At 38.5% G+C, this 121,896-nt stretch overlaps 6 protein-coding genes and 2 pseudogenes across 12 annotated transcripts; 4 read left to right on the top strand and 4 right to left on the bottom strand.

The window, feature by feature from the left end:
* Positions 1-1,632: 1,632 nt before the first annotated feature.
* Positions 1,633-4,184, top strand: LOC137196278 (N-acetyllactosaminide beta-1,3-N-acetylglucosaminyltransferase 3 pseudogene; annotated as a pseudogene).
* Positions 4,185-16,491: 12,307 nt separating this feature from the next.
* On the bottom strand, positions 16,492-33,736 carry LOC137195381 (moesin). The gene is made up of 13 exons (XM_067607694.1): positions 33,422-33,736; positions 24,404-24,487; positions 24,049-24,144; positions 23,632-23,906; positions 23,406-23,489; positions 22,852-22,998; positions 22,623-22,719; positions 22,370-22,533; positions 21,782-21,912; positions 21,515-21,675; positions 21,285-21,377; positions 19,844-20,068; positions 16,492-19,236 (listed from the first exon to the last, which is right to left on the bottom strand). The coding sequence occupies exons 1-13, from the start codon at positions 33,431-33,433 to the stop codon at positions 19,072-19,074; spliced, it is 1,734 nt and encodes a 577-aa protein (XP_067463795.1). The 5' UTR covers positions 33,434-33,736; the 3' UTR covers positions 16,492-19,071.
* Positions 33,737-39,953: 6,217 nt separating this feature from the next.
* On the bottom strand, positions 39,954-55,479 carry zc3h12b (zinc finger CCCH-type containing 12B). Of its 2 annotated transcripts, none has more exons than XM_067607691.1 (6): positions 55,227-55,479; positions 49,227-50,007; positions 48,945-49,084; positions 48,493-48,727; positions 48,086-48,192; positions 39,954-47,998 (listed from the first exon to the last, which is right to left on the bottom strand). In XM_067607691.1, exons 2-6 carry the CDS (start codon positions 49,856-49,858, stop codon positions 46,572-46,574), a joined length of 2,541 nt encoding a protein of 846 aa, XP_067463792.1. In that variant the 5' UTR covers positions 49,859-50,007; positions 55,227-55,479; the 3' UTR covers positions 39,954-46,571. The 2 variants fall into 2 exon arrangements, with proteins under 2 accessions (XP_067463792.1, XP_067463794.1); XM_067607693.1 differs by lacking the exon at positions 55,227-55,479 and adding an exon at positions 54,697-55,133.
* Positions 55,480-56,942: 1,463 nt separating this feature from the next.
* amer1 (APC membrane recruitment protein 1) lies at positions 56,943-64,062 on the bottom strand. The gene is made up of 2 exons (XM_067607690.1): positions 63,643-64,062; positions 56,943-61,769 (listed from the first exon to the last, which is right to left on the bottom strand). Exon 2 carries the CDS (start codon positions 61,657-61,659, stop codon positions 58,558-58,560), a length of 3,102 nt encoding a protein of 1,033 aa, XP_067463791.1. The 5' UTR covers positions 61,660-61,769; positions 63,643-64,062; the 3' UTR covers positions 56,943-58,557.
* A 1,520-nt stretch (positions 64,063-65,582) lies between these two features.
* gab3 (GRB2 associated binding protein 3) lies at positions 65,583-77,205 on the bottom strand. 2 transcript variants are annotated; one of them, XM_067607688.1, is made up of 10 exons: positions 77,038-77,205; positions 73,617-73,917; positions 71,135-71,291; positions 70,596-71,047; positions 69,762-69,811; positions 69,215-69,449; positions 68,804-68,894; positions 68,366-68,438; positions 67,169-67,288; positions 65,583-66,529 (listed from the first exon to the last, which is right to left on the bottom strand). In XM_067607688.1, the coding sequence occupies exons 1-10, from the start codon at positions 77,182-77,184 to the stop codon at positions 66,410-66,412; spliced, it is 1,746 nt and encodes a 581-aa protein (XP_067463789.1). In that variant the 5' UTR covers positions 77,185-77,205; the 3' UTR covers positions 65,583-66,409. The 2 variants fall into 2 exon arrangements, with proteins under 2 accessions (XP_067463789.1, XP_067463790.1); XM_067607689.1 differs by having other exon boundaries at positions 65,583-66,526; positions 77,038-77,202.
* A 2,515-nt stretch (positions 77,206-79,720) lies between these two features.
* Positions 79,721-91,625, top strand: aifm1 (apoptosis inducing factor mitochondrion associated 1). 5 transcript variants are annotated; one of them, XM_067607683.1, is made up of 21 exons: positions 79,721-79,981; positions 81,464-81,594; positions 81,769-81,889; positions 82,070-82,093; positions 82,839-82,952; positions 84,073-84,144; positions 84,272-84,559; positions 84,663-84,737; positions 85,161-85,288; positions 85,443-85,573; positions 86,090-86,180; positions 86,309-86,393; positions 86,475-86,551; positions 87,112-87,220; positions 87,330-87,437; positions 87,544-87,632; positions 87,723-87,863; positions 88,665-88,807; positions 90,617-90,741; positions 90,851-91,041; positions 91,133-91,625. In XM_067607683.1, exons 1-21 carry the CDS (start codon positions 79,894-79,896, stop codon positions 91,202-91,204), a joined length of 2,403 nt encoding a protein of 800 aa, XP_067463784.1. In that variant the 5' UTR covers positions 79,721-79,893; the 3' UTR covers positions 91,205-91,625. The 5 variants fall into 5 exon arrangements, with proteins under 5 accessions (XP_067463784.1, XP_067463785.1, XP_067463786.1 ...); XM_067607684.1 differs by lacking the exon at positions 82,070-82,093; XM_067607685.1 differs by lacking the exon at positions 84,272-84,559 and having other exon boundaries at positions 79,722-79,981.
* A 1,600-nt stretch (positions 91,626-93,225) lies between these two features.
* On the top strand, positions 93,226-102,895 carry LOC137196277 (glycine receptor subunit alpha-4-like; annotated as a pseudogene).
* Positions 102,896-106,440: 3,545 nt separating this feature from the next.
* On the top strand, positions 106,441-116,639 carry nufip2 (nuclear FMR1 interacting protein 2). The gene is made up of 4 exons (XM_067607681.1): positions 106,441-106,890; positions 108,592-110,292; positions 110,475-110,507; positions 111,228-116,639. Exons 1-4 carry the CDS (start codon positions 106,743-106,745, stop codon positions 111,278-111,280), a joined length of 1,935 nt encoding a protein of 644 aa, XP_067463782.1. The 5' UTR covers positions 106,441-106,742; the 3' UTR covers positions 111,281-116,639.
* Positions 116,640-121,896: the final 5,257 nt, after the last annotated feature.

Below are 121,896 nucleotides of genomic sequence, written 5' to 3'. Positions count from 1 at the left end.
TGCCAAACACCTTAGCTGTGCTGTTTACTGCACTTTGTATAGATAACCGGTTAGGAATACTGCACTATCACAATACTGTAAAATTATTAAGACAATGGTAATTACAGTATGGGGAAATGATTGGTGTTGAAATGTCAGATAATGACAGTTGGTTTGTTGTTTTGTCCCCTGCCTGCGGCACAGCACAGCACAGAGCCACACTGCAGCACAAGGGAGTTGTTGAACTGGTAGTAAAGCTTAAGACAAATAAAATCTAAATTGCTGTGTAGTTGGGGGTGTTTCACCCCTAGTGCTGTCTTCTCAGGCAGCAGTCACGTCCTGGCTGTTCTCTTCTCCCACCAACCTCCACCTGTTATATTGTTATCTCAGCAAACTTCACTGTAAATTGAACGTATCTCACGTCAAACTATTTGAATGATGCAGCTTGTTGAGAGCACATGCTCCGCCTTGGCTTAGAGGCTGCTTGGTTAGCTAATCCCAGGGCGAAATCTACCCCTTAGGCAGCCTGTCAATCACATTTACCTTTCCTTAGAACAGACTGATACCGACTAACAGAAGGATACTTTCCAAGCTCTCACACTGACCTACCAACATGTTCAGGTAATTATTGATGAATTTGGTTGGTTTAACTTGTGCTGCTTTGCAAACTGAAAATTGATTTTACATTCATAAAGTCTGTAAGCTATAAAATACACAGTATATATGTTTAGTATATGTTTGAACTTTCATTCTTCATATATTATATACTTTCACACATGTTGTAAGCTGAGATGTTTTTCAGTCAGAGAATATGTGGATGCTGGAGTTTGCGTCCAAACTCATTCTTCATTCATCCATTCACTCTTATAAGTCTGTTGCCTGTATATGTTTTCTGGGTTATAGCCTATAATGAATTGTTATGAGTTTTTTTTAAAATTAAGTTTCACCTGAAGCTTTGCCATCGATGCGTGTATGTGTGTGTGTTTGTGTTTGTATCCTTTGTGAGGATCAGTTTTTGACCTTGAAAGAGAAGACTTTTTTAAAAGTGAAGACTAAAGAAAGTGAGGACTGTTTCAGGCTTAAGACCTGGTTTCAGGATTTAGGTTAGAATTAGCCTAAGTTTAGGTCAGTTGTGGTTTAGGTTAAGGGTTGGGGTTAGGAAAAGCATTATGTACAAGTGTGTATGTATGCAAAGACTCTTGAGTGTAACAAGTCATTTTGTGTCATTTTCAGATATCTGTCTTATTCAGACTTTCATCATAGTCACCTTGAAAAAAATAAAAGAAATCCACTAACTTGTAGTTAATGGAGAATTTCTCAGAAGCTTAATCTTAAAGTATTTCATAAAGTTAAAAATATGAATAGATTTCATTTGCTTCAAAACAGTAAATGTCTGATAAAACATAAAGGTGTACTTTTAGTTACTCTCTGAGCCACTAAATCTGTTGAATGCTACAAAACAGGACCTTCAGGTCAGATCAGGTCTTAAGAGCCCTGGTGCTATAATACACCCCGTCTGATTTATTCATTTTCTTCTATTAAGCCGCCCAAGTCCATTCTATTCCTTAAACTATTTGTTTTTAATTTCTGGTGTCAAAATGTCTTTGTTTTTCTGATATTTTTCTCTAAAAAGTTGAAAGAGTCTTTAGACACATGAGGTAGGTGATGTACTGCAAGAGTAAAGGAAGGAAGCAGATAATTGCAGGAATTGTTGTGTTTCTTGTTTGGCTTGATTTTGTTTAATTTACATGCAAGTCACAAAGCAACACTTTCTGTGACATTTGAGGGTGAAAGGACAGGCTTTTCAAGTCTGTCTTAATGGAAATAGTTTTTCCTTGCTGTAATCATTCCTCCTATTCATATTGACCATAAGAAGATCCTTTCATAACACTATTACAATGGAAGTGATGAGGGCCATAATCCACAGCCCTCCTTTTAGGCAAAAATGTATTTAAAAGTTTATCTGAAGTTAATATGAAGCTTCAGTGTCCAAATGAGTCAAATCAAGTAGATATCTTTCAACGTTACAGTCTTTTTAGTGCCAAAGTTCCTCTTTTTGTTACTATACTTCCACCACAGCTCAACAGAGAAACACTGTCCGAGGAAACACAAAGAGGGAAACTGATGCTAAAAAGACTGTAAATGTGGCAGATATCCACTTGATATGGCTAACTCAGACTGCTGAAGCCTCATATAAGTGTCAGATAAACATTTAACTGCATTTTTGCACAAAATGACTGCGGACACACTGTGGACTTAAGCCTCCATCACTTACATTGAAACCTCTTTCAGTGTTCATATGGACACACGACTGTTGTTTTAATGGCAGTAACTCTGACAATGAAGATGAGCTAAAGGCGTTGCACAAATTGAAATTTGATCTGCTGATGGCGCTAGATGAAAAGTAGAGGGACATACAGTATATTGTTAAAAATATAGAATATTTTTAAGGCAATCCAAACATACTGTACTTACTAACAGTATAGAAATCCACTTTAATTTTACTTATAATGAAACTGATCGAAGCATACTTTTAAGTGATGTCCTAATGATACATTGTTTTGTATTTGTGTAAACGTGCTTAAGAAGAATGGACTAACTTAAAGCAGAATTGACAAAATAAGTCCAATTATTTAAAGCACACTCAAATACCACTACTGTACTATTGTATTGAAAAATATATTTTTTAAGTGTAATGAAAATGATCCATTGAGAATACTTCAAGACAGTATATGAAAATTTACTTTAATTATGCTTATATTTAAACTGATCAAGGCACACATTTGAAAAACGTATTCATTGTACACAATTATGTGTTGTTTTGTAGTGTAGGAAGAATGCGCTACATGTACACATGAAGTTATATTGATTGTTAGTATTCCTATTTGAGGCACATTGAAGTAATACTGCATGACTGATACACAGTGGTAAAGTAGCATAAGTTCATTTACCTTAAATTCTTTGTACTTCAATATTAGTCTATATTCATTTACGTCAGACTGAGATAAGTTGATGAGAAAACCATTTTATGGTGTTTTTTGTGTCATTTCAGACTTTCAAGCATAAGAAAGACAGCAAAAATTTTCTTGCTTGTGGGAGCTCTTGTCGCGGTCGTCTATCTCTGGAAAGACTCTACTGAGCACAAAACCATCGGCCTCAAAGTCAATGTGAGAAAGAATGCCAGTCAAATGATGACATTACCACCCACTAAAAACACATCCTACACATACTCCTGGCCAGTATGTCAACAAAATATGTCTGCTGTCAAAATCACAAACTTCAGCTCACTTCCTGGTCATATACAAGACTTTCTCTATTATCGACATTGTCGCCATTTTCCCATGCTACTCGACGTTCCTGACAAATGTGGAGGAGCTGATGAATCTGCAAAAGTCTTTCTTCTGCTGGTCATTAAAAGCTCCCCTTTAAACTACGACCGCAGAGAGGTGCTGCGCAAAACCTGGGCTGAAGAGAGGTTACACAATGGTGTTTGGATACGAAGGATCTTCATCTCAGGAACGACAGGTACTGGTTTTCAGAAACAGAGACTGAGCAAACTCCTTAAAATAGAGCACCGCAAGTACAATGACATCCTCCAATGGGACTTCAGTGACACATTCTTTAACCTCACCTTGAAGCAGATACTCTTCCTAGAATGGATGGAAAGAAACTGTCCACAGGCTCGCTTCCTGCTTAATGGTGATGATGACGTCTTTGCCCACACAGAAAACATGGTTGAGTATCTCCAAAGCTTCAAGGACAACAATGGAAGCAAGCATCTCTTTACTGGCCATCTGATCCAGAATGTGGGGCCCATTCGATTGCCAGAGTACAAGTATTTTGTTCCCGTTCAGGTGGAGGAGTCAGACTCATTTCCACCATACTGTGGTGGGGGCGGCTTCCTGCTGTCTGGCTACACAGCTTTGGTCATATACAATATGTCCCAGACCATTAACATTCTTCCCATTGACGATGCTTACATGGGAATGTGCCTGGCTAAAGCAGGACTTAGACCTGATTCTCATATTGGTGTGAAGACCGCAGGACTGTTCTATCCCAACTATCCCTCCAGCAAAGTAGATGAATTAGAAACTTGCTTATATAAAGACATCCTGCTTGTACACAGATTCCTTCCAGCTCACATGTATCTTATGTGGCAAAACTTACATGACCCTAATCTGAATTGTGATACCAATAAAAAATGATATACACTCAGTGGCCTCTTTATTAGAAACACCTGTACAATATAATGTGATCCAACAACAACAGCTCTGCCATAAATTTGACCATTACACAGCTTAAAAAGTTCAGGTTTTGTTATTACTTTGAGAGAGATGTTAATTCCTCTATATGTTAATGACTGACATTGTAGTTTGTGGTGGTGTTGCACTGGATTGTATAATATTTAAAGATGTTTGCATTATTCTGCTGCTATCTTGTATGTAAATTGGGAAGACTAAATAATAGAAACACCTGTAACACTTTAGTTTACAGCCTGCAAATGACAATCTGACTACATATGTGGTATGAATGAAATACTTAATGAGCACTTTAAAATGATGATTTACTCATAAAAATTTAGGTTAGGAAATTACATTGTAACACTGGAGAGGGCCTTGCTTTTTAAAAAAATAATATTAAATATAAGTTTCATGACTTTCATGTAGTCTCTTAGTCTTTGTCTCCCAGTCATGGTGTGTAATGATTAGATTAGTAAGACATGAGCTATGCTGCCTGACTTCCAGGGAAGCCACTCCCTACCAAGTGGACAACAGTTGTTCAAAATTCAAAACAACAGAAAATCCATCCATTAACATCTCTAAAAGTGCATTTAGGGTCTTGATATTAAAAATGAATGACAGTTGTATCGAAGTCTGCTGGCCCATGATTGGTAATTCACACTGCTGAAACTTTTTCTCTGCAGAGTTAACTGTGATCTGAACTGGTCTGAATCTGCTGAGAAAGTCTCTCACATTATTATGAAGTTTAATCAGTTTCTTGATCCTGCAAATACACCTTGATTGGAATCTCATTTTAGATTTTCTGTGTGTTCATCCGTGTTTCATATGCAATAGCTGGGATATCGCTGGCTGGATTCTGAGACATTTTTGGACGATGATGCATCTGTGCATGGTGCTCCTGTGTTTTCAGGATAACAATGACACAAGGAGACACTAGCGATTCTGCTGAAAGATGATATCTCACCAACGCAGTCTGATACTTTTAAAATTCGACTGTTAGACTGGGAACAGGGTGCTTCAATTGCAGGCCAGAGCACTGTTTATTTTTTATTTTAATTCTAATTTGTTTTATGCTGGTTTGTGAGTGTTGTTTTTATCAGTTAACAGTTTTTTAACATGTAATTGAGGTTTTTTTTTTTTAATCTATGGTTTTATTTTATGAGTATTAATTTTTTGGTAATCGGTGTTGGTTGATTAGATGATGTTAGCACTGTAATTTCCATTTTAAATCTTAACTGCCACTGCTACTGTTTACTATAGCCTTCATCTCAAGGCTTACAGAGTTCTAAATGCATAAATAAAATAATTTTTTACAATATATCTTCTCATTAATAAAACCTTGTTTTGGAGTATTAGATTTTCTTTTGTGTGAGCTTTTCTTTTTTTGGTGCATATACAGAAAGTGTTAGAGCTTATTTCCTGAAGCACACATGAGACAATTCTCGTCATACAATAAAATCTGTGTTCTTTCAACATGTAACGCATTTACTAATGTTTCTGTGTCATTCTTTGTCTGGATGGCAGGGAATCCCACTGACTCATAGATCCCAGCGCAGTGTGGAAATGTTGAGACGGCCCTTGAAGATACTTGCAGTGAGTGATAAAGGTGGTCATGACACAGATTCTGTGAATGCACCACAGTGAAGCTTGTTGATTAAAAATTGAGAACAACAACCAATGAGAACATTTTTTAATTCAGTTAGTGAAGCTTTGTGTGGTGAAAAATCTGGTTCTGCAGGTTGTTGTTTTGGCTCAGGGTTTGTTTACTGTACATTTATAAAAAAGGCCTTGTGTTGTTCAAAAGGGAAACCGTTTCAAACTATTAGTCCCAATTTCAAATACTTTTCTGTTTCCTAATATCTAAAATTGATTCCATATGCAGTATTTGTTATCTTTGGAGCCAAACAACATCCCATAATTCTCAAGATGTCCATGAAGAGCACAGTGGTTAGGAAACATCTTCAAAATGATTTTCTCCCTCTGCATTAAGGTTTAAAGAAATAAAAGAACAATTATGACCTGAGGCATTGCTATTGTTTTCACTGTTTAAATTAGACTATCAAGTGTCAAAAATAATAGCAGAGCTAGTTATCACCAATTAATAGAGGTTCTTATGAGACTTTTTTTTTTAATGATGTACATTAACTGTTTTTCATTCTGATAAATGACCTGCATCAAAGGTTTATTCAACTTTGACAAAATCAGGAGCACAAACACAAAACTTCAACTTCAAAGACCTTAGATAAAGCAATATAATGATGTGTCACACAGACCATCAGTAATGACGCTGTGCTATCATACAGTAATACTACCAAGGTGCATAAAACAATCCTATAACAGAGTTAATTAGTTTTATTGATTTAGTGTTTTCTTGTTGTATAATATATATTACCAACACAATGAGATTTTACTGTATTTATATTTTTCAGTGTCTTAAACCAACTTCATGACAGTAGCAAGAAAGTGTTGCAAACGCCGTATGCATTTCTCTTTCATTTAGATGATGTTTTGGCCTTCAGCCCTTCTTCAAGATCAACAGTAATAATATGACACAGCACTGGTATGGTATGTAAGGCACACCCTAGTAACATACCTGATGGTGACAATCATGTTCCACCATTAGTACATAGAGTCCTTAAAAGTGTTCTTAAATGAATAAAAAGAAATAAACCAAAAACATGGGCCTGCGTTTCCACAGCACCAGTTAACTGTCACAATGAAAAATCCGGAAAAAACTGGCCCATGGTTGAACCTAATTGCTGACCCCTGCCATACACTGATAAATAGACTGATAGATAAAGTGCTCACAAATAGACCTACATTCCTCCCACATTAACACTTTACTATGTTGCCATCATAGATTACTTATTTAATCTCTATAAACAAAGAAGATCTCTGAGCCTTGATTTTGACAGTATTAATCTCAGACTTACTGTAGGTCTGCTCTTGTTTGTTTGTTTTGTCTCGACAAACTAAAGAGGTCAGTGTGAAATTACTTTATCTGTTTAAGCACTGTGTTCAGTATCTTATATGTAAAACTGGCCTCATGAATGGGTACAAAAAAAATAAAAAAATAGAGCTTTACCACCACTTACTGGGCAAACTGAATTACAGCAAGACAGCAAAGAAGACAGGAAATACAGCAAAAGTTTCTACACACAGCTGTCACAAGTGACTGCATATGACCTTAGGAGCTACAAGTTCTCACTCTTGCGCTTCTTATAAAGGTTACTTACTATAACTGAACACAGTGTGTGGCATGGAGTGTGGAGTGGATCCGCTAAATATACAGGTAACTTTGGAGTCTGTGTTAAAGCCTTTAAGGGAAACAGTGTGACAGACTCTGACAGAGGAGACAGCGCCAAGTTTCTGCCACTCACACTGATGTCAGGTAGTATTGCAGGTGTGGTTTTGACTTTGCTTTGGAAACAGGGGTTAAGTAACACAAATTCGTGCTGTAATGCACATTTTGGCAGCCTTATTGGAGGCCCATTGTCACTGTGGAATTTACTCAGTCGAGAACAACAGATTGCATTGGCAAATGTACAAACTGGGTGGCTCAAATTGGAGACAGTAGACCTATTGTTGATGCCTGCGCTGTGTTTAATGTGGAACTGATCCTATGAAAATATTAAAGAATCCTTTAGATGTCTTTAAATGTCTTTAAATCATGTGTTGAAGCTCTTTTCCAGACCAATGTTAATTTAAGAATGTTTCCAAAAGCCTTGGAAGCTAGACAAGACTTGGTTACAGTTTACAGTACAAGATGACATTTGGACAACCTTCAAAAAAAGTTATCTGGAAATCAATGAAAGCAACATGATGCAGTTTTTGGCTGCAGTGCTTAACAGTGTAAAAAAAAAAGAAAGCTTTAATTGGAATTTAACAAATACAAATAGTCAGAATACAGCTGACTGATAACAGTATATGGGAGTGCCATCAAAACTCGATCTGTGCTGTCTGTGCAGATAAAACATAATTTTGTTTATACCAAAACATGCCAAACACACATGATAGGTGGCAGGCTTATGTGTGAATAATTGATTCAGTTATGAACCAAAGTAGCAGTGTAAAATGATTTCACTTCTGCAGGAAAAACAGAGTGCACATGACTTACACCATGTGTTACTAGCCTCCTCATGCAATGATGAACAGTAGTAAAGAGGAAATTAATGCGTGCAATGTGCAGTAGTCATATTAAAGATATGTGGATTTGTGTTGCAACAATTTTACTGACTGATATATATATTTTTGAACTTTCGGTGTTTGTCGGTTGTTGAAACAGGAGTTACGTCGCCTTAATGAGCACGTAGCCATTCATTCATTTTTGAATGCCAAACAAGCGCACACATTTTTTCTTACACATTTGTTCTTATACATAGCCAAGGCGATGCAGTGGGTTCGCACAGGAACAGGAAATGCGAGGCAGACTGATAAGCGTCGTCTTTAAGAAGAAGTACAATTGGATGATAAGCCTCAGCCTCCAGCACTTCCAGCGCCTTCAGAGCATAAATGTAACCGGTGAAAGATCAAAAATCAGCCTGCAACTAAAAACTGCAACTCGTTCACCTTTATGATACACTGTTGATGCATTTGCAAGATTTTAACATTTGCACACCTAAAATCCTTAAAAGATTCACATGGATGAGGTTCCAGTTGTCGCTGTATATTATTTGAGCTGCTCTCTTTCCCTCTGCAAGTCAGAAATTGATTTTCACTTGTGAAATGGAAAAGACATGTTGGCAGATAGAGGACATTTTTATCAAAGCTGAACAAAACAATTAGCAAAATACTTAATAAAGGAAATGATACTAATACCCACAGAATTTACAAATGTGCAATCTTCTAAAAGGGTGATCATCCCTTTAGTCCACAGAGGCTTTGCTGAAGTAGAAACTGATCATAGATAGGCTTTTTTTTCAGTCCATGAATTTACTCAAACACAAAAAAAAAACAGTCAAGACAAGGCATGTGAATACATATAACAGGATAAATCTAGTGTGCATTTTCATTTTTGCTCATGTGTATCTTGTAGACCTCACATTTAGGTAGTTGTTTAATTAGGAAATAAACTTTTTCACATAGTTATTTTAACCTCTGCAATCCTCTGGATGCAAATTGCATCAAAACACATTTTGTCCCATTAAAGTTTCCTCAATATTAACAATATATGGCTTGTTTGGCTGAGATATGTTGTGACTGTGCTACAAACCTTGAAATCCAGAGATTGAAAAACACCATTTACGTTTTTTTTTTTTTTGGTCAATAAACCTCTTTCATTCAAACACCTCTTTTTGATTCATTAATTACAGATATTTTTAATCTCATGAGATAATTTAATAATGATCTGTTCCAGAGTGATTTGCATATGATTTACTAAATAACTGACATTTGCACATATGACACAATGACCAGGCATTTATCTGTCTATTGTAAGTCTTGTTCTTTATCTATAGCCTCAAAAGTTTCACAAGAAATTCATTCATTTGGTGTTTTCAGGTTCCTTGGTGTTGTAGATCACCTTGTGGAGTTGGCTGGTCGGCTTGCTGAGTAACCCAGCTTTAATTCGTAGACAAGTGACACCTCACTTGGGGTATTTGACAAACTGACACTCACTGATACAGAGTGTCCAACTCAGCTTGTCAAATACACTAAGTGGGGGGCCTGATCTGGCAAAATCAAAGATGGCTCTGTAGAATAGATGAAAAAGACAGTCGTGCCACTCAAACCATATATTATAAAAGACACAATAATATACATCCTCTTTTTACATACAGATATTATCAACATTTTAGCAAAAAGACAATGTTACCTGAGTGTCTGGATCTGTTGGAGCGGATGAGTCCGAGTGCAGCGCTCTCCTTTCTCTCACAAGAGTTCACAATGATGACACTGTGCACAAGACAATTCGTTTGACCATTGAGCTTCAACGCTGCAAAGAGGAAGTCAAAACAAGGAAGATAACTGCAAAGCTAGCTCTCAGGAAATATGTGGAAATAAAGTGTCACCATGTCACAGTTGTGAAATGCTGCACAGGCTTTTGAGATAATGGTTTTGCTGAGACATATTCAACAGTTTTGTTCTCCTTCTGTGGCGTTCATGTGTTCAGAAAGTGCTTATGGAACTGTGTGCACATAGAGTAGGTTCATGATATTAAAGATCATACAGTGTGAGAATGAATTAATGACAATTTCAGATCAATACATTGCATTTTATGATTAAGGTTGCACTTAAGAATAGTGTTACTACTATGAGATGAAATAAGACAGACATTGGCCCTTCCTGCTTCAAGGACAAGCGTCAGTGTTTAGTCTACACTGCTGATTGGTGGTCTTTCTGTCAGTTTGCACCCCCAATGCAGGAAAACCACAAAAAAAGAACTACCACCTGTTCCACAAGCACTCCCATGGTGCAGGACCAGGAGCTCCCAACAACTTCCTGTCAGCCTCCATAACCAACCCACCAAGTGCTCAATGATTTCACAATGTCTGGATTGCTTTGCCTCCAAGGATTTCTCTGTGAAACTTATTCACTGTCACTTTTTATTGATTGCCATACTATTTAATAATTGCTCAAGCATTTTTTTGCAACAAACATATTGTGATAGTGCTGTGTAACTTCCTCATGTTACTCTGGACTGATGCACAATGAGTCACTCGCTGGACTTCCCTCTACAGCTTTAACTGTACTGTATGCTGAGCTTCCTTAATAGACAAAGTGACTGAACGTTGAATGCCCTTTATATCAACTGTTGTGTTGTCCCTGTCTGTGAAATGTTGTTTGTGTCTAGAACAATGTTTCAGTGGATTTCTAGCCAAACCAGAAGCTACAGAGATCAGTTATAATCCAGAGTGAGGAAGTCGAGATGGGTCAGTAACACCAGGGACACACCAGACTGAGTTGACAGACTGGACTGTTTGTCCTGTGGAGGCTCAGCTGTTTTAATGTACCTGTATATAGCAGTCTGGCTTAACTCCCTACATGGCTGTGGGGGTGAGTACAGTATAGGAAGTAACTAAAATGCATCTTCACTCTCCTTATCATATCGATAACACTATGCACTTAAGACGCTGCTTCAGTATGACTCAGCTTTGCAGAGTTTTTTGTCCAAACAGCCCCATCCTCAGCTAAGGCTGTATCAGCTCTGTATGTGAACTATCTTATAAGTCTGATCTGTATTATCACATTATTATATGTCACTAATGCAGTAAACATACAAGTGTTCCAGTAAATCTATATTTGTTAAGTGAGGTGGATATATTACTGGAGGGTGGACAGTATGAATTACGCTGTTGCAATTTTTGAAGTGACATTTTAAAAGGATATATCCGTCTTTGGGAAGCTATTTTAAACAAGATTCAGGAACAAGACCATGTCTGAGTCTAATTCAATCACCTGTGACCACCTGTATAGGCATGTCTGAACCCCATTCGACCCCTGTTCATCCCCTCACACTCGATCGCTTTTCATCCCACCCCTCGACCCTCAATCATCCCACTGTACCCGACCTTCATTCAACCCCCCTCAATCCCCTCTGTCATTCACATACAGTCTGTGGTCATTCACGATAAACTATTTTGTGCATACTACACAAATGGCCTTGTTAGTGAACATGAGGAGAATGTCTGATATTTTGTTGAGTGTTAACTTTCAGTGATTATTAAGGTGATGACAGGACTCTAGGAAGTCGCTGCACCTGTCCAGTTGTGGAAAGTAACTGAGTACATTTACTCAAGTACTGTACTTAAGTACAAATTTGAGGGACCTTTACTTTACTTAAGTATTTCCATTTGATGCGACTTTATATCTCCACTCCACTACATTTCAGAGGGAAATATTGTACTTTCTACTCCACTACATTTATGTTGCACATCTGCTGACCGCAACTGTCTACCTAACTAGTCCGCCAGAGATTGATGTCCCCCAGGTCATTGTCACTATTGCTTTAGTTCCACATCTAACAGTAATACTTTCTCTACCAGACTTGGACCCGTTGACTATTCTAGCAATTCAATAATTGCTAGAAAACACTAACACTAACAGACATGACACTAAAGAACATAACATCAAATGAACTCATGGCATGAATTTACTAATCTCAGATCCATATGCTCACATAAACCACCATCTGTTAATCTGCCCCTCAAGAAAACTGCCAGTGACCCGGAATACGGCACTTTTAAATGTCGGATCTCTTTTAAACAAGACATTTCTTATTAATGACTTGATTTTAGATAATAATATTGATTGTATGTTTTTAACTGAGACATTGTATGTTTTTTGCTTAACATTGTAAATTATTCTCTTCAGATGGGTCTTCCCTACTGCGCTTAGGACTGCCATAGTTAAACCTCTTCTGAAGAGAAGCAATTTGGATGCCTCCATACTTAATAACTACACATCAGTATCCATTTTTAAGTAAAATTTTAGAGAAGCTTGTTTTTTACCAGTTAAATGACTTTATGAACTCTCACAATATTTTTGAAAAATATCAATCTAGTTTTTGGATCAATCATAGTACCTAGACAGCACTAGTTAAGATTATAAATGACCTCTGGTCAAATATGGGTATGAAAAAACCCTCCATATTAGTATTACTTGACTTAAGTGCAGCGTTTGATACAATAGATCACCCAATTCTTTTCGACAGACTTCACAGTTTGACTGGCCTCTCTGGTTCTGTTTTTAACTGGTTTAAATCTTTTCTTACCGAATTTCTAAAGACACACAGCTTTACATTGCCATGACTCCTGATGACTGAGTGCCAATCGTTGCCCTCGTTGCCCTCAACCATGACAAAACTGAAGTCTTGGTGATTGGTACTGAAGCTCGGAGAGAGAAACTCAATGTGAAACTGCAAGCACTGACACCAAACCCCTGTCAAGAGGTGTAGGCTTTGACTCAGATCTCAGTTTTGAACCCCCACATTGGAAACAAGAATGCATTTTATCATTTGAAAACATTGCCAGAGTGCAACTGTTCCTCTCTCAAGCCAATACACTACTGCACGCTTTTATTAAATGCAGGATTGACTATTGTAATGCTCTGCTTTCTGGTCTACCTAAGAAGAATATATCACAACTACAATTGCTTCAGAACTCAGGCTGCACGTGTGTTGATGAAAACCAGAAAGAGAGCACACATTACACCAATTTTAAAGTCTCTGCATTTGCTACCTGTCTGCTTCAGAATTGATTTCAAGATCCTTCTATTGGTTTACAAAGTTCATAATGGTCTTGGTCCTACCTATCTATGCTTTTGTCCAATGTGAACCCTCTAGAACCCTCTGTCTTCTGGTAGTGGACTTTTGATTATACCAAAAGTCAGAACAAAAACCCGCGGTGAGGCATCCTTTTATTACTATGGACAATGTCTCTGGAACAGCCTTCCTGAAGACCCGAGGGCAGCAGAGAGTGTTGATATTTTTAAAAGCAAACTCAAGACCTACCTTTTTAGCTTGGCTTTTAATCGAATTTTCCTTTTTTTTTCTTTTTTTTTTTTTTTTAATTTCTTTATCTATCTTTTATCTATATGTTTCAGCATGTTTTACTACTTGGTATATCTTTTATTCTATTTTTATTTTCTCGATTGTTTTCCTTTCTATACACTACTTTTTATTTCTGGTTTTACTTACTTCAACACATCTCTTTTATCTTTTATCTTTGTTTTCCTTTTAATACCCTACCTTACTTTTAGGGTTTTACTCACTTTAATACATCACCTCTTTTTTTTTTTTAGTATTTTATTATCTTTTTCACACTTCAATTTTTGTCAATTATTTTAATTTGCTACTCTGAATTTTTACATTTTTATCCTACCTCTATTGTTTCGTCATTGCAAATTCATGAGAGTTAAGATTTTCTCAGTTCCTGTTCATAGTAACTTTTTTTTTTCTACCTTGCTTGGGTGGGGGTGGGGGGGCTTTTTTGGCTTTTCACATCTTACAAAAAGCAGTGTGTAGTCAGGGTCACATTTGGGAAATCTATGACGTGTTAACAGCTCCACCAAATAGTGATTTTGGTAGAGCTGAGGTGTAGTGGGGGTGCAGTGGTGGTTGGGCCTTTTTGGCTTTTCACATCTTGAAAAAAGCAGTGTGTAGTCAGCATCACGTTTCAGATGTCTATGAGTTGTTAACAGCTCCACCAAATAGTGACTTTTCCCTCTAAACTTCTCACATGTTTTCATTTCAATAAATGTTCAAATGATCCAATATTTCACCAAAAATCAAAGATTAGAGAAAAAGTCCAAAAACTGACAACAGATTTGTGTGTCGGAACTTTGTGGGAGCAAACCACTACTTTTACTGCAATACTTTAACTAAATCAAGCACTAATACTTATGGCCTTTCATGCAGGACTTTTACTTGTAATGGAGTATTTTTACATTGCTGTATTGGTTCTTTTACTGAAGTAAATGATCTGAATACTTCTTCCACCACTGCACCTAAGTCTAAGAAATACAACCAGCTAAATAAGCTTCAGGGGTGCTGGTAGGTCTTTATGCTAAGCTAAACTAAGCTGAGCTAAGCTAACTGCCGACTCATCTAACCTGACAAAGAAGCCAATGTCAAACTATTCCTTTAACATACATATGATTTGTTTGAAAAGCACTGGCACTGGCCAGCAAATTATTTTGTTTTTTAGGTACAAGGAAATGTTGGTCACATAATTTAAATGTGCAGAGGGCAGTGGAAACTTAAACACTGTTACAGATTGTCCATGATTAGAAGGTGCAGAGTCCCCAGATTGCCCCAACACACCATAATGCAATGGCCCACTTGATAGTCATGTTGAAATTATTTTGACTTGAATATTATTCTTGAAACTTGAAATGTGCAAACAAAATGGCTTCAGCAATTTTTGTTCGTTTGAAAACTCCTCCCAGACTGTACACAGTTTTTATGCCTTTTGTGAGTCACCAGTTTAGTGAATCAATAAGGAATTAATTAGACAAAACCCCACTTTGAGAATGTTTGGAACAAGATAATTAGCAACCTGAGAATACGGTATTACAAGAAAAAGGGCAATGAGGGCAATGTGGTGTAATTATGAGTTTCCATTTGACAACCTGAAGAGGAATAAAACAAGAAGCGAGGAGAAGAGCTATTTACAGTAATTCTGAGTCATTCCATCTGAAACACTAAAGCATTTAGTCTGACTTTTGTTCGTACAGTAAGACTCGTGGCAGTTTATCTCTAAGTGGCAGTTCAGAGTGTGAACCATTTCAACACCCTTTTTCAGGCCACTAATACCACAAGAATAGGGGAAGTTAGAGATGAAAACACCTCCCATTGGTGTTGAGAAAGAGATTGGTTGATTTTCAACAAGAATTAACTGAATAACTGAATTTCCTATTGCAAAAATAGCTGGAAAGTCTTAGAACTATGTTAACATATTTCGTGAAATATTTGGTGAAAACTTCCATTAATGACTGAATTAATAAGAAAAGGGAAATACTATTTACAAACTGCAGAAAGTAAAATCTTCAGGTGGTAGTTCTTTTTCATTTAACATACTAATGATAAAATATCAAAATGATGTTAAATGTTGTTGCACTCAGGTGGCAGGAGCTTGTCGCTGTGGAAATGTGTTATTATTTAGGAAAGGCAGGTGACAAATATGTGACATTCAATGCTTTTTGTTTCCAAGAGGGAAATAAAAATCCACTCTGGAAGATATTTCAGTGAATACTGTTTACCATTTCAAAAATATTTTGCTGAATAATATCCGAGTGAGGGTCTGAATGCATTTGGATGTCCTGAATAGTCATGTTTTCTCATCTAGTGAATTAAATTATGTTTGTTTTAAAAAATTCTAGTACATATCTGATAACTTGCTTTGGTAATCTGGAGATAAAAGCAACCTCCAAGTTACATTTCTTTGAATCGTAGATTAAACATATAAATTACAGATTTGTTCACTACAAAGTAACATGACTTAATGTTGCTTTTATACTCCAGAAAAGCCAAGTGTCACTGGCCAAACGTTCATTTATGTGAATAAACTGAAGCATTTTGGAGTTGTTGGCATTTCCTCCTCATTGCAGACTGAGGGTAAGATGCCACCATGTGGCCCATTGCAAGACTGCAGCTACAAGTATGACAGCATCTTTTTTACCCATAAGGCCAAAACTGGATGTAGAGTATAATTATTGTAATACAGAGTTAATGTAAACACATAAATTATACTGGTTTCATATGTTGGTCAGAAATAGTAGCAACAGTAGCAGAAATAATAGTAGTAAAATGTAGAAACAGTCAGGAAAAGAAAAAGCAGTTTAATCAGACTTTTATTCACTGGTGAAAGGAAGACTTGAAGCAGAAAGATCTGATGAACAACCTGGGCAAGGCACTCTCTGTCATTTTAAAAGATTCATTATGATTATGTCCTTTTTGATTCAAGACAAAACGCAGCGCAAAATCTTTTAATAAATTTCTCTTTCACACATGATGACTTGAGTTGAAATTACACTTGATTCTTAAAAGAAGGCTGTCGATACACGGTGCTTCAGGTAGTACATATGGTACAGCATTATAAAAGTTATTGTCAAAGGCAGGGGAAGGCTTCCAAAGTAGCAACAACTGCATTTTTCTATTTCATGGCAGATACAAGAAGTATATGCAGCAATGGGCAAAAATACTGTATATCAAAATGCATCTTGGTACAAATGACAAATGTTCACTCAATAAGAGACATCAAAATAAAATAAAAAAGAAATATTTATCACTAAAGTACATTCAACTTGCAAAATAGTGTAAATAAATCTTTCAAACACTAATTTCTAAATATCTATGAACAAGCAAAACCCTTTTCATGTCTTCATGCCAAAATGAAATCTAGAACAATGGCATGAGGAAGTACATTATGTTCATTTTTTTATGCAAATGTTTTTGTATAGTTCAAGGTGTTTATGATATATATCGCTCAGGGCAGGCGATGAAAGACAATGAAAGGAATTCCTGCAACGCCTGGCTTTTATAGGTCCAATCACATGCATTAGGGTGTTGCTTGTTCCGTCAGCTCATTATCACAGCGGTGAGCTGTTCAATTAGGTAAAAACTAATACTGTCTTCAAAATGCTGCTTGTTCTGAACAACAACTGTTATCTTTGACAACAACTTCTAGAGTTTTATAATACAAAAATATCCTAAACGGTGTCTTTTTATTTTACACCTTACATCATTTTATCACATCTGAAAAATCCAAATTACAAAATACACAAATGTAATTAAATACATACATTATATCAAAAATGCATGCATCTAAGATACTGCCCATCTCGGACAGCGAGTCTGTTTTGACTAATTTTGCAAACTGTAGTTTTCCAGTGCAGGTTGAGTCAAACTATGTTGTTGCTTTTCTTACCGAGCGTTTATGGTTAAACTGCGATTTTAAGATTTACAGATGAATTTATTGGCATTTGCTCACCAACGAAAGCCAACATGAATGAAACATGGTGACAAATTACACTGTGATTCCTTATGCTAAACGGGATTGTTAGGAACTGGTTATATCAATGCAAAAACATTTTATCATCCAGCATCCTCTCTGATGAGCAGAATTAAATCAGAGGGATTAAACCTCATAAAGGTGCAATTAAATCAACTTCAAATGTCCTTTCCCTTTTTTAATTTGACTGTGAAATTGAATTGATGAAATTAATTTACACTAAATTTCAGAGAAAGTGATGAATGAAAGTTTCTGTGTAGAAACAGACAACCTGGATGTTGCCACAGCGGTGTTGTATAGCTGTATACACCGTGTTGTTACTCTGCAGGTAAAATTTAAACTTTTTCAGTGTATGGAGACTTTAAAACCTTTAGCTAGTGATTGAAATGCTTTACAGAAACCATCATAACAAAAAATGCAACTTTGTGGTTAGTATATTTAAATTTTATATTCGCAGATTATTTCAAATATTGAAATGAAGAGTACGCAACTGGATTTCACTGCAGTCGAAGCACACCTGTTTCCTCCTACGAACACGTTGGATGTACATCTTAGGTTTCTAGGACTATTGTGCCATATTATGTCATCAGTTTGGTGTGCAGTTATTCTGCAGATTTTAAAAAAATGTATTTCTCTGAACAATCCCTGTAGTTGTAAGCTGACTAAAAGGTGTTCAGAAAAGCAAAAACAAAAACAGACAAAGAGATCTAAATGGAATTGATCTTTAATATTGCTTTGTGAGTGGGTGTAAATACTGTTTGATTTGTAACCGTTGGTAGATTCTGAATACAGTCAAATAAAATGTAAATTGTAAAATTGCAAAAAATACTGTTCTATTGATGCACCACACAAAAACCTAGGAGTCATAATACACGCATTTCCTTATGTAGATTACAGTGCATTTTCAAACTACTGGCAATGCATCATGGGAGAAACATTATAGTCTGAAAACTCCAGCTTGCTGCTTGTGTACAGCAAAAATACGTCTACAGGTACAGTTTTCAAACTGAAATTTGGATTGGTCTCTGAGCCTTTTATTTGGAAATCATGATACAAAAATGTGACAGAAATATAAAAAGAACTTAAAAATGCTTACTCAATGTGTCATGAAATGTGGCGTGAGCCCGTTACTAATATGCTACATAAACTCCTTGTGAGGAATGTACTAATAAAATACAGTATGTCCCTTTTCAACCAGTGACTTTTCTAAATTCGGAGTTAGGAATGATAACAAATGGGTTTTTCCAGATCCATATTTGTACACTGTGCTGTGCTTGTGCAGCCATTTTCATGTTGTGGATCTGATTTATTTGGGTACAGAGAAAACAGCTTGAGTGAGGCAGGACTGCAGTCCAGGCAGAAGGGCCCAACGCTGTGGGCTTTTGCAACAGTGAACGCAGACATCACATACATTCGAACTCATCGATGCGCTGTTTGGTGTTTCCTGACCGGATCTGTCTGAGGGTCTTGTACTTGTCTCGTCCTGCTTTCATGTTCTCTGCGTGGATGATGTCATTCACTGTCTTCTTGGTCTCATCCCGAGCGTTGGCCAACTCTGAGCTTAAAGCCTGGAAAACACAGTCATCACAGTATTAATACATATCTCACCACTATGTTACAATGAGCATATGGCACTCACTCTTATCCCTGAATGTGCAAAACATGATGATAAACAATTTTTTTTAGTGATTTGCATCTGTTTTTTCCATCTTACTTGGCCTAAATTTTGAAAATCCTTCTCTATCATCTGTCTGTATCATCTGTTTCTCTTTATCTTCCTCTCCTCCTTTGACTTTGGAATGGATTTAAAAAAGGAAATCAGTGAGAGATGGTGAGTTTGGCCTGGATTAACCTCATCAATCTACTTCACGAGAAGAGTAAGTGTCTCTAATTTTTGGTGCAATCATGTTACCTACTTGCACACTGAAGCTGGATAACTGACACACCGACTCTCATTTGAAAACAGGGAAGCAGTAATCAGACCCACTTGGCCATTGTGTGTTTTCTATTTATTAATTTAAACACATTAAACATTCTAATTAAAAAAAACCTTAAAAGACACTTAAAAAATACGTTATGTAAGATTGAAATTCTACAATTACCCTTCTGATCTATAACTCCAAAAATTTATTGATTGATCTACTGAATCTACTGAAGATATGAACGCAGACTTACGAGTAGATGTTTCTGCAAACGTTCGTTCTTCTCAGCCTCGGTCATGCGCTCCTCTTCGCTGCGGTCCTTGTATGTGGCGGCGGCCGTGAACTCGGCGCTGGCTTCGGCGCTGCTCTCGTCGTTCTCGTCATGCTCATTCTCCGCGGGCTCCTGAACATGAGCTGCCATGACTTTGTTTTTAAGCTCTTCTTTGGTCTTCTCCAGGTCCTCCTGCACCATGGTGGCCTGAGGGAACACGGGAATGCTGATGAAGTGATTTTGCGCTACATTTATGACCACATCCTTGTAACGATGAGTAGAGAGAGATTCAATGGATAGAAATGTACATGTATGACCATTTTGATGGCCAAGCAAACTGACAAGAGTAGGTTTTTATTAAAAGTAGTGTTTCTCCATGAGTGTGTACTTAAATAATGACATTAATGAAAAAATGACCACTGCTCATTATTGATTAGCCTAAAGTGATGCATTTTCTCCTCCTCTCTGCTTTATCCATGTTTCCTCTGCCTTGTTTTCTCTACTTTCTACTTTTTTTCTACTACTTCTTTATTTCTTGGATACTTTTATATAAATACAGTATATATCGCAGTGCTAGTGCTATGAACGAATATGAGAAAAAGAGCCAATTACGACTAAGATTGGAATGTACTCTGACCATTTGCCAACAAGGAAACCACCACTAACTACAGCACAGCAGCCTTTTATGAGCCAGAATATTATAATGGGGCAAAAAAAGTCAAACAGGATTTCCTTAAAACAAAGACAGCCGTCACCACAAACAGCATGAGTCACGCTGCCCAAAGGGGCCGGGCTGGCACACATGGTTTTTTACTAAAAAAGACAAGAGGCGAACTGGGAGCTTTAACCCCTCCCCCAAAAAACACACAACAACACAATCCCAGGAATGTCTGTCGTCATTCTGTCCCGAGGGAGGGGCCGTGTGATCAGACTGAAATGATGTTTGATGACGGCCTCATATTCTGCCTCATGTCAGATGTAGACAAAGGCCACATTCAGCTCATTTTGAATGCTACTATAGCTGATCAGGCAACACCGGTGACATTAACTCACATTTATGTTGTTGAATGAGTTTTTGTTTAGTGATTATGAAGAAAGGGAAGATACAGAATAGAGATTTAACCAGAGGCACAGCCGTGATGCCTGTAATGCATAATTGTATTGTTTGCCACCTGAAAGACGAGGAGGAAGAAGAAATGTAGCTGTTTTCTGGTTGTTTTTGAGTGTCATTGTGAACCTTCTATGTGGACCTATTCATGTTGTGGTCTTTTCCACAGTAAACAGTGTTCTCATAGTGATCTACTTTTGAATCTTGTATTATACAGTATGCTCTCTTGTACTTTAATTTCCAGCAACTATGACTGTCACTGCAATCGAAGGAAGATGACATTTGGTTACGATAAAAATGTTACTTAGACTTTACCTTCTGTTGCCACTGCACTGCCTCATCTTCCTTCTTCTTCTTGGCATCTTCCAGGAGGGAAATCTTCGAAGTCAGATCAGCCAACTCTGTGGCCTAAAAGGACAACATTCTCTTTTTATTGTCAAAATGATATTTGAAGCATCAGAACACACATTTTTTCAGCCATGACATCCCTACATTTTTTTTAGTTTCAACACCTATTATTAGACAAATAGTTTCTGCTAACTGACCAGGTGCTCTTGGTTCTTCATCTGGTTCTCTGACTGTTGCAGCAGTGTCACCCTGGCATCCTCAGCCTCTTTCAGCTCAGTCTCCAGACGTTCAGCCTCATCCTGAGATCGCTTCCTCTCCTGCTCCAGCTCCAGAGCCCGCTGCGTTTGCTCCTCCAACTCTGCATAGACAGAGCACGAGCACAATGTAATGTAAGCATTAAAAAACATTGTCGCCATTCATTACAGTACAACAAGCTGTTCTTTGTGTTCTGACAGGTCACCCACCTTGTTGGGCTTTCTTTGTCTGCTCCTCAATCTGCTTTAATCGCTCCATCAATTCCTCCTTTTCCTTTTCAATCTTTTCCTTTTCCTTTTCTGCAACTTCTCTTTTCCTCTTTTCATTCTCCAGCAGAGCCCTAAAGGAAATACAGACAGTACACAATGTACGAGATATTAGGTAATCTTTGTTATATAAAAGTCAATCATAACAACAATCAAGAACACTCTGTTCTATAACTTTCAAAAGTAGAACAGTATTATACACATGGTGCATAAAAATCTACTAGTAACACATGCTTGTGTCACACATTTCTACAACTGCTGTCACAACAAACAAAACTGACCCTCTTGTTGCAATGATGAGGTTATTTTTTCAAAACAAGTCACTCTGCTGCAATATACAGTAACACGCTGTGCTCACAAATTGTGGTTATTACATGTTTTTGGCACATTTAGTTGGCTATACCCTGAATTTGCTCTTTTTTTTAAATGCTCTTTTTGAGCAACGTAGAACGTTCTTTCAAACATCAGAGGTCACAGCGTAGGACGATCAAAATTATATGTTTCCTCTGATGAGGGTGTTATGACTCTTACCTCTCCATCTTCTTGTGATTCTTCTCCTCCCGAGCCTGAGCCTTCATCTGCTGCACTTCAATGGTGTCAGGTTTGCGGCGGCGCATATACAGCTCATGGTTGCCCATGCATAGTGCCAGAATGCGCTTGTTGATGCGCAGTCTCGGAGCATAGAATACAAAGTCCTACAACAACAACATTAAAGACTTTTAATATAAGTTATACACAGACAGGTGACTCATCAGTAGGTTTATATTTTTAAGAGTTAACATACAGGTGCTTTCTTGTCAATTGGTTTAATGACAAACTTCTTGTCATTGAAGGAAATGTTCCTGATTTCACTCCAAGGAAATCCAATTTTGGGCGTCATTCTGTTGAAGACGAAAACACAAACTCAGATTCAGCTGCATGACATTGTGCATAGAAATAAGTACAGACAATAAATTCCAATTATGCAAAGCATTGCATAATGACAACGAATGCATTGTTGTGTAATCACTCACTTATCATTCTGTTCATAAATGTTGAGTCCCAAAGCATCCACACCCAACCAAAGTTCTGTTCCTTTCTTATTTTTGATGCTGAAGTAGTTGACTCCATACATCTCGAGATCTTGAGCAATCTTCAGATACTCCATCATGGATTCCTCTCTGTGGACAAAGAAGATCCGTCTTTAGTTAGTGCTAAAGAGATAAAGGAGCACAAAAGCATTGGCTGTTAAGAGTTGTATGAGTTATGAGAGTATGAAGCAGTAGTCTACACTCTGCCTGACCCTGGTCACACCACACAACTAATCAGACAAAGCTGAGCTCAAGGTGGCATGTCCCAGGGATGTGTTAAATGTACAGCAACAAGGTGGAAAACAAACCTTGGGAAGAACAAGACAATAAGCAGGAAAGTTCAAGCTACACATTTTCAAGGTAGTGGAGTTAGATTGTGACCCAGTGTTTGCTAAAATGTCTTAAGACCAGCAGCAACACTGAGAAGAAGACTGAGAAATGAGTGTGAGGGATCCCCTTGAAATACCACTTGTGAGCGTATGTGTTTCAGCGGTTACCTCATCATGCCCTTGTGCTCTTCGTGCCACACTTGAATCCTCTCCTCCCACTGGTCCTTGCTGAGTTTGTGCTGGTCCAGAACTCTGAAGAACATGAGACATCCGAGTGTCAGAAGTCATGCAGGGAAAAATGTCTCATACTGCACAACAACACTGGCTGATAGGGGACCTCTATCTGACATTAACTGATATCAGAAACCTGCAGTGTTGATAATGACAGCGTTACCTCTGAGGGAGCAGTGGTTCACTGGACAGGTAGCCTGGTGCGTGGACTTCCTTGTTGTAGTCAGCATACTTGGCTTGCACTGCATAGGAGGCCAGGAGGACTGCGGTCTCTGGAGGGCAGTAGATGTCGTCATTTAAGATTCCCTCCTTCACCTGCAGGAAGAACAGCCGCTGCGTGGCATCCTGGATTAACTCCTCTGACACATCCTCGGGGAAGAATTTGGCACGGAACTTAAACAGCAGCGGGCTTTCCTTCCTCACATCCTGGGCCGTCACCTAAAATAAAATGTGACATGAATCGAGGTTAGAGGTATATGTCTGTAAATAATTCCACAGAATAGTTCAGTCTTGACCAAGGAAGGTAGAAGTGTGTACTGGATAATTCTTTTGTTGTGAGGCAAAATATTGAAGAGCTCACCTTCTTGTTGAGCTTGAGCCATGTAGAGAAACCCTTTGTATCCTGGTACTGGAGTCCAAAGTACCAAACCTCCCGCAGTCCAATGGTCTTAACAACCTTTAAACAAACGAGTGTAATTAATGTGCCTTCACAGGCAACAGGTGTCTTGGGGAAAGAATATTTTTCATGCTACATCAAACAAATACACATACAAATACAAATATTTTGAAGGCTAATATTTGACAGTAACGTAGGGGTTAAAAATACTCCCAAAAATACATCACATGCAAAAACAAACAAAAAACAGAACTTGTGACAGTCTGATGACAGATGATGAAAGAACAGATGGAAAATGGAAATTATTAGTATCTCATACCTGGTCAAAGAGTTGCTTTCCTGTTGTATTAGGCTGAATGGCAAACTCCAGTTCAGCATCCATTGTGGTGACTCTTACACTAATCTGTGGAAGAGAGGACATTGGAAGAGGGATTATAATTCTTGGCATGATCAAGGAGATTTCTGACTCTTGTGTCTCAAAGAAGCAGATCACTGATCAATCTATGAATAATGTGAACTTTTCAGAATTTGCCCTTTTTCAAATGACTCAAGTGATTCAAGATGGAAAGTTGAAAATAAAAAGAATCAAAATCGAAACAGCAGAACCAGAGATATCATCTTTTTTTATGCCATGCATTCTTCTTCCTTGTCAAGAGCCGCGCCTACATTACCCATAGTGCAACTCAAGTTGGAGATTGAGGTGTGTTATGCTAGAAGCTGCTCATGTAGCCCTGAGCTGCGAGCCTCGAGCAGAGATGAGGAATGGGCTGCAGAGGTCTGGTAACCTCACTTCTTTCTAACTCTACACCCCAGAATCACTTGTGGTAAAATATCAGAATTGCGCACCTCTTGAACCAAAAAAAGTTTCATACAACTTTAGCACCAACTTTAGCCTAGCACCAAGACCCGTAAACAGACAATGATTTTTTGAAATCAATGTACCCCTTTAAGATGAAAAAACTATATTTTTTCACATGTAAAATTAGAAAATTTCTTCCTTCGATGCCCCCCCCCCCAGTTAAAAAACCCTTGCTGACCCAGGGACACAGGGATGAATGGGGTGATGGGTTGACAGTAACAAAATTATATCTTGATATAACTCATGAAAGATCATCTTTCTTGGCCCCATACTGTGTACAACAAACATGCCAATCTGGCTCTGTCTCAGTATAGAACTTATCTACAGGAAGTAACCACATCCTCTGGTGGCTGGGCCTTGTGAGGCGCTGCTGCTAAACACTGAGCTCTCATGAGAGTCGCCTACATCCTGTCATGTATCAACCAACCTGTCAGCTTTCTGTAGCATGAAATGAATAAGAGTAGGCTGTGTAACGTAGGTTTGTTTCCTCTTCAGGTAAAACAGCTTGTTATTTAGCCAGTGAGGCACTTCTTATTTAAGTGTCTAAGAATGTTTGTGTTAGGCCAAATTATATGTCAAGAGTTGAATACATGTATTTAACCTAGTCCCCCTCAAAGAGGTCGCCCAGAGAATAAATTGATTCTGTGTTTAGTAAACTGACCATGTAGGCATTTTTCATTTTCTCTGTCCTCTTCGAAACGACAAAAACAGCAGCATGTATGTCTATTGGGAAATAACTGTGCATGCTGAGGCCCACGCCTGCCCTGAACAACAATGGTATGCATTATTTCCCAGTTGTGTGGCTGATTAGAGTTGCGTTCTTTCCCAGTCATGTCAGCAGGACCCCATTTACTGCTCAGGACACTTGCCCCTGTGTCACTTCCTGTCATCACCAGCAGTCAGGCCTGGAGTGAAACCTACAATCTGGGCCTACACTGAACTCCAACACAGATGCCTGGAGACGTCTAGACATATCGCTCTTCAAACTGACAGTTATGAACTCTGATGAAGATTTTTTCATTTGTGCAGTTCATGACCACCCTGCTGGGGTTTAAGCAGTTTCATTTCCTGAGTCAGAATGGCTAATCTTGCATGAAAAAGGAACTACGCTCATACATTTTCTGCCTGGTTAGGGTGTGTCTCTCATGGCCAGAATTCAAAAACACTTAACTCACTATTATTAGCACACACTCAAAAACACCCCGCTCAGTAGCACATGTCATGTTTCCATGCTCTACTCTTAACAGTTTTTCTCACACCAAAACTAAAGTGGAGAATAAATTCTTCATTCTTTTAACGATCATATATTTAGAGGCATATCTACAGACTCTTTCTGACAGAGTTGTATTTGATATTTTGCTTTTTGACAAGCTACACACTTACTGAATGAGACGTATGTCTCCATTTGCTTAATCCTTGCTTATTGTTCTGTGTCCTATTACAACTACTTATTCCATACAACAGATATGTTGAGTAAGTCCCGTGTCACTAAAAGTAATATTAAGGATTTCCAATGAGCTAACAGCTAACAGCTGTTCACTTTAATGTGAATATACTGAGTCTCTCTCTCTCTCTTTCACATCTAGTTAACGTCACATCAAGATAATTGTACAAATGGCTAAAAATCCAAATAATTTAGAAATTGGCCCAATAAAGTAAGACTTAATAATAACTAATGACTGTTTTTATACAAGCTGACTGATTGCTGAAGTAATATCATCGAGAGAGAAAATTAAAGCATTACCTAACAGTTGTGGGAAGTGAACAAGCTTAAAAATACAAACAAAAAAAACTATATGGCCAATAAAAAGCTTATGCAAAAATGGAGAAGTTAACCCAAAAGTAAAACCTGGGAAACACCACAGGTAATTTTGCCAAGGAAGAGGAAGTGAAACTTCCAGAAAAGGCGAGATTTAAATAACAGAAAAGCCCAGAGTACGCCCAGTGATGGAGACACAGTCTAGCATGCATTCTTCATGTACTTCCTGGTTATATTAAAAAGTTCACTAAAAATATTATACTGGGAACACTTGACATCCCAACACTCAAGACTCACCGCCCTTCCATTTCCACACCAGTGTTATCTCAGTGTGCTGTTCACAATCACAATCCTTCCAACCAAAGCCAAGACGACAAGGAAGATGCTAGTAAGTGGAACAGGGAGGAACAAAAATGTGGACCACATCCTTATGTATATGTATGACTATATGTATCTTTAGTGTGACAGAGGAACAGGATTTGTAATCAGAAGGATCCCATCATTGTGTTAATACCCTGGTTAATTTTACATGACCATGCCTGGTTCTTAGAAATTCCCAGTGTGACAATATACTTTGTATGAGTGGTTAGCTCTTCTCATCAGCACATCTCACAACCAATCATTCTTTTAGATACCATCTTAAGTGTGACAAACATAACCAAAGTCACTATACATATAATAATGGCTGATAAATCTGAGACATACTTCTGAGTTAATGCCATCCATAACAGTCACACAAGATCAGCAACTAAGGTCAACAACTTCTTAATAATGGATTCACTCACAGCCTATCTGAAAGACAAACTGTGGCGTAAAAAAGCCAAGAAAGAATAAACAGTTACATTAAAATGACCTCAACACTCCTCACAACATACACTACAGCGTACAGTTGACAGTTTAGGCAATGCCAAGCTGAAAATGAAGTGTGAAAATGTGGAAAAATGTGATGGTGATGACCTATCCTGTGTGGGGCAAAGCACAACAGCCTTGTTATATTATTGCTTGAAGCCAATAATACAAGAGAAATCATGTGAAAAGACTTGTGAGCAAGACAACAAGCATGTTTATATCCTCTGAAGCCAATATACAAATACTGCTCTTTAATAGAGAACTGGGTTTGCAGTGAGCCCCAAGGAAAATATCTATATGCTGCAAAATACAATTCAGTCTCTTATTTCAGTCATTTGGGTTTCCTCTTTGAGGTCACCTTGTGTCAAAGTTGAAATAAGTTAAACACTGGGCACAAACTTCTGCCATCCAATGAAAGCCTATAGCTAAAGCTAACAAACTGGGTGACAGGAAGCAGGAGGATGGAGAAGAGGATGAGGTTTATTTCTAAGTAGGGGAAACTACACACACACACACACACACACACAAACACGGAAGAGGGGTCTTTTGGAGCTGTTTCCCATGACCAGTGTTTATGGAATTGATCAAAACAAGCATACAGAGAAAGTCTCTTTATTATTCTTAGCTAAAGCAGCCATTGCTGTGGTGTCAGGTGCTTTCTCCTCTCTTCTCTTCTTCATTTACACCAGAATCTGTTGAATGTTTTTTTTTTTTTATCATCTTCTTTTGACTGTTTTATTTCAGACCTGTCATTTTGGTCCTCAGTATGTTTCTGCCTCATCTGACGTGTCACCGGCTTGAACATCTGTCCCGCACTGCCCCACTAGTTATGATATTCATACCATGTCAGTTAGATGCTCATATAGACATTTTGACTTGTCATTGCAGGAAAAGCACAGATAGAACTGATAACAGTCAATTCAAGTGTGATGTGAACTCATACTGTACTGGTGAACCATCAAACTATACCAGGGCCATGAATCTGTAAAATCTAAATGGAGTTCAGCCATTCAACATTGTTATCAATTGCCACCTGTGCATTTCCTGTTTTGAAATGTCAAAATCATAGACTGTATATAAAGATGAGGTGTGAAATCACCCATTGGTTCTGTGTTGGAGCCGGTCTGAAGCCAAGAGATGCAGTTCATGGTTAGCGCCATCTTTTCCATTTGACTCATTGAAAAAATGATAGACTTGAGGCTTTTTGAATGGGAGTCAACTGGAGCCAGCATCTAACGGCTGTCAGTGGCTTTGCACTTTAAAGTATTTCCACATTGGCTTTAGCCTCAATCTGTGGTAGTTGGATAAAATGTGTGCTTTGAGAAAGGTCAATACCTTGCCAGATTTACTTAAGTTGCCTCAGCGTTCCTGTTCAGCCTGCCAACCTTTAGTCTGATGACCTACTGCGTTCCTTTTGTAATTGTTTGCCTGCCGTCACGCTGCAAGAAAAGACTATTTTTACCCCACTGGCTTTGTCTGCCAAGTCTGCTTTTAAGTTGAAATCATGTGTTAAGATTGTTACAGCTATATATATATAAAAATGTAGAATGAACAAAATGATTCTACAGCAACATGGAGGTGCTAATATTTATCTAACTACATATTTGATATGTCTAATATAACTTTTCATATACATAATTCCATGTTTCCAGAGCACTGTAGTTCAATCCCCACAAATTACCAAACCTCCTGCAGTTCTGATAATATGTGAAGGTACATCCAAGCCCATGTAGGGTATTTACTTCATCAAACTTTCAGTGAAAGCATGTTAAGTCTTGATTTGTTCTTGTTGCTCCTCACTCATACTTGTTAACAGGAGCACGGTTGCCATAAAAATCAGTAGCAGAGGAATGATGCTGAATCATCAGCAGATCAAGAGCAGGACACAATGTTTACCACATAAACACAACAAGAAAGCTCACTGTTGTGCTTTGCTCATGCTTATCTTTTATGTACACAGTTTGAATGTTGCTGGTTTTACTAGACACTTTCATTTAAAGGAGTGCCAAATAATCAATTCATTCATCTAAGTGTTATGAATGTAATAACTATAATGGTAAACTATACCCCACACAACATTAGATGATTTCAACTGAGAATAGTTAAGATCCATTCCAACAGCGGCTATAAAAATCGACAGAGTAGGTATATAAAAAAGATGACCAGAGTACTTACTTTCAGAAATTTGATTTTCTCACAAAATCCAAACAGAAAACATTAAACTATCTGTGTGTTACACCCAAAGTTTTTGATTGCAGTTTGTCCACCAACTCTACCTCTACAAACTGTTAATCTGCTCTGCTATGTGCACTACAGACTCATTTAATCCCCTGCTTGCATACCTCTGGGTCTTTCCATTTGCCATTTCTCCATAGCCACACTTGTTGAAAGTTTGGTCCTTCTAACAAGAACACTACATCTGTCATGATTTCTACACAGTGGGCTAAAATTGGTGAGTTATGCTCAAGTTTTGAACAATAGGCTGCTTTTGTATTTACGGATGAAAAGTAGATATCAGTAACATTATTCAACAGTTATCATTTGGGTAAAATTGCTTGCTGTACTAACAAAGCAACAACACAGTAACTTATTAACAAATTTTAATGTAGATACAGAAGATGAAACTGTAGCTGTTGTTAAGGCCTAAACAGTAGATCAGTGAACTGGAAAATAATCTTTTTGTTACAACATGATTGACTGAAACAGTCAGATTTTAGCAATAAAACCAAACAGGATATAATTTCTGTCTTTGTTTAGTCTGTGAGAAAAAAAAGGCTTTTTAAAAATGACCATATGTGCACTGGGGATGCTTATGATTAAAGCAGTTAATAAGTCGCAACTAAGCATCACAGCAACATCTGAACCATTTGAAAAACGAATACAGCTCTGTTAAGATGTCAAATAACTCTTCAAAGTCTGACAAACACAGACTAAAAGTGAATCCTGAACTTGTTGCACTGCTGTAATGCAATCTAAAGTGGTGCATGGCATCTGAGGACCACGCTGGGGGAAGCAGGGTGGAGAACAGCTAGACCGTGATGTGAAAGTCCATATAAGGCTGCAGGCGAGGAAATTACCAGAAAGGAACTGATGTAAGTGCAGAAACCTTGAGTCACAATATGACTTCCTTGGGAAACTGAGGCACTGCCAAAAGGAGCACAGCAAAGGCAGAGTTTCTTAATAATTATTGTTTTCGTGAGCATCAAGGTTGTTACAGTTTACCAAAACATTAAATAAATAAAGTATGTTTGAAAAACTAGGTCACCAAAACAGTTAATGGAAAAACTTTTTTTTTTTTTTTAAGCCTGAACTTGTTCTGCCTGAGCCAGCTTGTTGTGGATGTGGCTATGAATCGGGAGCACAACTTTCACTGGGAGCGAGCTTTGGAGGTTCTGCTGAATCAGTGTATCTAACTTCCCCCTTTCATACAATTTGTGTTGCAATAACAGGTCTGTGTTTTAACCATTTCGTCGTTGATACCACAATCCACCAGGTGCGATGATACTGGGAAGGGATAACTTTGTATTCTGACAAGATATAGCTTAATGCAGCTGCACAAAGCTGCTCCCTAGTTTATATTTTTAGCTCTGGCAGCAGATCATAGGTTGCTAATCGATGAATATAAACCTTATTGTTCTACATATCCCACAATCCTTCCTTGTCATCATGCATTGCCCTGTACTGCTTCCTTTTCATCATCTATTCTGTCCACTACCAGTTTCCTCTTTTCTAATGTTGCTGCTTTATCATGCACAGGCAAAGGCCTCTACAACACAGCTGCACTTTTCCTGTAGCAGCCCGTCATTTGTGAACTGATTATGATTGCCTAACAGCTTCTTTTGAGGTCCCCAGCTGTCACTGCAGTAGCTGCTTTACACATAAGCTTCAACAACTTCTGGTGTTGTTGAGGCTAACTGTGTCCCTGCTGCACTCTGCAAAGATTTGGCTCTAAGTGACAAGCTAAAAATATATATCAAGAGCATAGTAAACACTTGCAGTGTTGAAATGTAAATAAAACTCCACTGTGTATGTATGATGGCATATTGTATTAATCATGACTGCATTATGGAAAATGGCTTCATTACAGAAAACGACTTAGAGTTAGCACTTAAATTGCTAAACTGGTAACTTAAACCTCTTATTACACAGAGGTATACCATCACCACGCTCTGTACTATTCATAATGATGCACAAAACACTACATTTAAACACTGCACTGTTCTAGGAAGGCACAGATTCAGATTCCTCCTTGCAGTACATAAAATTTCAAGCAACATGATATGAATGAATATGTCCATTTATAGCTAATAACTAATGAATACCCCTTTGTTATTAACTGCCCCAATAGCAATAGTTTACTACTCAACATTTACATAAACAGTTATTTAAAAGTTTATTTCAGAATGATATGATTAGAGGCATATTTTTCAGAAAGAAACGAGGGCAGTGAGGTCTCTTTAAGAATATACTCTAAATGCCAGGATGCTATGTTTTTTTTCCGGCTGACAGCTGGAAAAAATATTGAGGAAGTACGGGTACTAGCGAAAACACTACTGCAGGAAGAGAGCAGCTACAAGTCATGGTACCATTTGTATTTCTCTTTGTACTGTGGAAGTGCCTGAATTCAGTTTTCATGATATGGAAAGTCAGAGGTGCATTTTATGTATCTGCTATTATGCTGCTGCCAAATGTTGTTAATATAGTGTTTATAACATGGAGTACATTGTGAACTGAAAGCAGGTAGCCATGGTGGATCAGACACACAATCTGGAGTTGCTCCATAGAAAAAAACAATTTGATTTAATGAATTACACTGCACTATGACATGTAAATGGCCTTGTGTAGTATCACCTTCATCTCATGGGTCACGAGTGAGTTTTTTGTAATGTTTCCTTTATTGTCAGAGTGTCCATGTGGGTATCGTAAGCTCAAAACCAACAGATTTTTAGTTTTTTTATTATCTTAATTCAATAGACATTATACCGAGTCAAAGCCCAACATTTCCTCTCACTCTTTCATCGGGGGGGGGGGGGGGGGCAAACAGAAGTGATGTTAGAAACCACTTTCACTTTTGTGAAAGCCACTGAAGGATGTTTAAGCGCTGGGCTTTGACTCATCACATTTCTGTTTGAATAAAAGAAAGAGTGAAGTGTGTGTGTGTGCGGCCCTCCTTCTCTTCTTTGTTCAGAGCTACACCAGCACCAGCCCAAATCTACTGAGCTCCTTCATCTGAAATCACAGAACAGTCTTATCTGTGGCAATATGGCATAATAGCATTAAAAGCTCCCTCTTATGCCACCTCCACGTTTTAAGTTTAGCCTCCATTTGCTCCAGCTTTAGGCAGTCTGAGAGCACAGCTGGGCTGAATGACAGTTCAGATCCCTCCTTGTTGGACCTGACTAAGAGGGAGGGAGGCCTTGGGAGGACTAGCTCGCTGTGCTACAGCAGGCCACACTGCGGCTTCCCCCCGATAAAAAACCTCTCCTAAAAATGTGATATCTGGCTCTTCAGTGGTGTGGAGAGCTTTACAATAACGTCACACCGCACCATAGCGAGCCTGAAGGCCTAAATGAAAGATCTGATTTAAGGCGCTAATTTTAATGAACAGAGAGGCGGGAGCGCGCACGCGCACACACATAACGGAAAGTATCGGTAATCCTCGGCTGAGTTTTAAATCATATAAATGACTTTTAAATACCGTAATTTAGATGTCAAAGAGATAGTATGTGATGAAATAACAGTCACTATGAAGTTTCAGCGTCAAACTGTGAGTCATAATGAGGATATTAACGTTACAGGACTATTATTGGAGAGAGAGACAAAAAGAGAGATTTTTTTAATGAGAATATGAAAGCAGTGTTCAGTCTTACCGTCTTCGGCATCTTTCCTTTCTTTTACGTCCGGTTCAGCTTTTATAAAACAGAGTTAGTAAAACAGACGAGCGGTTAGCGAAACCAGAGGAAAACTTTTTCCCATCAGAACAAACGGCGCCGATCAAACGTGACTTTTAGCTTCAGCACGAGGAGTTGTTTCCAGCCTGACGCTCGTGGGAGTATATTTTTCTTTGTTTCGCCTTAAAGTGAAATGGACTGAAAGCTTGATTTCCTGCTAACGGTACCCCTGACTGCAAAACCACACCCAGGCCGATGACAGGACAGCAGCCAGCCAGACTGAAAATGAGGGTTCAGGGTAGCAGACTCCGCCTGCAGCAGCTGCATCATCATGGCTGCAGTTCGCCTTTCTCAACCCTCAGCAGCGCTTCACCCTCACAGACACAATAAACACAGCGCCGTAGTCTCATGCTCAAAATAATTGCTCTAACTCATGGATCAGAAAAATTCATCATCAGACTATCATTTAAAAACCATTAAGACACGCCTAACATGGGCCCATGGTTATAAAAAGCCTGCTACATACCTCACAGAATGAAGTAGTAGAAAGTGTTTGTATTAAGTCAATTGGCATTCATTTCAGCTTGAACTTATTGTGTCTTGTTTAGACGGGGCGGCCATGTGCTTATGATGGCCTATTGCACACACCCTGGCATTGTATGTGGGACCCAGTGGACCAGTGTTCATCATCCATGCATCATGAAAATCTAAGTTGTCACTGTGTTTCTTTCTGCACATACTGTATACCACTAAGATCCACTCTGGTTGGCTTCATATAGTTTTTCAGTACATTAGTTTCAGTGCATCTGACTTTGATCTCTGTGTTCTCTCTGTTACAGACATAAAGGAAGTGAGTGCAATGAACTGTGCATTCCTGTTGTTTAACCCTGAGGAAGAAGAAGATGGTGCAGAGACAGTGCAGAGATCCTGCAAAGATACTGAACCTGTTCCCCTATAAAAAAAACAACAAAAAAACCAAAACAAAACACAGGTTTGAACCATATATGACAGTTGCTTCAGCATGTTACGTTTAAGTAATAACAGGAGATAAGACACAATAATGCATGGAAAAAAGTCATTAACTCTGGGGTAACCTGATCACAATTTCACTTCCGTAAAGTCAGGTTTTTTAAACGAAAGCAGCACTTGTCAGCTATGAAAGAGGCGTGTCAATCAGCGCTTAAACATGTGAGTTTATCAAGCAGAAAGAGACAGCTGACAAAGCTCCAAAGATGCCAAGTCATCTGTGCGCAAATTGCAAACAAAATGAAATATCACAGGGTAAAACCTGAAAATTATTACATCTTGAGCACAGACAAGCTGCAACACATTCACACATAAACAGCAGGAGCCTGAAACTGCTAACTAGTTTTCAGCTTGTATGACCAATGTTGAAGCAGAAATAATAATTTAGTTACATCACAGTAAAATCCTTTTCACAAGATGTTACATCACTTGGTATAACTCTATGTATAACATAAATGCAGGGGGCACAGTTATTGTTACCACACATATTAACATTGGTGCTGTAATAGTGGGATAATGGAAAACATTTAAGCACTGCTCCACAAACTTCCAGCTAGGCTAAGATGTGGTGACTGGGGCGCAGTGGTGGAAGAAGTATTCAGATCCTTTACTTAAGTAAAAGTACCAATACAGCAATGTAAAAAAATACTCCATTACAAGTAAAAGTCTTAGCAGTAGTAGCAGTAAAGTATTAGCAGTAAAATGTAGCGTGCATCCGTAGCATCAGTGTGTAAGCAGCATGTTACTGTTGTAGCTACTGGAGGTGGAGCTAGTTTGAACTACTTAAGCTAGTTTAGTCCAGTGGTTCCCAACATAGGGGTCGGGCCCCTCCAAAGGGTCATTAGATAAATCTGAGGCGTCGTCAGATGATTAATGGGAGAGGAGAAGAAGAAGAAAAAACAAAGTTCTGATACACAAACCTGTTTTCAGTTTTTCGACTTTTTCTTTAATATTTGAGATTTTTGGTGAAATATTGAATAATTTGAACATTTATTGAAATGAAACCATGTGAGAAGTTTAGAGGGAAAAATCATGGAGTTGTTAACAACTCATAGACATCTGAAATGTGACCCCGATTACACACTGCTTTATGTAAGACGTCAAAAGCCAAAAAGGTTGGAAACCACTGGTTTCATCTTTAACAATGTGTTGTATTTTAAAAGCTTATTATATTATCCATTGTGTCAATTCTTCATCTGAAAAGTAACTCAAGCTGTCAAATAAATGTAGTGGAGTAGAAAGTACAATATTCCCCCATGAAATGTAAGTATGTAGTATAAAGTAGCATCAAATAGAAATACTCAAGTAAAGTACAAGTACCCCAAGTACTGTACTTAAGTACAGTACTTGGGTAAATGTACTTAGTTACTTTCCACCACTGCCAGGACGGCAATGGAATATGTGCCCACTCATGCCATGCAGAGGAGTAAATATTCTGGAAAGTCCACTGGCATCAGGACGGATAAGCTTCTTCAGAGGTTGACCCTGACCTCTCAGGATAACTTTGTTCTTACTGGAATTTACCTCGCTGCATCAGAGTTTTGGCTGGAAAGACACAACCTCGGGCATGTGGACTTTTAGTGTTCACCAGACAGAGCAGGATGACTCATCACTGCTCAGTGCACCAAAACATTTCTTTGTACTACTTCACGCACAAAAGTGCATTCTTGATGCTCTGAAACTTCAGTGTTAGCATCCGTCTCTGCTCTGAATGGCACTTCCTGCTCACTCACACCAGACTGAGAATGTGCGGTCAACACATTTAGTTTCCTGTCGTTTTCTCTTTGCAGCTCAAATCATTTCTGGTCATTAGAGCTGAGAGGCAAACATTTCTCTCCACAGTTGCCTCTAGCTTATGATGTCTTAATCTCTGCTTCCCCTCTTTGGTTGAGTTGACAGTAGCTTTGTGTGCTGTGTTTATATTTAGTTTTTATATGAACTGAATAAACTACAATTGGCCCCCCTCAGCCCCATCACTCTTTTCCCTAATTTACAGCAGTCATATTCCTCCCAAGATATTTCTGTTGCTCTTGTGTAACTTTGCAGATATTACAGTACAGAAAATGACAGTGTAGAAGCTGTATGTGGCCTGCTAGTACAGGTTATTAGCCTTGTTTTAAATTCTGCATCTCACTTAGACAGTGTTGTAAATAAAAAAACCCGCAGGATATGCCTATTTAAAACATGGTAGTTATAGTTAACCCCTCTATAATTCATTTAATGAATTCAAGTTCTGATCAGACCTTTATCTCCGAGTATGGCCTCCTAACAAAGATATTAGTTTTATATAAGTATTCACTTGACAATTTTCTATTAGAATACACGCAAAAACAAGTTATTGCTGAATGTACACTAGTAGAAATTATGACAGCATTCAAGTTTTAAGCTCTGAAAGCTGACTGACTTGGGGAAAAAAACTAGACTACCTGAAAGAGTCCCTGGACACTGGCCAACGAGGAGCGAGCACAGAACGGAGACGTTAGTGCCTTTGCATGTTGACTCATCCCTATACTCCCATGGCGGGATGACCTCCTGCAATCTGAACTCCCTGAACATGACGCTTACTGGAGCCAAATCAAAGGCAAGATGGTGTGTAATTTTCTCTGAATCAGGGTGTGCGGGGATTAAAATTGTGTCAGAATCTATCAGCTAGACCTTGAATGAACCACAGTCTCTTCATTGTGCCTTTTATTTATGATACACAGTACTGTAAGTGGTGTCAAAGAAGAACAAAGTAGAAGAAAGTATTTGTGAGTTTAGGGACTGTAAAGTTTTAATGACTTTTAAATCAAAATACACATCACATTTTTTGTAGAGGGTTACTTGTTGCCTCTGTGGTGTTTTATAGAAAAGTTTGGGGTTAAATATTAAAAATTAAAAAGAGTTTTGATGCAGCATACAGCAGATGTACAGAACTACATCCACTCAGATTGAACCATATTAATCAAATTTACAGCCCTGCAGTTATTCAGGAATTCAGTGTTATCTCAAAGTCACTACACATTTATATAGATGATGTTACTACTGAGGAATCAGATTTTCAGGAATCTGACTTGAATTTTGTCTCTTACTGAAAATTGCAGAAGCACTTAAGAATTTAATGTCAACATTTAACCTTCATTGAGATAGTGTCAACAGATGAGATCATGTAGGGGAGAACGGGGTAAACAGAGCCAGTGGGTAAAATGAGCCACCCCCTTTATCTAGGTAACCATAAACAAAAGTAATCATGTGACCACAAATTAAGAAAGTATAGTTCACATTACTCAATCCATCTTGGACTCAAGCACATGGGGAGAGTGGTAAGCAAAACAGAGCAAAAAAAATAATTTTTGTTATGCCAAGTGAATTCATCATGTTACTAAAGTTATCAGTCTTGTATCTTAATTAAAAAAGTTACGTTTTGGACATTATTACATGTTAATTTAAGTCAGTGTAAGCTACAAAACAAGGTTATAAACTTAGCATAATTGTGGATCTGAGCCACTGTGTGAAACAATTTTGCCAAAATGGAGGTTGTGGGGTAAAACGTGCCAGTGATGTTGGGGCAAGTTGAATCAATGGCTCAATTTACCCCCAAAACTATTTTCTGATATTCTAGAGACCAGAGATACTGTTCATGTTTGAACCCTGTTACAAGTGTTACAATGTTGATGAATAAATACCTAATTGTTAACTAATATTAAATTTAAGCCACACACAAACATGCTGTACATACAGACGGGTGACAAATTAAAGGAGAAGCAAACATTAAGTGTCTCAGTAAGGTGTACCGCGTACCACCAGAACAGCTTCAATGTGCCTTGGCATTGATTCTACAAGTCTCTGAACTCTACTGGAGGAATGAACATCATTCTTCAAAAAAGATATTTCCTCATTTGGTGTTTTGATGATGGTGGTGGACAGCGCTGTCTAACACATCAGTCCTAAATCTTTCATAGGTGTTCAGTTGGGTTGAGATCTGGTGATTGTGAAGGTCATAGCATATGATTCACATCATTTTCATACTCATCAAACCATTCAGTGACCCCTCGTGCCCTATGAATGGGGGCATTGTCATCCTGGAAGAGACCACTCCCATCAGGATAGAAATGTTTCATCATAGGATAAAGGTGATCACTCAGAACAACTTTATATTGATTAGCAGTGACTCTTCCCTCTCAGGGGACAAGTGGACCCAAACCATGCCAGCAAAATGCCCCCCAAAGCATAACAGAGCTCCTCACTGTAGGGGTCAAGCATTCAGACCTGGACCAGTTTTTCCTATAATTTCCTTTAAATTAAATTCCTTTAAGTTTTTGTTTTGTTTTGTTTGTCTGTTTACACAAAAGCACATTTACACACACATACTTTCTGTAGCTAAAACACAAATATCATAGTCAAATCTTTACTGAAAATGTTTAGGTAACATGTTGAACAACAGGACACAAACATATGGTTTTACTTAAAAATACAAGTTTTTGCCTTTGTTAAATTGATGGCATTAATAAAGTTCAAGTATTTTTAATTTTATAATTAATTTGTTGATTCTGTGTAATTTTTATATCAGTATTTAATGGTAGCACTACTTTCCCATAGAGCGCTCATTTTACCCCTATCTTGGGGTAAATTTCAAACTTTTTTTGATGGCTCATTGTACTTAAACCATAATAATTAGATAACTAGTTTTCATTTCAATGGGTACACAACAACCTAGGGTATATATAGTAACTGTTATTTGAAACAAATACACTTTACTTCATTCTCCCCTACAATTCTCGCTGTATGATACTGTGCAGCTCAGCATTACATGTCTGAAGATTCTCCGTAGCCTTTTTCACTATGGTGTATATTGTATTAGTTAAATGGGCTATTTTAGTGTTTGTAAAGTGAGTTTATTTAAAATCATGAAAAGTATTTTTACTTGCTGTTTTGTGTGCCTGTGTGCTATTACACCATTTAGCCAGCAGATGGTGTGCATGTGCTGTGTAACCTGTTGCACAACTGCAGCTGCTGTACACACAGAGAGAGAGAGGGGTTGGAGACATTATATGACATTTCAAAGATACTGTATGAAAACATTTAGCCAATAAATCCACAAAAGGGGATAATTTAGCTGTCAATGTGAACACGATGACTGAAATCTAAACTGTATTCTTTTGGGTTTCCCCCCCTCTTTTCTAGGGGAACTTGTCCAGGTTGTATTCTTCCCATTTAATAGTTATTGAATAGTTGGTGCAGAAAATTGGCTGAATCTCAGGAACTGTTACATACTGCATAAACTGCTGGAGGAGGAGAATACATATTGATAAATGAACTTTCATAATCAACAAAGGGAAACATTTTGTGACTTAACTTCCCCTCAGACATCACAATTTCCGCAGTTGAACATCCCATGTTGTTTATGTAAAAGTTTGCCACACAAAACTTTCCACACAGTCGTGTTTTTGTAATCTTGTCGAGTCTCTTTCCTGTCTCTTAAAGAAAAAAAAAAAAGAAGATGAAACACAGTTTGAACAGAATTCTGCTTTATTTATGGAGAGAAACACATTTTGTCATTAAGACTTACATTTTGTTTGAGCCCACAGACCCAAATAGTCTATTTTTGTATATTTTGGTCTACAAAAGCAATGCTTCCCAGTCAGTGTGGATTACAATACTGCAGATCATCACAACACGAAAAAAAACCTTTATTTTTCCCTTTTTACATTGCAGACACAATGGTCTACTCAAACAGGAGACCTATGCGACTTCAGAAATGTGACCACCACTCCATTTTTCAATATTAGAAAACGACGAAGTATGTGATTTAAAATGTTTGTTTTAACCTGAGTATTACACTGTATATATGTACAGTCACGTGTGTACCTCTTGTCATGGCACTCTGTACACCAACAATTCCATCTTTAAATCATGTGGCAGCACAAACTGCAAGAAGTCAAGAGGTTCACAATCATTTGACCATAACCATGTGTGTGCGTGTTATTCAATCATCATTACAGGTACATAGTGTGTACGCATCAAAAATCCCTTTGGTCTTGATCTTAGCAATTACCAACCAACTCTGAACTTAAGTTAATATTATATTGAAAAAGTCAGTCTTGCACATCTTGAAAGTAGCACTAATCTAATTTCCAAAGGGCCAGCTGAAAGCTACAGACTGTTCATTTCAAACAACAGTATGCAAACTAGCCTCAGATACCAAAATTATTAGATCACAATGGGTGAAAAATCCAATAGTAAAAGAAATCACAATTCAACACACCTCTGCTTTATCAACATACAGGGTTAGTCACTAAATCAACTCCCAGACATTCCAGTAAATTCCAATTTTAAAGAGAATCTCTATTTTGAAAGAGCGTTAAACATCAAACACAAATCTGAGTAAAAACTGGCACTGAATTCAGCGTTCAGTGAACTGAAAGTGCTATCTGCCTGTTGTCCATCCTACCAGGTGATGCTACTTTAGTAAAACGTGGTGATGTCGTCTGATGCCAAAGATCAGCCAATCACCACAAACTGAAATTTCAGTATCATGCTTTTAACCATGAGGTTAGACACAGATTTGCGTTTTATGTTAGTTGCTCTTAGTTTGTAGAAAAGAAATCCTTTGTCCTCTGAAATACAGAATTCACTGCATGACAACCCGTGTGTTGGAAATTATGTTTGACAAAGCCACCCAAGAATAACTTTGGCATGTTTTATTAGGCAAAAATATATTAAAAAATATTGAAATTCCCATTAAAATAGCATAAAGCAGACATGTCAATTCAGAGGAAATAGATGCACTTAACCAAGGTGCACAGGTTACAACACAGAAATGATCTAAGTATTTGAACAACTGAAGTAACTGTTACTTTTACATTTACAGATCGCCTTCGATATATACACACACACGTGTGACTATGTACAGAGAGGACATGATGCTTACTGCTGTACACAGGGTATCTGTGCACTTGTAGGTAGCACGTTAATGTCCCTGTAAATTAACTACTGTACCCAGTAAGAATTAGTACATACCAATGGGCTACTCCCAGTGACACACAGTGTCACGAACATTATGGCATTGATTTTTTTTCCCCCTTTATTTAAATAAAACTATTTTCATATTATACATTTCATATTTTGTTACATTCAAGGTATAGATACAATTTGTATCAACAAGCAAAAGTCAATTCTAGACATTTGTGGCTTAGTTGTTTGCGGCACTTACAAAGGGAGGGTGGGGACTATAAACCACCTTCTGGCCTCTAGTGTTACCTTTTGGCTAAGTAGTAAAATACTGCATTGATACATTGAAAATCTTTTTTTATTATGATCATGGGATTTTTATTTTTGGCTTGAGAGTAGTCTATGGCCCAGTGAAAACAGTGTCTTTCTGGAAGTAGTTAAAATTGAAATATCTCTAATAGAGAAAGAAAAATAGATGAAAAACATAGTGACAAAATCAGCTACATTTCTTTCTTTCAGCTTCCATTCTCTTTTGTTCACGGGTGGAAAATGTCCAAAAATGTCCAGATGGGATTTTTGAAAGCAGAGTCTGACCTTTTGGATCAGAGCAGCTACTGTACCATAAATTTCCACATTATGGTCACGCATTAAATTGCCACTGGGCTGTAAATGTGAATCTGCTCTAATACTTGTTAAGCCCACGCTGTTCATGAGTGCATTTTATCTAATGACAGCGAGCAAGCCATGTGACACTTTGCCAGATATAGTAACACACAAGCTTGAGAACAGTTCAAGTTCAATCATGTATGCACGTCTTCATAAAACCACAAACTAACTAGATTTAAGGACAATATAATGAGATCTGTCCAAGTTTAAATGATTGATTTCACATTGATTTTATGCACTGTAAATCTGCAGTGTCATAGATGACTGTGAATGTCATTCAATCATCATCATTTACTTGTTGATACTGAACATAGGATTTCCAACACTGAATACAGAACACTATAATAAACCCTGACTGCTTTCATTATAGTTGATTTGTCTTGTGTATCCTATAAAAGTACTACTTCCTTTACCAATCTAAGAAAATGTACTCTGAGTTCATCAGGGCAATGGACTAGTCCAGCGTTCAGGTTCAAGGAGATCTTGCTGTCACGAAGAACCATATGTAAGTCTACACAGATGATCTTGAATTTGTTTCTCAATTAGAAATCAGAGTAATGTTTTTAGTTTTATTAGTGATGGCCTACTTTTTGCACTAATTCTTGAAATCTATGACAGTTCAACTACCTCAAGGAGGAAAAGGACGGCACGCAAACTTTTAGCCAAATGCCAGAAACAACCTTGACAGCAGCCTTGCAATCTGATTGTTTCACATGAAGAAACATTTAGGCAGTTTGTTTCACCTTCTCATGAACAGACAGCCGGCCTAAAGTGGCCTTGTCTTTTTTCATGAAAAAACAAAGTCAGCAAAGCCCAAAATCTATTTGGGCAAAACACATTCAAATGTTTGTTTTTTTTCTTTATGTCTGTTCATACACCATGGTTGTACCTAAACATTATAAAGAAATATAGATTTTTGAAGCACCACCAACGAGACAAAGTCAGGCTCACATAATTAGCCCTGTTAAAGAGTAATACCACTCAGTTTAAAAATTCTCATACAGTTTCTTTTAGACAATAAGCAGGAACACTTTCCTAAAGCCAAGCCTGTGATGTCATCAAAACAGAGTCAACTTTGTGGACTTTGTGTTTGAGCTCTTCCACCCTGTGTTTTTAATTATTTTTTTTAAATAATAAAACCACCAAAAAAGAATAAACTGTCCCCCTTTCCATTTTTTGTTATTTCAGTCACAACAAGGTTTTATTGTCTTCTCTTTGCAGGCGTGTGATACTAAACTGTAAATTTCTCAGTCATGCAGGTCAATAGCAGGCGGAGTAGGCCTAGGAGTACCATACCTGAATCCTGAAATTAAGTGGCATTTCCCTTTAAATGCACTCAAAGCATGATCTCGCTATTGGGTTAGCTTTACATGGTTTGACCTTTCTGCAGTTTTAAGCTGCATGTCTCATGTAGCACTTTATCCTGAGGGTGGGGGTAGAGAAAAAGGCTATTAATCACTGAAATCAAGGAAATCCATCCTGTCATGAGCATGAAAGTCTCGCTCATGGGTATAATTTAAAGATCCAATCAAGCTCACTGACTCAACACCTGCCAGATAATCAGCATGTCATGAAAATATAGGGAAATCAAATGGTCTTCAAGCAGTTAAACACCCATTTTTTGTCTTGGGCACCCAGATGAACATCAACATTACTACATCTGACTAAAGCTGCATCACGTAAAGCCACCCTATTAGCCCGCTGTTCCAAAAACTCAAGGTGCATAACGAAGATATACAGAAAAAGTACAAAGTTTTGCAATGCCATCTCCATGTTTCAACTGTACATAACTAACTTTAAGGTACTACATGTTACATGTAGGAGTTTCACAAAATATATCACTACTAGATCAGAGTAGACTCTTTTGGCAGGAAAAAGACTGAAAATTAGAAAACTGAAAGCATCCTGAGAGCAATGTGCTGCAAGGCACAGCCAAACCCTTCCATGATCCTGGGAGACGGGCTGCATGTATGCGTACTGTACATCTGTATTTGAGCACTTCAGTCTCCCATAAAAAAAGCCAAACAGTACAATATATCTCATCTTCAACATGCTTTCTGGCATTCACTTCTTTTTTTTAAAAAAAAAAACAAAAAAACATTAAACCTCATACTCTACAAGATATCACAAAACGAGTCCAATGTCGAACTCGCTTGCGGGCCTGATCGTTACAGGCAGATTTTTATATTTTATCTGACAAATGCAACACCAGGTAAATATTCAGTCTGTTATAGAACTACTTGTGCAAACCGTTAAACTGTGAGGGTAAACACTGTTCCCATCTCCTCTGATGATACGTTTCTACAACTTGGGCCTACGCAAGTCACATCACAGCCCAGTGAAATCAAAGTTTTGCTACGTTCACATGCACATAAGAAACCAGGTGACTGTCAGAAATCAGGGTATAGCATGAAATTTTATAGATGCACTGCAATAGGTAGATTTAATTAAACAAAAAAAAGTGTAAATGCAGTTGGTCAGTCAGAAAGCATTTCAGCATTTTGCCATATTTTAAGTGCATCTAATACAGTATGTTATTTAGGAAGCTTATTAGGTGCCCCACTGACATTTTTTGATTGTTACTGAGTGTAAATTGAACAAATTCCTACTGTGCATCTGTATGAACAGACTAATTCAACAAACTAGCCTGATGGTAAACATTTTATTGTATGATAGAGATATCAGTATGTTTGTTCATAGACTGGACTTTGGATTTATTTATACTGCATGCAAAGAAGTCTGGGCACTAGTAACAACATTTCCTTTCATCCTGCTGGATTACTGATGTGTTCCCTGTTCTGGGTCTCTATCATGCACATTAGCACATGTAAAAAGACCATGTAGAAAGTGTATAAATGACCGAATACCATCAGAAATCTAGATGTGTTAACCAAGTTTCTCTTAATGCCTTAAACTAAGTTTCTCATTTATTTGTCAGCAATCAGGTCATTGACAAAAGCTGGCAATCATCAGACTAACTTAAGTGCATGTAAAAGTAGTCTTTGAAACAAAATAAGCCTGCTCCTGAAAACAAACTGCTCCACTGACAACTCAAAGGAGTTTATTAGAGCTACTGTGTTTGAAACAAAGATACTAATATTTTCACACTGAAAAGAATCAGCACAACAAATTTGACTAATATAGAAGTAGGAAAATCCAGGACGTAGTATCCAATAAAATCAGAAAGGTAACTATACAGTACACCATAGGAAATTATCCAAACACAGATGTTAAGTTTATACTATAATCCAATCGATCGTGTGAACCAAAATGTAAAGTTATGTAGAATACTGACACTATATAAATTCTTTTTTTGGCATTATTTAGCAGCTTATAAATGACTTTGAAATAATGGCTTTTGTGTGATTATATGTACATAGATATGTGCACATATATACACAAGTCAAATCTCCTTTTTGGCTTGCTTTGTGCACTGTCAAATTCTACCAAAATAGTAGCTTTGTTAAGTGAGGCTGAGAAAATATATCTCTTTAGATACTGAGATAGTGCTTTACATTTGAAAGTAGGAGGCTTCAACGACTAAAGACTTTCATTGAAACCGATCAGACGACGACTAAAGCGTGAGGTCATTCAGATATAAGGCCATTAAATGTCAGAGTTCATGCTGTGAGGTATGTACTTACCTCCCTCTTACTTATCTTTAAAATAAATGCACAAAAAAGTCACGAGAATTATTTACAGCAGAGGCAGACCTAAGCAAGGTTATTTATAGTACCACTGCACCAGAAAACACTTTCATAACACATTCACAGGACCTGAACAAGATCTTCATAAAAGCTACATGGTGCACAAATGTTGACATACTCATGTCAGATTTAATAAGGCAAATGTGGGAGTGTAACTATTTCCTATCTTGACTGTGTGGCTGACCCGTTTATTAATCCACTTAATTCACATTGACTCACGAAAGGTTAAGGTTCAATAATACACTAGCTAGCTACATTAGTTCAAATTAGATTAGTCTTTAAATTACGTTAAGATTATGATGGCTAATCAGCTGACCATCATGACTTTTAGATAATGTGTAATTAATTAAATCAGCAGAAATACAATCTACATTGATCTGAAGAACATTTAACTATTTCATATATTGTCTAAAACTAAAACGATGATAAACAGCTCAGTTAATCATGGATATGGTGCAAAGCTGTTATGCAGCTCCTGCTCAGGTATTATGAATGTGTTGTACGTAAGTTGTTACCTTATATCATGTGCGCCACACTTCATATAAAAATGTAGCCTTCATATGTGAAACATCTTACAATTCTACTTAAGCTGATCAGACAAACTTCCTCTATGCTGATTACTTCTATGTCATCTTAGCGATGTAAAACCTGACAGCCAGATTTTGCATCAGAGACATTTAAAAAATGATTAACTCCTGAGAGCAGGTGTTGCACATGCAGCAACATTTAACAAGTGCCTATCTTTGCAATCAAAATGCTTATTTCCCTTATCACTTCGATTTTGAAAGTTTAATAACCCCTCAATGGCATGACCTCAGTTTTGTAACGATGACAGCGGCAAGTTGTTGGGGGTCTGTCAAATGAGGGTTCTTCTCCATTACTGAATGGACTACGTAAGCAGGAAAGATGTTACAAAGGTTCCGATATGTTTGATACTGGTGGTCTGGGATGACATACCGCTCTTGGTGTTCAGCTGCAGATGGGGTCTCCCATGGCGAGTTCCAAATTTGTTCCATTTTGTCTGGCATGCTGCGTACCATCACCCTCTCGCAACACGGCATCAAGCTGTTACTCAGAGGATATGAGTGATATCCGTAGGACTCATTACCGCAAGGCAGAGGGTCCCAGCTTGCATGCTGCTCGCGGCACAGTGGAGGTCGCCTCTGTCTCATTGGGTTGCTATCATATAGCCTTGAATCTGATACGCTGTCCATACGAGTCATGCCAAGAGAGCGAGTGGGCTGTGAGGACAGAGGTGGGAGGACATTCTGAGTGAGGGGATAGTCTCCAGGGCAACTGGACCTGGCCCCCACTGCAGCATGTTGGATATGTGGTGCAAGATGAGCTCCAGACTGCTTACGGGGGCCCTGCTTGGGCTCCTCTGGTCCATAACTCTGTACCCTAGTCAGTGCTTCATGACGAAACCCATGGGAGAAAGCTTGCATCCTAGCCTGTGCGGGAGACTGCTGCTGCCCCTTCATGCTCTCCTCTAAGCTGCTGTCCACAGAGCTTGGGTACAGGTCCCCGTAAGAGGAGAATGAGTCGCTGTTTGAATGGCTGAGGCAGGATTCAGGGCAGTGGCTGGGGTTTCTCTGATACACACCATGCTCGTGCTCCATGCTACAGAAACTGTCGACATTATGCATGCTGCTCATGCTCATGTTTGAAAAATCACTGTGCAGTGAATAATACCCATGGTCGCTAACTGAGTCATACTTTGGGAACTGTTCACTGTATGTAACAGAGGCGCCATGACTATTAGTCACCAAAATAGGCGGGTACTGTACACTAGACATGTGCTCCAGAGAACTGTGTGAGAACTGCAAAGAACCTGGCACTGGGCTGCTGGCTGATCGGGTGTTCAAGGCCCCAGCTGCGTGGCTCTTGGCGGGCTGCATGGTGGGCACACTGAGAGCAGACACAAGGGAAGGCACTGAATTTGTCTCAGACTTCCTAACAACGGACAGTGCTTCTGGAGGTTCACAGGCCACTGAACGAATACTGGGGTCAGACTGACGTTTGGGTGCCACGCGTTTGGCCTCAGAGTTGATGTCCCCTTTTACAGTCGCTGGACCAGTACCGCATTTTACTAAAGCCCCCTCACTCATTGTCTTCACCGCAGACAATTTGGCAAAGGCCCGCAGTTCATCAGCCACTGATCGCTGCGGCTGGTTGACGCGCTCCGGATGGTAGTACTTGCACTTGTGTCCATATGTGCACTTTTTCCCTTTTTTTAAAGAAAGAGTAGATCAAGTCAAGAAATTTAAACACTGAAATTACACTGAAATTCAAAAAAGACATTCAGGAAACTCACCATAGGGGCAAGGTTGTTTTTTGTGCTCTGGAACAACAGGACGCTTGCGAAGGAAATTTTCTAAGCTTGGACCGTGTCGTCCCAGTGGATCATCAGGCGGCATAAATCTATAAATCATTTAAAGTTTTTCCATTATTAAATGTCAACTTCTTGATCTGAGCACACAAAAATAATTTTTAAAATGGTTATTTATATTATAATACAATGACTAAACAGATTATGTCACAGATTAAAAGTTTGTTTGTTTGTTTTTTTTAAACAAATGTCATTTATACTACTAACGAACTTTGATATAAAAAAAAAAATTGAAAATCGTAGAGTGAGATAATTCTGGTGATGGGGGACAGACTCCTAGAGTCCATTTTTACATCATTTGGCTACCATAAGAACACATCATAGTTGCTTACTTGTCATTGACAAATGAGTACATGAGGAGACGCTCCTCTATGAACTTCTTCCACTCTGGCTTCTCGTTTTGCAAGTCTCTGTAGTTGTCATTTGACACAATAATTCCATCAGAATCATAAGCCAGCTTCACTATGAAGCGATCATCATAGCACACCACTCTCCTGCCTTGAACCCTCCGAGACGGGGTGAAAACCAGGATCTTCTCTTTTTCCAGCTTGCGTAATATTTCTTGATCTGAAAGAGAAATTTCAATTGAGTTTTAATGTTGATTACCATGTCATTAACAGTTTCTAAGTAAGATCTGTTATTTCATGTGGGTTGTAAACAGAAAAAAAAGAGTTTTTGAATCACAGAACAAGAATATTAATAACTGCCTATTAGATAGTCCCAGTGTGATGAGGATATAAGTGATATGAATGCAGAGCAACTGCCGGAAAAATAGCTTTAGTACCTGTAATGAGGGCGTCAGGCCTTGACTGCTCCTTTCTCCAGGCTGGGACAAACACAGTGATGTCTTTATGTCCTTTCTCTAGGAACCATTCAACAGCAAGTTGGATACCACGGCAAGAGAACACCTCTTTGTTTCCATGGCTAGAAAACAAAACAATGTGATATAAGGTTAATTAAACCTAACGAAAAGAACATCCATTAGAGGGAAATGTTTTGGAACAGTGCTTTCTGTGTGAAGCGCAAACCGATTACATCTACTTGTGTATCTTTCTTAGCGTCTTACCTCATTGCCACATTTGAGCCATCAATGACGATAGGCCTGAGGTTATCATAGGTATCTACAGATTCCTCTTCCACTGACACCTCTGGACTAACAGTCTCTTTAACACAGGGCGAGCGTGATACTGATGTGGCCGTACTGCTGCAAGGTTGAATTTCAGGCTCTACTTTGTTTCCAAGCCTTACTAACTCAGCGAGCACATCGTTAATAAGAGCAGCAGCCCCCAACTTGTTGAGCACCGTCTCCACCTGCTCTCCCGAATAGCCCAACTTCAAAGCAAACTCCATCTTCGTCTGGTACTCCTTGTCACTGGCATGCTTGATCCCTGCTCCTGCGCTGGTGTCATCCTCACGAAAATCTTGCACGGTGCTACTCTGGGAAAAACTGGGCCGGTCCAGGCATGGAGAGCGACAGAGCTGGCGGTGGGGTTTTGTGGCAGCCAAAGGCTCCCTCCTCTTACAGCTGTTGTTGTTCACCTGAACCTTCAGGTGTTGCTGCTCCTCAGATTCGCTTTCCGAGCTGCTTCCATCCTCAGACTCATCAGTGGCATGCTGGGCCTCGCTTGAGTCAATGTTCTCCTCCCTGCATGGGCGTTTTTCCATTTTGAGCTTCTCCACCATGGACCATGCCGTCATCACGTTCGCCTCGACACCTCAGATTTCCACCCCATGCTTCCTCACCTCCACCTCAACCAGGAAATCTTATTCATTGCTGGACTTTAGCACTACAGGCTCTTTGTGTAGGGCCAAAGTAATACAGTCTCCCCTATGTGAACTATTTAATCCTGAAAGAGAGAAAACACAAATGAAGAGTACTGGTTAAAGGACAAGTGTGTAGGATTTAGTGGCATCTAGCAGTGAGGTTGCAGATTGCAACCAACTGAATATCCTTCCCCTCACCCTCGCCTTTTAAGCGTGTAGAAGAACCTACTGTGGCCGCAAAACTTGCGAAAGGCCCTCTCTAGAGGCAGTGTTTGGTTTGTCCATTCTGGGCTACTGTAGAAACATTGTGGTGCAACATGGTAGGCTCTGTGAAGAGGACCTATTCCCTATGTAGATACAAAGGACTCCTTCTAAGGTGATGAAAACACAATGATTCTTATTTTTAGGTGATTATCCACTAATTAAAACATACTTGAATGAATATTATATTCCATTTCTGCCAATAGATCCCCCTAAATCCTACACAGTGATCCTTTAATATGTGTTTTACTGATGAAATGCAACAAAATAAACTTATTTTTAAAAGCTGACATAACTATCCATGCTGTATCCCATACACAGGCTTTATTTTGAAAAAATATTTATATCTATTCATTTAATTCTTACTTTCAAAAGTTTCCTTAGAAAAGCAGTTGCAAGTGTAGCATGACAATATAGTCTACTAGAGTGAAACGCGCTTGTGAATTTAGTGCTCTTTTTTAGCTCTCTCTCTCACCTTCCCACCCACCACCCCATTTGTGGTAGACCAATTCTCAACCTGTGGTAAACACTGCTATCTAGAGCAAGTGACATAATTATTCAAAGAAAAACAAACAATATGTTAGTCGCATGCCCAAATACAGAAGTTACGGGGGGGGGAAGGGAGGGGGGGGGGGAGAATCAGCCCCTAGCATCAGGAAGCAGCACAGGAAAAAGGACTAGTTTGAATACAGGAAAACACATGTTCTCTCTGTATGACTGCGTTTTGGTGTCTGTGGTTCAGTCAGAAGCGCATAGGCACGACTGTTTAATACACAATTGGTCGAATGGTTTTGACGCGGGTGGAGTAAGTGCTGACATGCTGCTTAACTCAACTGGCCTAGATTTTGTTTAGTTTGCTCTTTCTAGTGAAATATGATCATTCTTATCCAACTTTCACCTCTGAAATGTTACAGGTCACACAAACTCACTGATTCTTACAATTTGGCATCTAATAATGTACTTAAAGCTGTGATCTGCAATTGCCAGCATGTGCAAACTTTTAAAAGCATTTACAGCAGTGTTGCATTCGTGAACTTCTTTGCCTGAGCTGTTGCAAACCAGTTGACGGAAATGTGAATATTTACATATGTTAGGTGTCAACAGCGTCAACTATTCTCAGTAAAACTTGTCTGCCAGCCATGCCAGCCCTTCAAAGAAAATGCAAATGATGACAATTTCTCCGCTTCACTACCTTCATACAGGTAGAGGTATTTTTTAGACCTTTGCATGTCACTAACATATTTTTCTGTTTTAGGAATATCCCATAAACTCACAATTTTATTCACTAAAATAGACACTGACAACAATCCCCTGTTTGTAAGTGCCATATGTAAAAATATAAATACAAACAACAGACAAAATAGTCTCCACCTGACTCTGTTGTCTCTCCAGCTTATTGGTTTTAAAATGAAACCCAGTCGTCCTGCACAAAATGTGTTAATGTACTGCAGAACAGCTCTCACTTCTGCAAGCACAAAAGCCTTACTGGTCTCACAAGCAGCATTCAAGCCAGACACGCATGAGGTGAGTGCATGAGTTCACATAACCTGAGACAGAGTGTGGGCTGAACAGTGTATCCCTGCGCCTCCGGCCCTCTGACAGACAATCTGAATTGAACAGAATTCCTTAGTGAACAAAGCTGTTTTATGGCAAAGCAGTGCAGGATTTCAGCCTGCAGTATAAACCATGCAGCGCTGTTGTGTACATTTTTACACATTGATATCGGTAAAAAGAAAATTCTTAACAACAAGTACGTTAATGAACAGACACACTAGACTACACTTTCCCCCAGTCTTGCAGAGAGCAGAATACAGCCAGCTTCGAGCTTCAAGAGGCGCAGCCCATGATGTGTGTTGCCTAGCAACACAGCCTTGTCATCAGCTAACTCCTTTTTACCAGTCACGACTAACACAAACACAGCTCATCATCTCTCTTCAGGCAGCCAGTAAATGCGGAACACTTACAGCTACACTACAACTCTACACTAAAACTCTTGAGGCAGCACATTTTCCAATAAAATATCACATTACTTAGACCTCTATCAGTGCTGACCATTGAAAAAGAAGAACTCAATCTGGATTTTTATGAGTGCATCTTAAAATCAAATTTAAAACACATGCTGACCCATGTATTTATCTGAGATTTCTACTTTCAACATTGGTTAACATAAGGAAAGAGTGAATAAGTGGCAACATCCTCCACAGGTAATACATAGGACTGACATTCATAGAGGACACTGAAGGTTGATTTTTTGAGGGTCAATCTATGGCTACAATGCATACCTTTTAATGTTGATTCTTTGTTATCAGTGGTGCACACTGTCTCGCTACTGATCACAACTTATGTGACAAGGATGGAGAACAAACTAAGGTTGTAACGTTTAAAACAAAAAAGGAGGGATGCTGAGGCACAGTTGTGGAACTTTTAGGATTAGCGACAGACACACTACATAAGCTCGGCCCACTGCCTTTTCAGACATTTCATGACAACATCAATACACGTTAAAGAGAGCAGAGCTCTTCCACTGCTTTTCCCTCCACCTCCGGATTCATAGGCTTAGACTCAGCAAGGCCTCCAGACTATCTGTGCACATGCACAGGCTCGTGTAGTTCTGTTTCATAGCAACAAGTGAAGCAGGTCCCTGAAGCCATCTTTTACATTGCTGACCCTGCATAGTGTCCAGTACAGAGCTGAGATAAAATGCACTGTGGTCAGTTTTTGTTACATGTGTTGCTTGGCTAGTTAGATGTCTTAACATAAAGACTGACAAACTAAGAGTTTAAAGCCAACCAGCAGCGTCCAAAAATGATCAAGATTGTAATTCACATATTCTGTAACTATTACATGCATTCTTTAACTTAACACAGAAGAAAGTCATTTTTATAAATCAGCTGCAATGTTGATCATTGAACTCTTCCTTACACTCCTCTGCCCACCATCAGCTTAACCAGTTTCCAGTATTATGCATAATGACAGCTTTGACTTTTCACTTTTAAGAAGCTTCATCACTTCAAAACTAGAAAACCGAGATGCTCTTGATCTGTGGCTACTGCAACACCAAAGAAAGATAAAAAAATTTTTTATCTTACCGAGAAATCACTTATCTTCTAAGCTGAAAAGTGCCAATACACACAAAAATAATGAAGACTTTATATTATTAACCATGGATATGCAAAAATAACCAAGCGAGAGTTACAGTAAACTGTGACCCAGGGCATGAAACCAACAAAACCAATATCTGATCTTATTTCCGTTTTTTGCGTTACTCAGATGATAGCACTATGCTCCCATCTCACTTTAGCCTCATTAGCTCCGTGACATTTATACTGCTACACTGGAAACACTGAATCAAGGCTGATAATTATTATCCATCACTCATCAAAATGTACTGCTGAGCACTTACACCAAAGTTCTCCACAGCCTTCACATTTCACCATGAAGGACAGATGTCACATTGATTAATAGTTAACCTTTTAAATCATATTATCTTTTAATGATTAACTCTCAATTGCTTATGTTGCTCAACAGAAAGCTGAAGTATACAGTTGGTGTGTTGATCGTCTGTGCAGGGATTTTTATCTTAGAGGACTGTCATGTTCACTTGCTATAGAAACATACTCTAATATGCATGCTAAAAGTCAAGCAGGAAGGAAGGTATCATTTGCAAGACCTATCAAATTAAACACATAAGATAGTACTTAAGTCTTAGGGCACATGGACCATGACTCTTCACATCTCTTAAGATTGTGTTAAGATTCAAAAACAGGCTAATCAGCACTTCACACCCCAAATACAGGTAATGAAGCTGGATCAATTCTATATATGTGTATGAATTTAAAAAATACATCCATGAGGATACAAACATCATGGATACAACCTGAAAACAACTTGCTTCATACTTTCTGCCATGCCCCCCAAATCACTGCCAATCTTAACTTTTAACAGGTAAAAGTCTACTGTATATCAAACATTACATTAAGTTTTGACCAACTTTACTCTATTGATGTCTGCTTCTACTTAAACCGGGTTTACGTTTTTCCTTCTAATTCATTAGTTTAGTCGTTTTAATGTAGAATGACACCTGTCACAGAATTATACAATTAATTATGTGTCTAAACATTTTGAAAACTAGATTTATTTCAAAGACTAAACAGAGGAAAATATCGCTTTGGCGGGGTAACGTTAACAGTAGACAGAAAGAGAAGTGAAGATTGAATTGTATTCTCATATTCAGCTAGTTTTACCTTCACTTAACAGAACAACACATGCATATACAACTAGATTCAAACACTGCACTGATCCCAATGACAGTGACCATCCTAAACTGTTACTTGAGTTTACTCAGCTGGGTGACTGTGGTGTTGCATCCATCAGCTAACTAGTGGACACGTCAATACAAAACAAAAAAAAACTGAAGTGCTGGAAATCATTAGCAACAGCATCATGAGTTGAGAGGGATGAAATGGAGGAAGGTTAAACAATTATGACAGTACACGAAATCTCATACTTACTGTACACTTTTTCTAGTTTCGTTATATTATTACTACAGCACACGACGTCAGATTTGTGGCTGAATTTGATCAGAGATAACTGGTTTGACACCCTTAGGCCCCGAGTTACGGTTAGCACACTGACGTTACTTAGCCAGACGGAGAGTCAACATTTAAGCTAAATAAACTAACCGGCCTACTTCGGTTTCTCTTGTTGCTTAATGGTTAGAGAGCTTTCAGATAACTCTTACTGTGCGCTAACTAACTAAGCTTGTCAGGCAACCCTGGTCTCTATTTAGTTAACAGCAGCAAGCTCGGTAGTTGACGGTAATAATAGCTGGCAAACTCATTAGCTCCAGAGGCTAACTTAAACGCCAGGTTGCTAACGTTGTTGCTAACGTTTGCCGGAATACTACAGTAACTTGAGATAAAAGTTGACGATGATTTAATATTTCGCACGGAGGTGAAACCACAGCAGCACAACAGGATTATCTACATACACTGCCCGTAAATCACTGCCATCTTTGACTTCCCCACGGTGCTCATCTCACCTTGTTGCTGTCATCCTCCTCGCCTGTTACAGTTATGTTTTGCTGCCATTGGCGCTGTCGCAGTTTGGTCGGGGTTGCCAGATAACGCGAGCGAAACAAGTAACCCAAGCTGTGAAAACACACCGGGGGGTTCAGAGCACCGTTACAAACTGGATTGCTGTTCCTCGCTGCTTAATCAGGCGTTTCATAAACGCAGGGCTTCTGTGCTGCTTCCTTGGTGGCTCGTAAGGACAGTTTGAGAACTGTCATAAAAGGACGGGTTCATAATTTTTCAAGTCTGGCATAAAACAACAGTCAGATGTTCAAATGAACACTGAAACACGTTTTTACGTTTTTCCTAACATAATCATTCCTCCTGTTCATACTGGCCATTAGAAGATCCCTTAATAATGCACTTAAAATGCAAGTGATGGGGGCCAAAATCCACAAGCCTCCTTCTGTGGAAGAATTTATTTAAAGATCCCCTCCAGACATATATTATTACATTACATATAAACAGACTCTGCTTGGAACAATGATGTGATCGTTGAAATTAAATCTACTCGCCCTTCATTAAAAATTCCAGAATCTATAAATAAAATATAATTCCATTTCAAGTTTAACTTTTGGACACAAGATGTCTCCTGCTTCACTGTAAAGTTCATTCTCAGTGTTTGGGCACTGGCGGTTTCAAGTTTCCACATCACACTTGTGTAAATTAAATATTGGACCAGGAATGGCTCCAAACTAGTTGTGATGTCACAAATCAAGCTCAGAGAGGCCTCTGAGCTTGATTTGTGACATCCCCTTAAAATCAGATTAATGAGAACAGAAACTTTCCACTTTCAGCAAATGAAAGTGAAAAACAGCCTTTTAGTGTCAAACTCTGCACATACATCATTCTGCACAGTGAAGCTCAAACATCCAACTGAAGGACCAAGAAGAAAAAACATTTCTGAGTGGAGGGAGACTTTAAAAATTTATCTGAAGCTAAAATGAAGCTTCAGCTGTCCAAATAAGTCAAATCAAGTAAATATCTTTCAACGTTATAGTCTTTTTAGTGCCAAAGTCCCTCTTTTTATTATACTTCCATCGCAGCTCAACAGGGAAACACTGTCCAAGGAAACACAAAGAGGGAATTTGATGCAAAAAAGACTGTAAATGTGGCAGATATCCACTTGATATGATTAACTCAGATGCTGGAGCCTCATATAAGCTTCAGATAAATTTTTAAATGCATTTATGCACAAAATGACTGTGTGGACAATCACTTACAGTTAAAGCGCATCTGAAAGGGATCTTTTAAGTGTGATCAGGAGGAATGATTACAGCGAGGAAAACCTTTCAGTGCTCATATGGACACCTGACTGTTGTTTTAAGACAGACTTAAAAACTGTGAACCTATCCTTTAACCCATCCTTTGTGTGTATGTAGTGAAATGTGCACAGGTGTAAGTGATTTCTAAATTGTGTAGTGTTTCTGTCATGGGGCAGCACAGCAGCTTTGTGTCAACAGTCCTGGATTTGAATCAGACTGAAGGCTTTCATGTACATACATTTTGTCCAGGTGTTAAGGTGAACTTGAATCTCTGAACTACAGACAGTTTACAGTGTAAATGTGTTTTTTTTAATATATGTGTATATGTGTGTGTCTGCCAAAGCTTCCCTGCCTTTGGCCCAACAGATGTTGGAATACATTTCATACACAAGAGAAAGCAAAAATGAAAATGGAAAGGCATGATGTCTTGTCGTGTTTATTTTAGTGTGAGGCAGTGTTCCACTTTGACAAAACGATAACGGATTTTCCGGGGGAATCCCCTGATGTAACAGATGTAACTTTTGAGACAATAATAAAAAAAAAAATCCCAAAGAAACCCCAAACAAAAAAAAAATATTGCCAATTTGTAATAACCATTTTGAATACAGTGTTACAGTGTACAAATAGCTGAGAATATAAATACAAATTCTTTGACATGTGTTCAATATTACACTATAAAAAACTACATCATCTGACCAATAAAACATTAAATTCACAAGAAAATAATACAAGGTAATACAAGGTGAAAATACCAGTTTATCTTTTGACACATTTCAATTCCAAACAAGATCAAACTATTTTTCAAATACTTTTTTTTTCCACAAGCTTACAGTTATGCAATAATGGAGTGCATCATTTCAATAAGAAGTTTGCACTGCACAGGTGGTCAAGCTGTTGGAAAAACAACCATTTTTCCCCACAGTAAGGCCAAATTGGTTCATCAGGTCAGAAGCAAACACAGTAAGTTACAGATTATTAGATGCTACTAGCTTTTTTTTCTGCATTTAATTCTACTATTTTTATTGATATTTTACTGCTGTTTATTCATTTTTTGTAAAGCACTTTCATAGACAGTGTAACAGCGTGTGAAATGTGCTATACAAATGAAGTAGCTTTGCGAGGCTTTCTACAGTATGTAAATGAAGTGGCAGCTGAAGTTAAGATGCAAGAACTATCAGTCCATCTGTACATTTTCTATACCTGCTGCTGCTATGTTGAGGTTAAGCCAAAAACAGTAACATGGCCTGATGTATTTCAAATATACCCCATAATAAAAAGGAGACACTTGTTATATTGTGGATTGAGATATTTAAATAGTCAACAATTTCACATTTTTTGTTTATTTTATTAAAAACTACAAATTCCTCTCTTTTTTCCCCCTAAACCCAATTCGGCCTGAAATGAGATAAACCAAGAAAACAGCTAGAAATGCTAAATTTAATCATCATGACAGGCCAACTTAAGCCTTACTGGAGCAAAGAGAGATTGTGAAAAAGCAGTAAACACAAACATAACTCACTTAAAGCAAAAGCACACATGTGGTTTAGAGGCAACTGGCAATGTGGGCAAGACTTGGCTAGCTGTGCTAATGGAAACCAGGTTGATGAACCGTAGCATTACTAATGAAACCTGGCTACTGAGGCTACATATGAGTATAAACATTTGAGTAAAATTCAATAGCTTAATGAGATGAGCCTGTGAACATTTTCAATGCAAATTAAACATTCATTACTCGCTTAAATACTTGCAATGGACTTACATGTATGTGACGTGTGAGAAGCAAGCAGCTGTTGACTGTGCAAATGCAGAAAATCCCTTTCGACTTCCCAATAAGACAGCGTTGTACTTGACTCAGCATGATGGCACAGACTTCACTCCATTTCAGTATCATTTCAATTCATGTCCTGTCTATCACAATGTACGACAACTTTTCAAAGGAATCGTTTGTTCAAGTAAAAATTACGCGACAATTCAGATGTAACATAAAAACACTCGTCGGCACGTGTAAACGCCAACGGTATGATTGAGAGCCTTTTCAATCGAAGGCTGTCTCGGGTTGGTTGCAGGCCACGGGGCACATCACATCCCTGGGCGTTTCATCTTTAGGCACACCTGCGTTCAGAGGACTTCCAGTATGAGATACTCCCTCCCTATCAGCCACTTGTCTGCTTTTACCACACTGATTATAGGATTGCAAATCAGTGGCAGCTTTACAAAACATCTCCTCGCCGGCATCATTTGATACCTCCCCCATCATTTCAGAATAAACAAAGGTGCTATGAGGTAAACAAGAGTCTGATTGCAAAGGAAGGTGACACTGTCTATTGTAAAGCTCTGTGTTCTGTGAAATTAAATCACAGGACACTCTGTCCAATGCATTAGAGCAAAGACGTTGTGATTTACTGCTGGGAAAATCACCGCTGGATGAATTTGAAAATATTTTGTGTTTTACTTGGGTTTGACTGAGACTCTGGACTTTTTCAGTTATTTCCCCATCTGTCAAAGGAAGGCTTAGAGCCATTTCTGACCTTTTTTGCCATGATAAGGCCATAATGCTGCTACTGTCTCTAACCTCTGATGCGGACATGAGTACATTCTTTTTGTAATATGGTGAGGAATCTCTTTCAGAGTCCTTCTCAGTTTGAGGACAAGAAACGATAGCAGCTCTGTTCTCTCTGTACGCGTCAGGCATCTTTAATTCAAGGCTTTCTGTGTCCAGAGACCTACTTCTCCTGTCTAGAGACAATGGATTAGGCATGGACTGGCTGACTCTTGTAAGGCCTAGGTGCCGTGGGAGACTAGCAATTGCCCATGTATTACTTATCAGGTTCTGTTCATACAGGTCTAACATTTGATAGTCACATTCAGCAAATGCGTCTTTTTGTAGGTAGCTTTCTTCAAATTCCTGATAGGGCGATGAGATGTCCTCCTCCAGTTCCATGTGAATCTGCTCATCGTATTCACCCTCGTTATGCATATCCACTACATCGAATGTGACTATGGTAGGTAAGGCCTGCATATTTGGGGTGAAAGCAGAGTTTGTCTCTAAACCGTCCACACTGTTGTGCAAGTTACTCAGCATCTGAGAGTGTTTTGTGTAGTCCACAAGTGCTTGTGAGAAACACACAGCTTGTCCATCATCCAAATCATTGTTACAATCTGGAGACTGAGAATTGATATTTTTGTACGGCAAAGCCACAGGCTTGTTTTCCTCAAGATGCTGCTCTTTGGGTTCACAAAACGCTTCAAAATCTGGGTTGGATGTGCTTCCGAATGATATGCTGCTGTGCCTTTTCTCACAGTCAGCATTTATGGATTTTGTTATTTTTTCAGAGGAAGCGAGCATATCTCCCTTTTCATCAAATACATCTGGTTCAATATTATTCTTGTTGACTGACGCTTGTGGCTTTGAATTCAAATTACAGTTTTTCTTCAAGCCTATTTCCTGCAGACCCACCGTGTTTCGTGCCAACTCTGAGGATTTACCGCACGTGCTCGGCATCTCTAGAAAGTCGTGAACTTGATACAGTTCAGTGCTTATTTGTAATCGATTAATCTCTGGAGCAAAGGCGGAATCTGTCACATCTTCTGGCTCGCTTACATATTCGCTCTGTTTGGAAGTGGGCAGCTTTGATTTGTTTTCGTAATGTGGACTGATAAGACTCTCGTCTGGTGCGAAAAGTTCATAGAGGGCATCACCGCTGTAACTGTCCCTGGGCAATCTGTCTGTCCTTAGTCTGTCTGATTTTTCTTGTCCTTCATCTGGACCCGGGGTAGTTGAATCATAGTAGCCCTCATCACTATTTGGAACTGACTCTTGATGCTCACTCTGAGGAGTTAACACATCAGCAATGGAAGTGTCCATGCCACTGGCTTGTTGTGCACTGTTACTGTTCAGTAAGTCCATATTGTGAGAACTTGTCAGGTCAGTAGTCATATCCGTGTGGTCTTGGTTACAAGTGCAGCAAATTTCCTCTGACGTGTTATTTCCCCAGAATTCCTGAAGACACTCCTCATCCAAATCTTCGGGCGAGGCCATTTCCTCGCCGCCACCTTGATAAGTGAGATAGCAAGAGGCCCTCTTTCCTCCATTCCTACTCCTTTCTCCAGAAACCGTGCTCTCTGTAATGCTGTCGTCTTCTTGATCTGCAATTATGTCCCCGCAGCCAGTGAGTGAATCAAAGCTCTTTAATGACGCAACTTCTCCAAAAATCAGGTTGAGCTGATCGGATGAGCCAGCAGGCGCTTCAGCCTTCAGTACAGGCTCGGGCATCATCTCAAGTTTCAGACAGGGCTCGCTGTGTCCTCTGGAACTCTCCTTGTATTCACTGGAAACTATGGCCATCAAATTCATTTCCTCCATTTGATCATCACACATCTGATCATCGAGCTCAGATTTCGGGCTCTCTTTCTCTACGCTCTTCTCTAAGGCCATCGCATCAGCATCAATACATTCAGGACCGATGGAAATATCACATATAACATTTTCAAAATCAGGCACGTCAGGTTCAGATCCCAGGCACTCTGTGACAAACTGGTTGGTGTTATCCTGGACAACAGGAACCTCTTTCTTGCAGTGAGAAGAGGACATTGCAATCATTTCAGTTTTGTCCGATCCAACATTTCTGTGGCTTCTGTGATGCTTAAAACTGTTGAAAAGACTCCTAAAACCCCTTTTCTGCCGGGTGAGGGTCAGTGATTTCTGGTCAGCAGCGGGGTGACTACATTCATTTTGACAGCTACTGTGGAGCTCTCCAGCCGAGTCCCTCTGGCTGTGGTACTCAAAATCTCCAGCTGAGGTGTACCCACTTCTCAGATTGTCATCATGACTAACCTTACTTAGCCCATCATGTGTTCTGCTTTTGCACATTCCTTTCTTGGAAGACCACTTGTTCAGATTTTTACTCCTGCCTCCAAAAAAACTCGGTAAGATACAGATGCTTTTGCGAACTCCAAAGAAAGTCAGCGCAGTCCTCCTAAATTTCCCTGATTTCTGAGATTTCGCGGTAGTGTTCATCGTATCTGAGTGAAGCTCTTCCGTTATGTCATCAGGGCCACATCGTGAGGGATGTCCAGGGCTGACTGTGGCTAAATCTTTCATGTCATTCGGAAGCTCATCTACCTTGCGAGACGCCATGGCTACCACGTTTACAGAAGCATGAGACTGACAGAAGGCATAGCAGCAGAATCTTCTCAATCAGCTCACTGGATGACAGCGGTGAATTTGTCCTCCATCTGATATAAGCCCTGTATTGAGAAAGTGGAGACCAAAATCAATGATCAATTAAAATGTAACACTAAACACATTGATTTAAAGCAAAAACATTGCATTTCAACATTATTTCCATCAGGCGGTTGGTATTCCAGTGTCCAAAACACCCATCATGTCATCTGTATCACTGTGGCCACAAGCCTGTTTTACTTTTGCCATCCACTGATGTAATCTAACATAAACAGATGGTGAAAAAACAAGTTTTGCTCTCTTCTCTTTGCCTCCATGTCTTGGGGTGTGTGCTATTACTACTATTGAAAATTAGAGTCATATAATTGACATAATCACAACAAACATTTTAGTCTGCTAAAATATACAAAAGAAATTATTACTTCATATTTTATAAATTATTCTTAGAGTCAGTGTGGATTTTCTCGAGCCTCTGTGTCAATTGTCTGTATGATGCGTTCCACTGTGTGAGCTGTGATTTGTCTGGCCATGTGTGCTTTTCCTCTCATACAGCATCTGTGACATGCAGTGATTTCACCTGGCATTGGACACAGGCTCCCAACTTTGCTGGCTTCATTCCAGTTTTTATATATTGGATGTTTTATCTTGGTCCATTATGGCCAATTAAGTGTTATTTTGTTGCATGTTTCTCTGTAAAGTCAAGAGCCAAGCCTTTGTGAAGAAAAGTCATATAAATAAATGTAAAAATGTTGGTTTGCGTAAAATAATTGTGCTGTTAAACACAGTTAAATGCTTACATTGACAAAATTTTACATTATTTTTGTTTTCACATATACATACCTCACACTCTATTGAAGTGCCTCTGCTTCTGTGTTTTTTGTTTTGTGTATATATTTTGTATGTAGTGTGTCATGTATATATTATTTTGTGGCAGAATAAAACTTAACCAAACCAATAAATATAGACTTACAGTGCTGTATACCTAAACTTGCATGCAAGTATGGACACTAAACATTATGTTAATGTTTTGAAAAATGACACGTTACATTAACACAATTATTTGTAATTTCACATTTGCACATCACATGTATCGTTTTTACTGTGAACTTTTACATTTTACATTCACAGTCAATATCTTGTATAATTCCATAGCTCTTCTCAATTGGAATATATTTTTTACTATATTACCATATCACATTTTAATTGTAAATTTGTATTTATATAGTTATATCACCTATCTTTCGTAGTGGTACTTTTCTCTTTATCTCCTATTTTTGGACTGTTATGCACCACAACACCAAGGCAAATATCTTGTATGTGTAAACCTACTTGGCAATAAACCTGTCTGTTGAGACAGACTAAGGTAAGACTATCCACTGCATGTACGTGTTGTCACACAAAATCACCTACATAAGAGAAAAACTGACACAAATTAAACCACGGGCCCCTATTTGATAAGACTTTGTCCCAGAGTCCCCCATCTGATAAGATTTTTGCTATTTGAGGTTTTATTATAGAGAGTGTATGAAATCCATGAACAAAAAAGTCATACATTGTCATTGTTACTTATGGATGGAATTATAGTGAAAATAAATTATACTCCTTTTTGCTGGGGACCCCTGGAGGTTCCCGGACCGCACTTTGAGAACCACAGCTTCATGCTACAGCTGTGGTCGCTCGGTCACAATAAAGACCAGAGGTGGTGGGTAAAAAATACTCCAAATTTGAGTTTTCATGAGTGCCTCGGCAAAGAAAAGGTCAACTAAAGGTACTACAGGCAGTTTATATAAAACTCAGTCCAACTAACAAACCTTCGTAGAGCCAGTTTGAGTCATTTGTTCTCAGGTGTAAACAAACTAACCCCTGATGCCACATTAGCACAACCTAACGATGCAGGGTTAACGTTAGCTAACACAGACACAAAGTAAACAAACTTACCAAACACAGCCCGGAGCTAAATGTTTGTTTGTCAACCTGGAGACCTCTCACTGCGAGGTTTCTTCAACTTTCGGTACCTGCAGCTGGTTTGTAGTCGACACGGGGCCGCGGAGTAGCTTTAACCAGACACGGTCTCATTTGTCTCCAGCTAACGCTCCCGTTACAGGCTGTAATGTTGCTGTTAGCGGTGGCTGATGTTAAACCACATTGCAGCTAAACGGCACTGTGAAAAAACATGCATCAGCTACACATTATTGTGTCTATTTTAGCCATGCATGTCGATTTGAGTTCAAATGTTCTCAAAAACGCCAGCGTTTAAATGCTGGATGATGACGTCCTCTCGCCACTTCTCAGGTGATTTTTTTCCCCAAATCTCCTTTTGGTGACTCTCCTTCTCGGCGCATACTAGTGACGCAACACGTGTGTTATAGGTTTACAATACGATAGTGGAATGAGAGACAAGCTCACATCATCACTTAATTATCATTATTATTGTCTTAGCTAAGGTTCATATTTTTAAATGTAAGTTTGCCAACATAAAAACTCTTTTCTCAGTTTTACATAAAGAATGTGAGCAGCACTTACAGACCATTAAATCTTGCACTAATAAGAAAGCTGTAAAAATTGTTAATGAGTGTATTTTTTATGTCTTTATTTAACTATTCTATTCTTTTATTTATTTTATGTATTTTTTATTCATTGTTGTTTTTATGTGGATTTAATATTCTTTCCATTTTTTATGTGGTATTTGTGACCCCCAGCCCACCCCCAGGCATTTAGTTCACAAGAATATACCTCATGTTCATTCATGTACTCAATAAAGTGGGGAGATAGATATTCTTTTGGTCTTTTTATTAATAAAAAAAGACATCATCATCCACTATGGACCCCCCTCCACCCTCCCACCCCTCCCCACAAGCACACCTACCCCCCTTACTCTCCCTTGAACAACCCCCACCCCTCACTGGACACTTTACACCAGTGACACTGGACTTTCAGTGCAATACCTCCACACTGCATCAGTCACTGTCACAACAGTTAAATGCCTTGCTGCAAACTCATTGCATTACCTCATGTTACCATTGCTGTTATTTAAACACGTTTATACTTTTGTGTACTTGTGTGTATTTATATAATTCCTTTACTTTATGTTTCTGAAACTTTCCTAATGTATTTTTTAGGAATCTTCTATTTTTAGTTAAGTTTGTTGAATTCGTTTATTCTACAAGTGCACTGTGTTTGGTCTGGGAGAAACGGCATTTCATTTCGATGTATGTGAGTACTGTGAAATGACTATAAAGTTTTCTTGAATCTTGAATATGTTTCTGTATGAATATATTTAACATTACGTAATTTGGTGCTTGAGGAAGGGAACCTTATGAGTTAAGGTATTTTTTCATCTGCTACTGTGTAATGAAAATCATTGCTGATTGGTGTGGAAATTAAGGAAAACACTTTTAGTAACTGCAAAGCAGCAGTTTGAGCAAGAGTGTTGTGAGTAACGGGACAGCTATTCAACAAAAGGAGTTAAAAAGGAGTGGGTATTATGTTCCTCTGCATGCTGACTGGACATGTATAATCTAGGGGTGGCGTGACTGAAGCACATTTTTACTGGCAACACAAGCAGGAGTTTTGCTTTTCAAGTTAAAGCTCAGCATCAGAGAAACCTGCATTAATTACACATATCAACAGTCATTTGTAAACCATCCAGCTCAGTATTCATTCATAAACCCCAGTTTGAAGTAAATAGTGTCTTAGAATTTATAATTTCAAAATGTATAAGTAATGTCTAGTAACTAATTAATGATCCATTACAAGCATGTGTGTTTAATGTAGAAATGCAAACCAAAGTGTGTACACAAACTTGAAATGAAAGGCGACACTTACTGTTGTTGAATATATTTGACTCAGATGTGAAAGGTTATGAAGCAAAAGTTCGCTGCTCTCAAAGCTTTGAATGTTTTAATGGACCACTGTTTCAGAAACACAGAAATATCGCAACAGTGCTACAGAAGGTTGTTGAGAAATAGTTTCATTTTATGCCCTTAATGGAACTCAAACAACCGCACCTGAGAGGGTTTCAGGAGAAGAAGAAAGCGGAGATGGTGATGGTGCAGCAGCATGAGTGGCTGGTGAGAGTCCTGTGGTCATAAAAACTGCTGTGGAGTAGATTTTGCCACAGCTTGCTAATGTCCATCCTTCTCCTTGAAGTGTTTGATTTATTTAAGCTATAGTATCAATAAAGTTTACAACTTCATTTTAAAGTTTCCAGCTTACAAACTTAAAGATGGCGAAAGTAGTTGAACAACATTAGAATATGTGATACCTGATGTGAACACAGTACTGGACTAACGTGGACGGATACATAATGAGGGAGAGAAATATTTAAAAATGTTTTATCATTAAAATATTTTTCTTCTTTACAATCATAATTATTTTTACATATATTACAACAAGTCTCACAAATGTTTACAATAAAGCAAAATGATGCCCTTTTCAGAATTTGGTGAAACCTTATGCTACATTAAAAATCATTGGGAACAGTGAATAATCCGGCAGTATTTACAGTACAGATCTACTAAGAGTTCATTGATTTTTTTTACAGTGCAATTTTGTGTTTCCATGATGCTCTTTTATTTCAATACTGTTTTTCAAAGTGCTTCTAAATTGCTTTTGGTCCTCGTCATGTCGTCTTGCTGGTGTTATGAGTCCATGTTGGTCTTCTTGAAACCAAGTGTGCCTGATATTTTCGTCATGAATTTTCCATTTATGTTTTTGACTGCCGGACATCTGTCCACTCCATTTTGGTGTTTTGCAGCGCCTGAGTCTTCTTCTCATCCACCTGCACATAATCCACTCTGTACTCATCAGACAGAAATGGCTTCTGCTGGACAGAGAGAGAGACACACAGACAGATGAAGAGACTATGATGTGGTTAAATCTTAAAAACAGTTTTAAAAATTGATTGCGTTGATTCTGTTTTATCTGTACAAACAAGCAATCGTGTTGCACTTATTGTCTTTTATCTACGGATGCTTCTTGCTGCGTCTTGATTGACCAAATCTTGAGGATCACACCTTTCTCATTGCATGTGGTGTTTTAACAACAGTGAGTTGAGGTCATTGAAAGGAAAATTCCTCCAGTGGCTTTTGGACTTTCAGAGATCAACAATCTGTGGGTTTAGGTCTTTTCTCTCAAAGGTTCTGTACAATTTTTGGCTCCATTTGTTTCCCAGAATACCTCAACAAAACTATAAGTGTCTTTCTGTGACATGTCTGTTCTCTATGCAGCAGTTCCTCTAATCTAAGTAACTTTGAACATCCACAGCTTGTAGCAAGACAGAATGAAAGAAAAAAATGAACATCAAGACGAACATCAAGACTGTCAGTATGTTCAGTCAAGACAATTTGATAATAATAATCAATACTGAGAGTAAAACATTTTCTTTTGGCCATTCTTTTGGCTATCTTGTTACTGTCCAGAGGCTCCAAAGGCATAATGGTGCAAAAGTCTGCAAAAAACATACCTTTTGCACAGGAGAGGGAGATGCGGAGTTGAAATCCAGTGACAAATAGTCAAGGTTGGATCTTCTCGCCCAGAGCTGACCTACTCCATCATAGGTGACACAGAAGTGTTGCCTTGACTCCTGCCAGAGAAAGAAATAGCTGAAAACCTTGCACAGTCATCATCTGCTCCCAGTTAAAAGGGATCTTATTCTTTGAACTGCTACAAGCTCAAAGTCAACTTTGCCAGCATATGTGGTTTTTAATCCTTATTCTAATTTCATACTATATGCGCTGCATTATCAGTGAATCATTGATTAAATAAAATGGGTGGCCTTGGATTGAGTTTAGGAAAACACAGGAGGCCACTTGCAGCCTGTCTGCATTGTGCAGTAGGATGGCCCAGTTTACTAATTCGTGACTAATATGCTGATCTTAAAATTTTATTCTGGAGAAATCTATTAAAATGCATCACTGCCGAGAACAGCCTTGTACAACATTACACCATTACAAACACTCACATGCCAGAAGGTCTCAAGTGCAACAACACTTTGCTGACTGTGTGGAGATTTTTCCAGTCACAAATGGTCTTATGATTTTGTTCCAATAGGTCCAAAATTATCTAGAAAATGTTTTGGCTACATACAGTTGATAAAGTCTACAGTAATTCAAGGACTTCTGCCCACATGATGAATAATAATAGATGTTAATGCAAACACAAATCATACAATCACACTGGTGAAATAATATTTACATTTTGTGGAGGAAAGTGCCACAAATTCCACTTAAATATTTGACTACTTTTTTTTTTTACAGTTTTGAAGGGCAGTTGTGAGTGAAAAGTAGGTGATTAATATCCTGATCTAGACGTCAAAAAGAGCTGACTTAATCAGCTATGTATGTATGTATGTATGTATGTATGTATGTATGTATGTATGTATGTATGTATGTATGTATGTATGTATTTATGTATGTATGTATGTATGTATGTATGTATGTATTTATGTATGTATGTATTTATGTATGTGTGTATTTAATGAGACACAGGAGAACAACTAGTTGAGTTCTCTAAAATTTCAGAAAAATGCACATTCAAAGGCCAACTTTGGTTTCTGATAAAGAGGGAAGATGACAGCATCATTGAAATTGCATGATCAAGTCCTAGTCTGTACACTATACTGTATACTGTTTAAAAATATCCTTTAAATAGTTATTTTTACCATTGTGTCTTCATCTCTTGGATTGTCCCCATTGTCAAGTCTTCTTTCAAGAGGTAAAAAGTTCATTGGAAAGCTGCAATCACACAATAAATACAAAAAAAAACCCAGTAAGAATTTAAGTTAGCAACAAACTACTATTTTCAACTACAAAGAAACTAAACTCCCATCAAAGTTAATATTTTCTGATGTTGTGAAAGATTTTTTTAACATCATTAATGTTGTTAAGACAGCAGTAAAAAAAATTTGATAAGTTGAAAAACACAAAATGCGGATGTTAAAAATGCCTCTAGTAGGAATTCAGTTATAATTTGTGTTGTCAAAGAATAAGGATTGTGCCTTAATTGCAATTTTAACAGTCATGTTTATATTATCCATCATGTGTTGTACATATCATGTAAATGAAAGACTTTGTGGATAAAGTGAGTGTTTTTCTCTCACCATGATTCAGTCATTGTTCTGCTCAGAGGAATACGAGTGGGACATTCTGTGATTGTAGAGAGGCCTCTCAAATCAAGAGGTGGGGGTCGAGCTGTGAACCAAGAAAGGACAAAGTTACTGGATCAGTTGAAATTATCTAATGTGACACGTAGTAAAGATCAACAGCATATCTGATATCTGCATGAGTTATGTACTGGCATTTACAGCAGTGTTTCAATGTTGAAGCAAAACAAATGCATGACGATTGTGCCTGTAAATTCGCATGTGAAATAATTTTCAGTCATTTAATACATTTGTTGAGCCTGTTTGAAGTTCATGACCAGGTCCTCAAAAACACACAGCTAAAGATGGTTGAGCGGAAATATAACTTCAAAGGTAACATGACTGAATCAGGCTTGTTATGACTCTTACCTCTCCTCAAGCAAGGCTTGAGATGCCGGTGAATTGGAGGTGGTGCAATATCTGCAGGTTGACGTATTAGTGGGCTTGGGGGGAGCTCAGTACTGCCGTTTGCACTGAGGAAGCTCACAGGGCTCATGGGTATGTAACCGTCAGATTCACCAGCGGTAACAGGGGGAGAAGGGGAAGCCATAGGGACATATGACTCATCCTGGTAGCTTTGAACTCGTGTGGTATTTAAACAAGGCTGTCGAAACACAAAGCATCACAAGATTCAGTGCACTATAATGTCATTGTAGTACAGCTAGAACATTTTGTTAAAGGCATATGTGGAGGATTTGTATGTGCTTATAGCATCTTTAAAATTGTATTGATGGCATATGTTTCTTTAGAAGAGTTAGATGAGAAGATCTATTCCACTCTCTTTAGAATGAGTGGTATCGATCTTCTCATCTTATCTTCTTCGGCAGGAAAGCGGATAAGCATATTTCCCGAAAGGTCAAACTATTCTTAAGATCTTATATGTTTTTTGTTTTTCTGCTGCTCATGATTCTCTTACCAAGTTAAGACTCTGCCTTCTGTTCCTCATCGCTCTGCTGTCAGCATCTCCTAAAAAAAAATAAAAAATTAATTACTGAAAAAAGATATTTATATACTTCTCAACCTTTACTATCAGCTGTTGTAAACATTCATCTTAATGCAGAGGAGGATTTAGTGATTTGGGGGCAACAGGCAAACGCTGTCTTGCTTTACTTTTCACCCTTGCTCTTACTGGGAATGTTAGAAGAAGTACTCAGGACTTTTTTCTCTGAAGCAAAACTATTAACTATTTATAGTAAAACTGTTGATACCGCACTGTAAAAGTCCTGCATTCAAATTTTTACTTAAAGTGAAAACACAATTTATCATCACAATTTACTCAAATTAACATCCGTTCAAGGTATAGCTTTTAATTCTAACTATTTTATCTAATGCTGGATAGTTTCATGAATAATAATGCATCACATTTTAATTGTTATGTTCTGTGAGTAAAATCTGTATATGCAACGTAACCGGTTAACATTTATGTCAGGTAAATATAGCAGTACAATGTTTTCCTCTGAAGAAGAAGTACACAGTAAGTAAGCAGTAGACAGTTGCATATTTTTTAAGTGCTTTGGGGGCCTTTTGTAAGTCATTTCAGGGTACAATGAGTTAGAATAGTGACATAATTCAATAATTTTCATATCTAAGCATCATAATAAATCTATAACTGTTTGGGACCCTTTTAGTTGGGGGCCACAGGCAGTTGCCTACATTGCCACCCCATCATAACAGTGCCCAGATAATGTTTAATTTGGTTGGGTTTAGCTACTGTGTGTGCTGTGAGGAGGCTTTTCTTATGATAGTATACCTATTTTGAAGTGGTCCAGGCCTGACAAAGAGGTCCTCCGGGAAAATAATGCAGTTTGGCTTGAGAAGTGCCGCGCGCTCATTGACCTCCTGTGAGCTCCTTCCTCACTTTGCTGCTCTGATCGGTGGTTAGGCTTAGGTGGCAGTGGAGGAGGCGTTAACCTGTCACTTGTTACGTCAAATGCAGAAGGATAATTGTCAAACTGGAAGACACTCGTGGCACAGTGATGTAGTGGAGAAGAAGAGGACGACGGGAAAGCCATGGAGGGGCACGGAGCACTGAAGGGAGGGTTAGCTAACCTTCCGTGTGTGAAAAGAGATGGACTGTGGCCAGCATGACAGATGAAGGACGAAGAGGAATCGATGCAAAGAGGTGAAGGAATGATGTCCTTGAAAGCATCGTCTGATGACCTCTGCTCCAGAGAGATCTCAGAGTTCGAAAAGCTGTCATGTCTAAAAAAATGAAAACACCGTATTTGTCAAACATGAATTGCAGCCATCATTTCCTCTTGTGCCAAGGGTTTTACAGATCATACATACCTACTAATGCTTACACTCCCCGTCTCACACTGTGAGAGAAAGAGGTAGTCCAGTGGATGGCTAGAATCTAGCTGACTTGATACAGACACCCTGTCAGAGCTGTCAGGTGACGGCTGAAGGGACGTTGGGGTGTGAGGAAAGCCTTCTTCTGAACTCTCTGTTGAGCACAAGGAGAGGGACAGAGAACATTTAGTTTCTGAAATGTTACAACCACTAGTGATAAGACAACTGCCATCACGCTGACACCAACAACAACACACAGGTCTCTCCCAGCCTGTACCCAAATATACACTAAACCCTAAGTGGAGCTTAAACCACAGCATCAGTTGAATCTAACAAGAGGAATTTTTTTCCAGGCACGTTGAAATAAGACACATGTAAGCCTTGTCCTTGTTCCCTCTTTTGTTTATATATTCCTCAATCTTTTAGTCAGGTTGGCCATGGCTCAGAAATTTGTTTCATTCCTTTTCACTTGAAGCCAGAGTCAAGGCCATCCTTGCAGAACGATGTGGGGGAGAAAAATCCAAGTCTTTGCATGTTCTCATAAAACATTTGCTACTCTTAATAGATGCCTGTGTTGTCTTGTGGGAACAGAGAAACATTTTCTATTCCTTTGCAAAAGTTATGAGGTGTCTTCACATAGAACTCTTGAGATCCAGGCAGGTTCTACCCACTCCTCTGACAACACTGCAAATGTTATCAAAAAACAACAGAAACAATCTTTGTCACAGAGTTTAGCGCGTGGAATATAATCTTGGATTATAATTGACGATTTGTGTGCGTTTTTCTCAGTGCATATGTGATTTACAGCAACACGCAGGGAAGCATATCAGCAACTCTGGGCCGTTGCTCTATCTTCTTCACACAGACGACGATATTCTAACAGACAAGCGTCCTCACAAAATATCTCTATCGAAGTTATGTTTGCATTCGAAACAGCAGTGAAGCATCATCCTGACATCATATTGAACTCATATCTATCATCTGTAGAGTGATCTCTGATATCAAAAGTAGAGTCAGAACCATAAGAAAACAGTCTCTTCTCATATTGTCATGTTGTCACCACAAGCCAAGTAAAGACGTTAAAGTGGGACTTAATGAGATACAGAAAAATGTCAACCCACGAAAGATGACTGTGCATTCACAGAAGTTATTCAAAAATCGAATTAATTATCAGTAAATGCGAATGTGACCTCAGCTCTCTGGTACCCCGTTGTTCTGGTGTTATCTCCTCTAACACAGCAGCAACTTTCGGCTGCCTGGAAGGCAAGAGGCAACTTCAACATTTCAACTGTTAACTGATCAAATCCTGTGGACACCAATTTGATTTGTCAAACGTGATGTTTCATGTGCAGTCATCTAAATGTATTTTAATTCCAGAAGCATACCAAAAGAGTTAACTGTAGTTAAGATATAATAAAAATAATGCAACATTTACTTGTTGTTGTTGCTGTAGAAAGAAGACTAGATATGATTTGTATCAAGGAGTTTTAACCACAGTGTCGTAACACATGATTGTGTATGGGTTTAGACACAGTTACAGAGAAGTTTATCAGCCTGTTTAACCGACGTAAGAAGACCACAAAGTTTCTGTGCTGCCTTAAAACGACTGAACCACCAAAATATGCTTTACTAAGTAGAATTTAGTGTTTTAATGTTGTCTCTGCTTTCTTTGTTTCTGTTTGCCACTTCAACCACAAGTGGGAATCATTCAGGTGGATCATTTTCCTCTTCACATCTTGATTTCCCCCTTAAAGTTTCTTTAAATGTAGAAAACAAAAACACTACACACTACACCACCTCATTGAAAGTGAAGTGTTAAATGAAATGAATGTTTTGTCTCTCTCATTTTATAAACATTGCCTGAAACTAGTGTCTTTAGGATCTTTGTAAACTTTTAATAATTCAAAATGAAGTACTGAAGATTTGAAGTATATGAAGATAAAATGAAGATTTGAACAAAACTGTTCAATTTGTAATGATTTTACATAGTTTTTCAGTTAAAGCTGCTAAATTAACAGTCCCTAATTGCAGTGATATATAAAAATATTATAATATATACTGTATGTTATTATATATATTATATATAATATATACACATTTACACATATTTAGGATTTAAATACTAAAAATCACTTAAGTTGTCAATAAACTGCACCCTCAAGTTTGAAATCTGACTGGTCTGTGTTGCTTTTACTGAAACTACACAGCCCCACATAAACATTTCGTTTTGACCTCATTCTGAAGTTAATTTTCAGTTCACGACTTCCTGTGTTTGAAAGTGACACCAATCTCTTCTGGACCTTCAGGGTGAATCTACAGAGTCTCCACTAGTGGAGGGGATGACCTTCTCTTTTACACAGCTACTCTGTCATTTTCAATGAGTCAGGTTTAATACAGAGCTAAACATCTTGACAAGTGCAGCTTTAACACAACCACATTTCAAACTGAACAGAGTAAAAATCTGTGGGTGTATTTATACCTGCATCCTCCAGGCTACCAAACTGGCATATTTGACTGATGCTACTGATCCAGCTGTTCATCTCCTCCTCAGTTTTGGCCACCAGGTAAAAAATACGAGATGAGGTCTTCACCACAAAGAGGTGCTTCTCATGGAAGTCACGCTTTATTCGGAGCTGCCCATTCAGCATCTCCACTTCACACTCTTTCAGGTCAATGGTGCGGATTGGCTTCTTTGAGTTTTTACTCTGATAGTATTCCAGCACATCAGGGTTACCGCTCATGCGACCTCTTCGAAGCACAAACCAACGTTTCCTCCACGCCTGTAGGTGAAAGGAACAAACAAGTTTAAACTTAATCCTTACAAAATAATATTTTGAGCACAGTACTTCATAATTTTAACAGTAACATCTCCCTTTCCTCCACCACCATTTTAGTCATGACCAGTCATGGGAACTAGATCACAGCTCCGGCTCACAACAGCTTACTTAGCAACTTTAAACTCAATTTTTTGCTTTTGATATGGTCAGTAAGCAGAAGCTAAACTCAAATTTCCCAGAAGTACAAATAAGAGGAAGTTCACTGTATTTGGCAGAAAATGTCTAACACAACGAAAGAGGTATTTATACAGTACATGGTCACTGCTTCATACTGAGGGCTTTCTTGAAAACCTGATACTGAAACTGTCCAGAGGTATTTATAGCTCCAAAGATCTACAGTACCTATAATATGTAATAATGTAATAATGCCTGAGCCCTTACTGCAGAGAGGTTGCTAATCATCCTAAAGTCTTTTAGGTGTTAAATTTCATAATTAAATTAGTAATGATTACAAAGAATTAGCAGGAATATCAATATATTATAATATGTGTCAAGGTTACTTAGAAGTTGATGTTGTTTTCACACTTGGTTTTGTGGTTTTGTGTTGAGGTGGAGTCTCTCCTGATATTTTTGTTGTTGTGAAAACACTTTTTTTCTCCGCATGTGGGTAATCTACTTCTGCACAAGTCAGTTGGTAGCTTATGTGTTCTTACCAGGAAATGGTAAGAAAAGACACGCCACACTTACTGCCAATAATACTGTCAGTCAAGTTAGAGGAAACCGTAACTTAAAACGATGGTAATTTGTTCATTTGATCCTATAGATGTTTTGAATATGGAAAGTTTGTGCACTGAAAAAAAGTTGTTTTGTATATCCAGGAGCATTTAATAAAGGTATTCAGTGAATGTTAAAGTCGATTAATGTTTTTTTTGTTTGTTTTAATTTTGCTCACCCAGAAAAAGTAGTAAGCAAGTCAATACAGAACAAATCAGAAAGTTTCATTTTTTATTATAATGTCTTCCAGTCTTTACTTTCTGTCAGCAAAGTGTTTCTGTTTGCTAACTAGAAACTCACAAAAAAAACCCCAACAACAAGCTGAAGTTCAGTTACTAGCTTTTTCCAGTGCTTTCAACTGTATGTCATTGTCTTCCTGGGAACATGGAGTTTGCTTGGTTTTCATCATGTGACCTAAGTATGGAACTTTGGTCAAGTGATACAAAAAAGGTCAGCGGTGGTGACAAATGAGCAAACTTCATCCCCTAAGGAAGACAATGAGGTGCAGTTGAAAACTCTGCAAAAAGCTGATAAGTGGACCTTGAGCTCAGATCTCTTTTGGTAAAAGTTTCTGAAGTCAAGAGTGCTTGTCATGAAATAAGTCATGATAGTGTGACAGTACGGCAGAATCTACAATATCAGGACCCTGAGACTGAAGCAGCTAAATAGAATCCAGCCATTATTCATTTTATATATTATGACTGTGCTTTTCTTACTGTGACATGTCAAAATGTCTTCAGTAAAAAAGGCCTGTACATGTGTACATTAAAATATTCCAAACATATATATATTTTTAATTACAGCATCAATAATGCTGAATATGAGATATTAAGATGATCTCTTTCAATATTTTCCTTTTTTTTGTGTGACCTTGGGAAGTTGACATTAGTCTTTTTATAAAATCTTATGAAAAACAGTGACAGAGGATTTTTATACTTTTACAATATCATATCTTTCCTTAAAAGAAGCAATGAAACAAATAAGAAGCCAAAAAACTTCATGCCAATCCCAGTAAAAACACACTATGGAGGCAACAACAGGTAGTGTTTCTATTACCTTCAAGGGATGTGATAATAATTGATTAAAAAAAAAAAATCTCAATATAAGAAACAAGCACTTGTGAATGACCACACGACCACACAACCCGCTGTGGACTGACTTGACACAGCAGACGACCGTTAAATGCACATTTATCATGGCAAAAAAAAGTGGAAATGCAGTGTTGACAGAACATGACACAACAGTACTTGTTCCACGTCAGAGAGGATCAGGTCTGAAGTATGGTGACACTTCTGTTTCTAAACAAGATGCCAAAAAAGAAAAAAGTAAGGAGCTGCAGCCTCACAAACAAACCGCCACATCACTCTGCAGTGAAGTGTGCTTTCATGCTGTTGAAAGTTTTCATTTCATTTGATAACATCATATACAAAGATACATTTAACCAAGATAATTGAAATTTTCATATTGGCACGGGCCTGTAGCTGACATTTGAATAATGAGGCTGATAGCGGATCTGCTCTCACAACTGTCTGAAAAGCATGTATTTACTTTGTTCCCTGGCATCAACAGGATTTGCATAGTGTACTAAAATAAGTTTCTATTTCCCGCACGAAACCCCCAAACCCATCACCCACACACGCACCTCCACCCATCCCTTCACTGCACTGGTTTTGGGTGAAATTAATGTCCCTCCTCCTCTCCTCCTCCAACTCGCACAGAGGAAGTGCAAACAGCCATCATAAAGCTGGACTATTTCTGCTTGTTGCTTATGTCTGAAGCGTCTGACTACCACTGACATTACTTCCCATGTTTCACAATACACACACTCATCTCACAAACACACAGCAGAGCGCAGAGCGAGTGGCCAGCTCAACATTATCACATGACCTCAACAACCACACAACAGTGACGGCTATATGCTGTTCATGTAAAGCAATTATACTTGCCGTAGGAGTCATTTTTCATGTCTGAATGAAGTACATCTACGGTTTATGACATATTGTTATTGTCATAACACATTGTTGTTGTTACTATGAAGTGACTCCACAAGCCAAAACACCAGCATGGTGTTATTATAGGAATGAGGAAGATGATATAAAGCAGATAGAATTACAGCTCAGTTCAACAAAAGAATACAAGCCTGCAGTATGTTTCTAAATCCTCATTCCTCATCATAAAACACACTCACATACACATATACACACACACACACACACACATACACACACATACACACAGACAGACAGACAGACATAAACACAAGGCTCAACAGCACAACCTGACATTCCTACAGCTTGGGTAAAAATGACAGAGGACATTAACAAGTGTCCTCTGTGTACTTGTACTCACAAATCTCTTCAGTTTCTTCTCTGGAGGGGATTTAATGAGCCAGCCGGTGCAGACCACATCCCCAGCACTCATCTTGACTGCAGAGCGTGTCGTCCTCACTGCTGCTGCTGCTGCTGCTGCTGTGAAACTGAGAGCAGTGCGAAGCATATCCTGTGTTCTGGTATTCAGCCCAGCCACTCCAGAAGAAGGAAGTCAAGAAATTGATCACACTGACAGAGAGAGAGAGAGAGAGAGAGAGAGAGAGAGAGAGAGAGAGAGAGAGAGAGAGAGAGAGAGAGAGAGAGGGAAGGAGAGAGAGAGAGAATTATCTGTTTATTTTCTCAAGTGCTTCGGGCAAGTGCATATTAGCCGTTGGCCTGTGGGGGGATTCAAGGAGAAAAATACTACACATAATGAGGTTTGACAGGTTTGAGGACTGAGTTGTATTGACCAGAAACTAACAGTAGCAGAGTCACATGCTGTTAAAAGATCTTATCTTGAGTTTCATGATAAACGTTTTGCTGATTTCATTTTGCTGTTGTGATGTAGTTTATGTGTCCAATGTGGTTTTCAGAACCCTAAGGAAACCAGAAGTGGCTGCAACAGTGGATAACTGATCAAAACAACAACCTGCTGTGCTTATTTCATGCTTAATGATAAACTTTTAACGGCGTGTTATCCATATGAGCTTTCACAGTCTTGGCTCGGCCTTCATGAGAAGCTGAAGAGTTCAATCTAAAGGTTAATGGACAATATATTGAGCAAGTTATGGAAGTAAAATATCTTGATATATCTTGATCTAATGTTAGATTCATGTTAAAATGGGGGGCAGGGTTGCAAAAGCAAACTTACATACATTTACAGTGGAAACTGTTTACCATTTTATGCTGCAAATAGTTTTATGCATTCCACAATCTTTTCACATTTAAGTTATTGTGTAACATCTTGGTCACAAGCAGCTTCTACAACAGTCAAGCCTCTTAAGACAACCATGCAATTAAAATTTTGAAATAAGAAGCCGATAAGATCTCACCACTGCCATATTCGATCACTTAATTACATTTGTTTATATTAAAATGATCCATGAATGCTTAATCACCAGGATCAGGTTGAAAGTAGACATGAATATGTGTGATTGAGTTTTATGGTAATTTGATCATTGTTTATGTTTTGTCTAGTTGATGTTTGTGTATTTGTATGAAGGCCCATCTAGGGCCAGGCAATGCAAATTAGCTTAGGCTATAAATGCTGTGGTTTGTGGCATTGGTCCATGCTACATAGATAAATAATCTGGGGTAGAAATATTGGTTGTAGCTAAAGTATCAATAATAATAGTGTTATTGCAACAATAAAAGGCATAGTAGTATAATTGTTGGTGGTAGCAGCAGTACTATAGTACTAGTGGCAGTCAAGCCCCTAATTTCTACAACATGTTCTAATTTTCACATCATTATCAGTCTCTCGATCACATCCACAATAAACAAATCAGACACACGTGTTCAAATGAAACAAAACAACAAAGCAACACTGTGGCTTGTTTGTGGTGAAGTTATTATTCATCCAGTAAAAGAAGTTCACTTCATAACTTCTCTTGATAGTAAAAACAATGACATCCCGTCAATCCTCTACATCTTTTCACCTTGTTTCAAATTTCCTCACTGAAGGGAAGTACTTAAATGCTCTTTGTCCAAATAAAAATGACTTCCCATCATGGACAATCAGCTGCTGTAATATTAACTATTGTGAACAGATCATCTCAGAAAACTTTTGAAGTTCACTGCAGAAGATAACATGTGTGTACTCCCAAAATTAACATTCTGCAGCTGATTGCAGCCAATAAACGCTACGAACAAACTCCAATGTCACCCATCTTTACAGTTCTTGAACAACCACCAGAGGGCGACATAATGACCTAGTTTATGACGTTATCTAGTCTGTCACCAGGCAAATTTCAAATCATGACTCAGTGAAAGACAATGAAGATTTACATATATATAACTCACATTACACCTACATACATTAGCCTACATTTACACAGAATTACAGTGCATTACATGGATAATGTCCTCATTTAGTTAAATATCGATTAATGGACATTATGTCAATAATATGATTTTTTGGATTGTTTTTTTTACATCGTGTGTGTTTTGGATTAAATATTATATCATGTAGGTCATTTTTATTGTTAATATGTTTTCATGTGTTTGCTTACATAACCTCATGTTAATGGACTACTCCTCAGTGTTACCTCCCTTCCTGTTTACTCTGTTTCTTTTCTGTTGCCAATGAAAACAACAACTTATTTTAACCAAGTTATTGTATGGTAGATATAATCCTTTAGGGGACAGCATTACACTGCGGCCGCAGTTAATCTGAGTTTATATGTGAAGAAGAAGAAGAGTCGTGTTACGCAGTTACCAAAGAGCCTTCTGGGAAAGAGCGCGAAACAGTTGCCAGTCGGTGTAACAGCAAATGATAAACAGCTTAAATCTGAAATTACACCAATTTTATTTTTATGTAGCTGTTGGCTGTTCAATTAGAAAAAGACTCTGATCCATAACGCCACAAAATAACAACAAAAACACGAAAGAAAAGCAACGTCCGGTCTGACATGAGCGGCGACGCCATCTTGCTTGTAAGGCGTAATCCTACTTTGGTTTTCTAGAGGTGACCAATCTTCCGGTTCAAAGAGTCTTTGCAATTTACCCATGACTCCTTTGAAACGTATGACCTGTCTCTGGCCTTGACGTGTAGCGCGGTGCTGCTGCTGCTGCTGTGTGCGGGCTGTAGGACTAGACAACCGGTAACTAGCAACACTGTTTCTGTCCCACAAGTCGGCTACTAAAGTGGGAACCGTTAGAGCGGAGCTGAGCCACAATGCTGAAATGTAGGACTGTATGGAAAAAGCTTGCACCTCTTGCTAGAGCCTCGTCCACTGTGTGCCGGCAGAATGTGAGAAGAGCAGGTATGTGACTAGTTAACAGTAAGTTAACTGCTGTCTTCTTGTTAGCTGGCCTCAAGCCCAAGCAGAAATGAACTTGTAGCGTGATAACACACACTGTCAGGTCATTAAAGCAGACAGGGTATCGTCTGGTGGCGTACTTGACCTTCGTTTGGCAGTTATAACTTAAAGCTAAATGAGCTACTTTGGCTGCACAAAGTAAGAATGACATTTTGATAACTAACAGTTAGCAGACTTATAATCACATCGCACTTCATGTGGTCGTAGCTGCTGCTGCCTGAAAACAACGCCAGTGAGTTAAACATGAACTTGTGTCACCGTCACACATGTTTTTCACATGCTTGGACCCAGTGCTGGTCTCTAGTGTGCGTACTACAGGTGTTACAGCACATTCTGTACCCAGTCTGTTTTGTGCCATGCTCACATCGGCCTAAGTTTGTTTCAGAGTCAGGGGGGAGGGGGGTTTCAGCCCCTTGTGACACTACACATACAACACAACATAAATACTAAACAACGTAGTCCCTCTGCATAGACTGTCTATGGTGATGATGAGAGGAACAGTGAGGAGTTATTAGGGGAAAGTAGTTCACAACAGAGGTCTAAACCCAAAAGCCTCCAAACCCAGTTCACACACACACACACACACACACACACACAGGCACAGAGCATATGCTTTATTTATTTAACCTAATTAACAAGTATGAGTGTTGTGTGCCAGTCCTTTCAATTAGAGGAATGTCAAGTCAAACTCCAAGCTGACATCTAGACTTAACGTTGCCTTGCATATCAGCTTAATATACTTAAGATGTTGTCATTGTCAACATCCACAGGTGTGTTCTGCAAATATTATACAGCCCTGCAGCACTTAAGCAAATAGATAAAACATTTTGAAATGATTTATTTCTATTGTTATTATTTATTTATTTTTGCAGTCACACATAGCTGCAACAATCAGTCCATTAATCGATTAGTTGATCAACAAAAAATAAATCGACAGCTATTTTCACAATCAATTAATTGTTTTAGTTATTGTTTTAAGCAAAAATGCCAAAAATCTTCTTTAACAATTGGTTGGTTTCTTGTTTGCTTATTTCACATGTTTTCACAAAGCAAGCAACCCTGATCTCACCCTCATTCCCTCATCTGGCACATGATGAACTGTAGCAATCACCGTCACACTTTACCACTCACAAACATTAATTGTGAGACCTTTTCTTATGTTACATACTGTCGAAAGGATGGCGGAGCATGTAGTGTCATGCTTGTTATGCCACACCTCATGGTTGTTGGCATAGTTGTTTCACACCAAATATCAGACTTTAGTTGGGTAAATTAAATACATACACATCCAGCTAACAAGGGTGACACACGTGACTTGAAGACGTACTGCAACCTTGATTGACTTCCGTTTGGGTAACATTTGTGAGCACTGTTAAATTTGATAACCAGTATACTTTTTTTTTTAATGTGTCAAATTGTTTTCAGGGTTGAACAATGGCAGAATACCAGCGTGTGTTCCTGCGGCTCACATGTCCACTGGGCCTGCAGGGGGTGGAAGGGAAAACCAGCTGTACGCCCTTTTGGTTGGAGCAGCCTGCCTTGGTGGAGGAATATATGTGAGTAAGCTCAGTCTATCATGACATGTATGCATTGAAAATCTTTCCCTGCGTGTTTGCAGATATTTCCACCTAAAAGATGACAGTCAACACTGAATCTGATTGGCAGATTTCAGCTGTTTCATAGAGAAATAGTTGAAGTTGTTTTGAATAGAAGATTTTTTGTTTTCACAGGCGTACCGAACTGTCAAGGGAGACAGTAAAAGATATCAGGATCGACTTGAAGAAATTTCATCTAGACCTCACAAAAAAGCCTCAGAACAAGCAGCTACATTCATCCAGCCAGAGGCTCTTGGTAAGCTATTTTTATTCACTGATTTTAGTGATAATAAAATGTTGAAATTTACTGTTTTCTTCATTTCACAAACAAGGCTAAAGTCATCCATGTGAGAGCTGCAGTATTCCTGTCGGATGGTTTTTATTTATGATAAAGTCAGAATTTCACAGCTTTGATCATGTTATTTTTTGTTTTTAGCTGTGGAGGCCACTGAGACAAAAGGTGAATGATTTCTTTTAATTTATGAGAAGATATCTATGTAAACAGTAAAGATCAAACTTTACCATATATATTCATAACTATGAACAAAAGATGTGTGCATAAGTATCTTAAGAATAGTGCTTGTATAGCATTTGTTGTGTCTAAAGCTGCAGCAATTAGTCAATTAATCGATTAGCTTCCAACTATTAAATTAATTGCCAACTATTCTGATAATCAATTGAATTTTTAGAGTCATTTTTTAAGGAAAATAGTCCAAATATCTGATTCCAGCTTCTCAAATGTGAATATTTTCTGGTTTCTTTAGTCTTCCATGACAGTAAACTGGATATCTTTGGGTTGTGGTGTTAATTGAGACAAAAGAAGACACTTGAGTCACCTTTTGCTTTATGGACCAAACAACTAATTGATTAATCAAAAAAATAATCGACAGATCAATCGATAATGAAAATAATTGTTAGTTGCAGTCCTAGTTGTGTCACTCTTTTGATTGTTTATATATTTTATTTTTCGGCTGAATCATAGTGAACAGTTATTAGGTGTAAGAGTGGAATGACTCTACAGTGCATGGCTCCACTTCCTCTTTCTCTCCATGTAAACAGCAGATTTTGACACTACAAAACAAACTACATTTAAAACTATTTAAATTTGAATTATTTAATGATCAAAGTCTTATTTTTTATTATCTGGTCAAGTTAATAATTTTAAAGGTAATGAATGGTAATTTGTTTTTGTATTCCTCTCTCAGCTGTCCCTAAGTCAGAACCTGAGCCACAAGCAGCACCCTCAACAGAGAAATCGAGCCCTCCGGCCACTGAGGCTGCAGTAGCGGCCCCCAGTGAAACAACTGAAACTCCCCCAGGTTGTTTGCATACTTTACTATACCCATACGTGCATGAGTAACATGTGGCCTCCTGTATAAACAACCTGTTTGAATTAAAATATAATGGCAAAAAAAGTATAAGCATGCCAAATATGGAATTAAGTGTGCTATTACATTTAGTCTATCATGCTTTGTACACATGCTGTACTTTGAGAAGAAGTGGAGTGTCAGAAATGATGACACCAGCTGGTAAAGCTGGTTAGTGCAAAAAAAGCAGCCTGTAAAACCTGCACCTGTCTTTTCCCTCCACTTTATAACCTGCTCATAATTGTCTAACAACAGTCGTGCCATGCATGTTATGTTAAAAATACGTTTGTTTGTTTTTTGATGATGACAATGATGTTTTATACATGAGGCCCCTGGATATTCTAATCCTGTTGAGTATTGTCTATGTCCAGAAGCCGAGAGGTTTACTGCATGAACTGTGACTTATGTTGCATGTGTTTGTGTGTTATTCACCGTCTTATATTTAGTGATGCACGTGTTATTCTCAGTGTTCGTTTGTGTCCTCTAACCTTGTAAATTAACCCTTTTCACACTTTCAGTAAAGCGTTTGGAATCTCACATACTCACCTACATTCTCCACTGTAAATATTTCTGTTTTTGTGGTACACAGTCATTGGAGTTCTCAGTATTTTCTGCAAATACTGTATGTTAGCTCTGGGTGTGCTTTGCTATCACATTTGTGATATCAAATGGAACCCCTGCTGTCTGACATTTCCTCTGAATATGTCATACTTTGTGAAACTTTGTCCTGGGATTGTACTCAAATGTTCTTTTTGTTACGTGTAATGTGAAAGTATTTATAATTGGAAGCTGCCCTTTGAAGTGGATTACATTTTTTTTGCTTTTTTCCATGTTGTGTCTAAGATGCAAAAAGTCTTCACAGATGTTTCTCAATTAAACATCAGTGTAGTAAAACATGCAGGAAAAGTATGGTTGCATTGGGCAGCTTCCAGTTGTTACTGTGTTAGTGTGCATGCTCTGCAGAATGTTCCTGGGCTAAATCTGAAGAAATGCATGGATCCTAATGGTCTTCCCCTTTCAATAATCATCTAGAGAATTTAGTCTAAACCCATACTATGAATTACCTCAACAGCAGAGGAGCCTGTGGTAGAAGCATCTCCAGAAGAGGCAGCAGAACAACCTGCTGCACCTGTAGTTGAGGAGGGTAAGATCTGTGAAGAAAGGATAGTCTAGACAATAGATACATTCTACAGCTTAGACAAAGATGGACATACATATTAGCTGCATTGCACATTAGAAGTTATTATTTAACTTTGCCACTGTACCACCAGAACCCTCACCCCCCTCCGAGCTTCCCCCTGCTGAGCTTACAGAGCCGCCCTCTGCTGAGCTTACAGAGCCTCCCCCTGCTGAGCTTACAGAGCTGCCCCCTGCTGAGCTATCAGAACCTCTCCCAGCTGAGCTTACAGAACCTCCCTCTGCTGAGCTTACAGAGCCTCCCCCAGCTGAGCTTACAGAACCTCCCTCTGCTGAGCTTACAGAGCCTCCCCCAGCTGAGCTTACAGAGCCTCCCCCAGCTGAGCTTACAGAGCCTCCCCCTGCATCCGTTGAGGAGAGTGGTAAGCACTCAGTTCCACCTGTGCATGGAACCAGTGATGTACATTTACAACATCTGAGGGTTAATTTTGTCTTAACTGGTCAATGCTCCGGTTATACTAACAGAACCTGCAGCAGCAGCAGAAAGCCCCGCAGCAGCAGAACCACCTGAGCCTCAGCCTGAAGTTGTGGCAGAGAGTGGTAAGACTCGGTTGGAGCGGGGAAGCGGGCAGACACCGATATGGTTTCCCATTCTGATAATGTTAATGTTAATTCCAACTGCCTTTTTTCCTATTAATTTATTTTTAAACATTTTTTTCTCTCATTACAGCTTTTCACCCTGCCTGTTATTGTCTTTTTCACAATGTTTGGGTTCTTGTAATGATAAAGGTTAATCTCTCTCACATGAAACATTTTATTTCTTTTATTTTACCAGGTCCATTTCACTCTTACTCCTTTCAGGTGTATTTGTGCAAGTCATGGGTACTAATGAGCTCAAAGAAGTCCATGATCACGCTCTGACTGTGTCCCTCTCCTGCCTTTGCTTTGTGCTTTTCTCTCTTTCTCTTTCTCTTTCTTTCACTCTCACTCTCTCTTGTGCTCGCTGTCGCTCTCTTATACAAGCTCCAGGAGTGGACTCTGTACCTGCCTCATCCAAGGTCCCCTCACACGCCCCTTACCTCCTTATTGGTGGAGGTACTGCCTCTTTTGCTGCTGCCCGGTCCATTCGAGCCAGAGATCCTGGCGCCAGGGTCAGTCAAGCCTCTTGCTTCCACAATAGAAGCCAAGCTCAGAATTCAGTTCATGAACCATCTAGTTGGACCTAAATTTCTCAGTTTAATCTGATTGTTTTTCTTTGTGTACTGTATCTATGAAGTAATGGCTTTTTAACATGTTCTCTATCAGGTATTGATTGTGACTGATGAGGCAGACCTTCCATACATGAGACCACCTCTTTCTAAGGAACTGTGGTTCTCAGATGACCCCAGTGTGACGGAAACACTGCGTTTCAAACAGTGGAACGGAAAGGAAAGAAGGTGTGTTTAGGTTCCTCCTATTGTGCTTTGTGTTTATTCAACTTAAGTGTCTGTCATCCTTCTGTCTGTCTCACTGTGGCTCCTTTCTTAAGATCTGTCTGACTGTTCTGTCTCAAAATCCGTCTCTGCTGTGATGAGTCAGTCAGACTGTTTTTTCATTACAAAATAAGTCTGTTTCTGTTCTGTTTTCTTGTAGTGGAAATCACTATTCATGTTAGCTATCAGTACTCACTAAACTCTATTATTTGTGACTTGTACTTTTTGCAACATACGTTACAAACCACTGTTGACGCAAAATAAAATTTGCACCATTTCCTGTGCTGCAAATGATTTCTTTTCTCAAGAAAGACCTGCTGGACACAGTGTCTTCACTTTTAACTGGGTATTCTCATAGTGTTTTATTAGTTGATTATAGAAAGAATCATAACGCAAACTGAGTGCATCACGATCAGTTGGGAAAACTATGAGAAAAATGTTCATTTAATGATTTTAATATGTTTTGTATTTATTTTGCAGTATCTACTTCCAGCCCCCATCATTCTACATTAATCCTGAAGAATTGGAAAGTACAGACAATGGGGGAGTGGCTGTTCTTACTGGCAAAAAGGTTTGTTTATGCTTGTTTATATGTTTTTACATTATACAGGTTGAAAAAATTATTTACACCAAAAATAAATTTTTTGTAAATGTATATTGAGACTTTTGACAATAAATGCATGATTTAATCCATTCTAGGTGGTTCACATGGATGTGAGAGGAAACAAAGTCAAATTGGATGATAACACTGAGATTTCATATGACAAGTGTTTGATTGCTACAGGTAAGCCACTTTAAGATGCATCCATTATCTAGCCTGTGGATTAAACTGGGTAGCTAAGCTAATTTTTAACTTTATCTTCAGGTGGCGTGCCAAGAAATCTGCAGGTCATTGAAAGAGCAGGAGATGAGGTGACGAAGAGGACGACTTTGTTCCGCAAGGTCAGTGTTTAGCCACCAGGGGGCAGTAGCTCGGTTTCAGTTTGGCAGTGTCTGACAGATAGGACTCTAGTACTGTACAAAGCTTTACAAGAAAGCCACATTTTGACTGCAGAAGAAATAGTTAAGGTATGACATGATGAGAATATTTAAATTACAATATTTACTCCTCTGAATAGGTTATTCAGAAATGTTGGCCAACAATAAATACCCTTCTTCTAGCAAATTATACAAAACACAACTTCTAAGACTAACCAGCATTAACCCATTTTAAAACCAGGTATCACATATATATTTAATGACATATAATATGATTTCAGTGATGCAGGAAATTCAGGCTCACTGCTCAGTAACTCCAGTGGTATGGAGATATTACACAATATGTGCAACCGTTACTTTTTGTCCACACTTTCTTATGATGTTACTTTTTAAAGAGGCTTTCTTATTATAATTATTATGTCATTACAATCCCTTCACAGGAGTACAGAGAGGTTAACACACTGAAATATGTGTGGCATGTCACTATCAAAAAAAGGAGTAAATTTACATTTTGTTCTCCACAGATTGACGACTTCAAATCATTGGATAAAGTCTCCAGAAATGTCCAGTCCGTCACAATCATTGGAGGTGGCTTCTTGGGCAGCGAGCTGGCCTGTGCCCTTGGCAGGAGATGTAAGATACTGAAAAAGAGGAGAAAATGACAGAATAAACGATACTGATGTTGAACAGAATTCACTTGTTGCTCTGTTGTTTGCTCGCTCATCCTCTTTTCTCTTTTCAGCTACCGAGTCTGGCTTGGAGGTGATACAGATGTACCCTGAGAAAGGCAACATGGGAAAAGTGCTGCCTGAGTATCTGAGCAACTGGACAACACAAAAAGTCAAGAAAGGTTAATGTCTGTTTTGCTTTGTAGCTTGTCTGAACCTCATCAGTAGCAGGAAAAAAGAGATTTTTATTTTTTTTTATCTCCTCATTTTTTCTTTTTTGTTTTCTAGAGGGCGTAAAAGTCATCTCAGAAGCTTTGGTGAAATCTGTGATCTACAAGGATGATAAATTAGAAATCAAACTGAAGGATGGCCGACTGGTAGGTTCAGAGTTCTGCACACGTTCAGTGTAATTCAGGAAATAAATAGAAATAAATTAGTTACTTATTATCTTGTACTTTCCCATGCAGGTGAAAACCGATCACATAGTTGCAGCTGTTGGCCTGGAGCCCAATGTTGACCTTGCAAAGTCTGCAGGTCTGGAGGTGGACTCTGACTTTGGTGGCTTTCGAGTCAATGCAGAGCTGCAAGCCAGGTCCAATATCTGGGTGGTAAGTTAATGATCGTATTGTAGTACTTCAACATGAACATTAAGAACTGTGTGGGAAATATAGAAAATCATTCTGCTCAAAGTCAGTCAGTTAAAAGTACATCCCTCCACCAGTATCATAACAGTTAGAGCTTGAGCTGCATGTCCTGTGTATCCTTGGTTTTGACTGGCTTCAGCAAACAAAGTGCTTGTACACTTTATTCAGTGAAACTGATTGTAGTAGCAGTTTCACTGTTCATGTTAAACCTCATGGGCCAACCTGAGATATATCTCTCCTCCTTTCAGATGCTGAGACTCATAATGAGTGAATTAACTGTCATTGAGTAACAGCTGTTTAGTGATATGTCTCACTCTTACAGATGATCATGGTGTTTTTGCAATTGAACAAACATGTATTTATTTAAACAAAACTCACTTTTAATGAGAGTTAGTCAAAAGATCTAAAATGTCGACTGACTTCAAATAAACTAAAAGAACATAAAAAAATCAACTGTGCTGGATTTTTTAAATATTTAATATGGTTTAGCTTGAAGGTCAAAGTGAGCTGCATAGAAGGTTACATAAGTGTATGATGTACAGAGTTGAACCTTTTTGACTTTCTCAGTCATATCTTTGATTATAGTGCCCTCTTCAGGTAAATTCAGGCCATAGTTCAGACACAATGCACCTCTATAGATGTTGTAGTGTTATGATTTGTGTCTCTTCCTTTGAGCTTAGCGTTGAACCTCTCAATAACCTTTAATTCGGAATAAAATTTGCACATTCTAATCCATGATATTTAATCTCCTCTGTCTTGATATAGGCAGGAGATGCTGCTTGTTTCTACGACATCAGACTGGGCCGCAGGCGGGTGGAGCACCACGATCACGCCGTTGTGAGTGGTAGACTAGCAGGAGAGAACATGACAGGAGCCAGCAAACCCTACTGGCATCAGTCTATGTTCTGGTAGGTATTAGATTACTTCCTGTTTCTTGTCAGTGATGCTAACTCAAGGTTTTCATGGGTCACAAATTCAAACTGTTTTCCGAATGTGAGCTGTTGCTACAGGCCATGAAACCAGTTGGAAGTGGAAATGAAGGAAAATATTTGAGAAAACCAGTCTGAATTGTTGATTGTCCCAGTTCATTAGATTTAAATAAATGGGCACTGGGGCAGCATGTACAGTTCTGTAAATGACTCAGATTTAATCCCTTTAGAAGTCAGATGGACATGCATGATTGCATTCAAGTCTTGAGTACCATTAAGTCCTAAAATATTTAAAATGCCTTCAGAGGACATTGAAATAAGAGCTGCCAGCAGAGGGCTGCATTACTCAGACCGACATTTTTGAATCCCATCATAGATTTACTAAATCTGTTAAAAACATTACTGATATGATCACAAGAGGGAGTTGCCAAAACTTTCAGTACAGTGTGGAATGTAGCCCTCACTACATAGATGAATGCTGTGACTGCATGTTTGTAGCAACTGGTGAAATATGACACACTGCTGACAACGTGGGTTCACTTGAGTCTAAAAAAAAAACAACACAGGACCATGAGTCAGACTATCATGGCTTAGACACCAGCCAGCAGACACAGACAAAACAATATGTCGGTTTCCTTGTGAATGCCGCGGTTGTGTGTCAGAATCAGGCTGATTTGATGCCTCCTTGAGAATTTAGACAGCAAATTCCCTCAAAGACAGTCAATGGTATTGATAGCTTGCATCATTCATCAGTGTTGTATCCACTGATAATCATGAGGATTACAGTGTGTCAGTAAACCAATTATAGGACACACAACAGCTCATTGTTATTCAGCAGCAGTGGTTGGTGAGTTCATTGAAAGGTTGTTAGAGTCCATTTATTTTTAGATTTAACTTGTAAGAATTCCACATCACATTTTTCTCCTCATTGAAAGTTGTTAAGTTTAAAGTCAAATGCCAAATGTTTGGCATTTAAGGTTTATATATATACATACAGTATATACATGCTGTCCTTTTTTAGATGCACAGCACATGACTGCAGACTATTTGTTACTAACATTTCAAACTGTAAAACTAACTAGTTAAACTGAGTCAGAATTTAGGCAATGTAAGTCTGTTGCTCCTGGTGTTGAACTAAAAGGCTCTTAATAAAGTAAAGAGTTTAACAAACATCCCAAAACTCTTAATGAACCACCGTTCTGGATGTTTCTGAATGATACCAAATTTAGTGTGCAGGCTCCCCCCGCATGTAGATCTGCTCAGTTGGCTGTGACATTACTTCAGGTCATCAGCCAGCTTGAAACTCATCAGGTGGCGGTGGGGGCTGTCACTGAGATTCACAGCAGAAGTTTTGACAAGTGCCCCCTCAGTCCTGTTTGTGTGTGTCTAGAACAGAAGCTGTGTGAGGTACACAGACTTACACAGTGTTTGGGAATGTGTTTTGACAGCAAAGTTTGAAAAGCTAGCAGTTGCTGTACTTCACACTGGAGGACAAACTTAAGCAAAACAATTTTTAACAGAAATATGGAGAAGTTTTTGTCTATATTCTAAGAAAATGTAGTTTAAACTCCTCAGCATAAATGACTATATGTGCAGCTGCAGAGTCAACATATTGTAAGATGGCATGAAGGAAAACATGTAATTTGTTTGAAATAAAGTGGGTTTTTTATGATGTTTTTCAGTTCTAAGTAGCACTAAAACAGGAAAAGAATTAGAAAAACGAGAATGAGAAGGTGTCTTGGTCATATTTTCACAATATGTTTTCCAATCTCATGTGGTGTCTTACAGGAGTGACCTGGGTCCTGATGTAGGCTACGAGGCGATTGGGATTGTCGACAGCAGCCTGCCAACAGTAGGAGTGTTTGCCAAAGCCACTGCCAAGGATACACCTAAAGCTGCTACAGAGAAGTCTGGTAAGAGCATTTAACTATCTAGTTAAAAAATTCTTAATCCTATAAAGAAAACAGAAACAGTCAATTTAAGGACCAAGGGTCTGAGCCTTACCCATCCAATGCTCTGCAGGAACTGGGATCCGCTCAGAAAGTGAAACAGAGGATGTAGCCACAAGCCCAGCGGCCTCTTCAACACCCGCCCCCCCTGTGGAGCCACACAAAGACGACTACGGCAAAGGAGTCATCTTCTACCTGAGAGACAAAGTGGTGGTGGGCATTATCCTGTGGAACGTGTTCAACAGAATGCCCGTCGCAAGAAAGGTACTTTATAAAGAGGGTGGATTTGTGTCATTGCACAGTTAAAATAAAGATCTGGGTAATGATAATTGATTTTCCTATCTGTTATTTGCAGATTATCAAGGACGGAGAGGAACATGCGGATCTGAATGAAGTGGCCAAGCTGTTCAACATCCACGAGGATTAAGATGGTGAAGGCCGAGACTCGTTACAGGAGGGGAGTTACGCCTCATGTGAAGACTGAACTTTGGCAGTCATTGCCACTCTCTTTAAGACACGACTGATCATGCGTATGAGGGGGAGGATCAATGTAAATTATGTCATGTCGCTGAAATATTTTCATATTTGGAATTTGATTCCGCTACGCCAGTTTTTGTTTTTTTGGTTGTTGTTTTTTTTCTATTCAGGAGAAATCACTGTCTCATTCTTCTTGCTACCACCACACTTTTTGCTCATGTTTTTTTAAAATCGTGGTCAGTGTGTGATTGTCTATCCGCTTTTCCGCAGCAGGCTGACAATGTTCAGCATGGATTATTGTTGTTTTCCTCTGTGTGATCAGAGCAGCTTGTCGTGAGAAAAGCTGCAATAAAAGCTATTTTTAAATTGGAGTGATCACATTATTTTGCTTCTAGATAGCAGCACTAATAACAGATAAGTTGACCTGCATTCTGAGCTGTGATGGTTGTTAAATTCTGTCCTGAAGCATAATCAATGTGTAAAGCTTGGCAAATTTACCATAGTCATTCATACATGTGAACATAGGGATTGGCCTTTTAAATGGAGTGAGGCGACGTTGAAGCTCTAACTTCGATATAAAACACATAATGTTAATTTAAATGAGAACAGGCAGGCTTGTGTAAAGGGCACCTGACAAGTATAGTTAACAGTATGTAGAAGTACAGTCTAATTAAGTAGATCCAACAGGAAAAAAAAAATTAAAATGAAGTTTGGCCTACTTATCCTGTCTGGAGGTAAAAATGCTCAAGCATGCAGAAACATTGTGTATTTTTCCTGCTGTGGGCTTCTTGTTATTAGTAATGCATTCATGTTTAGTATTCTCACACATTTCTTATCCTATTTGACACTGTGGGCTCTAGAGCGAAGTGTGGAACGGCCTCTCAAGTGTGAGGCAAACATGTGCAGCTATAACGTCCCGTCTCTGTCTTTGACATTAATTCTACATGAGTAAATGGATGAACTGCCTCCTCCTCTGTACGGAGGAATAAACATGAGCTTCTACATTTATATTTGAATTTGTCTGGCGATTTGAAGATGAAATAATTCAGTTAGAAACTCCGGACATCTGTGCTAAATATAAATAATCTCTGGATGCGTACTGATACTAATAGAAACATCATAATCCTCTTTCTACTTTGAATGCAACGACAATCCTCTTGACTTTTTTTTTTTTACCATTCTGCTTTTCCACAACTTTTGTTTTCAATCTACAGTCTTGAAGGATTCTGTGATATTTAGTCTTACATTAGTTGACATGAAGGTCTTGATTTAAATGATCTATAGACGCATTTACACTAGAAGAGTTTTTATACTGGTGATACTGGCATGATTGCCACATTTGTCAACAGTTTATCACTACAACATGAAAGATGTCAGGCTTACTTAAATTGAATGTGAAGTTTCTCAACTTTAAGAAAGTAATCTTAATTCATGGTATTGGAAGAGAGTTTAAATTCACTTCAAATTTGTGGATTTGTGTTTTTTTGTTTTCTTTTATTAACATCATTTTCATTTTATTTTAATGAATTGTATCTAATTTTATTTGTTGGCAAAAAACCTAAACTATAAATCTAAAAACTATGATTCCAATTACAAATATTTCTGCTAATCCGATGCCTTTATGAAGAGCAACATGAGTCCACTCTGCTATGAAAATGCTGCTGTCTCTTTAAATATTCTTGCAGTAATTCCTTGAGCATGCATATGGCCATAAAAAAGTGATAAAGCTTGAAGTCATCCACACAAACACAAGCAGAAAAAAAAAAACCTTCCCTTGGATTTTGAATTATACAGCAGCAGCTTCCTGTATTTTACACCTGCAGAGAGGGAGGGAAGCTCAGCTGAGTCCAGAAGACAGAGCTTGGCTGGAAGAGCAACAACAAGTTCCAAGCATCTACGCTTTCTTTTTCTTTTGGGGTTTTTTTTTTCTTCACATTGGTCTAAAAATCTGTTTCTTTCTACTTACTAAGAATGCACTTGCACATCCTGTGTATGGTGTGGGCTTCATCTGTCATTTTTCTGCAAGGAAGGTACTGTAAGAAATCATTTTAAGTTGTAATTCTGTACATCAGCCTTCCTGGACTTATTTTCTTAGAAGATATTAAAGTGCTGCTGTAATGTTTAAACTGCATGTTCGTTTGACAGTGACAGTGTATTTACTGTATTTAATATGATTTGACACTGTTGACAGTATACAATTATTGATAATAATACAGGAGATCAACTGTGTGCTTCTTTGACCAAAAGGCATGTCAACATTGCTGCTCTTTTAAAGTCTGGAGAATCATGCATAAAATATTTTGTTAAGCAAATCGTGATCTATAATTAAAAGACAGTCCCATTAAGTCAAAAATGTTCATTAACACAAAATGCAGGATTATACTGAATAGATAGAAGAAAAAAAGCTTGTAATTGATTTTAAGTGATGAGTAATTTCACAGATAATTTAAGTATGTGAACTGAGTCTTTGTATAAGGATGTTTAAGAATAATATACTGTATAATAATGTACTGTAAATACTGTGCAGCCTATATGACACATTTCAATTACAAAATGTATGTGATGCCAAATCCTGTAAAACACTCTTCCAGCTAAAATGTTAAATATTGTACATCTTTAGTATAAATTAGATTAAACTTTTCCTGCAAGAAAATTGGAGGTCTTAAGATTCTTTTACAGTAATACTGCAGCTTTTTGGCATGTTGTGTTATGAAGAAAAAACAAGAAAATATCAGTACATCCAAAGGTGGTTGTCCCGTCACCTGGCAGGTCTGTGCTCTGTAAGGAGATGAAGCTCCCCAGCAGGGCAGCCAAGCCCCCCTCTCCATCTGACTTTCTGGACAAACTGATGGGACGCACATCTGGCTACGACGCTCGCATCAGACCCAACTTCAAAGGTAACATAGCGCGCGGCGGGAGGAACTCTGTCAGGACAGGTGTGAGAAAGTGTGCTGCTCGATTTGCATAACAATCTGGGAAGTGAAGTAGCACAAATCATTGACAGATGGGTCAGAAGCGAGAGAAGCTGCAGGCTGTGACGTTTTCACACAGGAGCCTTGTTTTTTTGTCATGTGTTATTGTTTCTATGTTGACCCACAGCCTTAGGTTGTGGTATTTTTACACAGACTTCTTTCAGATCTGTTCGTCAGAAATGTGCATTTACCCTTGCATGTTACCCCGCAGGCCTATTTAAGTCCAATCTTGATCTCTCTTGTGAGTGAAGCCAGCAGATTCTCTTTGACACACTTCCCCCTCAGCCTCTGGGGTGGCACTTTATATATATTTCATACTTGCTCCACATCCTCATCAGTGCATGCTGGGTAAATCCCAGCTGATTATCTATAAATACACTAATGTAACTAAAAGAGAATCAATAAATCATTGCCTCTTAGGAAATGAGTCACTGAAATATTTAAAGTTTCAGTGGTCGACAGATGGACTATACTAATGGGAGCGTACTGGAAATGACAACACAATTTCATGCTGGTTATCTCAGATGAGTCTGTTTATTAGGAAACAGCGTGGCACATTAAGAAGGGAACAGGCAGATGTTATTTTGTATGAACGCTCTGCTCTTTACCTGTTTCAATTCTTTATGTGGTCTACTCAGAGAACATCATCAGTGATATTAGTGTGAACATAATGTGTGATGACAATCTGCTCTTGTCAGGTCCTCCTGTGAATGTCACGTGCAACATATTCATCAACAGCTTCGGATCCATCACTGAAACAACTATGGTGAGATTTTTACTTTATAATTCTCAGTTGTCACATTTGATTTGGATGGTTTAATGGTGATAAATAATTTAAACAATCTGGAGGATACAGCAGGAACATAAACATTTACTTTAATCATCTGACTGTTGGCTCAAACCTGGACTATCTAAATACAGTGTTACCAAATAGCAAAATAGTGACCATTCAATTCAAGCTTCAGGCCAATACATACTATTTAATTACTTAAAAGATACCAATTTTTAGTAGAGTTTTATAATATGGATATAGGTGAGTAAAGGTTTTACACTTTTACACCCCACGTACTGTATCTGTATCACTGTAAATGGACTTCCACTATGGGGTTTAGATTTAAGTTAAAGTTAAAGGTAAAGTTAAAGTTGAGTTAAGTTAAGTAAAGTTGAGTTAAAGTTGCAATACATGACATGCAACCACTAGTTATCGCTCTGTAGCACCAACATCTAAGACCAAAACAAACATGTCATTTACTCAATGAAGTTGGAAAAAAAAGAAAGCTGACTCAGATAAAACTGTCAAAATATGCAGGAAACTATGCATCAAATATGGATCAAGATTGTTAGTGCATAGCCTATTTCTCACCTCAAATGTTTCCAGAAACATATTTTAGTGTACTGTTTAGCTGTAATTAAAGAAAGTTTGTGATGCAGCCGCCATCTTGGAAACGGATGTGGGGGACACAAAGGGACTCACATGCATTAACATGCACACTCACATGCACTAATATGCATGTATTGCCGGTGCGATTACCAAACCAAAGAACAGAGAATTTCAGATAACAACACAAACAAAGGGAGTGTGACTTCATTCACTGCTCAGGTTGCCATTACTCCACTATATCCTTAAATAGCAAATAGTCGTTTGCTGACATCCAGTGAGGCTCAATGTTATTTATGGTAACTTTAAGTTATGTTTAGTTAAGTTAAAAGTCAAGTTAAGGTAAGTTAAGTTTACTTAAGTTAAGTCAAGTTTAATAGTTAAATTACGTTACATTACTACAAGGGAAAAAGTGGTTTTAAACAGTATCCTGTAAGTAAGGACTTCCTCATGCTGCTTTTGCACAATAATAGTGGTCACTATTTTTTTAGGGTGAAAGGGTTTTGATTATTTCTTTCTTTCAGAGTGTGACTTTGATAGGCGAGACCATGAAACAGCTTTCCAGGTGTTGTCTGTAGGAGTCTGTTTCATTTTCATATTACAGTATTGTTCAATATTAGTTTCATATTGTCTCCAAGTTACAGATTTCTATATTCAGCATGTGTCACTCAAAACTTATCAGCACTGGTAGAATATGAGTTCTCTTGAGTTAGCTATCCCTAAACAACGCAGCAAACATTACTCATTGCAACCAGTGTGCAGACCAATGAGTCATCTGTCAATACTTTTATATAGAGTTTGTAACGGTGTTTAAGTTGGTTTAACTTGCTGCCAGTGCAGAGATTTCCTTCCTGGTAGATGCTCATTCATCAGATTCTGTGGTGTTTATTCTTTGTTTGGAGAGGCCATTTGGAGCAAGTGTCATGTCGCGTTAACATACTGTCATTAGATTATGACTAATTTTTGACTGTAAACACCATCTTGTAAGTTAATTGCATAATGTCAGCTATGATTTTCTCATTAAAGTGGAAAACATATCTCTGTCTCAAAGAAGAGACTATCCTTTATTTATGAGGCCCATGGTGAGTGTTTGGGGACGTTTAGAGTTTGGAGGACTCATGCATTTTCTAAACTACCTAAAGGGAAAGGCCATCAAATTTTAATTGATGTATTTATAAGTAGAGTTTGCTGTCGTTCAGATTATGAGCACTTAAATCTGTTGGTGCTAAATTTTCTTTTTTGCTCACAGAGAGTTTGCGTAGGCACAGTGTCACTCACCTGCTGAGAGACTCAGTAGGTTCATTTGTGTCTTGCTTGAGATTTGTTCTTCTTCACTCGATCTTGGCCCTCTCACATCCTATTAAAATGACAACATAATGAGATGCACAGAAAAATGAAAATACTTACAATGTACACGTGTACACTATTGTGTTAGCTGTTAGTTCCCCATATGATTTACATTTCTAATTCTTACAGACCAATTGCTGTGAAATTGTTTACAGATGCTGTGTGGCTGAGCATTTGTTATTTAAGTGCCATTTTAGGAGTCATTAGTTCTAGTATAAAAGCACTTTGACTGAAATTTGTGTGTTGCTATTAACATTGTGTCATTTCATCCCAAAGCATTCATTTAGTCCTGAAATCTCCAGATAATTAATGTCTCCCTATCAGTAATGTGACAGCCATGTGTTATCAAATTGCTACAAAATAGCACAAGTACAATGTTTGTGAATACGTTTGACACAGCTATAATACCTCAATATGATGCCACTACGGCATGAATCCTACTATTGCTACTTGTGGCTATATATTTTATTTCGGTCATTTCTAACTATAACTTGTGTAATTTCTAATTATGACTTAATTCCATACTGTAGGACTACCGGCTCAATGTATTTCTGCGACAGCAGTGGAATGACCCTCGACTGGCATATAAGGAGTATCCAGATGACTCTCTGGACCTGGACCCCTCCATGTTGGACTCCATCTGGAAGCCTGACCTGTTCTTTGCAAATGAAAAGGGAGCAAACTTCCACGAGGTTACCACAGACAACAAACTACTTCGGATATTCCAGAATGGCAACGTCCTCTACAGCATCAGGTGATCCATATCTGAAATGATACACCTGGATGCACTTCTATCAGACATTACAAATCCACATCCATGACTTGTCAAGTTTCTATCTGAATATGAACTTCTGCCTCCATCCAGTTGTAGTCTAAACCTCTACATGTTTGTTTCACTCCAGTTCAGTTCAGTTGTAATTGTATTGTCCAGCCCACACTGTGAGCAAGTTTATGTTCAACAATAACTGCGGGGTAAAACAGAATCAGGTCAGTAAAGTGGCACTAAAGCAGTGGTGAATTGTAGCGTAATGCTAAGAAGTTATAATTAGAATATAAGAAAGAAGAAGCAATGTGGAAGCTCTATTAACAATTCTGTTGAACATGAACTAAATCATCAGTTGCTCCCTTTGGTTACTAAACCTTAGATGTAATTCCTAACCTTAGAGGATCAACCTGAAATGACCACTGATAACATAACTCATGAAGCTAAAATGTGTAAAACAGCAACAGAAACAACAAAAACTACTCACATTTGGCCTCTGGATGACACTGAACCAACATCAATCACTTTCTTCCTCTCTGCAATATTGTGTGAGATGCTTCACTTTGTCCTTGCTGGAATAAAGAAGATGAGGGTATTTAAAATGAGCTGTGACAGACATCATGACTCAACAAAGACAGAGTGGCAGCTACAAAAACTCATCAGTAAAATAATTGCCAGAACCTCTATTGTGGAATGGGTTTTTCTTTTTTAATCTTGATCTCTATCCTGCCATTTTTATTGATGGTGCTGCTGTGTTTTCAGACTATTTTACGTCAAGCCCATTATAAAGGCTGACATGTTGTCGGCTGCACCTGTCAGTCCTTTGTGTGGTTTGTGTGGGAGGTAGTGGAATAGAAAGATGGAAAGGAGGACAGGTGTCAGAAAGGTTAGAGCTGCTTGATGTGACCCTTGATGTAAAGGGGTTTGAGTGACACCTGAGCAAGAGATGGCAGGTGCTCAGAGGTTTAGAAATGTAGGTTACCTAGGCTTCCTCTCACCTGTGTGTCCAATCATGGGTTTGAAACTCCATTTATTTCAATCTGTAATGTGAGAGACATCACTGCATGTGCTGCTGTCTGTTTTCCAGGCTGACGCTTGTCCTCTCCTGTCCCATGGATCTGAAAAACTTCCCCATGGACAGCCAGACATGTACGATGCAGCTCGAAAGCTGTGAGTTCATCTTTCAAAGCTGGGCTTGATATCATGACATACAGATTTTGTTATAAACTAATCACATACCGTAAAACTTTTCTCTATCTCTCTCTAGTTGGCTATACCATGAATGATCTGATTTTTGAATGGCTGGATGTGGGTGCTGTGCAGGTGGCTGATGATCTGATGCTCCCTCAGTTTGTGCTGAAGGAGGAGAAAGGTCTTGGCTACTGCACCAAGCACTACAACACAGGTACATGACATATGACAACCTGCTGGCCAACATCCTCGATAGATACTGTCAATCAACTTCTAATAAGATTGTTAGTTTGTACCTGTATCTCCTCCTGTGGTTAGGTAAATTCACCTGCATTGAGGTTAAATTCTACCTGGAGCGCCAAATGGGCTACTACTTAATCCAGATGTACATACCGAGCCTGCTCACCGTCATCCTGTCCTGGGTGTCATTCTGGATCAACATGGATGCGGCTCCAGCCAGAGTGGGCCTGGGTATCACTACAGTGCTCACCATGACGACGCAGAGCTCTGGCTCAAGGGCCTCCCTGCCAAAGGTTAGACAGTTTGCTAGTTTGCTATTTTTTTATTATAAATTCTAGGATGATTTCAGGAAAAATTGGTCACTGGATTGAATTTGTACATTGGACTTTTCCAATTTAAAAAACAACAATCAAAAAGCCTCCTACAAAATTCATGGCGTAGTTTCCCCATTCACATATGAGAGTAGTTTATTTAAAAACCTGCCTCCATACACCTAACTGCTACTCTACCACAGCCACTAACTGCTGGTGCTAGCTGAAAATGCACCACCCCCAGCCACCCCCAGCCACCCCCAGCATTGTAGTCAGTGTAGGATGGTTAATGTAGACAAGTTAGATTCACCAGGTGTTGTATTTCAACCATGTAATACTTCCTTATGCAGTATGAGATGATATTTGATTGGGCAGGGAAAATGAAGCCACTGATCTTGCTCCACACAATCCCAAATTCCAGTGATGATGCCTTGAGCCCTGATAGGCCTTTAAATGCCATAGAAATGAAAATAAACTATATATACTGGATAATTATTATTATAGATGCAATACCATATAAGCAACATTTTAATGTTGTAGCTGGTCAGTATTAAGCTAATTTTACAGAAATGCAATTATATATTATTAACAGATCCTATGTTTTGTCTGTAAAATTTTTATATATATATATATATATATATATATATATATATATATATATATATATATATATATATATATATATATATATATATATATATATATATATATATATATATATATATAAAGCAGCATTACATCTAAATTCTAAAGTAAAAATCCTCAAAATTGTACTTAATTACCTTACTTGTAATTTATTTACTTTCCACTCCTGAGTAAATATTCCTTCTCAGTCTTTTACTATCAAAAAAGCCACTAACAAGTAATTCTTGAGGGAGTTTGTCGTTCCTTCCTTTGCATACTTCTTCCCTTCATTCACTGCCCATTGAGTGATTTCACTGATTTGATTTTCATGGTTTTTCAGGTGTCCTATGTGAAAGCCATAGACATCTGGATGGCGGTGTGTCTTCTATTCGTGTTTGCTGCACTACTGGAGTATGCGGCCGTTAATTTCGTTTCACGCCAGCACAAGGAGTTCTTCAGACTGAGGAAGAAGCTCAAAGAGCAACAGCGGCAGAGAACCGTGAGTGCAACCCACCCACTCAGGCCCCTCGGGCTGCTGTCACCTGCTATTCCCTTTGCCCAGCTATGCACAAGCTACACAACTCAGCTGCATGTTGCACTCCAGCCAGGAAATGTAGACAGCATTGACCTGTAATTAATTAAAGCCATCACCTTATTCCACTGTTGGTTGAATATTTGTAACGTCTTGCTGGCTCACTTTGGCTCTCATGAGAAGAAGAAAATAGGGGAGACAAAATAGGCCAAACCACCTTTAAATATAAAATATTTCTTGAACAAAGCAGTGTGACAGCTGCTGCAGGACCCATTAATACCTTGTAATATTCATACCACAATACAGAAAACATCTGCATGAATCCTTTGTACTTATTAATTTGCTGAGATCGTGCCTCTGAAATTTGCTCTGACTACATCCTCAAGCTGTCTCACTTTGCATTAATGTCACACATGTATTCACTTTGTAAGAAACAGACAGTGATTACTTGTTAATGTTCATGATTTGAAACATGAAATGCAGAACAGAGGAGTTGTGTCATGGTTGCAAACTGTTTGAGTGATGCGGTCTGTTTGATGAATAAATGTATGTGCTGCTTTTTTGCCCATCAGCAGGGAAGTGGTGAAAGTAAGGTGAAAGGAAGCAACATGTCAGGCAACAATGCTCCTCATGGGAACGTGGCCCAGCAGTGCAGTGCCTGTGCCAGGGTACGCACTGCCGTCTTGTTCAGTTAAACACCAATCATTGGTTCAAAAACAAAAAAAAAAACACACACCAGTTAATGTGATTCTCAATGAAAGCAGGTGGTTATTCTATGCTGTGTTTTTCTTCCAGGAGGAGGAGCTGGCACAGCAGGGTTTACTCTTTCAGAGTTATGGACTTGCACTGTCAACAGGAAGTGCGCCAGAAATGGATGCAACACCAGTCTTTGCTGATTTACCTCCTGGTTTAGGTTTCTACGACATACGCAGGCGCTTTGTGGATCGGGCAAAAAGGATTGATACAATCTCCCGAGCTCTTTTCCCTATGAGTTTCCTCATGTTTAATGTCCTCTACTGGCTTACCTACAAAGTTCTACGACATGAAGATATTCAAGCCCTACTGTGACAACCCAACGACTGAGGACCACACAGATGCTGGATACTTTCATTCTGCTCTCTTCACTGAAACATTTACAGATGGAGAGTCCTCAGCTGAGCCATGCAAAATGTGTTGTGACTGCATGTCCAGTGCCGCTGGGAAATTCCATGACATGGACGAGTCCATCGGTTTCTTTAAATATTTAATACTTACTTCCAAAGAAATGCACTTTTTATTTGCACAGATGCTTTATACATTACACATCAGTGTATGTATGTACAGTTGACATCTTGAGTATATCAGCTCACACTTTTTTGGAAGCATTTCTGTCTGTAAAGTATTTGGACTGCTGCACATTCTTGCCAGACCTTAAAGTGTGCATTAATTTTACTGGTGCCATGGTGAACACTGTTTAGAGCTACACCTTTCATATCACAGAGAGAAATAATATATCACTACAAGCAGGAATTACACTTTGAAAGAGTTGCCACTCTGTTGTGTCTCCCATCTTACCTCTGCTTTATAGGCCTGGGAAATACATTGCTGAAAATATTTTGGGGTTGTTTTTTTTTTGTTTCTTTTGCAGCCTGCAGATGTCTAGGAAAGAATGTCACTTTTTCAATAACATGAATATTTTATCTAACACAGTCTTCTATTCTGTTCTATTAATCTATTCAGTTAGATTTTGAACCACTCCAACAACAAGCCTACCTGTAATGATACCAGGAATAATCTGTTTTTGAAATGTGTTTCAAATTTAAAGTTGTTTAATATCTAAAGAAGTTAATGATACATAGTGCAGAGATTTTTAGACCTCACTGTATATTGATATAATGGTATGTGACACACATAGCCAAATGTTATTTATCTTTTTATTCAAATCCTTCAAAAAGTAACACATTCCATACAAATATAAATAAAAAAAATACATTTTGGCATTATTAGATGCAAACAAGCTCTGGATCACATTAAATTTAATAGAAATAATGATAAATATATCAACAAAAAGGTTTAAAATGTATGTAGGTGCTAACTTGTATCATATTCATCTTCTGGAGTTTAACAAAGCCCAACTAACTTAAACACTGAGAATAATTTGTTTCTGTGTTTGTTTTCTTTAAAATCCCCCCCAGACATGTTGTAAGATATATAAAAAATACTCTGCTTGGAATAATAATAAGTGTCTAATATGTTTTTTCCACCAAAAAAAGAACAATTACCTCATTAAATTCCTTAAAATTACATCTCCTGGTTCTCCCTCATTGAAAAATCCAGAATCTATGACTATGCAAATATTTTCATTTCAACAGCTGGACACAAGATGTATTTCACTAAAAAGTCTATTCTCAGTGTGTGTGCACTGAAGGCACATTTGTGTAAGTTGAACACTGGACCAGGACTGGCTTCCAAACTGGTTGCAATGTCACAAATCCTGCACGTAGGCCCACCTCGTAAACTCAGATTTTCAATGAGCACTGAGAAACTTTCCCCATTCAGTAGATGAAGGTGAAAACAGCCTTCCAGTGTCAAATTCTGCACATACATAATTCTGCTCAGTGAAGCTCAAACATCCAACTGAAGTACCAATAAGTAAAACACATTTTTGAGTGGAGGGGGCACGATGGTGCAGTTAGTACTGTCGCCTCACAGCAAGAGGGTTCTGGGTTTGAACCCACCAGCCAGCTGGGGCTCTTCTGTGTGGAGTTTGCATGTTCTTCCTGTACCTGCGTGGATTCCCTCTGGCTATCCCGGCTTCCTCCCACAGACCAAAAACATGCAGATTAGGTTAAACTTAATTCTAAATTGCATAGGTGTGGTTGCCTGTCTCTATACTACATGTGAGCCCTGTGATTGACTAGCGATCTGTCCAGGGTGTACCCCGCCTCTCATCCAATGTCAGCTGAGATTGGCTCCAGCTCCATAAAGAAAATGGATGGATGGATGGATGGATGAGGGAATGTAAGAAATACATATATCCCTGAAACTCTTTGTTAATTTATGTAAAATAATGAAATTACTAATCAGATATATTGTATCCATTATAGTGTAATCTCTCTTTGGGCTATGATGACAGTTTTTAAAAAGGTCTGTTCATTTTAACCTCAATAATTAAGCCTCTTTTCTAAGAAAACTGTGGAAGCCAATATACTATGGGATTGTGGGTGCTCTGCATGAAGTTGGCATATGCTCCCCTCAAAAAGAGGAGAGCATCCTCAATTCTAACTCTACTTTCATGTGATACTTGTGCAAAATGGCACTGCAATAACCGTTTGCGTTTGCGTTAACATTTTGCTAGATTAGCATTTCAGTGTGCACATGCCTGAAGACTAGCTCCACTGCTAGAAACCTAGTCTCATTTTAAATATAAATCATGTCGTAAAACGAAGCTGTCATATTAATATTTCATTTAAAATGTATAGCTGTCACATGCATATACAGTAGGTGGAGCAGAGCAGGATACATCAGCACTACGAGACTGTATGAAACACACATGGGCTCTTTTATAAATAGCAGTAAAGTAATGATGAAAGGATCCTTGATCCTAAACTGTTAAAGAGTTTGCAGACATCACAAAACAAAACAAGCAATTTGAAGATGCTACCTAGTGCTTTATTAAACTGTGACAGGAAATTTTCTGTATTTAAAAAAAAAACCTTTAATAGACAAATTAATCGAGAAAATAATTGGCAGATTAATTTATAATTCAATTAATTGATAGTCGCAGCCCTAATCACATTTTATCTTGAAAAATACAAAACACATATTTTTCTTAATGATTTGTTCTGTTACATTAAGCTCATCTTTATCAATCACACAACTGTGATTTTTCATCTGTACCAGCTCTTAGTCCAAACTAGAGACATCGACAGAAACTCAAAAACTCCTTAAATGTGGTTGCATTTATACAGAACCTTTGTTTTGACTGCACATGTAATTGCTTGACTCACACTAACAGTACCATGTATACAAAATCAGACTTTGTATCTCTAACCACAAGAGGGGGATGTTGACTATTTTATGTTCCATGTGAGCAATGTTGCACTATATAGCACACTGCCTCACACAGGCCAGATTATACACAGTACAGTTTAAAAGACATGCCTTCTTTCTCAGGCTGAGGTGATGATCTGATGAGATTGACTTTTACATGTGGAACTTAATTTGGCATTTATACTTATGGTGTGATATGAACAAGCCATCCCTTTTTTTCAAATTACGGATTTGTACAGATTTTTGTGGAAATAACTTTATAAATATCTAATATGATAATTACTCTTAATTTATTTTCTTTTTGAGGCTGTGAAGTGTTGCAGGCTCTGCCTGCACTGTGGCTATCACCCAGTGAGAGTGTATTGCTCTAATCAAGCTCAAAACCTAGTAGTGTGCATTTATCCTTTGTTTGACTTGTCAGACAATTAAGCCAGATGCACACATTAAATCATAGGGTGATTTCCACTTACTTAATAATGTCAGAGGACATAATCGTGGTAATGGTAGCCTGGCCCTGACAGACATCTTAATTGGGGGGCAGTTAAGGGAGCAAAATATTGTTTAAATGACATTTAAAGGATGGAAGGAGGGAAAGCATTGAGGAAATACAAAGCAATAGAAAGATTCCACACAAGATATTTAATCCCATGATTACTATACTCTGCCCACTGCTCCATCCAAACACTTACTGAGGATAACTGATGAGACGCATTCTTGATCAATTCATCCTATTTATGTTTTGCAGTTATGGAATTCTTTAAGAATAAGAAATACTTTATTAATCCTGAGGGAAATTTAAGTGTCAGAACAGCACCATCCAGCCACATCACACACAACAATAGAATAAAATAAAATAGTTCAATAGTAAAATAGAAAAGATTATTATTATACATTGTGCAGTAATTATATATACATAGTATATAATAAAATGAGAGTAGTGAAATAGGTTAAAAAAAAAAGTTATTATCCATTGTGCAATGATTATATACATAGTATATAATGAAATATTCGAAAAAATAAAATAAATAATAGTGATATCATGCAGTGCTGGGCAATACGTGGATATTATATTGATATTGTGATATAAGACTAGATCGTCTTAGATTCTGAATACTGTAATATCGTCATATGGCATAAGTGTTGTCTTTTTCTGGTTTTAAAGGCTGCATTACAGTAAAATTATGTTTTATTATTTGTCTTTACCTGCTTAGTCATTATATCCACATTACTGATGACTACTTATAAAAAATCTAATTGTGTGAATATTTTGTGAAAGCACCAATCGTAATCCCTGTAATATTTTGGCAATATCGATATCAAGGTATTTGGTCAAAAATATTGTGATATTTGATTTTGTCCATATCACCCAGCCCTAATATCAAGTTTTTGTTTTTTTGTTTTTTATTTTTTGTTTTTTTGTTTTTGTGGATGTTGGCAGATAGAGGGGGGTTGCAGTAGAATAAAACCCATATTATTTTTATATAATGTGGCATTTGTGATGGGATATAAAAACGAAAAAGACAAGCATATAATAAAAAATATCACAATACACAGGAAAATGGCATGAGCTCAAGTTGAAGTAAGCACTCGACACGACGTGTGGTAAAACAAAACGCTCCCAGATGAATTAGGAGTGTTTGAGGACAGGGGTGTTGTATTTGCAGTGAGTTGGTTTTCCATTTTGGGAGAGAGGGGATCATGGTCTCCCCGGGACCCTCAAACCAACAAAGTGTGTCACCGGCTGGAGACGTGGCAGCGCCTCCGGTCATATGATTTTACTTCATACACGAACCCCACCCCGTTATTGCCCACCCTGGAAATGTGTTAATAACACAACGCTGAAATGACTGGTTTCATCCTCTACGAGATTTTAAAAACTCCTGCAAAATACCCCCCTGCACAACTCTGCACAAACACCAGACAGAGTATATAGTGGCGGTGACCACCCAAAACAGTGCCATTTTTAGACGTTTACTGCTGACGTTTACAGCGGCTTCAAATAGCTTCCGTTTCACTCTGGTAGTGATTGGACTGTTCTGTACTTACCCAGGGAGAGCGAACACATAGTGGTTGAACAAGTCCGACAATCCACACTTCAATGGAGGAACAGCCCAAAGATCGGGCACAAGACAGGCAATATCACCACCACGGAGAGGACAGAAACTCTATTCAACGTACAACCTGTCTAAACAATGATCAGAGCCACTTCCAGCGCCAGCATCAGGAAACGCAGACGAAGAAAACAGGTTGGGCCATCCGGGAAAAGTTAGCTAACGTTTGGCTAGCCTTAGTCAGCTAATGTCAACGAGCCGACTAGCCGTTTGCTAACTAATGTTATCTCCAGCGTGATTGAGGGCTTTATAGTGATTAATTCAAACTACATGCTGTTGCTCGTACTAATTTCAGTGGAGCTACAGCGGGTGAGCAGCTAACTGAGTAGGCCGACAGTTGGGGGGAGAAACCAGCCGTTAACTTAACGTTAGCCAGTCGGCTAGCTGACGCTGCGTGACAGTTGTCGCTGGTGGTGCTTTGACATATCGGGGATTGACCTTGTGCGCCGGTTTCACCAATTTTTCCTCTGCAAATGCAACTAAATCATTTTTTAAAACCGCCCGTAGTGTCATCGTGTGCTGCGAACGTACTAACTGTTACATGTGCATGGCTGTTTCGCCGCCAGTAGTTGCAGATGTGTGTAATTCATTTCAGCATGCTTGTGTCCAGTTCAGGAAAAACGAGCCGGCTCCCGAGCTGCCATTTCCTGTCGGCCATGTTACAACATCCCTGCGAGCTAATGCTATAGTTATATGGCTAGTTAGGGGTTTTTTTTGTACAGCCACGGTACTTTGTCGTCCATTTGCCTACTTGGGTTGCTGCTAGTGTGCGGTAGCTATCTTGTGGCACACCCAGCTACCGGTGCCAGGATGTGTTAACGCCTAACAAGCTGCTGGTTAGTTGACATTAGCTAACGCTAGCCATCCCCTGACAGGCCTGTTGCATGTTTTTCCAGTCAACATGAAGCCACGCAGCAACTAGATGGCCATTTGATAAAAAACATATTTTGCTGCGGCTGAACAGACACTGTAACCATCGTCGCTACGTTTGCTAGCAGCTGTAGTGACATGTTTGTTTGCTATGAAGTGAGAAACTGTCCCCGCTGTGTGCAGAAGCTTGTGTGAGTGTGTCTACAGACATGAGGGGCAGCACCATTGAATGGGAAGCCCCACGTTGACACAGCACTTCCCATGCCTCCATGCAATGCATAGACCTATTTATGGTTCACTGCCAGTCAAATGTATTTCACAAATGCTGCTGTGAACCATCCAACAAGGCTATTTAATGTCATATCAGATATTCTCAAGATAGTTAATCAGCCAACAGTCCAGCATGCATATGACAGTTGTGAATCATATCACATGTTTATAACCACCCACTCAGCTGATCCCAGAATGGAGATACTGTAGTTAGGGCAACACCATGAGCATAAACTAGCAGTAGCATAATATTTTCTCCTATGATTAGATACTTGTCCTGTCTGTCTCACTGTTTAGGATACAAGTTGATGGACAATATTAACTCACATTTGATAACTATGTTAACTATGAACAGAATAAATTGATTCCTTTCAAACTTGTTTTTGGGGTTTGCAAATGAAACAGCAGTTTAATTCTACGTGGATAGCAGAGACATTTTTAATGCTTGATGCGTCTTTATCGTTTTTCAGGCTCTATGACTTCATGGTCCTGCTTTGCTTATCATTGCATCATGGATACAATACCAAACCTTTTACATAGTACCCCAGAATATTTTATGTAAAATCCTTGGATAAATATATTTACCGTAGGGGGTAGGGAAGGGAAGGGAGGGGAGGGAAGGGAGGGGCATTGTTCTGGCAGTCGAAGCAGTGTTTCTATTATTGCAGTATAAACTGATTTTGTTTCCCCTTTCAGGCAATAAAAAAGTAAACATCAGTGAAGAGGAGGGGGAGAAGAATACACATCTGTCTGATACTGTTGGCATGTCGCATCCCCCCAACAGCAATAGTAACAGACACATAAGTAATACAAATGTGAAGCAGAAGTCGACGCAAAAGCTGTACACGACTGTTCCAAAAGTGAGCAGCAAAGGATTGGACCATAAGAAGAATATGGACCTTAAAAATGACAAGGAAAAGGCCTTGGATTTGAATAATCATGAGGGCCAGCCTTTGGATAAGAAAGACTCTGTGTTGCTTCAAAATGGCGTTGATTTTGGAAACTGTGGCTTAATTACAAATGGCTATTCTAGCAAGGACAATGATGGCAGTGGCTCCGAAGGTGGATATACTACTCCGAAGAAACGCAAGGCCAGATGTAACAACGTCAAGAACACTGATAATGTGATAAGAGAAAAGGAGACAGACATGCAGCAGGGCAACACTACACAGGAGCCTGGGGCTTTTAATCTTGAGACAACTGAGAAGGGAGTGACTTCCAGACTTGATGGCTTTAGAGCCGCCCATAAAGTCGAAGCTCAGTCAGCAGCTAGACGGGCTGTTGCCTCAGATGCTTCAGTGGGTGAATCTCAGAGGAAAAACTCTGATGGAAAAACAGTTGGCACCTTTGGTAAAAAGACTGAGGAAAGGCACAAAGCCAAGCTTTCCTCACCTTCAAAAGAGGACTCATGGACTTTGTTCAAGCCCCCTCCAGTATTTCCTGTGGACAATAGCAGTGCTAAAATTGTTCCCAAGATCAGTTATGCAAGTAAAGTAAAAGAGAACCTCAACAAAGTAGCTCAAGGTGGAGGTGAGGCACTGCCTCCACCAGTGAGACTGTCACAGGTCCCTATGTCTGCTATGAAAACTATCACCTCAGCTAGCTTTACTAATGGTCCTGTTTCTGGAAATGGAAACGGCTGCCCATCAGTGGGTACTTTCTTTGCTCCTGCTGCTAGTAGTATTCCACCAGCCCCACCTATCCCAAGTGGCGAGAATGTAGCATCACCTTTGGAAAGTAACTGTAGCTCTACAACCAGTCCTGTAGATGGAGAAGCATATGAGCTTAGAAAGTGTACTCTTTTAATTTACCCTTTAAATATGCAACCTGTGCTCCCTAGTGCTCGTCACCTTGACCCACCGGCTGCTCAGACAAATCAGAAAGCCTTGGTAGACATCTTCCAGAATCCGTGGGGGCTTTCCTTCATCAATGAGCCCAATTTGCGGCCAGAGGGAGGAAGTGGCCAGGTGCCCGCAGAGGACAAGACTACTGTGGTCACACCTCAAAGCGATAGTCAGGCTGTCGCAGCCAAGGCTGCCCAGCCCTGCTTTGAAGCTAGCCCGTCTTTCTTACAGCCAGGCACGTTGGCTCAAGACCCCGAGAAAAGGACTTGCGTCCCTTGCGATGCGTCTAATGCTTGTTCTCCTGCTTGTGTGATGAGTGAGGAGGAGGACAAGCTGCAGCCATGTGGCCAGGAAAAGACAAAAGCTGAGGCTAAGAGTGCAGGTTCTGCTGTGTCTGCCCCCAGTAAAGACAACGGTGCTAAGCCTGCACAGGGCCAGATAACCACAGTGTTGTTTGGCTCATCTAAAGAACAGGCCCACTCTAAAGACATTGGCAGAAGGTGTAGCTCGGGGTCCTTTGATGTTAAAGCTGCTGTCACTTATCACACTAAAGGTAACTTTGATTAATGATCTACTCAATTTATCAAATTATTTATATAACCGTTAAGCTCTGTCAAGTCTCCAGAGAGACCAATTGATGAAACAGTAAGTTCAAAAAATCTGCATTGCATTTCCTGAAAGTGTGTTTCATGATCTATGAATACTGAACTAACATGTTTTTTTTTCCCTCATCAGAAATGGAATTCATTTACAACTTGCAAAAACAAGGTAAACTAAAGTTGTTACTTTTTCTCTTTTTATTGTTATATACGGGTCACTTCACATGGTTCATAATGGTGGGAGATCCTCAGAGCCGGGCCAGCAGTCATATTCATAAATGTGCAGCACTAGTTCACAAGCACATCAGTGTTTTGGTCGTGATCCAAAAGGAATGCAGTTGTGGAGAAACAGAAGAGCTTTTTTGTTTGTTTCTCACTTCAATTAAATTAAAATGACTGAGTGTGACTTACTGCTAATGGATGGTCCTCTGGTGGTACAGTCATTAGCCCAATGATGTTTGGGGCTACATTCACTAAATATCCAACCACAAGCTAGTCACACGATACCCCAGGGCTGGGCGTGGTAAATACTCGTGCCAATCCCATAACTACTTTTGTCGATACGTGACCTTTTGTTTTTTGTTTTTTTCTTAAAGAAAAGAAGCCAAAGTTCTCAAACGTTATACGCTGTCTAAACTGGCAACATTTTGATTTAAATCAGAAACTATCTGATTCGAGATCTAGTAAAAAAAAGAATATTTTTCCATATTGAGGTTAATTACTACTATGGATACCATAATCTACTGTAAATTCTTGAGGCTAATAAATTTGCTAGTTTTTTAATGCATTATGTGCATCTATTTCAGTCACAAATATCTTTACGTCATTGAGACTGATATCGTGTTAAATAATCTAACCCTGTGCCTCCTGTTCTCTCCCTCTGCTCTAGATCCAAAAAGAGTAGTGGTTTATGATGTGACCAAGGATGGACCTGATCAGTGAGGTAGATGGTCTACAGTACTTACCTACTTCTCTTCTGGGTGCTGCGGTTATCTGCCTTGGAAATCATAAATCCTGTCGGATAGATAAAGTGACAACTGTGAAAACATTGATAGTTTAGCATGACAGATTTTCCTTGGAATCTCGGGTGGAATAACAGACTTCGTTGGGGGCATCAGACAAAAAAAAAAAAACACACTTACACATACACACACACACACACTCTGGAGGGATGTTAAAGGAGTGGATTGGTGCCTCTTCAATGTGATGAATGGACACTTGCAACTTTTGGGCTGTGACAGTCATTTCACGGCTCCGTAGGGATGATGTTCGGGAGTTCAACAAAAAGAAGGTGTCATAAACTGCACCTGCTAAGCCTTTATCCTGTTGAACTGTGGCAGCCGTCGGTCTAACTATGGGATGCCTCAGTCATTTTCTTTCTTCACGCATTCAAATGAGTTCATTGTAGATATGTTAGACGTTATACATACACATCTGTGTGCAAGCTTGAATTCATCGTGAACGAAAGGAGAACACACTTTTGAAAAGAATGCCTTGAAGTCGTGGAATAAAGATCTTCGGAGTCCTGTTAAACTGTAAGTTAAGTGGAAGCTCGTAGGTAAGGCCCCCCCCCCCCCCCCCCCCCCCCCCTCATCCAGGAAGGGAGAACCTTGTCTTAAATCCGTAGGGGCAAAATCAAGAGCCCAGAAATTAAATGCTTGTTGGTTTTTTTTTTTTTGTTTTTTTTCTTTTTATACTGTTTTTCGTCTGACCTAACGCGAGTGTTATCTGCACTGCAGTACGACCCCAGAGCACAGGTACAGAAGTGCCCAATTTGAAGGAAAGCCACGCCCCTTCATTACATAGTTTATTACAGGTGTGTGAAAGATATTAAAACCAGGTCTCCGTTAAATCTCAAAAAGCTTTTCATACATTTCATGTAGATTGTTATGAGGTCAGCACAGACTGTTCTTCAATTCAGATTCATTTACCTGCTAAAATATGAATCCTATGTTTAGGAGTAAACTGAGTGACTAACTGTAAAGCAAGACATGGCTTCCAATAAGGTCTTTGTGCTCTTTGTTCAAGCAGCAAGGCTCAAGATGTCCGTACAGATTATTTTGCCTGCATTTCTGTTGAAAGGAAAAAAAAAAAAAAGGTTCAATTCCTCTTGTCAAAGGAACGTGTGTTGCATTTTTACAACTTTGTTTTGTTTTGTTTTGTTTTCTGACTCAGCATTTTTTTTACTTTTCTGTCATATGGCATTTTATTTCTTGCATGTTTACTGGTGGAAAATGAATGAGTCAGACGTCACTGTTCATCGCCACACAAAGATAACAGAAACACAACAATCGCAATACTAATCTAGGGTCCCCGACTAGCCACTTTGTCAAACTGTGTTGAAATGTGAAGATGAGTTGTACTATTATGTTTGTGTTGTGGGTAACATTTTGCAAATCAGTGTGCAATAACACCGTGTGATCCATACAGTGTGTGAAATGGGTTATATGGAGCTACAGAAATCATCACCCAAGATGCTGGTGCGGCCTGCAGTTCATTTTGTTCGTTCACAAAAAAAAAAAAAAATGTTAAAGGTGTGTTTTTTTTTTTCCATTTGTTGCACAAACCCCTTTTTGCAAACTTTCACGTGGTTGGTGCAAAACAAGCTCACGGTGAAAGATCTAATTAAGTCTAGGGAGCCCAAATTTAGCTAACTGCTAACTGGCCAGCTGTGACATCACTTTCTTTACCATCTCCAAATCAGGATTGGTTTATTCAACATAACGAAGGAAACTCCGGGTTTCTTTTGTCTAGAAGATATGATTTGGTTAATGTGTGGATTAATAGCACTTTATGTAAACTAATTGCTTTTATCTTTTAATTACTAGAGAGATCTATATGTACTGACAAGAAATACTCCTTGAAAGAATGGCTCTGGGCTGTTACTTTTCAGAAAAAAAAAATAAGTTGATAAATACAGAATTATTAAATGTAACTCAGGTAGTGTTGATAAAGCCATGACTATGTTAAATATTGTTTTTTGCCAAACGGCCCCTGTCATGTTCTCAAATTGGAATTGAAGTCTTATTATAGAGTCTCATATGTTTGTGACTAAACACCAAATAATTAGTTTTGAGGAAACTGTTGTGGCATGCAAGGTGCTGTCATTGATCATTTTGGGCTCTAAACATATGACGTTTCCTGTTTATTATCACCCTCTTTTTAAAAAAAAAAACAAACAAAAAAAAAGCACATTGCTCCATGCGCTGTTTTCTCTGTAAGCTAGACTGTAACCTTCTTGCAATCTGTAAATGGTTCATTTTCTCCCTCATGTGTTCATAGTGAAGCACCTCTTGATTTATAATTTCTGAACGTCAGGTGGGGTAGCTACAATCCGGGCATGAGCTTTTCAAGTACACTTCTTTCCACTGTGTCCTGATTAGGCAGCGCTGCAGCGTGCACTTGTACGCAGAGAGGGAACGTCGTAACTGCAGCCGTGTTTTGTTTTTTGTTTTTTTCTTTTGTTCTTTTTTTTTTTTTTTAATTTTGTTTGTGTGTGTGTGTGTTTGTGTATACAAGTTGTCTTGACATTTTAACTTTCTGTGTCTAATCTCAGCTGTCTGGTATTTTTAAAATGCTTTGTTTTGGCTTCCATTGTGCATCATGTGACTGATGAGTGAATCATCAGATGCTGCCGTCTGAATGAGAACAGTTGTGCCGTATCTGGTCGATGAGGAAGCAAGGTCGTTTGAGGGGATGTTAGACTGACGGTGTGGGTGTGTGTGTATGTGTGGGTGTGTGTGTGTGTGTGTGTGTGTCAGAGCTTGTGGATATTGACATTTAATCCGGCATAAAGTTTCACAAAACTCTCAATTTAATTTCCTCCAATTGCCCATAATCCATAGACAAAGTGACATAATCAGGTTCCCATATGGTGAATGCCAAATCAAGGCTGAAAGTGTTATCAGCGGGCAGTGATGCATCTTTAGGCTTCTAAATGTAAAACAGGGTGATCAAAACGAGTAGTAAGAGATGTTACTGTAGTCTTACGATGAATACCTTTTTGTCTTTGTTTTTTTTTTTTTTTATTATTTTGTCTTGTATTATTAAGAGGATGGTCCTGGTACAGGGAAATGAGATCTATCCTCCTACCCCGAGGCTCCTCTTTCAAGCACTTAATACAGCAAAAGGCTATGTTGAATATGCATTTATAAAGAGTAAAACTATTAGCATTGTAGCCTGCAAACCAAAAACAGGTTCTTGAAGCTGAGTATATGGTAAATCAGTGATTGGGGAGGGGGGTAGGGAGGGGGGTAGGGAGGGGGAGGGGGGGGTTTGAGTGACTGACTCTCGGTGTGCTTCGCGTTGAGAAAGAAAAAAGCCTGATCATGTGGAGTTTATGTCTCCACCCCTCAGGATGTGCAATCACCTCAAGGATGCTGATGCAGGCTTCCAGGCTGCGAGTGACGAGTTCGGCCTCGTCGTTTTGTGGGTGTGTGTGTGTGCGTGTGTGTGTGTGTGTGTGTAGCGAGTTCTTCCTATTATATGCAAGTTCCTTGTATATTTCAACCCCCTCCCCCTGTTGTTTCATGTTCAGGTGCCTGTGTGAGAAAAAAAAACAAACTTTTACAGCAATTTTGATTGTTTAAAATCTGCTTCCAGCATATATCCGTGCCATTTTTGTTCTTTTTTTTTTTCTTTTTTTTTTTTTTTTGTAACATTTGCAATGCTGTTTAAGTTTTCTTACAGCTAATCCTAATTTCTTCTGTTTAAGTGACATGGACGCAGCTGAAAGCGACGAGCATTTTATGTTTTGTTTTGTTTTGGTTGTTTTTTTTTGTTTTGTTTTTTAGTAGGTTTTGAAATTTTCATTGGCTTGTGTAAAGACTTGTGTGACCTAAAGCCAAAATCAGTTTGAATGGGACGGATGACAACTGCTTGCTGGTTTATACTGATGGCAGTCCATTGTCAAGTTAATGTCTGAAGTAGCACATAATTAATTTGAACTGATTTAACAAATTAATATTTTAACATATGTTTTAAAAAAAAAAAAAAACGTTTTTATTTTTGTTTATGTTTTGAATTATAACCTAATTTATCCATAGATGCACAAGTAGGATGAGACTAAAAGGAATAAATGATACAGAGAATCACGATGTCTCCACTTTTTGAGTTATAGATGATTTAGTTATTGATTAAGGCTGATGTAGACCTATCCCCCCCCGCCCCCCAATGTTAATATATTTGAAGTTGCTCTTTTCCAGCAGATTTTATACAAATTACTTTAACGTGTTTCTTCAAATAGTTGTGATGGAGTAATGAGCATTGAAATACACTGCATCCAGAGTTCCTCTTAATATATTTTTTATTTGTAGTGTTGTTGATCATGTTGTGAGGGGGAGGGAGGTATTAACGTGCAGTTCAACAACTCTGAATCTGCTTTCGCCAAAGGTACACTACTCAGATATTCAGCTACTGAATGCAGACGCAAGGGGGGCAGGGGGATGTTGTTGTTGATGATGATGATGATGATGATGATGATGATGTCATAACCAGCTTCCTGACATCGCGCTGGGTTTGGAGGAGTTTCTAGTGAAGAGAAGTCACTACTGTAGCAGCTGAATGTCACGTTGAGCGTGTTATACGATGTGTGTGTGTGAGAGAGGAGAAATCTAAAAGATAAAACACCGAAAGTGCTGCTTCTTCATCCAGTAATCAATAGTCTGTAATGGGAAATGCTGGACTTGGTGTTTGTGGTCGACTTTAAAAAAAAAAAAAAAAAAACTGTCCCTCCTTTTAAACTGTCATTGCCTCTTGTGGAAATGTTTTAATTTAGGGGGCTATTTTTGTTTTTTTTGTTTTTTTTTTTGTTTTATCAATGACACCTGAGAGGTACAGTGTTTCTGATCCCACGCAAGGAGTCAAGTATAAACGGGCAACATGTGTCTTTGCAGGATTCTGTACCAACGGTCATGAAAAGAGGTGATGTGTTGTGCCGAGTCATCTTTGTTTTGTTTCTCTGTGTCATCTCAAATGGCTGTTGTGCTTGTTGATGCTTTTTTTTTTTTTTTTCTTCGTCTGCTCCTCCTTCTATCACTTTTACACCTCTTGCCCCCCCTAAAATATGAGGCAATAGTGTTTCTTTCTCAAATGTCTTACAGGTTGACATTTAAGTTTTTAAGTGAGCAGTCTGGTTATTTAATTTTTTGTTTTGAATTTAACAAGTGTCACATTACAATGTTCTTTTTTTTTTTCAAAGCATGATAATAACCCTCAAATTCCAAACAATGTAATAGATTCAATAAAAAAAAAAAAACCTCCAGTGTTCACAATTTTAGTTTCCATTAAAATGTCAAATTTTCATGAAGAATTCAGTGTTTTTTATGTGTCTCTGTTACTGATATTCCTGCTGTCTGATGTTGGTTGTGCTGGGAAAGTTGTCACATGCTTGCAGCACAGTGATCTCACCGATTCTCTTCATCTACCGACAGCGTGCTGGCAGCTGTGGCAAATCATCTTTATAACGTGTATTACTTCCAATAAGTGGAATAACATAAATCTCTTACATTCACACATTTAGCTCAGGGCAGAAATGAGCTGCAAGGCAGAAGGTGAACACTCGTTTTTCGTGTACACTTCTGTGCACCGTTAGCACCTTTTCCCAGATATACTGTCTGATAATGTAAGTATAATAAGTATTTAAGAACACAAAAATAACAAAGTCTTCAAGAAAAAAGCCTCAAGATCAAGTAATAAAGCAGGAGCCACCTTAAGACCTGCATCATGTTGGTTGATATTGTGCTTGAGCAGTGCATATTTCCAAATAGATTTTTCAATTAAGTTAGTACAAACCACTTTAGACATACATGCCTGGGGCTTTTTAGGGCTCTGGAGTTCTGGGGCCCTGGGGCAGTTACACTCATTGCCTGGTTGGTAATTCAGCCCTGACATTTATGATTATCAATGATAAATATGTAACAGTAGAATCTTAACTATGCAAAGAGGAGCTCGTGTTGCATACTAATTTCTTTAGTGTCTTCATTTTTAATTTGGCAGGAAGTGTGGTTTCAAAAGACATAATGTCAAACATAACCCAGATCATTCGTCGGGTCTCACTGAGGAAAATGTTTGGGTAGTGCTGGGCAGTAGTGGAAGAAGTATTCAGATCCTTTACTTAAGTAAAATCACCATTACAGCAATGTAAAATTACTCCATTACAAGTAAAAGTCCTGCATGAAAAGTCCCTCTTATGTAAAAGTAAATGAGTATTAGCAGCAAAATGTATTGCAGTAAAAGTAGCGGTTTGGTCCCTCTGACTGATATATTATTACATATGACATCATTAGATTATTAATACTGAAGCATCAGTGTGTGAGCAGCATGTTACTGTTGTAGCTGCTGGAGGTGGAGCTAGTTTCAACTACTTTATATACAGTTAGCTACATAGGGATCAGGCCCCTCCAAAGGGTCACCAGATAAATCTGAGGGGTCGTGAGATGATTAATGGGAGAGGAAAGAAGAAAAAACAAAGTTCTGATTCACTCATGTTTTTAGTTTTTGGACTGTGGACTGCGGTTTTTGCTTTGTTTTGTGACATTTTTAATATATAATTGTATCTCTTTTGAGGTTGAACAGTTAAAATGAAACCATGTGAGAAATTTAGAGGGAAAAATCATTTGGTGGAGCTGTTAACAACTCATAGACATCTGAAATGTGACCCCAACAAGCCAAAAAGGTTGTAAACCACTGGTTTCATCTTTAACAATGTATTGTATGTTAAAAGCTTGTTAATTATCCATTGTGTCAAATTTTCATTATTCATGTACAGAAAGTACAATATTTCCCTCTGAAATGTAGTGGAGTGGACATATAAGGTAGCATAAAATGAAAATACTCAAGTAAAGTACAAGTACCTGAAAATTGTACTTAACTTGAGTAAACGTACTTAATTACTTTCCACCACTGGTGGTGAGATTTCATTGCTTTGGCATTTTATGATCATCTAGAATAAACAACACTAAACTCAAATCAGATTTAGCCCATAAATGCAGCTTCTCTGGAAAAAAAAAAAGTTACTCAACTAATCAAAAAGTCATAAATAATGTTTTTGGTCACAAACAGCAACAAAAATTACACTTCAGACCGCACACATCTGTTTACTGGCAGTCCTCTCTGCTTTTGACAGCATATGTTAGAAGATGTTCCCGCTCAGTGATGGATGTGTTCATAGTCACTTTGTGTTCAGACAGGCTGCTGGAGCAAGGACAGCATTAGTAAAAAGCCATGTGGTCGTAGTGAGCTCAGCTTGATCAAAAGGCGTTGAGGGAGCTGCATCATCACTGAGCAGAGGTGCTGATTGTTGTTCAAAAGCGCCCCCTTGTGGATAAAAGATTAGCATACCGGCTGAATCACTACAAAGCTGAAGAGACGTCGGTTTAATCATCATAAGCAGAAGCCTTATAACTCAATTCTGATTGAATCTGCTCCAACAACTGCTTCAAATATTTAAAAAAGTTACAAGTTCTTAAGTTTAAAAAATATGCTATTAGTAGTATTTGAAAATAAATTGCAGTATTAAGTTAAATTCAACATTAACTTTGGCGTAGATCATATGTAGATGTTTTTACCATATTTCTAATGTATCTAAATGGATTAATCTGATGAGTTTCATGTTTATTTTATTGCTTCCTTTGATTTAGGACTGTCGTGTACTGAATTCAAACATCACCCACTTCTTTCACTTTAAACCTGAAATGTTTTTGGCAACTAGTAGGGGGTTAAATCTTTGAGTATCTTGAGTACTGTGATGACACTGCAGGTGGTGTATTTTCACCACACACACGTCTACGCACATGTTTCCAGTCTGTCCATGGGATTGAACCTGTGTTTACTGCCACCCCCCTCAATTTTACCTTGATTACTCCGTACTTCATGGAGGCCACATGGGGTTTGGTGGTTAGTGTGCTGGCACTTAGAGAGATTGTCCGAGGTGCTGGAAGGTCACTAAAAGGTTTGATCTTTGTGTCAACAATTCATCTCTGCTGAGGTGTTTCTGAACAAGATGCTGAACTCCTCGTCCCTCCAGGACTGCTGCAAAAAGGACGAGCAGGGTGACAAGCAAAGACAACAATGTCCTTAAAGAGGTACAGAGGTGCCCCAGAATAAAAACTACTAAATGTTGTTTAACTGCCACCAGGATGTTTATCCGCATCTGCTGAATTTGTCTGAAAAGTCCCTGCATCTGTGGTATATATGAAAAATTCAGGACATGAACTTCCCCTCCAACACCAATACCAAAGTTACAATGATATAAACCTTTTAAAAACTACATGTAATTTAGTCAATTTGGCTTTGACAGATTTATTTCAATATTCGAACTCCAAGCAGCTTTGTTTCCACTGTTAGTTAAAATGACATCCTGTAAACCTTGAAAGTTGATTGAATATTGATATTTATGCATATAGATACATATAGTACTGTACTGTAAGATATCAGTTTGAGACAACTTAATGTTCACTGTCTTTGAATTTGAAATACAAATCAGTCACATGACCATATCTAATCTGACTCCATCCTTCAGTATTTTAGTGACCATCTCTTCCTGACCCATCATGTGTAGGCTACACTTATGGGCCATCATTCTCCATCTGTGACATAGATCCATTACTGCGTTTATGGTAGAAACCATGACAGAGAAAACTGAAGCAACATGCACAGTAAACAGTAAAGAAGATTCTCCAAAACCACTGCAGGAGAAAATATCTACTTAAATATAATTAAGTGACAAAAAAGTACAAGAAATCATTTGAAATAATTAAAAACAAAAAAAACACAAACACATAAAGTACAGACCCATCAGAGATATTATATAGAAAATGTTAAAAATTAAATGGTTAGCTCAAATAAAGTCTATATAACTTTATTTTGATCCACAGGATGAAGGTATCTTATTGAAAATACATTTACATTCTTTGAATCAGTCATTTCACACTTGCTGTATGGCACAGAATGTCGAATGTATCAGTTTCTCTAAATCTGTGTGTAACTGTGCATCTATTATCAGGCCTGATGTTTGTGCGACATTGTTCAATAATCCGTGGTTTTATTCCTCTGCGGCTTCTGGTTTGGTTTTATAAGTCACAGTGGCAGAAAGATGATATGACATTTCTCAGGTCAAGAATTGTTTTATAGAAGAGTTTTTCTATTGAAAGCCCTCACATATTTTGATGAGTCCTTACATGCTGTTCATTCTTAACAGGGACAGAAACCAGGAGCAGTGTATCATCTGAGTGCATCTCCTGCTTTCTGGTATGAATATATCAGCTCTGACCAGATTGTCCCTGACATTTAGTGATCTGTGACGATCACCATAAACCATAAATCATCAAATGTCAGCGTCAGAGTTTGCAACTTTTCTGCTCTGTACATCATAGTTCAGAGAACAAATACTGCACATCCGGTCCTAGTGTTCGCCCTCAGCCTTAAACACTGAACCCTCACTGGCTTTAATTAACATCACCTGCGTGCTCAGCGAAAATGTGTGAGTGCAGGAAGGTACAAGGGCTCAAAATGCTTTACAAGGAATGGAGCAGGAGGTTGTGAAATCACAATGTACCAGGGGTTCATGTTTCAGAGTTAAGTCAATAAAGTGGAGTGTTAAAAGTTCAGTCTACAATGTATGAATTTATACTCAAGAAACACACATCTTCCTATTATTCTGGTATGCTTTCAGGATGTCCAGCAGGGCATTCAGAGCTGCATCATGTAAATGATTTAATTTTATATGGGAAAGATACATAGACAAATGTATAATATAATTTATTTTTGGAACATTTCCCAGAAGTGAGTTTCATGTGCACCGAAAATATGTTCCTCTGGCCGACCTCTGCACTGAATTCAGTTCAACTAGGACCTGAAGAAGAAATCCATTAAATAAGCATTAATACAAGATTTTAATTGACTCTGGTTTATGAACAAATAGCTTCATTAGCCTCAGCTGTACTTTGTGTTTAGTGCTAACTTTCTGAAATAAAATGGTGAACAAGCTAAACATTATACCTGTATCATGTTGTTATTGTGAGCATGTTAGCATTTAGCTAAAGCACTGCTCTGCCTATAAGTACAGTCAGAGTATAAAGAGGTGTCTGTATACTGTTAGACTTGTTTTTACACCAGCTCTGTTGACTGTTATTCTGAACATGGATATTTTTTTGTAAGTAATAGCCTATTATTTTTCAAATCAATCATACATTTTACAAAGAAAAAAATAAGTAGCTGGTGACTGTACAAATTCTAGTGTAGGAAGAAAAGGTATTTAAAATCAGTGTATTTCTCACAAGTCCATAGTGTGACAAATAACTTGAGATTTCACAAAAATCAACTAATATCTGATAAAAACCTTTGCATGACAGTGTCCAGCAGGGTGTGCAGATATAATGTTGTATGGGAAAGCTACTTCATTTTTGGAACATTTCCCAGAGGTGACTTTCACTTGCAAAGATATCTTCCTCTGGCCGACCTCTGCACTGAATTCAGGTGAGATACCAACTAGGATGCCACCTAGAGTATAAATACTTTAAACAAATGCAAGAATTAATACAATTAATTGATTATATGGT

This window comes from Thunnus thynnus, chromosome 13 (genome assembly GCF_963924715.1).
Source record: "Thunnus thynnus chromosome 13, fThuThy2.1, whole genome shotgun sequence".
Classification (NCBI taxonomy): Eukaryota; Metazoa; Chordata; class Actinopteri; order Scombriformes; family Scombridae; genus Thunnus; species Thunnus thynnus.
This window is presented reverse-complemented; position numbering and strand designations above follow the sequence as displayed.

Excerpts from the sequence above, each read along its gene's own strand:
- LOC137195381 (XM_067607694.1), bottom strand. Across the intron at positions 23,907-24,048 it reads GGCTCAAGCTCAACAAGAAG|GTGACGGCCCAGGATGTGAG; the intron begins GTGAGCTCTTCA and ends ATTTTATTTTAG. Across the intron at positions 20,069-21,284 it reads CAGTGCAGTGGCAACAGAAG|GCCACCATGGTGCAGGAGGA; the intron begins GTAAAGTCTAAG and ends GTGTTCCCTCAG.
- zc3h12b (XM_067607691.1), bottom strand. The coding sequence starts at position 49,858 with ATGACGGCATGGTCCATGGTGGAGAAGCTCAAAATGGAAAAACGCCCA. Across the intron at positions 48,193-48,492 it reads TACTCATTTGTCAATGACAA|ATTTATGCCGCCTGATGATC; the intron begins GTAAGCAACTAT and ends AATGATTTATAG. Across the intron at positions 47,999-48,085 it reads AAAACAACCTTGCCCCTATG|GGAAAAAGTGCACATATGGA; the intron begins GTGAGTTTCCTG and ends CTTTAAAAAAAG.
- amer1 (XM_067607690.1), bottom strand. The coding sequence starts at position 61,659 with ATGGCGTCTCGCAAGGTAGATGAGCTTCCGAATGACATGAAAGATTTA.
- gab3 (XM_067607688.1), bottom strand. The coding sequence starts at position 77,184 with ATGCTTCGCACTGCTCTCAGTTTCACAGCAGCAGCAGCAGCAGCAGCA. Across the intron at positions 71,048-71,134 it reads GGGAGTGTAAGCATTAGTAG|ACATGACAGCTTTTCGAACT; the intron begins GTATGTATGATC and ends TCATTTTTTTAG. Across the intron at positions 66,530-67,168 it reads CTCCCTCTCCTGTGCAAAAG|CAGAAGCCATTTCTGTCTGA; the intron begins GTATGTTTTTTG and ends CTCTCTGTCCAG.
- aifm1 (XM_067607683.1), top strand. The coding sequence starts at position 79,894 with ATGCTGAAATGTAGGACTGTATGGAAAAAGCTTGCACCTCTTGCTAGA. Across the intron at positions 85,289-85,442 it reads CCAGAGATCCTGGCGCCAGG|GTATTGATTGTGACTGATGA; the intron begins GTCAGTCAAGCC and ends GTTCTCTATCAG. Across the intron at positions 86,394-86,474 it reads CAAGTGTTTGATTGCTACAG|GTGGCGTGCCAAGAAATCTG; the intron begins GTAAGCCACTTT and ends CTTTATCTTCAG.
- nufip2 (XM_067607681.1), top strand. The coding sequence starts at position 106,743 with ATGGAGGAACAGCCCAAAGATCGGGCACAAGACAGGCAATATCACCAC. Across the intron at positions 110,293-110,474 it reads TGTCACTTATCACACTAAAG|AAATGGAATTCATTTACAAC; the intron begins GTAACTTTGATT and ends TTCCCTCATCAG. Across the intron at positions 110,508-111,227 it reads TTACAACTTGCAAAAACAAG|ATCCAAAAAGAGTAGTGGTT; the intron begins GTAAACTAAAGT and ends CCTCTGCTCTAG.